The sequence below is a fragment of the Wyeomyia smithii genome, chromosome 3, assembly GCF_029784165.1.
Source record: "Wyeomyia smithii strain HCP4-BCI-WySm-NY-G18 chromosome 3, ASM2978416v1, whole genome shotgun sequence".
Taxonomy (NCBI): Eukaryota; Metazoa; Arthropoda; class Insecta; order Diptera; family Culicidae; genus Wyeomyia; species Wyeomyia smithii.
This window is the reverse complement of record NC_073696.1, coordinates 240,040,758-240,184,936: the sequence shown is the minus strand read 5'-3', so window position 1 is coordinate 240,184,936 and position 144,179 is coordinate 240,040,758. Positions and strand designations below refer to the sequence as shown.

The following is a 144,179-nucleotide window of genomic DNA, read 5'->3' as shown; positions in this document are numbered from 1 at the left end:
GCAAATGAAAGGTCTTGTTGTCCCATAAGACTCTAGCCAATTTTATTTAAGCGGATTTTTAGTTTAGAGGTTATGTATCAAAATGTAAAAATCATGAAACATAATTGTCTCGAAAACTACACTACCGATTTGAACAAAAATTGATTTCAAATGAACGGGCTACCTTAAATACCCTTAACTTTTGAATTTCATAAAGATTGAACTTGTGGTTCAAAAGTTATAACAAGAAACGTGTTTTGAAGACTACTTAATCTTACTCATGTTTCTCAGAGATGGCTGGACCGATATTCATAAAATTAGTGTCAAATGGAAGGTCTAGTTGCCCCATAAGACCCTATTGATTTGTTTTGCAATCGGACTATTACTTTGCCTATTATGTTTAAAAATGTGAAATCCATCTATGAAAAGGAACATATTCCGAAGACTACTTGAACTCACTCACTTTTGTCATAGATGGCTGACCTGATTCCCACAAAACAAGTGTCAATTAATAAGTCTAGCTGCCTCATAACACCCTATTGAATTTTACTGTAATCGGACTGTAACTTCGTCTGTAATGTACCGAAATGTGAAAATCACGAAACTTCATTATCTCAGAAACTACACAACCGATTTGATCAATATTATTATCAGATGAGCGGGCTAGTTAAGGGTTAACTGATGAATTATGATTGAACACGTGGTTTCAAAGTTTGGCTGCCCTATACGTTCCCATTTCATTTGATTATAATTGAACTTAAGCCACCGTTATGTATTAAATTGTTATTAAAACAACGAAAGTCTACTATTTCAAAGATTACATGACTTATTTGAACATAACTAGTGTCATACGAACAAGTCATCGTTAAAACTTACAAATAACAAACTTCATAACAATTTGATATGTGGCTCAAAAGTTATGGGAAGAAAAGAAATTCAAAGACTATTTAAAACTATACCTGCTTTGATTGATATATGTGATCTCAACATAATTTAAATGTGGTTTTGTACTATTTGAACGTTCCAAATTCATTGATTCCTTGCGATGTGTTTAAAGTCTGCAAATGCACGACGAATCGGCCATAGGATATGATCAAAGTCAAAAGACAAATTGTTTGAAATGATAGGTTTTATCGAAATGACAAAATCTTCGACTTTAGGCTTTTGGCGCCCTAATTCTGAATATATTTATATTGGGTGATATTCGGTCATTTTCAGCAAATTTTCTGGTATCAATCCGACACCGGAAATACTCATATTGGGAGTTATTTAGTAATTTTGGTTGTTTTCCAGAAACTAACAGTGGTCGTCTTTAAATTCAAAATGGTGTCAAGGGTCAATGTTTGGTTCCTATGCATCATCTCGATTACGGAAATATCCATGTTGAGTATTATTTGGTCATTTTCGACTGTTTCCTATAAGTTGCCATTTAGCGATTCAAAATGGTGCCTGAGGTCAATTGTTAGCTCATTGCATCATTCTGGTTCCAGAGATTGGATGGTATTTGGTTATTTTCGGCTGTTTTTCACAAACCGGAAGTCGCCATCTTGGATTTCAAAATGGTATTTGAAATAATTTCTGGCCTCTGAGCGTCATTCTGGTTGAAGAAACACCCATATTGGGTGTAATTCAATCATTTTCCGCTGTTTCCCAGGAACCGGAAGTCGCCAACCTAGAATCTAAAATGGGGTCTGTGGTCGATTTTAGCTGCTGTGTATCATTCTAGATCCGGAGATACTCATGTTAGACGGAAATCGGCCATTCCAGAAACCACAAGTTGCTATCCTACAATTCATAATGGTGTCTGAAGTCGATTTGTAGTTCCAGTACATCATTACGATTCCGAAAATACCCATATTGGGTGGTATTTGGTCGTTTACCGCTGTTTTTTCCGAAACCGGAAGTCGCCATCTTAGAATTCGAAATTGTATCTGTGGTCGAATTTAGCTCCTGTGTATCTTTCTTTATCCGGATATTATTATATTGGGTGTAAATAGTCTATTTTTGGCTGTTTTCCAGAAACCGGAAGTTGCCATCTTACAATCCAAAATGTTACCTGAGGTCGATTATGGAACATATTTGTTACCACTAAAAACATTCACCTGCCAAATATGGTTCCATTTAGTTGATTAGTTCGCGAGATGTGCAGAAATTTGTGCAGAAACATGTGCTTCCATAAGAGGGAGGGGCGTCGAACCATTATGGACATATTTATTACCCTTTAAAACATCCACATGCCAAATTCGGTTTTTATGCTTGGTTTGTTCTTGAGTTGTACAGAAATGTATGTTTCATTTGTATTGGACCCCTCCTTTCCAGAAGAGGGAGGGGTCTCAAACTATCATAGGAACCTTCATCGGGACCAAAAACCCCTACATACAAATTTTCACGTCGATCGGTTCGGTAGTTTTCGAGCCTATATGGATCAAACAGACAGACAGACCGGACTACATTTTTATATGTATAGATTACAACATCAATATTTTAGAACCTAAAGAGTGAATATACATTTATTGGATTGAAGCGTTCATGTAAATCTATTTTTACAAATAAAAGTTTGAATAAGAAAGGCTGGGTCTGACCGCTAGGTGGATCAATTTAGGTTTTTTGTTTTGGAATAATGTCAATTTTCTAAAAAATCAGTTGAGAAGAAAATTTAATCTTTTCCGATTTAAAGATTTTTTTAATTTTCTCGACTTAAATACAAAATAACTTGAAAACAGATGTAATAATAAAGGTAATTATTAAAATCTTTTTTAAAAACGATCATTTAAACTGTTTAAAATCATTAGAGCACAAAAGCAGTGGTCTTGAAAAATGGTCGAAATAAAAATTTTTAAATTTTCACCTTCCGTAAAAATTTAGCTTTTATTTCTTCATCCTGGATTTTATATCAAGAGTTACGTTATAACTTTAAGTTTTTTTTTTTGAACCAAATTAAAAACAATCAATTTTGGTAAATGAAAATTTAGTGTTAATATCAATTTTTTCTAACCGAAAAAAATATTGCGGCGTATTTTTTCATAATGCCTAATTCATTTCTTACAACTCATTCTTGGACAGTTTCCTATACAACCACCGGTTTTCTGAGCTAACGTGTGAAGAAAAAAATTCGAACAACTTTTAAATTGGTCTACGATTGCGAAGTGCTGCACAAATCGAAAAATCCTTTTCCACAAAATGAAGATCCACTTCTATATAACTGGTAACACGACTAGTCGATTCTGCCAAGTAACGCTTAGATCGTCGTAAATTGATTCGTAATTTTTGTGAGCGAAATGAAAAAAAGTCTATAAGTGAAGTGTTCCACTATTCTCAAGATCTTGGATATACAAAAAAAAAAACATTTATATACATTATTGACAAACTCTTCGAGAATGGAAATACCTTTAAAAAAACGCCTAGTCGGTGCACGTAATCATATCGTGAGTTGGACAATAAATAATCGATTGATTGAAAAACGATGAACTATTATCTGCATAAAATGGGTTTAAAACTATAAATATAAGTACCATAAAAATGACAAAGTAGTGTTTTGGCCAGTCCTTGCATTGTCAAACTATGCTAATGCAACTTTAGCGGATTTGCGGCAAGGCAATATCGGGTTTATTCCGAATGAAAACAATCCTCAAAATGTGCCACTGCTGCAGTCTATTGAAATTTTCCGAGCAAATTTGAAGCGAATGGTCTACCATTAAGGTTACAGAGCAAAAAACGTCGATTGTTTGAGAAAAAAATCAAGACGGAGTTCAAAACAATTGAAACATCCGGAATTCAGGAAGCTATAAAGCATGTACCTCAAAGTATCAGGAAATCAGCGCGATGTGGAGCTGAGTTTTTCCTATGAGGTTTGTGAATGAGTTACATTACTTGAATAAACAAACAAGTATACAAAAATAAGTTGCGCAAGATTTTAATTTGGAAATGAAAGTTTGTTCGGATTTTTTTCCTCATACGTTATATGCTTTGAATAAAATCTACGCCATTATGCATATGCCTTCATAGAAAACAACTCATGAGTCTAAAAAATTTCTCAATCTGAGCCTGAGCTTGAAAGACCGCACATTTCGTAGTTGCTCCTCCGTAATCGATCTGAGCTAGTGAAGTTGCTCAAGGAACCACGTATATGTTGTACACTGAGCTAGTGAAGTTGCTCAAGGAACCACGTATATGGCTACTTAGGATTAGTTTGACATCTTCAGTGTAGAACAATTCAGTAGCTACCGCTTTGTATGGATCGTTAACGGCGCCGGCCACGTCCTTACGATCGTTAGGGTAACGAAGGATGTTGTAAGGAAGGAGGTGTAAGAGTCGTTGCTGTCGGAGACCGAGTTTACTTCTGCATCTCCACGACCGCGACGGAAAGGAAAGGTTATATCACCGTGGTAAGTGACGGAATCGAACTATGTTGCGCGCCTCATTATGATACGACGAACGACGAGTATCTTTTTGTCAAGCACCGCGAATGCAGGCGAGCGACGCGCGCGAAGACTATTCGCCACCAGAAGCATCTCTACGCAAAAGTTAGAGTGTGCGTAACCAGATCATTTATGAGCTTTTCCAATAACCAGATCCTTCAAAAACAAAATTGAAACAATAATAATAAGAGAAGACATTGGATATGTTAAATTTTGAATTTAACTATGATGTTACTGTTTATTTGTTTATCGACTGTAGCGGTTAATTCTGCAGATTTATGTAATGATACACATTTGGATTTGAATCATGTCTATGTATTCCTTGTGCAGCTGATGTGCTATGCTTTCCACACATTTTTTTGCGTGAATAACGCAGAAAATGTGTGAACTGAGAGGACACAGTGGCTGCGTGAGACTTGAACTTTTGCGTGTAGGTGTTTAAATGTTTGTCTATCACCAATCATTAGATTCCTCGGAAAGCTAACGTATTATACACGATATATATATCGACCGAACCAATCCACTCCAATTTGCGATGCGCTTATATAAAAGCAACGCGTGAGCAATCATCTGCTAAGTCATTAGACTCAACCGAGTTTATCTCTGCATCTCCACGACTGCGGTGGATGGAAGGTTTGTGTTATTTTGTCACTGTGGGAAGTGACGGAATTTACCGATATTGCGCGCGAAGTTCACCCAATACGAAAACGAACGTAATCTTTTTGTCAAACGATGAATCCCAGATACCTTAGAGAGAACCTTAGAGAGAATTGAACCAAATCTACATCGATTTGCGACGAATTTACAAATATTTTGCATTCAAATTAATAATGGTTCATATTCGGCCATAGGTCATTTGGCATGGTTTTGCTCAGATATAAATTAGGTAGTGAATTTTGCGATTTGTTTTAAATTTTATAAACTATAAAATTTATAACTGGTAGCAACACTTCGGCTTCAATTCTGTAAATAATCTGATCTGTTTATAAGTGCCAATTTAAAAATGAAATAAACACAATCCGGGCTTTATAGGTCCATTGTTTTTTACCCTTCGGTTCAAAACAGTAGCTTTGCTTCCCTCGTCAGTGATGCCATGAATTTCAACTTGTGCGTAAAGTAGCTTGTAATTTCCTCTTTGTCTTGATATCACTTCGACTTAGGCTGAAACATCTTCATCTTCACAACATGAATCGTCTTCTTCTTTCCCTTTCTTTCTTCTAAAAATGTGATTCCGTAACGGAGTTGATCTTATTGATATTATTCCCTCCGTTTCTGGTGACTGACAAACCTTTTGTGTGGCCAACAAAATAATGATCAATTATGGTGAAGATCTATAAAATTAAACAAAAACATAAAACTTAACACCTTCACCACCTTTTGTGTTGCACTTTATTATTCCCCAGGACTTCCACCGCTGCCATCAGTTATACGAGTCGAATGAAAAAGTTAATCAACATTGCGTTTTGATAGGAGATCTGGCACATCTGACATGTGAAACCTAGTTACCAAATTGGCGGTTTTTTCCATCGCTTATCTCTCTCACTTTGAGTATCTCTAGTAATCACCTTAATTCCGATTTTAAATAGTTCTCAATCAAAAAATTGAAATAAAATGGTGTGGACTTTGTCATCTCCACTCTACTCGATTCATGGCTGCAGTTTGCCAGCTGGCAGTCTGCGTAAGGTCTGTAGAACGTCCACTTTTTCAGTTTCAGAGGGACTCGAGAGTGCACCCGATACTTGAACCATACACATCACTCAGATCCATCGTCGCTTCGACCGATGGATTAGTCATGACTAATTCATCTATAATTCCAATTAGAAGTGGTGACATTTTTTTTTCAATTACTCAAACTAGATTTTAGGGCATAAAAGATCATTAACTGAAGTAAAACCCACAATGGGTTCAAATTTGGATTAGGAGACGAATTATGAATGAAAAGTCATGATTTTTAACCTTTTAAGTAGTTTTGTGATTTATAATAAAATTTTTAGTATTCAGAGAACCTTAACTTCTCCTCTCACGTGCTCCTGAACATCTACAAATATTTTCGGGTAATAAGATATACACATTATCGCTTTCAATGTAAAGACAATAATTAAAGAGGTTGTTTATAAGACACGACCGCAAGGTTCACGTAGAATTACGACAGCCTGTCCTATGGCAATGTATTTTTTTGCAATCGGGTATACACTCGATTCAGGTTATTCAATTTGATGGTGTGGAGCGGTAAATTTCTTTTTAATTATTGATTGGTACAATGAAAAGAAGCGATGATTGGTAGCCTTGAATAAGAGCGTTTATTATTTTGGATTGCCATTTATCGATGGCACGGAGTGATTCTAGTTCTCTTGTTATTCTCCGCTCCACACACACACACACACACACACACACACACACACACACTGGGAGCAAGCAAACAAGACATAACGATCATACACACGCGCTACCGGCACACTTAGGCCTCTGCCATGGTGAACGCGAACGCGAGCGATGGGACGAGAGGCTTGCCGTAGGTGAATGAACTCTTTACGGCTGTTCATTTACCTACGGCAAGTTTCTCGCCCCATCGCTCGCGTTCGCGTTCATTATGGAAGAGGCCTTACAGCTACTAGTAGTTGCCAAATGGCTGAAATCAAACGCGTCGCGACAGATCCGGACATGTCCAACAGCACTGTGCAGTGCTGTGGTCCGTCTGCTGTGAAACGCTGCAATCGAATGGTTCGCCTCTCAGCCTTACTGCACTTAAACAAAGATGATTAGAACATAATACCTGACTCTTGCAGAATTCATCGGACATGATTGTCGCTGCGCGTGAGCAAAAGTCGAACTAATTTATACACTGTTAATATAATGTATACTTAACATCAAAATCAACTGACGACAAGGCCAAGACATGACAGCTGAAAGGTGAAACAATTTTTTCAGTATCCATGTGGACGACTGTATGGTGCTGCCATTCGAAAAATGATAATAATGTGTACGAATGTTTAGTTCTCAAACATGAAACTTTCCGGAAGAATCAAGAATAATCGGCGCATCATTTAAAATTGAACGTACCATAAAAAATTCCTGATAACTGCTATGAGCCCGCTCTACAGCCAAGTTTTCCACTCTTGCCGAGGTTAATAAAGCAAAATTCGAGTACCCCAGTGAATCTGACCATATGCACAATGGTGCTGAAACCTGGCTTGTGACATATCAAACTTTAAGTTTTGGTAGAATGGGACCTGAAAATAAATATAACCCCTGAATATAAACCCCCACTCTGACAGTAAATTTCACACTTTTCTTTCGTACTTTGAATGTGCAAAAAATATGGCAATAGCATTAAGTGCAAAAAATGACAATATCATTAATCTGCATGTTATCTTAAGCGTCGCGCTGATCAAACTGCTACGCATTTTTCATATACAATCTTGAACAGCTCAACGATCGATGACGAACTATGCACGATAAATCGGTTTTACTCATAGTGACAATTTTATGAGAATTTAAGTCGTCAGATGGCAGCATTAACCGTCGAAAATTGGTCGTTTTCAAAATGTATGAAAAATATGGAAGTTCGGTTATAAGTCAAACCGTTTGTATACTTGAGCATCGGATACGCTGGGGAAGAAAGCCTTGTTTCAAAAAAAAAAAAAAAAATCTCGACGTTTCATGCATTTCTAAGACATACGGCATTGAAAAATTTCGATTTTGAAAATTTCATGTATCACTACCTGTGCTTTTTTTTTCATCGATATTCTTCGTGAAATTTTGACCGCTTTGAGGCACGTGTTCCCGATGTCCGATCGAGCTGCAATTTTGTATGGAATTTTCGTATTGAATAGTTTCATCGTTCAAAATATCAAGTATAATTTGTAAGCTGTAATTCAAGTTTAGATGTCAGGTGATGCCAGATTTTTCTCCGCGGGGATGGGGTTGAAGACCGAAGCATAGATGACAGTTCTAAAAGGTATGCCACTCAAGTCGATGCATCAGTGTTAGTGAGCGTTATGAACATTTTCCAATTTTGTATGGGATTTAAAATGATTTTGGATTTGAAACTCCCATACATAATTCAAATTCTTGAAGACACACTTTTCTGGAAAGTTATAAAAATGATGTTGAAACATGCTAACTATATAACAAACACACAAAAATATTGTGATTGAGGTAAACTATGATGCTTTCAATCATTTTTTCAGTAACCTATTCATCCTATCAGCTATTTTTTGTGCTCTAATAGCACTACTAAATAAAATCATTTTTTTTTTGATGACGTTGACTTCTGTTTTTAAATCCATGATGACGGCTTTTGGTTTCTGGAATTCGGCGAAAATCGAAAGGGATTCAAAACTTGACGCAAAATGTTAGGTAGAAAAGGAGGAAATAGAAAGGGAAGGCATGGAAAATAGGTCAAAATAAATATCTTTCTTGGCATGTCATTTCCGTTTTCGCTGAAACTTTTTACAGTTGTTCTTTTTTGAAAAAAAAAAGGTTATTTTGTAATATAAGTTCTTCATGTAGACTCACAACTGCTGTTCCAAAAGGGTCTAACCGAAGTGATGACTGATAAATAAAAATTCCTATATCAGAAAAACGGCTTGTTTTATTAAAATGGTGTCTTCAGCAAAGTTGTAGGTAACAGAATTGTGGTTCTAGATACAATATATACACTGTATTTTTTTTCTGTGCAAAATTTTCCAAATTGTCACATAATATAAAATATCCCAAAAAGTCTATTACTACACATTACAATGTTAAAAATTTATCACCAAGGAGATGATACCAATCCAACCCGCTGTTTTTGTACCATAATCGATCATTTTTATACTAACAACAACAATATCGCACGCTAGCCTGGAGGGCTAATGGCGTTCTCGATCAACTAGATTAGTTGAGAGAATTCGTTATCGATATTGTTTTTGGCACATTTTGCATGTTGTAGGATAAGTACAACGATACACCGTGCCCCAGTACTGAGTCGAGAAATTCCGGCTTAAAAAGATCCTTGACCTGATCGGGAATCGAACCCGACATCACAATTGTGTGCGGGAGAGCTAGCCGACCGACATCGCTAACCACAGAACCATGGGGACCACCATTTTTTTTAATAGTCCTGTTGAAATTGAATATGCGTAGCTCACTGGCGAAGCCTGTTATCAGAAGGTTGTAAAAATAAGACGAACACACAAGGTAACCAATTTAAACAGTGCGTGTTTATATCAAGTAAATCAAGATTTAGAGAACCGGGAGCTGAGAGATTGAGCAGAGACAGATTTCGCTATTAATCTTGCGCCTTAGGCAGTCCATCCTTTTACGAAAATTAAGGCCAATCGACAGGTCTTTTTTTTTAATTTTTTGAAAAAAAAAATTTTTTTCGAGTTCGTTGTACAATGTATGCTTGTTTTAAGAAGGATAAATTTATTTTCTACAACATTTGCAATGTCACTAGACCGATCAAACAAACCGTTTAGACATTAGAAATTTTTTTTAACCATTTTTAAACGTTCTGCGCAGAAATACATATTTTACTCATCTGTCACAGTTTTGGATAAGCCCTTTTGAAACAACAGTTGTAAGTCTACATGAAGAACTTTTATCATAAAATATCCTTGCCATAAAAAAAACAACTTAAGAACAAAATCATTTCAAATGACCTGGAAATACGCGAAAATTTAATCGACTATTTTTGATTTGAATGAAACTTTGCATTCTAAAAGGGCGTATGCCTTTTGGCATAGGTTTTATTCAAAGCATTGTAACCCAGAAACCGTTGATTGTTTAGAAAAACTGTCTGAGAATGAGTTGTAGGGAATTAAAAATGCATCATAAAAAAGATATACACTGTACAAAATAAATTTTTTTTTTAACCAAACAAAATTAAAAATAAACATTAAATTTCAGTTTAAAAAAAAAAGAGTTGAATTTTTTTTTAATTTTTTTTAAAAGAAACTTGACGTCAATACGCTACTTTTGAAAAAAAGTCCAGGATGGAGAAATGAAACATAAATTTTTTATGGTAGATTAATTGTTTTTATAAAAATTCTAATTCAAACATTTTTCAAAATATTTGTATTCTGATGATTTTGAAAGATGCAGAGAGTCATTTTGAATCAAAAAGCTCTTGGTAGTTAACATTCTAAAGGCATCGATTATCGAGTTATTTCTAATGTAAGCTCGAAAAATTATGACTATTTAGGAAAATACACGTTTTTCTTAATTTGTCCGTGGTTCTCCAGCAAAACCCATACATTCATTGGAAAGTTTGATCAAAAATATACAATTCATTCTTTGACAACAAGACGATTGGGCGAACGGTTCTCAAGAAGAGTTGAAATGATTCAAGTGATATATATATATATATATATATATATATATATATATATATATATATATATATATATATATATATATATATATATTTATATATTTATATATATATATATATATATATATATATATATATATATATATATATATATATATATATATATATATATATATATATATATATATATATATATATATATATATATATATATATATATATATATATATATATATATATATATATATATATATATATATATCACTTGAATCATTTCAACTCTTCTTGAGAACCGTTCGCCCAATCGTCTTGTTGTCAAAGAATGAATTGTATATTTTTGATCAAACTTTCCAATGATTGTATGGGTTTTGCTGGAGAACCACGGACAAATTAAGAAAAACGTGTATTTTCCTAAATAGTCATAATTTTTCGAGCTTACATTAGAAATAACTCGATAATCGATGCCTTTAGAATGTTAACTACCAAGAGCTTTTTGATTCAAAATGACTCTCTGCATCTTTCAAAATCATCAGAATACAAATATTTTGAAAAATGTTTGAATTAGAATTTTTATAAAAACAATTAATCTACCATAAAAAATTTATGTTTCATTTCTCCATCCTGGACTTTTTTTCAAAAGTAGCGTATTGACGTCAAGTTTCTTTTAAAAAAAATTAAAAAAAAATTCAACTCTTTTTTTTTAAACTGAAATTTAATGTTTATTTTTAATTTTGTTTGGTTAAAAAAAAATTTATTTTGTACAGTGTATATCTTTTTTATGATGCATTTTTAATTCCCTACAACTCATTCTCAGACAGTTTTTCTAAACAATCAACGGTTTCTGGGTTACAATGCTTTGAATAAAACCTATGCCAAAAGGCATACGCCCTTTTAGAATGCAAAGTTTCATTCAAATCAAAAATAGTCGATTAAATTTTCGCGTATTTCCAGGTCATTTGAAATGATTTTGTTCTTAAGTTGTTTTTTTTATGGCAAGGATATTTTATGATAAAAGTTCTTCATGTAGACTTACAACTGTTGTTTCAAAAGGGCTTATCCAAAACTGTGACAGATGAGTAAAATATGTATTTCTGCGCAGAACGTTTAAAAATGGTTAAAAAAAATTTCTAATGTCTAAACGGTTTGTTTGATCGGTCTAGTGACATTGCAAATGTTGTAGAAAATAAATTTATCCTTCTTAAAACAAGCATACATTGTACAACGAACTCGAAAAAAATTTTTTTTTTCAAAAAATTAAAAAAAAGACCTGTCGATTGGCCTTAATTTTCGTAAAAGGATGGACTGCCTAAGGCGCAAGATTAATAGCGAAATCTGTCTCTGCTCAATCTCTCAGCTCCCGGTTCTCTAAATCTTGATTTACTTGATATAAACACGCACTGTTTAAATTGGTTACCTTGTGTGTTCGTCTTATTTTTACAACCTTCTGATAACAGGCTTCGCCAGTGAGCTACGCATATTCAATTTCAACAGGACTATTAAAAAAAATGGTGGTCCCCATGGTTCTGTGGTTAGCGATGTCGGTCGGCTAGCTCTCCCGCACACAATTGTGATGTCGGGTTCGATTCCCGATCAGGTCAAGGATCTTTTTAAGCCGGAATTTCTCGACTCAGTACTGGGGCACGGTGTATCGTTGTACTTATCCTACAACATGCAAAATGTGCCAAAAACAATATCGATAACGAATTCTCTCAACTAATCTAGTTGATCGAGAACGCCATTAGCCCTCCAGGCTAGCGTGCGATATTGTTGTTGTTAGTATAAAAATGATCGATTATGGTACAAAAACAGCGGGTTGGATTGGTATCATCTCCTTGGTGATAAATTTTTAACATTGTAATGTGTAGTAATAGACTTTTTGGGATATTTTATATTATGTGACAATTTGGAAAATTTTGCACAGAAAAAAAATACAGTGTATATATTGTATCTAGAACCACAATTCTGTTACCTACAACTTTGCTGAAGACACCATTTTAATAAAACAAGCCGTTTTTCTGATATAGGAATTTTTATTTATCAGTCATCACTTCGGTTAGACCCTTTTGGAACAGCAGTTGTGAGTCTACATGAAGAACTTATATTACAAAATAACCTTTTTTTTTTTCAAAAAAGAACAACTGTAAAAAGTTTCAGCGAAAACGGAAATGACATGCCAAGAAAGATATTTATTTTGACCTATTTTCCATGCCTTCCCTTTCTATTTCCTCCTTTTCTACCTAACATTTTGCGTCAAGTTTTGAATCCCTTTCGATTTTCGCCGAATTCCAGAAACCAAAAGCCGTCATCATGGATTTAAAAACAGAAGTCAACGTCATCAAAAAAAAAAATGATTTTATTTAGTAGTGCTATTAGAGCACAAAAAATAGCTGATAGGATGAATAGGTTACTGAAAAAATGATTGAAAGCATCATAGTTTACCTCAATCACAATATTTTTGTGTGTTTGTTATATAGTTAGCATGTTTCAACATCATTTTTATAACTTTCCAGAAAAGTGTGTCTTCAAGAATTTGAATTATGTATGGGAGTTTCAAATCCAAAATCATTTTAAATCCCATACAAAATTGGAAAATGTTCATAACGCTCACTAACACTGATGCATCGACTTGAGTGGCATACCTTTTAGAACTGTCATCTATGCTTCGGTCTTCAACCCCATCCCCGCGGAGAAAAATCTGGCATCACCTGACATCTAAACTTGAATTACAGCTTACAAATTATACTTGATATTTTGAACGATGAAACTATTCAATACGAAAATTCCATACAAAATTGCAGCTCGATCGGACATCGGGAACACGTGCCTCAAAGCGGTCAAAATTTCACGAAGAATATCGATGAAAAAAAAGCACAGGTAGTGATACATGAAATTTTCAAAATCGAAATTTTTCAATGCCGTATGTCTTAGAAATGCATGAAACGTCGAGATTTTTTTTTTTTTTTTGAAACAAGGCTTTCTTCCCCAGCGTATCCGATGCTCAAGTATACAAACGGTTTGACTTATAACCGAACTTCCATATTTTTCATACATTTTGAAAACGACCAATTTTCGACGGTTAATGCTGCCATCTGACGACTTAAATTCTCATAAAATTGTCACTATGAGTAAAACCGATTTATCGTGCATAGTTCGTCATCGATCGTTGAGCTGTTCAAGATTGTATATGAAAAATGCGTAGCAGTTTGATCAGCGCGACGCTTAAGATAACATGCAGATTAATGATATTGTCATTTTTTGCACTTAATGCTATTGCCATATTTTTTGCACATTCAAAGTACGAAAGAAAAGTGTGAAATTTACTGTCAGAGTGGGGGTTTATATTCAGGGGTTATATTTATTTTCAGGTCCCATTCTACCAAAACTTAAAGTTTGATATGTCACAAGCCAGGTTTCAGCACCATTGTGCATATGGTCAGATTCACCGGGGTACTCGAATTTTGCTTTATTAACCTCGGCAAGAGTGGAAAACTTGGCTGTAGAGCGGGCTCATAGCAGTTATCAGGAATTTTTTATGGTACGTTCAATTTTAAATGATGCGCCGATTATTCTTGATTCTTCCGGAAAGTTTCATGTTTGAGAACTAAACATTCGTACACATTATTATCATTTTTCGAATGGCAGCACCATACAGTCGTCCACATGGATACTGAAAAAATTGTTTCACCTTTCAGCTGTCATGTCTTGGCCTTGTCGTCAGTTGATTTTGATGTTAAGTATACATTATATTAACAGTGTATAAATTAGTTCGACTTTTGCTCACGCGCAGCGACAATCATGTCCGATGAATTCTGCAAGAGTCAGGTATTATGTTCTTATCATCTTTGTTTAAGTGCAGTAAGGCTGAGAGGCGAACCATTCGATTGCAGCGTTTCACAGCAGACGGACCACAGCACTGCACAGTGCTGTTGGACATGTCCGGATCTGTCGCGACGCGTTTGATTTCAGCCATTTGGCAACTACTAGTAGCTGTAAGGCCTCTTCCATAATGAACGCGAACGCGAGCGATGGGGCGAGAAACTTGCCGTAGGTAAATGAACAGCCGTAAAGAGTTCATTCACCTACGGCAAGCCTCTCGTCCCATCGCTCGCGTTTGCGTTCACCATGGCAGAGGCCTAAGTGTGCCGGTAGCGCGTGTGTATGATCGTTATGTCTTGTTTGCTTGCTCCCAGTGTGTGTGTGTGTGTGTGTGTGTGTGTGTGTGTGTGTGTGGAGCGGAGAATAACAAGAGAACTAGAATCACTCCGTGCCATCGATAAATGGCAATCCAAAATAATAAACGCTCTTATTCAAGGCTACCAATCATCGCTTCTTTTCATTGTACCAATCAATAATTAAAAAGAAATTTACCGCTCCACACCATCAAATTGAATAACCTGAATCGAGTGTATACCCGATTGCAAAAAAATACATTGCCATAGGACAGGCTGTCGTAATTCTACGTGAACCTTGCGGTCGTGTCTTATAAACAACCTCTTTAATTATTGTCTTTACATTGAAAGCGATAATGTGTATATCTTATTACCCGAAAATATTTGTAGATGTTCAGGAGCACGTGAGAGGAGAAGTTAAGGTTCTCTGAATACTAAAAATTTTATTATAAATCACAAAACTACTTAAAAGGTTAAAAATCATGACTTTTCATTCATAATTCGTCTCCTAATCCAAATTTGAACCCATTGTGGGTTTTACTTCAGTTAATGATCTTTTATGCCCTAAAATCTAGTTTGAGTAATTGAAAAAAAAATGTCACCACTTCTAATTGGAATTATAGATGAATTAGTCATGACTAATCCATCGGTCGAAGCGACGATGGATCTGAGTGATGTGTATGGTTCAAGTATCGGGTGCACTCTCGAGTCCCTCTGAAACTGAAAAAGTGGACGTTCTACAGACCTTACGCAGACTGCCAGCTGGCAAACTGCAGCCATGAATCGAGTAGAGTGGAGATGACAAAGTCCACACCATTTTATTTCAATTTTTTGATTGAGAACTATTTAAAATCGGAATTAAGGTGATTACTAGAGATACTCAAAGTGAGAGAGATAAGCGATGGAAAAAACCGCCAATTTGGTAACTAGGTTTCACATGTCAGATGTGCCAGATCTCCTATCAAAACGCAATGTTGATTAACTTTTTCATTCGACTCGTATAACTGATGGCAGCGGTGGAAGTCCTGGGGAATATAAAGTGCAACACAAAAGGTGGTGAAGGTGTTAAGTTTTATGTTTTTGTTTAATTTTATAGATCTTCACCATAATTGATCATTATTTTGTTGGCCACACAAAAGGTTTGTCAGTCACCAGAAACGGAGGGAATAATATCAATAAGATCAACTCCGTTACGGAATCACATTTTTAGAAGAAAGAAAGGGAAAGAAGAAGACGATTCATGTTGTGAAGATGAAGATGTTTCAGCCTAAGTCGAAGTGATATCAAGACAAAGAGGAAATTACAAGCTACTTTACGCACAAGTTGAAATTCATGGCATCACTGACGAGGGAAGCAAAGCTACTGTTTTGAACCGAAGGGTAAAAAACAATGGACCTATAAAGCCCGGATTGTGTTTATTTCATTTTTAAATTGGCACTTATAAACAATCAGATTATTTACGAAATTGAAGCCGAAGTGTTGCTACCAGTTATAAATTTTATAGTTTATAAAATTTAAAACAAATCGCAAAATTCACTATCTAATTTATATCTGAGTAAAACCATGCCAAATGACCTATGGCCGAATATGAACCATTATTAATTTGAATGCAAAATATTTGTAAATTCGTCGCAAATCGATGTAAATTTGGTTCAATTGATAAACATTGAGAATAATCGAAAAGAACAACGTCTGCTGGAGGGCGTTTGTTCTCTCTAAGGTATCTGGGATTCATCGTTTGACAAAAAGATACTTACGTTCGTTTTCGTATTGGGTGAACTTCGCGCGCAATATCGGTAAATTCCGTCACTTCCCACAGTGACAAAATAACACAAACCTTCCATCCACCGCAGTCGTGGAGATGCAGAGATAAACTCGGTTGAGTCTAATGACTTAGCAGAAGATTGCTCACGCGTTGCTTTTATATAAGCGCATCGCAAATTGGAGTGGATTGGTTCGGTCGATATATATCGTGTATAATACGTTTGCTTTCCGAGGAATCTAATGATTGGTAATAGACAAACATTTAAACACCTACACGCAAAAGTTCAAGTCTCACGCAGCCACTGTGTCCTCTCAGTTCACACATTTTCTGCGTTATTCACGCACAAAAAATGTGTGGAAAGCATAGCACATCAGCTGCACAAGGAATACATAGACATGATTCAAATCCAAATATATATATATATATATATATATATATATATATATATATATATATATATATATATATATATATATATATATATATATATATATATATATATATATATATATATATATATATATATATATATATATATACCTCCACAGAGCGTGTCTTCAAGCGAGAAGAAGGATTTAACGTGCGCGAACCGACGAAGAAAGGGAAGATCGTCGAGGGGCATTCAGTTCCGCAAGAACGGCGCTTAAGAGAGCAATAAAAGCTAGTAAACGCGCGTGCTTCGAAAGACTGTGCGCTAGTGCCAATACTAACCCGTGGGGTAACGCCTATAGGATGGTGATGGCCAAGACTAAGGAAGCGATGGCGCCCGCAGAAAAATCACCAGCGATGCTTGAGCGGATCATAGAGGGACTCTTTCCACGCCACGAGCCAAATCCTTGGCCTCCGGCTGGCGAGTCACTTCACCGACGTTCCAGTATCTCAAACTCAGACCAGAGGTGGTCGGCCAACCTGCCGAACACCCAATATATGAGTGACGGCGTTAGCCGTGCCGAGGCAGAGGAGGCGGAAACGGTTACGAATGAGGAACTCATCGCGATCGCCAACTCCCTGAAGGTGAGCAAGGCACCGGGATTGGATGGGATTCCGAATCTGGCTGTGAAGAAGGCCATCAAAGAGGCCCTCAGACTATTCCGGGAAGTCATGCAGAAGTGCCTGGATGACTGTACATTCCCAGAGAGATGGAAGCGACAGAAGCTGGTCTTATTGCCGAAGACAGGGAAACCACCTGGTGACCCGTCGGCATACAGACCGATATGTCTGCTCGATACGGCGGGTAAGGTGCTCGAGAAGGTTATTCTCAATAGACTGGTTAAGTACACCGAAAGTGCAAACGGTCTGTCGAGTAACCAGTTCGGCTTCCGAAAAGGCAAGTCTACGGTGGATGCTATTCTGTCCGTCACCAAAACAGCAGAGGTAGCACTCCAGTGTAAAATATGGGGCATTCGCTATTGCGCAATCGTCACGTTGGACGTGAAAAATGCGTTGAATAGTTTTAGCTGGGATTCCATAGCCCACTCGCTTCGGAAACTAGACATTCCGGTGTCTTCGTACAGGATTCTGGAAAATTATTTCCAGAATCGTGTGCTAGTTTAGAGAAACAGACGAGGGTCAAAAATGTGTCCCAATTACTGCAGGGGTTCCACAAGGTTCCATACTGGGCCCGGTACTGTGGAATATCATGTACGATGAAGTGCTGAAACTAAAGCTCCCTCAAGGGGTTGTGATCGTTGGATTTGCGGACGACATCACACTTGAGGTCTACGGCGAGTCGATCGAGGAGGTTGAGTTGACTCTCGCACTCTATAAGCGTCGTCGAGGACTGGATGCGCTCCAGAAAACTGGAGCTGGCGCATCATAAGACGGATATTTCAGTTGTCAATAACCGCAAGTCGAAGCAACAGGCGTTGATCAGTGTCAGGAATTGCACCATCGCCTCTAAGCGCTCCCTGAAGCTGCTGGGGGTGATGATCGATGACAAGCTCGCCTTCGGGAATATGCCTGTAAGAGGGCGTCAATTGCAATTGCAGCATTATCTCGCATGATGTCCAATAGCTCAGCAGTGTACGGCAGCAAGCGGAAACTTCTAGCTAGCGTGACTTCGTCCATACTGAGAAACGGCGGGCCAGTGTGGTCCAAAGCACTAGGTACTAGTAAACATCGGAGTAAGTTGGAAAGTACCTACAGGCTCATGTGCCTGAGGGTTGCGAGCGCGTATCGAACTGTGTCATACGACGCAATCTGCGTCCTGTCCGGCATGATGCCTATCAGCATAGCCATTAAGGAGGACGTAGAATGCTTCGATCAACGTGACACAAGGGGCATACGAGGTACCAGAAGATCATTCTCGATGATCAGATGGCAGCAGGAGTGGTCCAATTCCGCGAAGGGTAGATGGACGCATCGACTTATTCCGGATGTATCCGGATGGGTCGGGAGGCGCCATGGAGAAGTGAACTTCCATCTGGCACAGATTCTGTCAGGCCATGGTTGCTTTAGGCAGTATCCACACAGATCCGGGCATGCGGGGTCCCCCATTTGTCCCGAGTGCGCGGATGCGGAAGAGACTGCTGAGCATGTCTTCTCCGTGTGCCCTCGTTTTGTGCATGCGCGAAGCGACATGATGGTAGTGAGCGGGCCAGACACCACTCCGGACAACCTAGTTCGGAGGATGTGTAAAGACCCAAACATTTGGAGGGCGGTTTGTACAGCCGCCTCTCAAATAATTTAAAATTGCTAACGGCCAGTCTCCAGGTTAGTTAGCTAAGTTAGCCAAAAGACCTAAAGAACCAAGAGGGTGCACAGAGCACAAAAGCCGCTCCCCGAAGCAATACCTAGCGGTGGTCCCGGGGAGTATCATGGGCTGGAGACTGAAGGGGTTTTAGTGGGTCCGGTCACTGATTCAAACCAACCCCACACTCCCTGAGGTTGGTCACCTCAGGGGTTTGGATGCAAATTTCCCTTCACCTGAAAAAAAAAAAAAAAAAAAAAAAAAAAAAATATATATATATATATATATATATATATATATATATATATATATATATATATATATATTTATAAATATATATATATATATATATATATATATATATATATATATATATATATATATATATATATATATATATATATATATATATATATATATATATATATATATATATATATATATATATATATATATAAATAAGAATCAAATATTTATTTACGAGTTTTATTATCTTAGGAACATATTTTTTTATGACATAGATACTTTACAAAACTAGTTTTACCTTATATTTTATATGCATCATAAGTAAATGATTCGTCATCTTTTGAAAACAGCTTCGTTTGTATCTTATTTTCTGAAATCGGAACAAAAGAGTGATACTTTTGTGTGGCAGCTATTATTATAGTTTTTTTGAAAATATTGCTCCATTCTGTTACTCCTTGTTCATATTTTTCATATGATACCCAACTAAATGACATTTTTGATGAATTTCTATTACTTTTCTGATTGGACCAATTATACATTTTTTTTGCGCTTGTAATGGGATGTTCATGTTCTTTAGCTAAACTTGCATTTCCTGCCATTCGTTTTAATGTGCCACCAATTGCATCGCATGGGCCTTTACCATGAGAAGTCTCAAAAAAAATGCCACTCTGCATCGACGTTATATTTTGTTTTGAACTTGAAATGACTTGCAAAGTTTTTTCTATTTTTATATTGTGAGGCAGCTCCATCAGACATAAATTGCGCCTTTTTCAACTGTATTGTTGTTTTCAAAAAACTCATTAATTTGTCAATGAACACCTGAACCGCAACAGTCATCATGAGATGGAGTACTTCCGATATTATGATGAAGCTGATATTCTTAAGTGATCCAGATTCTGTATAGTAAACAACGAAGGGATGAATGGTGGCTTGACTATTATTCCAATAACTACACGAAACACAAATTGATAAAGACGTATTAAAATGACTTGACTGTTCAATATTTTCAATTTTGCAATAACGTTTTCGTTTAATTTGCGTAAGCTTGATGACCACCGATGATCAGGAAAGAGTTTACAGCACTTGGGAATGGTGTATTCCATTTTCACTTCATTCATCTTCACAAAATGTAAACTGTTACTAACACTTCTGAAGAAGTGCAATCGTATTTATATACGAAAACAGATATTGTAGGTATCCCAGTAGTTATTGGTTGCGTACTTTACAAACAGTTATTATTAGTAAACAAGTAGGTAGTGTTGCACGACAAACATATTTTTCATAAATCATTCGGCAAGGGGGAACGTGTAGGTAGACTAAGGTACAGCGCTTGAGTTATTTATCCAACCGTTTTGTTGTCAAAGAATGAATTGTATATTTTTGACCAAGCATTCCAATGAACGTATGGTTTTTGTTGGAGAACCACGGAAAAATTAAGAAAAAACGTGTATTTTCCTAAATATTATAAATTTTCAAGCTTAAATTTAAAATAACTCGAAAACCGATGCCTATAGAATGTTAACTACCAAGAGCTTTTTGATTCAAAATGACTCTCTGCATCTTTTAAAATCATTAGAATATATATAGAATATATATTAGAATAATATTTTGAAAAATGTTTAAATTAGAATTTTTATAAAAAAATAATCTCCCATAAAAAAAATATTTTTCATTTCTCCATCCTGGACTTTTTTTAAAAGTTGCCTATTAACGTCGAGTTTCTTTAAAAAAAGTTAAAAAAAATCAACTCTTTCATTTTAAATTGCAATTTAATGCTTATTATTGATTTTTTTTTGGTCAAAAATACTTTTTTTGTACAGTGTATTTTTTATGATACATTTTTAATTCCCTACAACTCATTCTTAGATAGTTTTTCTAAACAACCAACGGTTTCTGGGCTACAATGCTTCGAATAAAACCTATGCCAAAAGGCATACGCTCTTTTAAAATGTAACTTTTGGGTGTAAAAAATCTCTCCATCTGTGAAAAATGCTCAGTTTGATAAGCATTCATTTAAATCAAAAATGGTCGATATTCGACCGTAGGTCATTTGGCGCGATCTTGCTCTTAACAATGTTCATCGAAATCTGAAATGATCGATTAGCATTAAATTTTGGAAGTAGCGTGGACTATCTCAGGTGCAATTTTAATATCGGAATCTGATTCTGCTCAATCTCTCAGCCTTCGGTTTGCTAAATCTGAATTTACTTGTTATGAACAGGTACTGTTTATTGTGCCGTGTCAAATAAATGTTTTATGAACAAAAAAAGGTACTGTTTAAATTAGTTACCTTGTGTGTTCGTTTTATTTTTACAACCTTCTGATAACAGGGTTCGCTGGTGAGTTGCGCATATTCAATTTCAACAGGGCAAATTCAGAGTGCAAATGTCAAAATACTCAAACGTTCATAACTTTTTTTGTTTTTCATTTTACCATCACCAAATTTTGACAGACAGTAGTACATATTTTCATCTTCAATGTGTAAAAAATAGACTTTTTGAGATATTTATTATTTTGTGACAATTTTAAAAATTTTGCTACAATTCGGTTTAAAACTAGAAATTACAGGTCGGACTCAATTATCCGGAATTTTAGACTCGATTATCCGGAATAATTTTTTTGTTTGTTTTCAAAATTTATTATGAAATATAACCCTTACTATTCTTTTCAGCACATTTGTTACTATTTCTGTCCTTTCTGGCATGTTTGGGACATGTGCGATTTAAGTGAAACCAATCTGTCAAATTATTTTTTTGCTTCTCAAGAATTTACTCCTTTTTTTCCAGAAATGATTTCTGGTTACGCCACTGCAATATTACAGTAACATAAGGAAAGAAAATATGTTTTTACCGTTTGTTAAAGGCAAATTTGTGAAAAAATGGGATTCCATTATCCGGCAAATTCCATTATCCGGAGTGAAAAAAATTCGACACTCCGGATAATCGAGTCCGACCTGTAACATCGAATATCAATTTTCATTTTTCATGCACAACCAATCAGACTTCAGTAACTTCTAAGCCACCATAACAAGAAGAGGTTATTGGATTCCGAGCAAGATCAATTTTTAAACTGAATCTCAAACAAGTGTGTTTCAATTGGAGATTGACTCGCCTTAGAAAATTGAAAATATGTAACACGATGAAAACAAGAAATCCCTTAAAAGATTCCGAACTCCGAAGAAATTATGAGCATTTTTATAATGAGCTTTGTTTACTTACGTGATTTTGAGTAAGGTACACAAAAATGTAGCCTGCCTTCTATGAAGTGCTAGTTATTCTTGGTTTAATGGTCACCCCATATTAAGGTATCTACGGAATAGGGATGATTCTCAGAGATGGTCAAATATCATCAAAATCGTATATTTTTTGTTCCTTAAAAATTTGCCTAAAATGGTATTTGGCTGAAAGTGGAACTCCAGACGAAATTTGAGAATAGAAAGATTCTCAGCTCATTTTTTGGCTAGTTAACAATTGAAAATATATGCCAATTATCATTACAAAAGTTTCGCTGGTCGAGGCGAACTCTGTAACCTTGCGGCTGTGCAGCTCCCTATGTCAAATGTTTGAAGAACTCATCAACTTTCGAGCAAGACATTGCTGTTCGAAATTCGTTTAGTAGCAGTAAGATTATGAGCACTTGAATATCGTATACGATACCTGTTGGGATAAAGAAAGCGAGCTCGTGATTGGTTGAATGCTGCACAACTAAACCAAAATCCGTTTAGTGGTAGTAAGATATTATTTGCATTTGAATAGGTTACCTTTTTGTTACACTTTTCTACTAATATGAGCCATACCCTTGATCAAAATCAAAACAAAAAATCATATTGTTTTCTCACCCACACCGTAACAAAACCTCTCGGTGTGTGCAAAATTTCTACGAGAAGGTAAGTGAATTCATTTCAGCTGGTAAAATTACATCCAAATGCGAAATCAAAATCGCACCTTTGAATATGTTTATATAAGAGCGAGAGGTAGTTTGGCATTTTTCATATTAAGCAAAATGCGAAAGCGATAGTAATTGTTTAACATCAGATACTTTCTGGAAGTATAATCATCATCTCGGTGAACACTTATCACTGTTGCCCGGATGCACTGTACAGCACAATATCTTACACAATTGCATTTTGTTTAACTGTGTGTGCATAATGATGATTGGTAGCTAGTTCGGTCCTCTTCGGTGGTCATTGCTTATTTATTTATTATCCAATTATCGAATCACAACGGACTGCAACCGGCACATATTGCCAGTCGCGAATGCATGCTAAATTTTCCAACATTTTTGGCGCTTGCCATTTATGGATCTACTGACCTCCCGTCGATTATATGCCGCAGCGTGGGTGATTGTTGTTCTTCACAGCACATGTGTGTGCAACATGTGCGATTTACTGCCATCGCACCGCACCGATTGTACGGTTTCGACTTGTTGTTCGAATATAGTTTGCAAGCTTCTTGTTAAGATGATAGGTAGATAGGACTGTGAGTATATCCCTCAAGACGGCTGGTTCCCAAATATTTACGGTACGCTTAGATACACGAAGATGAGATTCGGACAAGCAAAACCGTATATGATCCCCGCCACTGGAATATCGCGTTTGTTTCTGTAAATGCAGTCCAATCTGAAGAACCCTTCAGCAACCACAACGACGATATTGGGCTTCACTGCGATGCAGGTACGTTCACTGTGTATAGTTTGGGAACCCCCCCGAAAGTGCTTCAGCAATCGGCTTTGGAGCTTTGGATGCGAGAGCGAAAGATGCGCGCAAGATAGTACAACCTTGCAATCTGCTGGGTGTACTGGAGGTCGCCGGCAAGACGGAAAGTTTTTTTCCTTCGTATTATGTATGGCGGAGAAAGAAGAAAAACGTAATAGTTGTTCGGGAGAGCAGCTAGTCTCTTAGGTCTAGTAACAGAAGAAAAAAATAACATCATTTCGTGGCCGCTTGGTATAAAACAGCAATTTGGTCGTCGAAAAGCACACTCGGTCACAACACTCGTCTCAGTAAACATCTAAATTATCGTACCCTGTTTTAAGTATAATGAACAACTTTGCCGTGGTAAGTCGCAAGCTAGTGTGCAAATGTGAATATTCCATTTGGAGCAGTTTTGGCTTAAAGAAAGATGTGGTTTTATCATAACAAAAAAAAAAGTGTTGCTAACTAAGATAGCTGAAAAAACTTTACTGAAGTGTTCGGTTCCACTGAAAACGATAAGCCACTTGGCAGTGTGTAAATATTCGCTGAATGCGAAACAGTGAAAGTGATACTCGAGAACAAAACTACTCCAAATGCTTTGTGCCTGAGTGGTTAGTGGAATGCAAACTGTCTGATTGTGTGGTTTTCCTTTTTTCAGTTTTTGGCCTTTGCCTTGGCCACTGTCGCTGTTGCGGAGCCACCATCTGGTTACAACTATAACCGGCCATCTTCCGGAGGCGGTGGCGGTGGATACTCCGGAGGTGGTGGTTATTCCGGAGGTGGTGGCTACTCCGGTGGCGGTGGAGGCGGCTACTCCGGAGGTGGCGGTTACTCTGGTGGCGGCTCTGGAGGTTACTCTAGCGGAGGATCTTCCGGCTACGTGAGCAGCTTCAGCAGTGCCGGAAGCTTCTCCAGCGGTGGTGGCTACAGTGGTGGTGGTGGTGGCAGTCTGCAAAAAGTTTCAATCGGTGGTCAAACATCTGAAGGACTGAATGTTGATCAGCAGCTGTTGAACGAAATTCGGCAGATTTTGCTCCGTGAAGAAAGTCATAGCTCTGGAGGTTCGGGAGGATTTGGAGGAGGTGCTCCAAGCGGATCATACGGCCCACCCAGCGGATCCTACGGACCTCCATCTTCGACTTATTCCCGTGTCGTTGGAATCGATCTCGAGGGAGTGAAACAAGCCATTCAGGTTGCACAGTATCTGCAGACTTCGTCCGCGTCTGGTCCGTCTGGATCCTATGGTGCTCCATCCGCCCCATCCGGGTCGTATGGTGCTCCTTCTCGTCCATCCGGCAGCTATGGGGCTCCATTCTAAACGCAGGAACCAGAACAATAGCGTAGCAATTATCTGACCCTCACGCATGCGGAAATCTAAACCGGGCAAACGAATTACGGAATATGCGATGATATTCAACGAACGTAGCGAAAAAAAAAATTGTCAGAGACAAGACTTAGAACATGCCACCACCATTACAAAGAACAAAAACACGCACATCCAACTATCACTATACTTTCTAACGGGTCGGAGCCCGCCACAATTTCCGGGGGTGTCCTTCTCTTCCCTATAAGCGAGCAGCGTTCATCCAACCTATACGGGTGATGAAGCGAAGGACAGCCTGCGGATTTGTTGCGACGTAACAATCGATGCTGTAGCCTTTGATTTCAATTCCACATACAGTAACGAACCCCAAAATAAGATCTGCATTTACGCCAACAACAACAACAACATCATGAATGCAACACGCATTGGCTACAGCATCGTTTGTTCCAACAGGAGAGACGTCACGAGAACAACTTTTGTTATTTGTTTTTTTTTTTAAATCGTGTACATACTTGAAACGTTTTATCTCTCTTTTATCTAGTTTACTTGTTATAGTTGTTTTTGTACCGAGAAAGTGAAAACGTAACCGAGAAACATAAAAAATCAAAAAAATAAAAAAAATCGAAAAATTTGTCACCGTTAAATTGTTGTAGTTTTATTTTTCTGCTACTAAAAAAACATAAAAAAACCAGCAGGATGACAGGGTTGGACTTGTTCGAAGTTGGATCTGTTGGTTCTCCAATGCTGAAATCTTAAATATCTCAATCCTGTTCAAAGTGATTGATGTTCTTCATAAAAACTACACTATTTTCATTTGTTTGTCCTTCTTTTTGGGGCAAACATAAAATAATATTTCTTAGCTTCATTTTGAAGACCAAATTCATTTCGAAAGCCAAACTTGACTCTACATATGAAAATATTAGGAATTTTTTGTTTTGTATTAGGAATTTTACCCAGACCGGTCATTAGTCTCTATGGTTATAGTAGCTTTGTTTTTAAGTTTTGTTGCACAGATTGGACTTTATGACAAATTTATTCAATTGCTTTTCGTTAGGTAACAGTGAAACAACTTCCTCCAGACCATTAAAGACGTTCAACATGAAAAGCTCTACACTCCAATAATATGTAATTCACGTTGAGGGGAACTCGACAGGTAGTGCAAATTGGTCGATTGGATTTCTCTACTAAATAACTATGCGTAAGGCGGGTGTGTGCAATACAAGTTCAGAATAACATTCGACGAGTTTTCGGATTATTGTTTGCCGGCCAACGGGTTATGGAGTTTCTTTTATTTTTCGGAGATCGCATGTTCTATTACGGAATCACGCTTCTCACATCTTGAAGCATCAGAAGGCGGACTACAATACCATAATATTTGCATTCAAAAGTACACATATTTGATTCTTCGATTTTTTTTTCTTAAAACTAGCATTAAGCAAATAATCGACTGGTTTGAAAGTTAGGAATTTTGGAGAATAGAATACATCGATAAAGTCATTTTTCCAGGCCCTGCTATTTGTGAACTGGTCAACCTAAGTTCACCCAAAGGTGTCACTTTTAGAATACCTAGTACAAGAATCTACAAGAATTTTGATTCTATATTTTTCTTTGTATTAGTTACAATTATATCACTAAAAATGTCTTTCCATGTGTGGACTCAATCAAATAGTTTTTTTCTGAAGAGCAATTTTATGAAAAATGTCCCAATTGTAATATATTTTTTACTTTCATTTTTTATTTGAATGAAACTTTGCATAGATGTTATTATGGGCTAAAGATGTCATTTTATGCTATTGGTATTTTTTTTTTTGAACCACGATTAATTTATGAAAAAGATTTATGAAAAAAGGATATTGATGATTACAAATATTTTAGAGCCAGAAGGGTTGGTTTGACCGGCATGACGTCTTCGGCACAGTTCTAGATAATAATTTTGTCTTTCAAACAAAAGTTTACACCGCACAGTGCTGCCACAGACCGTTATTATAAAAAATGCTCTGAATCTGAGTACACCATTTGATTCGTTATGACGTCCAGAATCCCCGGTCAAAGTTTCAAAATCATCGTGCGGTTTTGACAATCATAGAAAAAGTTATAGACAAAAAACTATTTTTAAGGATGGGTGTTCCCCAAAAAACTCTATTTTGTCGTTTCCAACGTACAGATAGGACATCGCAGTATTCAGCAATTGTTTTTCTTTCAAACTTTTCCACAACTTTGCTGAAGGAAGCAATCTGGTATATTTGAAATTAAAAAAAAATATTTTTTCCATCTAACTGTTAGGTGGATTTATCGAAAAACCCGAAAACGCCAAAAGGCATCGAAAACATAAAATCAATTTTTCACAGTCAAACCTAAGGCGATCATTTTGAATTTAGACCACTGTGCACTGTGGGATTTTCAAATAAATCTTTTCACCAATTGTTAATGTCTTCAAAAATTAAAACTTGGAATGTGTTTGGAAGTTATTTTATAAAATGGTGGTTGAAAAACGTGCTTTACAACATGTATTTCGTCGCTTTTATATCACTTTTCTGTACTTTACGACCTTCAAAAGGGCATTACTCAAAAATGTACAGTACGATGATTTTGAAATTTCGACCAGAGATTCTGGACGTCATGACAAATCGAATGGTGTTCTCAGATTTTTTGGTGCATTTTTTCTATAAAAACGGTCTGTGGGAGCATGTGGGAGCACCGTGCACCTTAAAAAAAATTTATTTTGCAACAACAAAAATTAAATATTTATCTCAAAAAGTTCATTTATTAAAATTTTTATTTATTTTAATAAAAACTACCACAAATTTATCCAGGATTGTCATTCTCCTCAACAGGTGGAAAAAGCAGAGTGAATATTGCCCGCTCACTTCTTGCCCAGCATGAGCGCCGCGTGTAGTAATTTTTTCACCACATTTTATCTGCTTTGTGTTGTGTTTCTGCCGCTCGCATAAAAATTAACACACTTGCTGCTTACACCACAGCTGGGCGAAACAAGAGTGGTGGAACACTCTTGTGATAATACACAAAAGTACACCGCGGTACGCACTTCTGAGCTAAATTCGATAGTATTCGAAGGACAACATGCATTTTTAAGTTTCGAGATGCAAAGCGAACAACGCAATTGAATCGGGGAGCTGGGTAGCTGCAAGGTTACAGAGTCCGCTTTGTCAAGCGGATAGTCAAGCGGATAGAAACAGGCCATTCGACATCAAAAAGGACTTGAGCATGAGTTTATTCTAAGGTTTCCCTCCATTTACCCCTCCTTTACGCTGAAATCTACTATACCTTTGCGTGACTTCCGCTTGACAAAAATGAGTCCCTCTTATCAATAAAACTGAACACACGACGAAACTTCTCCAGGCAATTATAATTGGTGATATTGGGCAGATGGAACGATGCTCGGTAGAGGTAGAACAGTAAGCGTGTGAAAGGAAGGGTAAATTCACATTACACACAAGCACCTGATAAATAATAATATGCTTATCTTTCCTCTTCTCAAAAGCGGCATTGTCAAACATAGAAGTGCGGGTTATAGCAGACACCCGGGCATATCTCACAATAGATCAACGATTCTGGCCGCAGTGAGGAAGTCCATACAGAAAAAAAAACAACGCAATCTAATTTCCCACCTAGATGCTCTCCTTATTTGATGAATGCTTAAGAGAGACACAGTAAAAACCCTGCAGCAAAGATGACTAGAACAAGATACCTGACTCTAGCAGAATGCATCGGACATGAATGTCGTTGCGCGTGAGCAAAAGTCGAACTAATTTATACACTGTTATTATGATGTATACTTAACGTCAAAATCAACTGACAACAAGGCCAAGACATGACAGCTGAAAGGTGGAACAATTTTTAAGTATCCATGAGGACGACTGTACGGTGCTGCCATCCGAAAAATGATAATAATGTGGACAAATGTTTAGTTCTCAAACATGAAACTTTCCGGAAGAATCAAGAATTATCCGCGCATCATTTGAAATTTAGCGTACCATCATAAATTCCTAAAAACCGCTATGAGCACGCTCTACAGCAAAGTTTTCCACTCTTGACGAGGTTAATAAAGCATAAATCGGGTGCCCCGAACCTGACCATATGCACAATGGTTCTAAAACCTGGCTTGCGAAATATCAAGCTTTAAGTTTTGGTAGAATGGGACCTAAAAATAAATATAACCCCTCAATATAAACCCCCACTCAGACAGTCAATTGCACACTTTTCTTTCGTACTTTGAAGTGCAAAAAATATGGCAATAGCATTAAGTGCAAAAAATGACAATATCATTAATCTGCATGTTATCTTAAGCGTCCAGCTGACCAAACTGCTACACCTTATTCATATACAATCTTGAACAGCTCAACGATCGATGTCGGACTATACACGATAAATCGGTTTTGCTCATAGTGACAATTTTATGAGAATTCAAGTCATCAGATGGCAGCACTAACCGTCGGAAATCGGTCGTGTTCAAAATGTATGAAAAATATGGAAGTTAGGTATCTTGTTCTAGTTATCTTTGACTGCAGTGGGCTCTGTTGTGTTAGGATATTACGCACAAATCGTCCCATTAATGCTAGAACTAGATAACTCGAAAATTGACGTTTCGAGAAAAACGAGTTTGAAAATTTGACCTTTTCTGGTGATGACGATTCAAATGCAATTATTAAAGGTTCATTTGGGTGGGAGAGTTCGACTGTAGATGTAATCAAGAATTGGGATTTCGGCTTAGCAGTCATTCATCTCAGAATTTAGAACGAAGTTATTGTCATTCGTCCCAACGTTTCAGCACTTATTGGTGCCTTCATCAGGGGAAACTGTTCAAATGAGTAATTTATTAATAACTTTGCATTTTACAAAACTTTTTCCCTCGACTTACAATGATGATTATCGGACTACGTCAGGTGGTTGCATTTAAAGTTCACTAGTCACTAATTTTAAAAATTTTTTATCATTGGACAATCTAAACAAATTGAAACAACATGAAAAAACTAGCCTAAACATCGAAATACACTTTAATGCTTACGTTTATAAGTTTGGTGGTGGGAGGAATTTATTTTCACTGTCGGAGTAGTGTGGCGGTTTTAACTTGTGTTTCTGTTCAGTTAACTGTTATACCATCTTCATTTAGGCTTTTAAGTTTGTGTAAGATCCCCGCGTATGCTGTGTTGAGGTTGTCCACATCAATACGGCGGTTCACTATGTGTGGTGTACAGTAGATGTGACACATTTCTAAAAATGGCAGTGAAGCTGTGTGTTTCGATCTATCTATTATGCATGTATTCTCTAAGTCGAATCTGTGTTCTGTGTCGATGCAATGCTCAATGAGAGCGGTTTTCTCTCTTAGCTCGGATAACTGGTAGTTTGTCTGTGTGTCCGCATTTAGTATCTGGTTGAGTTTGTTTACGTTCGATGCATGTCCGTAGAGTCTGGTTTTTAATTTGTTTGAAGTCATTCCAATGTAGCTGCTGTTACAGCCGCTGCACGGAATTTTATAAATAATGTTGCTGTTTTCGTTTTTATTTGTAGGATCCTTAACTTGACTGTGGAAGCTGTTCACAGTTTTGTTCAATTTTGTGCCGATGCAGATGTGCGGATAATCCTTTTTGAACAGTTTAATGAGACGATCACTCAGTTTGGGGATGTAAAGGAGAGATCTGTAAGCAATGTTTATGCTGGGTGTTATGCTGGTTGTGCTTGCTAAGGTGACCATATCCTGAAGGTTGTTTGCCGTGGATGGTGCATTGCTGGCTTGATGTGGTTGCTGAGAGGACGGCGGTGGGGCTGTTGGCTGTGGAGCTGTTGTGGGTGGAGGTGCTGGTGGTGGCAGTGTGATAGCTGAAGGATGGACAACTTCTTGTTGCCTAGAATGGTAATAGTAGAATTTTGTATGGAGGCAAGTTATTTTCGATACGTCAACAAATTTTATTACCAGACATACGGAACAGCTATGGGCTCTCCTTTGTCCCCAATATTAGCCGATATAGTACTCGAATCAATCATCCATAATGCATTAAGCCACCTTCCCTTTGAAGTCCCTATTCTACGCAAATATGTAGACGATCTGTTTCTCATCATCCCAAAAGATTCCATCGACACCGTACTAGACACCTTTAACAGCCAGGAGGACCGAATTCAGTTCACCATTGAAATAGAACAAGACCGCAAACTACCATTTCTGGACTTGCTGATAAATCGACAGGAGGATCAATCACTTTTCACCGAATGGTATAGCAAACCTATCTCATCTGGGAGAATGCTAAATTTCCATTCTTACCATCAATACAAACACAAAATTAATGTAGCCAACAATTTTATTCACCGCGTTACCTCTTTAACATCTAACCCAGAGGTGACAAACGTAAACACCATCATTCACAAACACCTACAGGCTAATAGCTACCCACGAACCCTGGGGTCTCGGCTCATCAACCTGTACCATTCTAGGCAACAAGAAGTTGTCCATCCTTCAGCTATCACACTGCCACCACCAGCACCTCCACCCACAACAGCTCCACAGCCAACAGCCCCACCGCCGTCCTCTCAGCAACCACATCAAGCCAGCAATGCACCATCCACGGCAAACAACCTTCAGGATATGGTCACCTTAGCAAGCACAACCAGCATAACACCCAGCATAAACATTGCTTACAGATCTCTCCTTTACATCCCCAAACTGAGTGATCGTCTCATTAAACTGTTCAAAAAGGATTATCCGCACATCTGCATCGCCACAAAATTGAACAAAACTGTGAACAGCTTCCCCAGTCAAGTTAAGGATCCTACAAATAAAAACGAAAACAGCAACATTATTTATAAAATTCCATGCAGCGGCTGTAACAGCAGCTACATTGGAATGACTTCAAACAAATTAAAAACCAGACTCTACGGACATGCATCGAACGTAAACAAACTCAACCAGATACTAAATGCGGACACACAGACAAACTACCAGTTATCCGAGCTTAGAGAGAAAACCGCTCTCATTGAGCATTGCATCGACACAGAACACAGATTCGACTTAGAGAATACATGCATAATAGATAGATCGAAACACACAGCTTCACTACCATTTTTAGAAATGTGTCACATCTACTGTACACCACACATAGTGAACCGCCGTATTGATGTGGACAACCTCAACACAGCATACGCGGGGATCTTACACAAACTTAAAAGCCTAAATGAAGATGGTATAACAGTTAACTGAACAGAAACACAAGTTAAAACCGCCACACTACTCCGACAGTGAAAATAAATTCCTCCCACCACCAAACTTATAAACGTAAGCATTAAAGTGTATTTCGATGTTTAGGCTAGTTTTTTCATGTTGTTTCAATTTGTTTAGATTGTCCAATGATAAAAAATTTTTAAAATTAGTGACTAGTGAACTTTAAATGCAACCACCTGACGTAGTCCGATAATCATCATTGTAAGTCGAGGGAAAAAGTTTTGTAAAATGCAAAGTTATTAATAAATTACTCATTTGAACAGTTTCCCCTGATGAAGGCACCAATAAGTGCTGAAACGTTGGGACGAATGACAATAACTTCGTTCTAAATTCTGAGATGAATGACTGCTAAGCCGAAATCCCAATTATTAAAGGTTCAGATTTTATGAAACGCATCCATATCGTTTCAGGCCCGTTATAGCAACGAAAAAATGAACAAAAAACCGAGTTATTTAGTTTTATTACAAAATACGCTTGTTTTTTGTTGAGATATCTAGTTTTTCAATTGATGAATAACTTTTTTACTTGTAATCGTTTTTCAACGAGTTTTGGATATGTTATAGAGCTCGACGCGATAAATATGATGGCATACTTAACTCAAAATCGACAAATTTCGAGTTATCTAGTTCTAGCATGAAGGGGACGAAATGTCCTTTCGTGTGAGAGAGTTCATTTTTTAGATTTTACCGCGATGTTTTTTTGCAAGCTCCTAAGATACATACGATTTGCTACTCTCTCCAAGCAAGTGCGTCGCTTTTCCCCAGTGTAAGAGCAGCTGTTTTCGCGGTGAAAGATATTTTCTTACACGTTAGTGATTCACTGGGGAGAAACGACAAACATGGTTGAGTCACAGACAAACAGACGTGCCATTTTAACGAAAAATCTAGTTAGAAACTTTTTTTACTCTAAGCAAAGTCATGCTATTCTTGATTTTCGGGTTTAATGAGTAGTAGCGGTGAAGACTGAAATTAAGTTAACTAAAAATGTAATAGTAGACTATTTTCAAGGTACATCGCTTTTCATGTCACATTTTTACCATCAATATTACATGGAATCCTAAATAAAATACATTTATCGGAAAAGTCTATCTGTCAAGTTTACAAAAATAACAATTTATAGCAAATCCAACGTAAATTCATTCAATTATAGCGTTTTTCCTGATCATAGATTTTGTACCATGATCGGACCAGGGTGAACCAAGATCGGACCAAAAAATGTATCATAATCGGACCAATGTGCTGCCGAGACTTCAAGCAATTTTCCGCTTCGCGTGCTGGGCTTTACTTGCATGGTGTTTGGTTTGGGCTTGATAAATTAGATTTTATCAATTTTTTTCGTGATTCCTAAAATATTTTCGAACATTTTTCATATTAGTTCGAAAACGTTATGAATTATATTTGAGTTTCAAATATGGCATGTTGGCCTATTCATTTTCTGGGTGTTTTTTCGGTTGCCGTTTCGTTTTACCGATAGCTTACTCCAGCACTACTATTTTGAGAAACGCTGTATGACAAATTTGTAGTCCCCAAATAGTACTACAAATTTGCCGGATATTGCATTGCTTTAAGTTTTATGCCTGAAGTGTGACAGCTCATATTCAGTGCGATATTCAGCCAATGTTACTTATTGCGGGAATCACTTCTCGGTGAAATATATATTTCACTCCCACGCTCACTTGACTTTTTGAGACCTATTCCCGATTCCATCTAAAGTGAGGTGACAAAAACTAGCTCCGTGATGTGAGATTGACAGTGAAGTGAAAATGAGAATAAGACAAGTGAAATGAGTTTTCCAGCACAAAAATTTCTAAGTCTTAGAAAGTGGAGTTTTTCCCATTTTGTTATTCGAAATAACACCAGATCTCGGCGTTTTATACATTTCTAAGACATTTGGCATACAAAAAATTTCGATATTGAACTTCATCAGTCAAAAAAGTGACACTTTGGCCGCTTTGAGGCACTACTTCCCGAAGTTCGATTGAGCTGAAATTTTGTATGAGGACATTTTTCGAGAAGACGAAGCTTTTAAGCCTTACCGCTAAACTTAATTCAAAGATCAAATTTTTCTCTTACGTTTCATTAGCCGCAAAAATTTGTTAGTCTCAAAGAGAGTTTCGTTACTGAAAAAAAAATTGCTATATATTATCATTAGATCACAAATCAATCGGTTTTTAAACCTTCCCCGAGCAGGACAAAATATCATTATAATATCACAACCAGATATTGGAAATACACCTCATTTTGATCTTAATATGGTTTACATAGTTGGTAAAATAACAAAAAATAATACCAAAATATTGTTCCTCCAAGACTATATGAATAACAAAGCTTGATATTTCAATAACAAACCAAGAATTTGCATTGAAAATCACGAAAATGACCGATTCAGATATTTTCAACTTATTGAACACTGAATGCATAACTGATACATTATAAATAATCAATGTCGAACAATTTTCACTTAAAAACTTACTTTTAATCAGATATTTTAGAATCATCTCAAACATCTCATTGAAGGCATAGCGAGATATGATATCAAAATTTTATGATATTTTCTTATGCACGTTTGAAACGTGAATATCTTTCAAATAACACGATAAGTCCTTATAACTAAATATGTTATTGATGAGTTATGATTTTGTTATCCTCTCCTGCCCGGGTCCTCATCTTCTTGAAATCAATTCATCGTTCAAAATGGTCGTGAAAAAAAAATCAACGCGAAACGTCACTATTCCCATTTTCATTTCAGTGATATGAAACTCATAATAACCCAGATTTCACAGCAGTTGTCACTTTGCGACGTTTTGTTAACCTACGTGAGTCCCGTAATAGGATTGTGTTCACTTCACTCTGATTTCACCGTAAACTCTCCCGTAATAAGCACCAATGATCGCGGTGAATAGCATAATGTATATTATATAGATTTCACTCAACGTTTATTAACATTTTACTAATCCGAGACAAACTTTCTCACTAAATTGTTAGAATAGTGTATGTTGCTGACATGTATGTATTTATTGAAAAATAATTGATGTCCATTCTGTTAAAGCACTCAGAAGCTTCACTTTGTTTCATTTTCCCTCTAATTTTAAACCAACCGTTCTCTTAAAAACGTTATATTTTCTTAACATTTCAAGTGCTTGTTGGCTTGTTGGCTATCTCTTAACGAAAGCACTATCTGTTATTTTTTCAAACTGATTTGTTAGTCGCTATCGTATCTATTTGATAAAATTGTTCGAAAGAATAAAAGCTATTATTCCATACTGCTTAATAGTTCAATCACAGTTTAAGGTTAATTGAAGGAAGTTATCGGTGCTATGTCATGAATCTTTCCGTAGAAACCTTAGTCATATTCGTCATTGTATTTGGTGCCTTTGAGATGCCTCGATGAAAGCTATGACAACCAATCATTCACAAATATAAACTTTCATATATTTTAATATGTATATGAATTTCTCGTAAACTGGTCGAAAATTTGCGGAAAAAAGTGCTTCCTTAATTAGGTTGACACTGAGTTATATTTTCCCTGTTTGAAGTATAATGGGCTGTTTGCAGTGAAGTGTAGTGTAGTGTAGTGTAGTGTAGTCAACTTTACGTCGATTTTGTGAGTTTTCATTCTATAGAAAATAAGCTTCATCATGTACGTTCTGTTCCAATGAATTAAACGTGAAATCCTTCATTGGGTATATCAAGCATAAGCAAAGTGAAACGGTGATGTCTCAGAAGTAGGCTGGTCCGATCATGGTTCAAAGCTGGTCCGATCATGATACAAGACACAATATTTCATATAAAAATTGTTCCTACATTGAATTGAGATGTTGCAGAAACATATTACTGGAAAATATACTGCAATATTTAAATATTTGATTCTTAAATCACTGCTGGAAAACAAGCCTTGAGAACATTTGTAAGGGCAATTTGTGCTCGAAAATAGTTCATTTATTTAATGTTTAAACACATGTTTTTTTTCTTCACAAATATAAAAACATGTTGTTATTTAATGTTTTAAAACATTTGTAATAGTAGTAATACTTTTGCAATCTGGATGAAACCTTCTGAACATCATCAGAAGAAGTTATTTGATGATGCTGCTACATATTTGACACATTTTTTTGTTCGAAAGTTAAGAAATCTCGCAAATAAAAAAATGGGCCGATCATGGTACATTTTCTGACTGGTCCGATCATGAAACAACACCCTACACCAAGGAAAATTCTACAAAATTGTATGAAGCGATATTTTTTCTAAACATCCGCATGATATTATGCTAATGTGGATGATGTCAATTTTCATACGGATCGCATTCACGGATGCTGATGCGAATATCCGTAACATCCTTAGTAGAAACTATGAAAAATAGTTCAGCAGGTGGGACTCGAATCCCCAACTTCTAATCTTCGGTCAGATGCGTTTCAGTTACACCACCACAGAACGTTGAAGACGTAGTTTTTGAATCGAGTTTTGTATCTGTATCTGTACCAGCAGCAACATCGACGTGCGTTTTCTCATTTCTTTATGATCGGATTTAGGTCGTGGATTCAAAAAAAATGAGCATTTTTAGGTAGTCATTTTTTATTTATTGCTTTATTTTTTTTACATTGGATAATCTTTTTTACATTGGATAATCTTGTAAAAATTATAGAATAAATAATGTATTATCCCTTTAGATATACAACAACGGTTCGGGTAAACTCACACTTTCGCGGTTAACCGAACAATACTTTTCAGGACCGGAGACCGCGGACGAAAGATAATTACAGAGGGCTGAAAGTATCTTTAACGAATAGTGCTTATATACTAGTGAACTTTAAATAAAACCACACTGTATGCACAGAAATGTTCCTTTCACTTATTTTTGGTGGTGATTTATTCGTGTCTTTTTTGCCATAACACTTTTGAGCTAGGAAAAATGGAGATTATTTAATAGCTATGCAAATACATAGCTGTCTCTCTGGATCCGGATTTTGTCATTCTATTTCAACGGTTCAAACCACGGGTGCGATGGATCGATTACCTTCCGATCTTAACTGATTTTTCTTTTGGAAATCTGAATTTTTCCTGCTAATTTAATTTGTTTGTTATTGTATCAATACATAATCAGCTCAGTAACATAACGAATGGATTATCCATCAATTCTCTGATTATCGATTTCGCAAAACTCATACCCTCAAGGGGTAATAACGAATGAGCCTGTGCTTACGTAATTCGACATTTGACATGATGGATTTCTCCTCAAGGTCTTCTTTCTCCCGCCTAAGGCAGAGCTGTGATGCCGAAAAAGAACCTAACAACCGTGATCACCGCCGAACCTCTTTACGTCGTTGCACAACTTCATAATAGCGTGGCTGTTCAAGATACCTACTTTCGCTTATTCCGGATCTTGAGGCTGCAAATATCTTGTTTGCCCATCTTTGCTTTTGTGCTTTTGCCTAACCGGCTGAATGCGGTGCGGTTCGGCGCATGCACTTCGACCAAATTACGCGACCTATCGAAAATAAAAGTAGGGGTAAGCGGGGTAAGACCGCCCCCTTAAGCAATTCTGTTTATAGAAAAAAAAAGTTGCGGCTGCAATTTCATTTTTTCTTCGCTAAGAGGTTCTTCTATTCAATACCCGCATTTAAAAAATAAGAACTGAAATATTTTTGTTTATTTTCCAGCTTTTTTTTATATTTGAAAAATTCATTGAAAATGTGCAGATCTTTTTTATGCGGGGTAAGCCCGCCCACCAGCGGGGTAAGATCGCCCACCATTTTTTGAGGATAAACAATATTTTTAGAGCCGAAACGGTTGATTTTATCGGTATAGTGTCTCTGACAAAGTTGTAGATGGTATTTTTTTTTCTATTTAAATAAAATATACACTGTGAAAAATCTGAAAAAAAATTTTTTTTCTAAGTTTTAACTTATTTTGTTTTTTGATTATTCAAGTTCAAATCAATGTTTCGGTAACCTTTTTTGATTTTCAAAATAAATAGATTTTTCAGAATTGGGGGTTTTCAAGTTATTGAATTCTTAATATACCTATCTTTAAGCTAAAAATTAAAACTCATTAAACCTGTCTGTATGATTCTTTTGAAGACTTATTATGTATAGAAAAATACTTATAATTATTATTTCTTTTATTGATATTTTCAATTTTTTTTATGCTCTTTTTTTTGAAGAACAAAATTACCAACGACTCTATACACCAAACAAACCGTCCAAAAAAAATTTCTTCACAAAATTTGAGCTATTAATATTTCTATTACTCCATGATCCAACCACCATAAAATTTACCTTCTGTAGATTTTACAGGCAAAAACATGTTTTTTTTTAAATAAATTTGAAAAAAAAAATATTTTCCATTCTATTTTATATCTTTTCTTTAAATTTTTTTAGAGTGTGTACTTTTTTCGGTAGTAGAAAACTACTATTTTCAATTCTGCCGGAGACGTAATACCAATCAAACAAACCGTCCTGGCTCTGGAAATAATTTTTGTTCATTAACACCATTTTCCTACAGGTTTACTTTTTTCAAAAATAAGTCTAGAAAAGCTTCAACCAATACGAAAATGGTCGATTAACATCGATATTCTTATGTGGCTTGAAGTTGCTTCACTGATTCTGTAAATATTCCCTTTGTAGTGTCGAGGCATTTGGGTCTTAAAGTAAAACAACAAGCAGTTGTATACGTGGCGGTTTTACCCCTTGTATAGTGGGCGACTTTACCCCCAGTGGAACATTTTCATATTTGACCGAAAAAGTAGTCAAAATTACAAGATTACTCACGGTCTTCGATATTTTCGAAAAAAGATAGATTCAGGCAAGCGATTAAACGTATATTCACGAACAAAACAATAGATTTTTAGACTGAAAAACCTTAAGTCCCGTTGCCGCAAAACAATAGCGCATTGACTGGTTGCCAGCTGAAAGGTTGTTTTTGATTATTTCTGCGACCGTTCGCGCACTATCAAAACAGAAAAACGTGCAAAATGTTATGTAATTATACTGTAATAGACACGTTAAAGAAATTTTTCAATTATTTTATAGCTTGGTAGTAAAACTACGGTGGGCGGTCATACCCCGCAGGGCGGTCTTACCCTGTTTACCCCTATGCATTTTTGCCTTTCTCGTTGGGTTGGCACAGCGAGCTTCTCTTACGGCTCGTTGGAAGATTTCGTGGCTCCATGCTGTACGGCGGCACGCTCTACGAAGGCATCACTCTCCTCCTTAGAGATATTCAACTTTTCACTTTTGCTCAAGCTTTCCACCGCCCGCCGCTGGGAGGGTGTATGGTGGGTGGGATCATGAAGCGGTTCTCACGATTGCCGGCTCGCCTGATGAAGGCACGAAGATGGTTAGGCTTCGTTACCTCAAAATTTATCATTTCATTATTTCACATTTTCCGCATAATGCAACTCGTTGCGGTGCAATTTGTCCCCTCGAGATGGTGCTACTGCAGAGGCTCTTCATTCTGCGATGGCCACCGAATGTTGCGAGATATGTGATCGCACGGCAGTTGGCCTGGACCGGGCCGAATTAGCGAAACTTGGCATACGTTGGGGGTGTTCAAAGTTTAGCATTTATTGATAATAGTTTTATTACGTGGTGATCCACGTAAATTTGCTAAACTGTTTTGATTGCGTTTTAATTTTCACTCGGCCTTTGAAAGATGTAAGTCTGTTAATCCAGAAGCATCTCTAGTGGTAAACTGATGATAATTCGCACGACAGTATTCGAAGCCATCGGCACCTACCAGGTGAGGGGACTTTGGGAGGAGGACTTTCTTCTCACGCGATTACTGTTATTAGCGCTTCGTGATGTCTTGAAACCCGTACCGTTGTTGCTGGCCAGCACTTTTGGTCGCGGGATTTTTGTGCTTTATTTAACGGTGTCGCTTTTCTAAGGAAAACACACATACTTTAATAAAATCCCTATAGTAGTGTATTTGACTATATGTAATAGGGAGCTTTGTTCGAGTGTTGAGTGCCGGTAAGAGGCACATCAAGCAGTCGTTTAGCCTCTTCAGCCTCAACTTCACAATTGATGGCGGTGAGATATGGAGTAGGATGGAACGAAACACGCTATAATTGCAGGTGGAGGCACCAGCGATTATGCAACCGTTTCAGCAAGTTAATGTGACATATAAATGGGCAAAATGTGGCGACAGTTGTTGTGCTTATTAGAGTGAGAAAACTGTTGTCATGCGAAAGGGTGATGTCATCTCTGCGTGTTGGCGCCCGAATGTCAGGTCGTAGTTTGTTATTATTGTCTTACTGCTGAATGAATGCATTTTGATTTGATCGCAATTTGTAGCATAAACAAGAGAGGCGTAATTCGATAAACATCAGATATGAGATTTCTTGCTGTGAAATAAATTTCACGCCTTATGGTTCAGAGATTTTTAAATTTCAATAATGAAAACTAACGACGGTTCACCAACAAACTCGAGACATCAAATTAATACACCGAAGGATCGATCTGGTATAGATATTACAATATGAAGAAAGCTGATCTTAAGTTTACTTTGGAAATACCAGCAGCAGAAGTGAGTGAGTACTTAGTTCTTTGACTTATTACACCATAATGGACCTCAATGGTCTGCCTGTTTTCGAGTATTTTGTAGGTGTTCGAGCAATAAACGATTCCATTTGATAAACTGTAAACGAAATCAATCGTGAGCAAAATAAATTAATCGAAAATACCAGTAGTTAGAAAACTAAAATAAATATTGAGGCGATTTGAGCTAACATTACAACAGACGGTAATTATTGAAATTAATCAGAATGTTTAAAATTTCAAGATAAAAATTTAATAAAATTTCCTATATAAAAATTAAAAATTTGGGTTGAAGTCAGATTGAACTATTTTACTGTAGCTAAGATAAATAGACAGTATTTTTATTTACTTTAAATTCTATTTTTATCTAAAACAAATTATACATTATTCAACCTTTTAACCTCATTCGGTCCTCAGAAGTAAGCTGCTTTTTAACTGTACCATTCACTATTTGCACACCTATCTTTTCTTTCACCAACTATCTTAATAATAACTCTGGAACACAATGTGCACATCGGTTCGACGTTTTTCAGCGGAAAATCCGCCTGTTTTTCGGTAAACCGGTGGAACGTTTCATATTATTCGCGTTCGCTTTGACGTTTGTGAATGCGGTCAAATTAATACCCAAGTTATGCTAATCGACATGCAAATGACAGTAATTTTGAAGTGTGGTACTATTTTCTGGGAAGGTGTTTAGTGTGATTTATTTAACGTAATGCTGTAGGCGGACAGTATTGTGGTCTGGATAACTGTTCTCGATATATGTTCCGTAAAAATCAAATGAAATTACATATTTATTTTTATTAATGAAGTTAATAATATTATCCTTTATAGTCCCTTCAACTGAAACAACAGGTAACCAACAACGATTTTAATGAAACTAAGTTTTTAAAAATTCGACATTAAATCGTCATTAACATATTAACTGCTTTTGAATGTTTAACAAATCCTTAAAAAATAAACTGTTTAAATTAAATTTAAATCAAACATTTTTTTTGTTTAGATACGTTTTAGTTCGTGATCTCATCCGTTTTAGTGAGTGTGATCTCATCCGAAACGATACGCCAATGTCATTAACCATTTTTCGGGTTCCTTGATCAACTGCTTAATATGATATTTTTCTAAATCCAGAAGGTACTTTACATCATATATAAGCCTAGCTTGAATGACAATATTCGGTGCTATTGGCACCCACCAGATAATAAATATTCAAACATCCCGTAAAATACCTATTCAAAAATTCATGTACAAATAAAAAATACTTTGCAGAATATGTTTAGCTTTTTGACCCATCATGGGAAGAATTTTCCAGTCGGCAAAATCAATCTCCTTGAAATTCTGACTCAGTCACAAACGGATTGAAGATTCTGCCGCGGCGATTAACTAGTTATCTGCACATTCAAGCCTATATGCATAACACTAAGAGCCCAATGTTCGCTCGTTTCAGTGGTTTGACTACCTTTCTGCGCGCAGCTGGATAACTGGATACAAAGGATGCTCCGAACACACAAGCCGAGTGGCGTCGATCGATGATATAACTTCCCTTTCCCCTGTGTCCCGTCCATCCGCGGCTGGTACGCATAATTTGAAATGTTGCCTTTCTAATAGTCTACTGGTGTTTGTTTAGTTCGAGCAGCAAGAGGTCATACAAGCAGCAGGAAACATCATCACGTATTTTGCGCGGGAGTCGATCATGATATGGGTATAATATACACTGGAGCTCTAGCGAAAACATAGGTCAACAGACAATCGTCATAATTATCGAGGGGCAGCTAGATAGACAAATGTATTCACGTTTTTATTCATTTGTCGAGTCACTGCTATTCTTATACAACTTCAGGATACAGAAAAAAACTACACTATTAAAATAGCTGCTCAATCGGATGCGCGATTGCTTTGTGATTGAGCTCGAATGTTTTGCGTGGTGTTTTTATGCAATAAACGTGAGTTTTGGACACTATGCTAGTACGTAACCATGATTAATTTCAGGTCTGTCAACCAGTACTGTCGTAAATCGAATTTTGCAGCATATCCACATTGTACAGTATCTTGGTTTTCCTCAAACGATCAAAAAACTTGGATTGAAAAAGTCTAATTCTAGCCGAATCTGCAGTTTAAAGGTACTAGTTTAGCTACAAGGATGTTAGATGCAATCACACTCATTCCATACCTTTTCCTATTGCATTAGATTCTAATCTAAGAATTAGATTTCTAATTTTTCGTTAGTATTGATAATAACTTTGAGAGGTAATCCTCTTGCTTCTATCCTTTCTAGCTATTTCCTTACGTTATCCGCTTCACGTAAAAAAAGCATAGTAATATGTGTCATTCGGTACATTATATGTTGTTAGCATTTCTTTTTGGGTGAATTGGACCGTCATCCTCGCCTGCACGGTTGAACATCGTTCTTCTCTCGCTCATTACATTCCCTTCCTCTATTGAGATATGTATTATTATACCTAATAACATCAATTGTCAAACTCGGGATGAAGACATTAAAATATACTAATGAAAATGATTTATCAGAACAAAATTTGTCTAAAATTATTCTGCTCTTCGTTTAAAAGATGAAAAATTAAATTATCGAACGCCGATCTTGGATTACAATTGGTACCATACATAGTTTTGGGAGAACTTCGCATGGAAAGACAGCAAGACATCATCAAGTAGTTGGCTCAATCATTACGTTAACAGGGTAAGGACTCTATTTTGGCCATTCTGTGTATTGAGCCGATAGTTTCAATTTGATTTTGATTTTTTGTGATGAGCGGTATTTCATATATTCGTAAGACAGGTGGTTAATAAGATTTTTTGTTCCTGTCATAAAAATTCAAAAGTCGTAGGCTCGATTTCTTCGACTGATGAAAATCCCAAGCAGCAAAATTTGTTTCGATTATGAACTTTGTGCATCACAGCAACAAATTCTTATGCGAAATTAAGTTGCAGTTACATCTCAGCTTCTTATACAATGACAAAAAAGCGCAGGAGGTGGAGCCAATTGTAACATTTTCGTTGTTTCAACACAAGTTTCAAGAATGAAACAGCAATGTGTATGAACTAATGCATGGAATTTTATAACAACATGTTAAATGCTGCATGGTAAAATTTCATCTACGAAGATGCATCGTAGCAACAACTAGGGCGCAATAGAACCTGCATGGCGTTGTGGTAAGATTGTAAAATGGCAAATGGTCAGAATGGAAAGAGATTGTCTGTATAGCAATTTGTCATTGATTATTTCCAGAAATTTGAGGATTCAACTCCAGTTATCAATTTCTATTCACTTTCCTCGTTTGTACTATTTACGTCATTTGCTGTAGAAACAATTGCAAGTTCATGGCTCAGTTTTAAATATTGCTTCCCTTATCATGCTAATGGTCATTACCAGTTTTTTATTTTGCTTCTTCAATTCATCAGTACCTCAGTGTGATAATGAAACTCAAAGCAATTTATCACATTTCGTTTTAGAGACCCACACTTTTTGGACGACTTCTAGTCCAAGTACCCAAAAGTTACAACGCAGTAAATAACCTCATCTCAAAAACAAATATAAGGTGAACGATCGAGCAAAAGTTGCTGTTACATGGCTTCAGAACATGACAGCAACTTTTAGTAGTATCCTTTTGTATTTGTTTTTTGTATCTCGCAAGCATCACGTTGGCAACCTATATGCTCCACCCACTAGATCTATTCAGTGAAGGTTAGGTTTTCAAATGCCGTTTACACGTTTCAACAACAAATCCAACCTCGCGAATTACGTTGTTGGTGTGAAGATTTTTGAAGTAGCGACTTTAGCTGTTGCTTGTTTCTTTACAATTTTATCGTAGTAACAAAAAATGTTTCTTAAAACCTCGAAATTCCATTAGTGCCCCAAATGATCACAATTTTTTTTTTATTATGTTTCAATTGTTGCTTGGAATGACTTTTGATTAGGCCTTTTCTTACCATATTCTTTATAAACCTTGTGGTTTTGACTGCTTGAAATTTAATAGTAATGCTTGCATTAAAAATGTGGACTTTTCTGACGGTAATAAAAAAAAAACAAGACAGATGATTGAGCTTGATGAATTTCTCCTTGAATTGGCTTCCTTGCAAAAAAAATTTCCGCCCTTGTGTGCGACCTTCCGGCAGTGTTTTTTAGGGAATTAGAATTACGTTGTCCATTAATGTGAACGGCAGTTAACCGGAACATTCGCCATAGCGAACGCGTTTAGGCATGGTTTTGTGTTCTTTTTTCGTTATATTTTTTAATTCCTTCTCAGTTTTCGTGACGAAATTATTGGAATAAATCCTACGCTGCAGATTTGCCAAGAAATTCTCGATGGGACGAAGTTGGGGACGTTGGGCAGGAATGAACCTCACCTCGAAACTCACTTCCTTCGTGGGAGAAGTGAAATACGATGTGCCCTGCCAGTCGTTGTCATTCAGAATGAGAAAGATCTTGTCGTCTATCACCACCGCCACGTCACGATTCGCCAGGAAAACGACTTGACCATCTTATTCAGCTGCTGCCGCTGCGCCGTTGCAAGCAGCTTCTAGATCGTTGGACGGGACTACCGCTTCCTACCAACAAACAAATTGGATTATGGCTTGTTGAGCTATAGTTCAGCCGAAATCCACTGAATAATAGCTTATCAAGCTGTAAACCTACAAAATTGTTTTCTGGGCTGATATGTACGTCTATCTTTGCCAGGTACTTTTTCACAATTTGGCCGGTTGCACCCACCCGCAGCATACTTTGAAACTTCTTGTCGTTTACAGTTGTCGGCCGCCCGGAACCGGGTTTTTTTCGATGCTCTGATTGTTGTCCAATAGTGCCAAGATGTTGTAGATACCGGAACGGCCGTATCCGGCATCCATAAAGTGCCGCACAATGTCCGTTTCCGATGCGGCGGGGTACCGTTCTTTGAACGCGCAAACTTTTGAACGGACTAGCTTCACAATTTTCGTCATCACGATTAGAGTTCGACTGACAGAGCTGTCAAGCTTTTTCTGCTGACTCATGGGTTACTATGATTGATGCTGCATAGTTAGTTTTGTCAGTGTGTGTTAAGGTAAACATATGAAAAATCGGCAATTTCTGTCCATTTTTTATTGCAAACGTTAATAAGACCAAAACGCGAGCCAATCAATTGTTTAGCATTATCAATATCTTTTTTACTCGCTCATGTGTGCAATTCTATCGTCTCGAAATCTAGCTTGTCTCTTTTTCTCAGAAAACCTCTATAGTGCAGGAGAACATCTTGCACTGCGAAAACAACTGCTCTCACACTAAAGAGCTAATCAACGCAGAAGAGAACGACGGACGATTTTTAGCTGGTGAGCTTCGTGAAAGCACCGCGGTGAAATCTGAAATCTCTCTCTTTCGAAACAGTGTACTATGGTGTATTTTCTCACACGCATGGACATCACGCACAATAATTACACAGCAGAGCTATCTGCGGTGCGTTTTACAGTTTGTTTCTTAAGCATGGCAGAAAAGGAAAAGAGATTGGGAAAAAAATAGACTGCGTTGCTCGTGCCGGTCGAGTTTACTCTGGTCGAAATCGTTTTCATGGTTTTGCTACACGAGGACTACACTTTTACCCGGTAGGTTTTTTTTCACGTTCGAAACTACTCGCCAGTGGACACTGAGGTGTACTTCTGCGTTTTCTCTGTGGAGTGATTCACCCCTCTTGTTTCTATCAGATGTGGGGTGAGCTGGAAGTGTGTTTGTCTCTCTGGAAGTTGTTTGAGACACTTTGGAGTTGAGAAAGAAGCAGTGTAGTGGAAGCATTTGCTACACGTAGGCACATACTGAAAGTGAAGTGCGCGGTGTATTTTTTTCCGCTCTTTCCACATACTGAGGAGAATGACAAGCATGTTCGAAATCAGTAAATGTGAGACATTGGAGGAGACATTGATTTGTGCAGGTTTACCAGATGTACAGACGTTATTGTGCATCTAGAATTACGATGTAAACCTTTTGTTGAATTGAATGTTTCGTAATTAGTAGAAAAACGTTTTTAACAACATGTTTTTCGTGAACATCAAAATATGGATGAAAATGAGAAAATATGATCGAGTAGATGAGAGAAAGAAATGAGAATGAGAAATCGTCGTTTTTTCTCGTTAATTTTCGTCCTTTTTTTTTCTTATTTACTCTCATTTTCTCACTTTTATTTTCTCGCTCTCCTCATCTCACTCTCATCCTCCCATTCCCAGTTTCTTCTTTTGTTTATTTGCTCTCTTTTTTCATTCTCGATTTGTCTGGTTCATTATCTCACTCTTATTATCTCAGTCTCACTTTTAACTGTTATTTTCTTATTCTTATTCTCATTCTGTCATTTTCATATTCTAACTGCCATTTTCTCATTCTGCGAGAGTGACAATGATAATGAGAGCGAGACAACGAGAGTGAGACAAATGCCATAAATGAAACATACAAAATGAAGGAGAAAATTGAAAAAATCAAATAAAAAAGAGCGAAAACGGAAGAATGCAAAAATGAAAGAGAGCAAATGAGAGAGAAGAAGAAAGTGAAAGGAAAATATGTAAGAGAGAACATGAAAAAAGCAAATGAAAGCGAGAAAAAGAAAGAGAGAAATTGGAATAGAGAATGAAATAGAAAAAAAGAAAAGGAGAAAATATAAGAGAGAAAATGGAAGAGACAAAATGAGAGATAAAAAAACGAAAGAGGGAGAATCAAAGAGATACAATGGAAGAGAGAAAGTAAAATGGAGGAAATGAAAAAAATTATAAACAAGAGAAAAAATGAATGAAAAAAAAACGATTGAGAGAAATTAAAAGAGATAAAATGAAAGGGAGAAAATGAGAAAGGGCAAATGAAAGAGAGAAAATGAAAAGGAGAAAATGTAAGATAGAAAATGAAAGAAAGAAAATGAAAGAGAGAAAACAAAAAAGAGAAAATAAAAGTGGGGAAATAAAAGAGAAAAAATGAAGTAAAATAAATTAAAGAGAAAAAATGAAGGAGAAGAAATAAAAGAGAGGAAGAGTGAAAGAGAGTAAGGATAAGAGTAATAAGAGAGTAAGGATAAGAGTAATAAGAGAGTAAGGATAAGAGTAATAAGAGAGTAAGGATAACAGTAATAAGAGAGTAAGGATAAGAGTAATAAGAGAGTAAGGATAAGAGTAATAAGAGAGTAAGGATAAGAGTAATAAGAGTAAGAGTAAGAGTAAGAGTGAATAAGCATAAGTGTAAGTTTCATCTATTTTCATGAATAATTTGGTTCAATCATGAATACTTGCAGAAAGAATGTAAAATTATTTATTTTATCACTAGCGCCATTCAACAAATTTAACGCAACCAATGTATGAGGGGACTCCGTAGACCCAAGGGTACAAATTCCACTTTAACAGGCGGATGGTCAGAATTTAATTCTTAATAGAAACCTCTCGATTGGTTGCACATTATTGGACATAATTAAAGGTGCATCAGTTTTCAAGTTTGTTTGTTTTACATTAAGTTTTATGATTTAACTGATTTGTTATACAATAGATAAACGTCTTTTGTTAATCTGTTGAAAAAAATGTAAAACTACTGCCAAAATATCAGGGATTGTGTTGTTTTGCAAGTGGTTTGACAGACCAAATGACATAAATATGTTGTTTGAAGTTTTCCGAAGATGGATTGGTAAAAACAACGGGATGGCACCCCTATCCAAACTCTACACGTATATTTAAAATATAGCCCCGAGGCAGATGCCTAGTAAAAATTATTATACCAATTTAGTTAGAAAGACTCTTCACTGCTTTAAAATAGAAAGGGATAGCATGCTGTCACTCCCTTGGGTAAAAAGAAAGGTTTGTAAAGAAACCCCTAAAATTTCAACTTTGATGTATTCACAAATTTGGTGTATTCAGAATGCCTCAGTTTTCCCTTTTTTTCTATTCGTAGTTAAGTCTGTAGGTGTTTATTCTCCAAAATTAAAAGTAGTATTTATAAACACACATTTTTAATAAAGTGACAAAAATGAAACAGCATAATTCTCCGAAATGCATCATTTGAGAAATAGGCATCTATGAATACATGCCACCTGGGTGTGAGATCGAAAAGTAACCTGAACTTGCAGTAACTTGGATTCTTCGTTCTCAAATCGAAGCTATAAAAGAGTTATTCACGTCACTCTATTGTTTGACCACAAAAAGGTGACACTCTTTGTACTCGAGCGTAATTGGGATTGGTATCGATGTTTTAAGGACTTACATTCGAATGTAAACGAGCTGTCGGAGCGGCTTTATGCTTGAATTATATTTACATGCATACTAAATGTGTAGCAAATGTGGGAAATTTGATATACTTACTGGCTTGACTGTCATTTACTTCATTACTAGAGCTTCGCCGATACCGGCTTGAGCCGGTTGTAGAACAAAACAAACTCACTCAATTTTAGTCAGTTATCACCGAGACGCACCTATAACAGCACTGCCAGTGATTGTTGGTACAATTCAACATATTTTTTTTCCCGGGAGATTAATTGGGTTTCTTATAAAACAAGTGGCGGTTGTAAATGTTGAATACAAGTGCTAGCAATAAAACAAAAAGGAACCTTCAATTAGTACAATTGATAAGCCATTTACCGGGGTTTGCAGTTACTATATAATACGGTTGTCGAATGGTTCTCATTTCGCTCTATTACCATATCAGATTAGAGGCGAAAAAGCTTTTATAAACTTTCGTTTATTTAGAACAGGACTATGCGAATCTGCTCAAAAGGTTCGTCATTCGCGGTTAATCAGTGTAAGCGCACAATCGTGACAGGTCGATTAGGAGCAGAGCGCCGCCGGTGTGTCTAATGTGTTATCAAGGAAAGCAATTTTACTGGAAAGATTTTGTTTGTGCTGAAAGGTGTTAGGAATCGCTACTATTAAAGATTGTTTTATAATCAGAACAATTAAAACAGGGATTCGTTGTGTTATTTACTGTAAATTACAATATTGTGTTCGGGATCAAACTGTTTGTGTTTTTAACGAAAGTGTTCGAACCAAGGCATAAACAATGGTCAAACAGATAACGGAAAATCCGTACGGTCAGTTCTCGACCGAAGATTACACGGTGTTTGCGGTGATGTTAAGTGTATCGGCGGCAATTGGCGTCTACTTTGGTTTCTTCCAGGGGAAGAAACAGCAGACCACCGAGGATTATCTTCTTGGTGGCCGGCAAATGCGAACGTTTCCGATCGCGGTTTCGCTGATTGCCAGGTGGGTATTCATTGACTAGGTAGCACTTGAAGTATAATGCATCGCACCTAATGACGAGCAGGCGTTTTTTTATGTATACATTCCTATGCTTTAAAAGTTCGATTTAGATTACCAGAGTTCAAAACAATTCAGAACAGAAACGGAGAATTAATAATAATACAGAGTTTATTGTTGGACTGATTCGCAAATAAGTAATGCTAACTATGAAAAAAAAAAAAAAAACAGAATAGCGATTGCGCTTTTTTTCGAGTGGGTCATGAACTGTTAGTGTCGCTAATGATTTGGCCTTCTTCAATTCATTCGTTCAATTTTAATGTCACTGTCTCTTGTATGAGTGTAAGTCTCGACTTAGACTTTCATCTAAAGACAATGATTTTAACTATTTAAAATATATGTAAAGACTGAAGATCGATTTGCAGCGCTTTGCTTATTTTTTTTTTGCTGAATTTGACAACGTTGTACTATCTACAAAGTATCGAGTGATGCTGAAATTAAACAAAATTTGAGTCGATTGATTTTTATCAGAAAATCATGCTTTATGTTAGAAACTATGCGAAATAAGCAATTTGTTTACATGAGTCGATTAGAAACAGGCGAAATCTCGTTAAATCTCGTTGTAAACAATAACATTTTTACGGTAAGTGGACCACGCATTAGCAGTCCAGTGGATAGGACCGCTAATGGGTGGTCCACTGAATAAACTATATTGATAAGATTTCACCGCCATTCAACAGCCAGCTGTCAGGTGTCTCCATCATGTCTGTCCCGGCGGAAATGTACTCATACGGCGCCCAGTACTGGATCATCGCACCAACGATGCTCTTTATCGTGTTGATCATCAATTACGTATTTGTGCCTGTTTTCTACAATAATCAAATCGTCAATTGCTACCAGGTAACCGACAGTCAACGGACGTTATTCAATATTTTAATGTATTTGCTCTATTCGCAGTACTTGGAAGACCGTTTCAGCTCTTCGGTGAAAAAGTTTGTCACTGCCACGTACGTTTTGAACATCTACCTGATCCTGCCGATTTTCATCTTCATCCCTTCGTTGGCTTTCGCACAGGTCACGGGTACCAACGTTCATTTAACAAATGGAATCGTTTGCTGTGTGTGCGTTTTCTACACTATGCTCGGAGGCATCAAGGCCGTCGTGTGGACGGATGTAGTGCAAGGGCTTATCATGTTCGCGTCATGCTTCCTAGTGGTGGCGATCGGCGTGTACAAAGTCGGCGGTCTCTCTGAGGTATTCGCGCGAGCTGCCACCGGAAATAGGCTTCAGTTATTCGAGTAAGCATTTCTATTTATGGCAGCTGATCCAGCAATATGATAACCCTTCTTCATGCGCGTTTCGCTAATTGTTACCTTATCAGCATGAATCCTGATTTCACGGCGCGACAGACATTCTGGACTGCCAGCGTAGGGAATATATTTCTGTGGACCGGTTATCTCGGATTGAATCAAAGTTGCGTCCAGAGAATGGTGGCAGTTCCCAGTGTTAAGCATGCACGTTCAGCGTTATGGATTTTTTGTGCAGGATTCATCATTATCACCAGTTTGAACTGCTTCACTGGAGTGGTTATTTTCGCCAAGTACTTCGACTGTGACCCAATTAAAGTGAAGTTGGTGGAGAAAGCTGATAAGCTTTTACCGTTTTTCGTTCAAGATGTGGTGGGCAATCTAAAAGGAATGCCCGGCGTGTTTATTTCGTGTGTGTTCAGCGCTGGATTAAGGTAAATATTATCGGCTGCGGAAATTCCCACTTATTAGTACGAACCGTAAAATTTTCCAGCACGATGTCGGCCAATCTTAACTCGCTTGCCGGTATAATTTACGAGGATTATGTTCGACCGTTCAAACTGTTCAAGCATTCCGATGCTTCCGCGAATTTCACCATGAAGGTATTGATCCTGTTCAGTGGATTGTATTGCATCGTGATGGGTTTGGTGGTCGAACAGTTTGGTCATCTGCTGCAGATGGTCGTAACCATCGCAAGTGTCACGCAGGGGGCCGTGATGGGCATATTTTGTCTGGGCATGCTTTGGCCATGGGCAAACAAACACGGAGCTCTATGGGGGTCGGCGGCTAGTGTGATTGGTGTCTCGTGGATCATCGTTGGAGGAGCTCTCACAAAAGGAGCCCTCACATATCCACCAAAGCTCACAAGTGTGGACGGATGCGCTGACTATGGCTTCAATGTGACGCAAACATCTGCACAGCAGGTGTTTCAGACGACCGATTCTGGGTTTTCTATTTATAAGATCTCATTCGTGTGGTACTCGACGGTCGGCACACTGCTGGTGTTCTTGGTTGGCATTCCCGTTAGTTACCTCACAGGTTCAAAGCATCTGAATCAAATGTGTCCAAAACTGATATCCCCCGTCGCACATTGGATGCTGCCCAACGAGATGACCGATAGAGAACTTACCGCCAGCGAAACCGACGATGAGTAAGCTCAAGTTAGTCGCTATTTAGTGGCGAAAAATTAATTCGTTCTATTTACTTACAGAAAAATCAACGACATTCACGTTAAACGGTGGATTTTACCCGCGTCAGAAAAACACGAACAGAAAAAAAGTGATAGAGTTGACGAACATATTTTATGAAACACCATTATTTCTGGAAGGTATCATTCATTTCTTAATGTACTGTGCAATTGTTATTAATAAGTGTTTCGATACGATTAACGATACAGTAAAGACAAAAACATAGCAATATTATGTTAAAAAAAATCACGGAGTTGAATTGTCCGTGAAAACTGTTCTTCATCTCGATGCAATATCATAATTAAACTCACTATTATTTATATATATTTTATGAGCCATATGTTTTAGTATCGGGTTCAACAGTTAAGCATTCGTAGCTTCTACGTTGAACTATTCTCTTGAGGCTAAAAACGTATAATATGGATTGTCAGAAGATATTACGTTTATAACTTGTACTGTCCTTATTATGTTCGTTTTTGATCGTATAATATTAGAAATATGGCCGGGAGATTGTGTGACAATAACCCAAAAGTACAAATAACGAGAAATGTACACTTGTGTTTTTACAACAAAGAAAACAGTTCTCATCATCGATACAGATCGCTATTCTCACAGTCACTTCATCAAGTTGTGCACTGTATAAAGTAAAGGTGGGATGACTGTGAGAAAAGGCTCAAGATTTCTTCGAAAGAAACTCCTAACGAATAAAAACTATGCACCCGAACATCTCACTAGCCTTCGTGCATTAATCAGGCATTAGGAAACAATAAGTCATACAGCTTCATTAGTTTATCAAGAACACCGCAAGGAAGCCATGCTGAACCATTTCTATTTCTTATTTTCCAACGACGCGTTCTACATTCTCCTCCTAGCTGGTCTATAGATACGATGCTGTGTCAACAAGTCAGACATCGTATATTCGAATTTCGGCTCGAGAGAGACTGTTATTGCCCCGCAAATTTCCTGTAGGTACACTGTACACATCTTATCATTTGGCCGCGAAATCTGTATATAAAAACAGAAGGTTAAGTTCCTTTAGTAATATGTAGCACCAAGGTCTTGCTTGCAGGTTATTGGATCTCTTTTCTTCAATAGCAGAAAACATTCAATCGTTCTTATAGAACGTTTTTTCATAACTTAAAGAGAACAATAACAAGACACAGGTGAGAACATTAGAAGCGTGATCAACAAAAAAGTAATGTTTTGGATACACTTCACAATCTGGTATGAGAGGAAATTTTGGTAAATGGGATGCTTCACTCGTTCACCCAAAAATATCTTATATTTCGTTGGATAATCGAATTTTTGAAGAATAGAACGTATTGTCGCAACTACAACATGAATTCAACTAGATAAAATAATAAAACCATTCAAAATCATACAAATAATTGGGAATTTGTCTTCTCTGCATAAAGAATGGGTTAGCACAAAAAACATAGTTTTTAGTAGAACGGCCAATGTCACTTTGACAGTAAATTGGGTTGTTTTGCTATACCAGTTTTTATGTACCATTTTAAAAAGCTACGTTTTTTCAGCAAAATTTTTAACAAATTTATGTCGCTGTCCTTCAGCTATTAAATCACGTATTAAAACTGCTCGAAATCTATTAAGTGACAGCTCGTCCATGTACCAACTGTCATTCAATAGATTCTGAGCGATTTTTATACTTCATTTTAAACCGACGACGATATAATAAATTTAATTTAAACCGACGACAATATAAATAATCTTAACTGATAAAAAATCGGGAAACCGTATAAAGATATACAATTCAATTGAATGGTTCCTGGTGTCCAGTTGTTACGTGCTGCCCTAGTCACCGACTAGTCCTTGGATCAACGTACATTACCTGCACCCAGATACTTTGAAGCTCTTAGCTTTGTTAGCTTTGAACCAATGACAAAAGTGTCAATTCAGTTATGTTTCAATTATGTAGTAAATAGAATTCACGTGTGTTTGCTCAGAAGTTTTGGCTATAGTTATCATAAATGTTTAACTCAGTTAGATTGTGCAAATTGATGTAGAGAAGCTGAAAGTAATGGATTAACATATTTTGTGATGTTTTATAAGTGAGCTAAAGTAGTTTCGTTTGCGGGACTGATCGTAGAGATCGTTACGGACTCGTGAAAGCAACCTGAAACAAAGAAACGAAAAAAAGATTAGCGTACAGTAATGCATGTAAGTAATGTGAAAAGTTATCAATCGAACAATTTTGACCTTAAATAATTTTGGCGCGCAAAAGTGAAATACGGATAAAATCGATAAAGATCCAAAAAAATGAATAACATACCGATTTGTTCTAGAGTGGATTACGGCATTGTCAGTATTTCTATTTTCGTCACATTCAATTATAATAAGATGTACAACATCTTGAAAATCAGTGAATATTTGGGAATTTGATATTAGAAATTCAACCGACACTTAAAAAACGATTTGAAACAGCCGAATCATACCTTGAAACTATCTTTTTGTAGGATATCTGTGTGAAAAAAAAATCGCGTGAATTTTGAAATAGGCGTAAAAAACGACTGTTAATACAATGAACTTTGTTTCATCGCATTTTGGATCTATAGAAAATAGAAAGCAATCTGTGTCGGAAACAAATACAGTAAAGTATTTTCCTTACACGGGAGATACGTACGTAAAAACATGTAGAAAACCGCATTATTTGAAAAATCGTCGTAAAAACGCGTTGTTTGGAAAATTGTTGGAAAAAAATCACAAGGGTTGTATGCAAAGCCACGACCGTAAGGTTGACGTAGAACTACATAAGGTTGTTTGTTACATTACTTGTATTGAATATGCTTAAAATTTTGTGCAAAAGAGGAGTTTAAGTGTTACCGAATTTCGGTTTTCTCATGCTTCACTGAACAGGGATGGAACAAACACAACGCAAACAAGTTTCAACAGTCGAAGTTCATGCAGATCAAAATAAAAAGTAAATAATACTTGAATAAAAAGTAAGTAAATGCTTTCAATTTTAGCGAAAAACGAGAAAATATTAAATTTTCAATAATTTGTTTGCTGTCTTTATAAGGACAATTGTTTTTCAATTTCATATCGGATATAATGTTGATCGCATCTGTGTGCTACCCGACAGAGGGGATTCAGATATTTTTCTTGTAACACAGTTTAAAGCTGTTTTCAAACAGGAAATTAGATGGTCCATATATTTTAAATGCTAGCATCCCGGAACGTTTTTGTGTTGACAAAATACGGCAACTTTTCATTAGAAGAAGTGCCGGCTAATGTGAATGTACCTACTACTGATGCTGCCCGCTACTGCACAAAGGCAGCTTAGTGATAGAAGAAGTGCTGCTACACCAGCTGGCCCTGCCCTTAACGCAGCTGCTGCTATCTGTTGTCATTGCTATCCGCTGCCACTGCTAAGTAAGGTTTGATGTAGTCGCTGTTTCGAACTAATAGAGTAGAGTTGTTCATTAAGGGATTATATACCTATTAAGTTTTTAAAAATCGAAAAAAATTTATTGTATTGTCTTCAAATACAACATCTTGAGAACATTTTCACAAATTTTCATAAAGATCTGAGCAATAGGAAGAAAGTTAGAGCGATTCGCAGCGCGCCTCGCCACGGCCGCATAAGCTAAACTTAAAACTTTACACGCGATTATCTCGGAATAGTGTTTTCCGAAAAATGACTTTGCCGTGATCCTGATTGCGGGAAAACTACTGAACCGATTTCCTTCATCTTTTTTTTTAAATTTTTGTTATTAAATTCGCCGGTCCTTTAACGATCGCTTTTTGAAACAAACAGTAATTTTTAGCCGCAAAAAATTTTTAATGCAATTTTTAGCGCTCAAAACGTGCATTTTTTGGGAAAAACGTTCCCGTTTGCACTGAAAACAATATACTCATAAAAGCGATCGTTCAAGGACCCGGCACACTTCTAAACTAATGAAATAATATGAGTTTTTTGATTTCGGTTGAACCGCTGAGTCTCTATCAGGATCACCGCAAGCCTCTGCAAAAAATAGCGTTTCGGGGAAACGGCCATTATTCCAGTAATAATTGGTATATCTCAAAATCAAACGTATTTTTTTGTTGTTGATAAACTGTACTTCCAGAAAAACACCCCTTAGATGCAATGAAAATGGTGCTATGCACTTAAAAATAGATTCAAACTTCCCTCATTTTTCTCGACGAAAAAGGTATACAACCCCTTAACCTACGGCAAGAATCTCACCCGATCGGTCGCGTTGGCGGTCAGCATGTTTCATGCCTTAGTATTGAATATTCCGGCGAAGTGTTTGCTATTTCATCTCGTCCGTTAGGACAGAGGGCCGATTGCTGATCGCTTTACGTAAGGTGCATTTTTCAATCAGATTAAACCGACGTTTCGTGAGCCGCGTCTTCTAATCGTCACTGATCCATTGACTAATCACCAGCCAGTTATATAAGCATCCTACCTGAACATTCATGTTATCGCTTATGTAACACCGATTCTTTTACTGAAATTCATCGATTCTGCCATCCCAATGCAACACCAAGGCATCGCATTTGATCGGTTTAATGTGTGGGTTATTGACCCGAGAAGTTCCACACCCAAATTTCTGGAAATTCGCTCTATACATGCTGTCAATAAAAATGGAAATATGGCAACCATATTTCTGTCGAACTGCTTACATTTTCCATCTACCACTTATTGATTCTAGTACCAACAACTCTGGTACCTACTTTTTAGTTGGTTTCCCTAAATCTCTATCTTATCTCTATCTTATTTGCTTTGTTTCATCGCGGGCCCCATTGACAGATGCTATGTTATGCGTATGAAAAGTGGCGGTGATATGCTATCTCGTTTACACACACGCTGAGATGTTAGTTCTGGAAACATGGCGGGATGCCAGCTAACTGGTTTGCTCTAAAATAGCTGAAATAGAGTAAACGTCCTTTAATTGCTATTGACCTATTTTCGAATAAATATATTTATCTATGGAGAAACCAAGCCTTAACGTTTGTTTCCAGTATAATGTGCACTTTCAATGAATATCTAATAATGTGTGTAAGCATTTAAAATTTAATTTTGATGCCATCATGAATTTATGATTGGTAGGCAAAATTTTGACGGCAGCACTCCCCTGATGGCAACCGAGAATACCGGACAGCAATATCGAGTCGCAATATCTAAATATCGATAATATCGAGTGCGCCAATATCGATCAAAAATATTGATATTGTGACGAACAAATATCGATAATATCAAATATCGATAAAATATCAGCAACCCTAGTATAAAGCATGCAACAGCCTACTATTCTGCTATTACTATTTAGTTTGCCTAGATATTTTCAAAGACTACTGCGCTGAATATTTTTAAAACTACATACAACTATAAATCAATCGAAAAGGCTACTTACATACTCTTACATACCAAAGTGTGTACCTTTAATTGAAAGCCTGAAGATAGTTATTTCATCGTATAAAACTGCCACGTGCGTAAAATTGCGTAATATTGAAATGGTTGAGGTGAAAATATCCCCAAAAATATCGAGATATGTCAAATAACTTTTTTATTTTAGGAGATAGAAAATAACAATGTTCAGCATAAACATGCATATTAGGATGACTGATAACTTTGTAGAGGCTTTGGAAATTAGGAAAATTCTGAGAAAAAAGTTTTAACGAAAATTGTGATTTTCAGTACCTCTTCATAGAAAACTTTATGTTGCTCGCAATACATAAGAGATAGAAACATGATGTCTTCGGCAAAGTTTCACAGTTTGAAATTACCTAAAATTTTGCCGAAGACACCATGCGTCTATCTCAAGCTGATGAAAAAGTAAATTTTCTATCTCACTTTTAGGTGGATTGATCACTCATCTTCCTACATATAAAGATGTATTTTTGAATATCTTGAAACTTTTCCGAACATACATTATGGCTATAATCAACATTTCAAACGCTATTTAATTAACCGCACGAGAACGGCAAAATAAAACACTGTGCACTGGTGACATGAGGTCTTTCAAATAGGATGTTTTTGTGTCTAAATGATTGAAAGTAGTAAAAAAATGAGAAAACCACTTTGGTTAGTTCATATTGATGGACCCCTCGGGCACAAATGGGTTAAACGATTTTTAGAAAAATTGATTTTTGAGCAATTCTTGATCTTTTTATCGATTTAATTTTTTTGGAATTATCATTGAACCCCCTGCAATCAGCACATCATTTTAAAGAGGAATGATAGAGCTTTCATTTCAAGTAGAAAAAAATTGGCCGCCATTTTGGATCTCGCCGCCATCTTCGATTTCATCAGAAAAACGTATTTTTGAGCAAGTTCGCAACCACTGATTTCAAATTTGACATCACCATTGGAAAGCTGAGAAAAAATGCTTTAAGACACATTCAAAACATTAGGTAAGCATTGAGTTTACCTTGTCATTCTGGTTACTTCACAAAATCGAGCTTCAAACAGTATAACGCATGACGCGCGATCAATATCAAATCAACGCAATATGCTGAGCCTGTGGTGTGTGTTTGTGTATAGTGTATATTCGGAGCAATCCATATTCCACGTGGACAGATTTTTAAGGATTCTGTTCCCCCCCCTCCTCCCTCACAAATGCTCATATAAATTCTAAAAAATTTGTATGGACATTACACAGACCCCCCTCCCCAAAGTTGTCCACGTGAAATGTGGATGGCCCAATCAGGGATACCAAATGTGCAGATTTGTCTGCAAAACGCAGATTTTTGGAGTCCGTGTACAGATTTTTATTGATTTGCAGATATTTGCAGTTTTCTCGCGGTTTCTGCAGATTTTTGTCAGAGTCTCCTTATATTTGCGCAGTTTTTTTTGAAAATGTGTGCAGATTTTTACAGACTTTTGCCTACGCGAGCGAATTGTTTTCGAAAAACGGATAGATTTTTTGAGATTTCGAGCACATTTTTTCCGGTTTTTCGAGCAGTTGCAGACATTTTTCAAAAACATCTGGCATCTCTGGGCCCAATGCCTGTGTGATTTTGGGTCTGTTCAAAAATCACGTGGAGCAACAAATCGTATCTTTGACCCCTTTTCACTCCATTCACATTGTTTATTTCTTCACTCCCTCGCTCCTCCTTGAGTGTAACGTAATTTTGAGCAAGCTTCTCTACGATTTTTTGCTAGAACAAAGCTTAGATCCCTGTACGGAGGACAGTTTTCGCGTGTTTAGTAATTTAACAAACTAATGTTAGATGTTGTTTTTGCTACTGTTATATAGTGTTGTTTTCATGCATTAAACTACTATCAACAAACTCTACAAAGGTATAGTATGAATCAAGTATATCCCGTGTAATCTGGAAAAGATTTACGTATGCCAGCGTAAATAAAGTAAGAGTAGAATCATCATTTTTTTTGATTTTGATTCGAATTGATTGAAGGCTATTGAAAAATCACGGTGCGTGGGTGCACTTACTATCTGTGAACTAGGAATACTGACTGTCCACATCATACGCATACCACAGGCTCAGCATTAGGGCGCCAATCATCGTATGGAAAAAAGTGACCAGAAAATTAAAAAAAAACCCTATACACAATGTTCACCTGCTCGAAAAAACACCCTGTGCAAAATTTCAGCTCAATCAGACTTAAAATGGGGTGGCGCAAAGCGATTGAAGTTTGGCTTTTTTGAAAACCGAAAAATCACCCAAGGGGGGGGGGGGGGGGTACGTGAATTTTTCTTATGTTAAATGACTCAAAATTGCATGAAACGTGTCATCTGAAAAAATTTTTTTTTTGCAGAAATCTGCTCTCTGGGAATTAATCGTTTTTTCAATTGTGGAAGGCGGAGTTCAAAATTTTAAGATTTTATCTTTTGAAATTGAGCTCTAGTCTCTTGAAAAAGCTTGTGTAATGATATACACTATAACTAGCATCGAATACATTATGTTTCATTAGGGTGGTTCATTTATTCGACATAGGGTGGTTCATAATATTGTGTAAAAATGAGTATAAAATGAAAAAAATCACTTTTCACTGAATACCAATAGAAAAATTCCTGGAAATATAATATTTGTTATATCATTGTCGTTAGGGTGGCAATGTTGAATTGGAAAAATTATATGCAAAATAGCAAGATATTACAAAACAAATTTACAAAATGTATCAATAAAATACTCTGGGCAAAAAAAAATTATCTCAACCAAAATAAGGATTGTGTCTCGCGGAAAATGTTGAATGCTTTCATGTCATTTGCAAAATCACTCATGGGAGGTACATGGAATTCGAGTATTTGAAAAATGTTTTCCATTCCAAGTGTCTTAAAAGTACATGAAACGGTGGAAACTGATGGAATATGTTTTATATTATTTTGTTTGAGAAATCTACTCTCTAAGACACTTGTACTTGTTCTTTCGAATGTTGTACCAGACAATTTATTCGTTTTATTTACCACAATAATGTCCTTTGCCAACACTTGATTGAACACACAGTGCTCTGGCTTATATAAATGGACAAAAGACTGTATCGATGTTATTCAGTGATAATGAGAGTATAGGGATCTTAATCAGATACGCAACACAATTGACTCGTTGTTTCTGGGTTTGCGTCGTTTTGACAGTTCGACCATACATTTTCTGTCAAGTTTACATCATCAGAACGTGAACGTGCCCATTGGCTGAAACTTTGCATAAACGTTTTTATAGGCAAAAGATGCCATGTTGTGCTATTGGTTTAATATTTTGAAACACAACTCATTTTTGAAAAGCTATTGAAAAATGCTATTTCGGATAGGTATTGATGATTACAAATATTTTTACAAATTTACAATTATTATTTATTACTAATTAATTTGCGCGGTGTGATGTATTCGATGAGTTGTAGATAATGGTTTTGTTTTTCAAAAAAAAGTATACACTCTTAAAACAAATTATTAATTTTTTTGAAAAACAAAAAAAAAAGGTTTAAGTTAGTTATCCAAAACAGCCCATTTAAAAAAACTGATTTTTTTATGAAAACTACGAAAGTTTACCTGAACAACGAAACCGGCCATGGAGAAATCAGAAAAAAAGTTATAATTTTTTTTCAATTTAATTTTTTTCATAGGGTACATTTTTTTGGAAGAACAAAGTTATTATTTACAGCTTTGCCACATACACTATGCCAATCAAATAAACCGTTTTGACTGTAGGAATATTCTTAATTCCTCATAGAGTGCTCTATTGGAAATTAAAAACATGTCTACAGTCGAAACGGCATAGTGTCGTCGGCAAAGTTGTAAATAATATGTTGTCCTTCCAAAAAAAAGCCTTTAAAAAAATTGAAAATATATTTTTTTTTCCAAAAATATTTTTTTTTTCAAAAAATATTTTTTTTTTCAAAAAATATTTTGTTTTTCAAAAAATGATAACTTATTTTTCTTGATTTCTAAATGATCGGACTGGTTTCATTGTTTTGGTAATCTTTTGTTTGTGTTTTATTAAAAAAATCAAGTTTTTAAAATGTGAGCCCTTTTGAATAATTAATTTTTAATTTTTCTTAAATTAAATAATCAAATAATTTTTTAAGTGTAACCACCCTATGCCAAATAAATGAACCACCCAAATGAAACATAATGTATTCGATGCTAGTTATAGTGTATATCATTATACAAGCTATTCGAGAGACTAGTTATCAATTTCAAAAGATAAATTCTAATCATTTTGAACTCCGCCTTCCACAATTGAAAAAACGACCAGAGTAGAGTAGAGTCCCAGAGTAGATTTTTGCAAAAAAAAAAATTTCTCAGATGACACCAATTCTCGACGTTTCATGCATTTTTAAGTCATTTAGCATAAAAAAAAACCCGAAAACCGAAATTTCATGTAACCCACCACCCCCCCCCCCTTGGGTGATTTTACGGTTTTCAAAAAAGGTAAACTTCAATCGCTTTGCGCCACGCCATTTTAAGTCCAATTGCGTTGATTTGATATTGGCCGCACGTCATGCGTTCAACTGTTCGAGGCTCGATTTTGAAAAGTGGTCTGAATGGCAACGTAAACTCAATGCTTAGCTAATTTTTCAATGTTTTTTAAAGCATTTTTTCTCAGCTTTCCAATGGAGATGTCAAATTTAGAATCGGTGGTTGCGAACTTACTCGAAAACATGTTTTTCTGATGAAATCCAAGATGGCGGCCATTTTTTTCTATTTCAAATGAAAGCTCTATCATTCCTCTTTAAAACGATGTGTTGGTTGCAGGGGGTTCAATGACAAATTCAAGAAAAATAAATCAATAAAAAGGTCAAGAATTGCTCAAAAACCAATTTTTGTAAAAACCGTTTAACCGATTTGTGCCTGAGGGGTCAATCAATATGAATTAACCAAAGTGGTTTTCTCATTTTTTCACTACTTTCAATCATTTAGACACAGAAATATCATTTTTTAAAGACCTCATGTCACTAGTGAGACGGTTTCAGCGAGAATTGTCCATGCAATAAAAACTATTGTATTTTTACATGAAACCTATGATTATATTCAAACTGAAATATCACAAAAACACAAAAAACACATCTTTCAAAATTTCAGAAAATAAAGATTTTTTGATGGACAATTTTCAGAAAAAATCATGGTTTTCTAATACCCTCTAACCTATTACATATCTTACTCACAAAATTATGTATATTTTCAAATTTTGTGTAATATTTTCACTTAAGTATGTACTTCAAAAACTTCTGTACTTGGAAGAAAACGACTTAATTAATAAATTTCTATCGAGAAAAAAATTGTAAGAAATTAATTCGAGTGAGCTCATAAAATTATCACAATAAAGCGTGAATTTCAGACAAATTTTATAAAAACTCGTAGATCTCTGAAATTTGAAGAGTTAGAAATTTGCTATGTTCAGTGAAGTTTCATAGAATCTAAAGATTTACAACTTTGTCGAAAACCACAAAGCTCTAGCGTGTAAGGGGAAGAAGTTGGCATCGCAACGTCACCTTTGCGGCCAAACTCCGAAATAATTCAAGCATCCAAAATGAAGCCCTAACTATACCAAGAAACTTTGTAGAAGATCAGAAACCGATTGGTCAAACCCTGAGAGCGCTAATAATTTCGTACCGCTAGATTCCATTCCTGACTCAGTGTGCATTGTTTGATAGCTATTTGAATATATAATTAATTAGATATTATTTTAAATTAATTTAGAATTACAATAACAATGACGGTTCATAGTTTTACAATTTTGTTTCAACTGTCTCTTATTGTGTTTTTACCATACTGTTTTCGGTATTCTAATTTTTCTAGCAAAGGACTTTGAGTTCTGTTGAAATTGATTTATCGACAACAATCTTTTCGAATAAACTAATTAAGAGCAAATCTTTTTCGTCAACATTTTTAACAGATGATTAAGCATGTGATCTAAAGAAAATTTCAGTAAACCTTTTTTATAAGTATCCGCAACATAAAATAACTTATTACTAACCAACATATTTCAATACTTCAATGCTTCACTCGATTTCTCGACTCAAACGTTTCGCCTCGATACGTCCCTGAATAGAACGACAGAGCTTTCGGATAGTTTTCTTTCGAAGTGGAAAGCTTTCACTCAGCTCAGTGGATTGTCACTTTTCGACGGGACTACGAACAGAGACAGCTCGAAATTGTTCACACACACTGTCGCACTATCGCACTGGCAGCCGCCGCGAAACATCACGCCGCTGAACTAAATACACACTACCTGAGATAGGCTATGTCAGCTTGAACACGAAAAGGAAACCAATGTTGCTTTCCAAGTGGTACCACATTCTGATTGGTCGAACTGGTTAGCGTACCGTTAATTTTTTTCACTGGTTGCACTTTAGGCACCATTTATCTGTGATGCTAGAAGTGATAGATTGTTTTCGAAATTAAGTGTTACGGAATAAACTATTGACTGAACAGAAAAGTTTTTGCTTGTTTCACAATGTTGTATTCTATGCGCCTTATACAATTTCAGAGTGAATGTTACAAGTGGTTGCAACTGTAGAGGCAACTGTATTAGTTGCGAGGAATCTAACAAAATATATCAGAATTTTTATAATAACCCAAAACTGTTGAATTAGAAAAAGAAATCGTTAAACTTGAAGTTCTCTTGAAAATTAAAAAAGTAATTTTCAACGCTAGTCTTCAAATGCGTTTAACTCGACTCTATGAATTTCGATTTACATTTAAATATTTACATTTTTTTAACCGGCATATTAAATATATAAAAATAAACATAGCCGCACTGCCAGTGTGCCCCGTCGCGGTTTTCGAGAGGGTAACCTCGTTTGAGCTGACATGCCCTATGCTATAGCATATTACTTTTTCTCCGTCCATCGCACCAACGATGGCCCGAAAAAGACTATAGTTCGAAAAAATTCGAGTTTACGATTATTTTGTGTGTTGTGTCCGCAGTGAGAGCTTTGCGAAAAGGAAAACGATTTTTCCTATGGAAATAGTGCATTTTAGCGGGCGAAACCGGTATTAAGTGTTAGCGTAAGTTTCCGGGTTCATTTTTCCGATCGTTGGGTCGGAAAATGCGCTGAGCTGGGCAAGTTTTCTGTCGAAGTAAAAATCCAGTTCCCCGTTCTTTCGCGCGGTGCGTGTGTGTCGTCTCCATCACAGCACCACTTAGACCTTCATGTGTGTATAACACTCGGGAGAGCAGCATAATACCAATACAATATCCGAAAGCACCCCGAGGTTAGCCAAAAAGCAGGGAATAACGAGTTCTTTTCTGTTCCGGATCTGACGATAGAGTTGTGATTACTGCCAGCGGCAGGATTCCGGGAATCGTCCTGAATGGCGACCAAAGGGATTCCGGCTCTGCAGGAAGAGGCTGCCTCAGTGGCGTTGATGTTTTGATCGTTAAATCCCGCTGCCACGACAAACGAGAAGAAGAAATCTTGTTCTACCTGGCGAACAAGCGAGCTTTGGCTCGATCCATTTGAAGTGTTGGTTTCGAAAGCAAGCGTGAAAGGGACAGCAGCAGCAGGCAGCGCTGCGCTAAGGACTCCTCTTGTACAGACAAATCCACACGGACGGTGGAGTGCTTCCGGGATGTAAGGCAATCGGCTGGAATGCGTGTGCCGTTCGTAATGTCCGATTCGAGAATAGTGCATTTGTAAGTAATGAATATTTTTCATGTGAGATGATAATTTTAGTGATTTTTATTGTATCTGGATAGTGCTGTTTGGTGTGATGGTGGAAGTGTATTTAATTTTTCGAACATGGCTGAAATTCTAGGTTAACTCCGAGGATGTGTTGTCAGAAGAATTGAATTTGAATCGCTGTTCCTCTTGACCACTTATTTGATTGCCAAAAATTGTGTAATTAGATATCGTTAGCATAATATTTAAGTTGTATATATATTTTTGTAATATGCAACGTTACTGCACACTCAATTCGTATTCTTTATATTAATGAGAATCAAACAATACTGAACTGTTTTTAATAAACATAATCAATTTTGCCCATTATTCACTCGAACAAACAATGTTTGTTTTGGAACATTTTTGCAGCTTTGATGTCTCGATAGAAAATAGCGTTAGCTTTTAAATCACTGATAAATTGTATTCGCTTCTACTTCTGACGAAAAGTGATGATTTCTGATGATTTACTTTGGTCTGTTTCAGCGTTTTATTATATATTTACTATTTTTATTGGTGTTCTCCTCATTATTTCACAAATGCATTAAAGAACCACAGCGTTCATTATGATGAATAAAATTTGTGTTGGGACCATCAACAACATTATGACGAAATTTGATTTCAGCTTTACAATGGAGTGTCCTTAACAGATATTAGTAACTGCGGCTTGTAGAAACTGATGAAGAGGAATGAATGAAGTATGAGCCATGTTACCTAAAGCAATAGGGCAGCATATTGTAAATCTGAAGATTGTTTCAAGTATTCGACAGTATTTGGCATTTAAATTTGATTGCAGAATTCTTAACCTGAAATCCTGAATTCCAATTTTTAAAATCAAGGTAAAAATACAAATAATTGATATAACTCTGTAGGCTAGTTTTTTTTTGTTCACAATACATTTATATGACACGGCACACTCTGTAGGATAGTTGACTGGTTCGAAAGATTTTCTATCTGCAGGTGTGCTTTGGCTGGAATGAGGTACAACATGTTCACCTCGAATCTTCCCGATCCAAAAAGCCATTGTTCTGTAATAACATGGATACATAAATTAATTTAAGATAAAAACTCATTTGAGAGAAATACATTGAAAGTGTACAACCAAAGTATATCAAATATATGAGATCTATACATCCTCTTAGTTGCAGAAATTCTAAACCTCGTTTATCTAAATAAACTATTCGATTTGCAACCAATTTCATATACCAGCAATACTATAATAGGTCAAGAATTCTCTATCGCATAGAATATTGAGGTTACAAATATTTTAGCTAGGCTGTGAATGACGAAATCGTCAGCAATTTTACGGATTAATCGCACAGGGAACTCAACAGTTAGAGTGAGCACTATGAATAATTCCTCCGAGTCTCAAATATCATTGCCCAAAATAACTAACAGTTTCTGGTACTTAGTATTGATAGTACCAAAAAAGTGAATTGAATAACTGATAATGAAACAGCAATCAAAATGATGCGAAACAATCGAATTTCAAAAATTAATAATAAACTTTGCAGTTGATTCTTATCATTTTACCAAATTAAAATAATTGAGTTCAATTCAGATTTTTTAACTAGATACATAACTGAAATAATAAAATTTGTAAAAATAACTCATTTTTTTGTGTAATTTTTAACTCAAATTTGAATTTGAATTCCCACTTCGAACTTATTTTAGTAGTATTATTATTTTTCATTTTTCGATGCTTTGATCGATGAAAAATTACCATTTAAGCCATAATGTTCATCTTGGAGCGTTATTTGCAGCAATCGTACGTGAAGCGTTTTAAAAATTCATTGATGCATTTCTGTATTATTATCAATTCCAGTGGTATAATTCTGTCTTCAATATTTTAGTAATAACTATTGTACCGATATAAATAATGTAATTATATATATAATGATTATATTTCAACAAATCCACTTTTTTAATAATCATGAAGTCAAGTCAGGTCCTAATAAATTGGCTTGACTGATATTTAGAACTAATTAATACACACATGACGCATGCCGTTCACTAGCAATTTAGCCTGTGATTCATCTATCAGCATATTTCCATGTTGCTAAAATCAGGATGCAGCCATTTAGTCAGAATTGTTTCAACATGTAAGTAATTGATGTTATGATATCAATTGAACTTACGATTTGAGTTCTTCAAGTGGCTTCCAGCCACGCAACTGGCAGCACTGGCATTGACATCTATTCCTTGTACTCGTCTTTCATTCGCACTTTTTTTTCGTCTTCGAATTTTTTTTTGTTATTGGAATCAAAGCTTGCTTCCATTTTTGTTTTCTTCTCCCTCTCCGACCGTGGAAAGTAAAATATTTTTACTCGCACGTTTTCATTGAATTCGTGCAGCAGAGTAGCAGCGGTCTTCGGCAACTGCTGCTACCGCGCGAGGAGAGACCGACTGCGCTGAGGTCAATCATTTATGTGTATCATGATGGTGTGTTTGCGCGGCGAGGTGTACAAATTTATTACTCACTGGTATTTTTTTGTTGCCTGCACATTTTTTTTAATATTCTTGATACAGACTGAGGCAAGAAGCACACACAGTGTAAGAGAGTGCGAAAATGAAAGATTCCCTATCGACCGAAGAGCGATTGGAAGTTGATGCTGTTTTCTGCGTATTGCCGATTCGTATTGTAAAATAATTTGTATGATTATTGTTTTTATAAATTTTGAATGTACACTATCACACTATCATATCATTTATTCATTGACTTAAAAAAGTGTATTAGAATATATTAGAAATGATCATTTAGGCCATGTTTCGACAAAAGTATAACTACTGATTTTATTGCAGTTTTTCGGACAAAAAATCCAAACTTTTTCGTTTTTTCTGGTTCGCTGTCGACATATTTGGAAAGAGTGAGTGAATTCTGAAAATTAGGTTTAAAAATCAGAAATGAATTAGTTTGTTATATCTTTCATTTGATCGACTGATTACAAACGCTACCGAAGTTGTGTCATCTCAGTTCAACCCCAACTTGTGATGTATCATGATTTGTTTATTAGAGTATTACAATTTTTATTAATATTCCAATTGCTGGACGTGGTTGATTTTTTCGCTTGCATCTTTTTGAACTGATTGTAATTTTTTCTCGCCTCTCGTTCGTTTACAGATTCACGGTTCGCAGCCAATATGTCATACGGAAAGGACGAACTAGCACATTCCTCGCGGATAGTGCTCCAGCAGCAGCAGGGCCGATGAAGAAGACAAATCTAAACTACTAAAGTGTTGCTTTTGTTCGAACCCTTAGAAATACTCCTCAAATCAAACCATGCTTAATGCATCGGTGGTGTGCACTACAAAACAAACAAATCGCGAAACAAGTTGTGACAGTAATAAACAGAAGAGCAATACCAGTTTACAAATCAACAACGCACGTAGAACAAAACTTGTAGTACCCAGTGTATAGTGAATGTGTAGTTTCTGTTTTGGAATCTTCAGGAGCAAAGCAATTGAAACGCTCAAAGTGATCCCTTGTGACAATTTCTTGTATAGCACGTTTAATCTTTAGCTGTCTATGGTGTGCGCTTGTACATAGTCAAGTTATGACACACAATTTGGGAATGGCATCGTATCGATTACCAGGCTCCGGACTGGGATGTCCGCCGGATTTCAAGTCACCATCAGAGTCACCCCAGCTGCCCATTTCGGCGCCCAGTCAGCCGAAGAGGCGAAAAAAAAGCTCTAACGCGAACAGTGCGAACTCTGCGGCCTCGCAGCCGACGCCGACGCCCTCACCTCAAGATTTACTGCCACCTCCACCAACGGGCTACGGCGATACAATTGTAGCGTCGAATCCATTCGATGACACGCCCACGCATACACCCTCTCCTCATCTCGGCCATATGCACCACGGAGGGCCAGGGATGATGGGTCATATGGGCGGTGGAGGGATGGGCCATGGAGGTCCAATGGGTATGAACCACATGGGTATGCATCCACATCACATGGGAGGACCGATGGGACATCATGGACCTCCACATGGTCCACCCCATGGTGGTCCTCATGGAGGTCCCATGCACGGAATGCCACCGCATGCAATGGGGCATGGACCTGGTCACGGATCTCCTCACCATGGTATGGGTCCTCACGGTCCAATGGGACCTGGTGGTCCACAAGGTCCTCCAATGCGAGCAATGGGCATGGGTATGGGTAGTCCTATGGGACATCCGATGCATATGAATTCTGGCATGGCACAAATGGGTGGTTTAGGTCCACATGGACCAATACAACGAGGTGGAATGAGCCCTATGGGCACAATGCCTGGAGCACAAATGGGAGGTCTAAGTCCAATGGGTGGCATCAATCAAAATTTGTCCCCAATGGGACCAATGGGTGGAATGTCACCAATGAGTCAACAGCAAATGAACAACAAATCAGTAGGAAGCCCAATGAGTGGTGGAAACATAGGCAGTCCAATGAGCTCCATGCCCGGTATGGGTTCGCCTCATGGTGGTGGACAGGGTCAAATGTTGGGTAGCCCAATGAACACCAGTGGCGGTCATATGAACAATGGTCCGATGGGACCTCCAATGAATAGTCCTCTTGGTAATGGACCTCCAAATCACGTTCCCATGGGTCCGCATTCGGCAGGCCATAGTCAACCAGTGTCATCGGCCGGACAAACTGTCGGAGGACAAACTTCGCCGAATATGGCCGGTGTTAATAGTAATAATAGAATGAACTTACCCAACGGTGCAATGACAAATCAGCAATCAGGGAATCCCAATCAATTACCTCATCAGCTGGGCCATCAACAGCAACCGAATAGTCAGCAAGGGCCAGGCCAATCCCAACAGCAGCAAGCAAATCCTCAACATCAAATGCAAGTGAGTCAGCCTAATCAGTCGCCCTCGATGATAGCTAATCAACAGCAGCCACCTAATCAATCTCCTGCCGCTCAGTCACAGCCTCTGCCACCTCATCCACCACATCCTCAACAGCAGCAACAATCGCACGCGTCACCGTTGCCGCATCAGTCACCTCATGCTCACCATCAGCAAGGCCCTGGTCCAAACAGTGGTTCCGTAGGTAGTGGTCCCGGTTCGGGTGGGCCGGGTCCAGGAGGTCCCATGGGACCGCAACAGCAACAGCAGATGAATCCGGCTGGTGTCGGTCCTGGTAGCAATAGTTTAGGTGGCATGAACCCAGCTGGTATGGGTCCTGGCGGAATGGGTGGAATGTCGTCGAACCCAATGGGTGGAATGAACCATCACCCTTCGCATCATCCCGGCAATCATCTTGGAAACCATCCTGGCAATCATCAACAAAATCCTCACATGCCTCCATCGTTGGGTGGCGGCGGTGGAGGAGGAGGAGGTGGAGGTCCTAACAGTATGCATCATCACATGGGAATGTTACCGCACGGAAATATGCCACCGAGTCACGCCGGACATAGGCCACCGATGGGTCCAGGAGGTCCCATGGGTCCAGGTGGTCCCGGAGGTATGGGAATGGGAGGACCCCCGATGGGTGGCCCCATGGGCCATATGGGTGGCATGGGAGGCGGTATGGGTGGTAGCCCACTGCAATCTCCTCATATGATGGGTGGTCCGGGAGGACCTGGAGGACCGATGGGTGGCCCTGGCGGCCCAATGGGTGGTCTTGGGCCACCGGGAAATGGGCCACCGCCAAACCATCATCATCACATGGGTATGTTTGGCCCGAAACCGATGCCAGTGACGTCGGGGAAACTGTACCCACCAGATCAGTCGAAAGTGTTCAACCCACAGAATCCGAACGCACCTCCCATCTATCCCTGTGGGGGTTGTCACAAGGAGGTGCACGACAACGATCAAGGAATCTTGTGTGAATCCGGGTGCAACTTTTGGTTCCATAGGTGAGTTTTCTTGTCGAATTGTTTTGTTCAATGACCAAATTGTTTTTAAATTGGGATTGTTAGCGTATACGGTAGCCCTTCGACCAGTTGAGTTGTATTGTCATTCTACACCGCAGACCCCAAACGAACGTAAATCTTAGAATGTTTAGATTGTTTTTTCAATGCCCATTGATCATTTGGGTTGTATTGGAGTCCCTCGGGAATATTTGAGAAAGTGCTAGGTACACGTTCCACAAGCACAAAACAAGAATCAAAATTGCATCAAATATAGAGTAATCATTACACTGAAGCTTGTCAATTTTAAAGCAGCCCTCTAGAGGTCGTTTAAAATGTTTTGACTGCTATTTATTTAAAAACTATTATGCTGCTGCTAACAATCGTTCTGATCCGTCTCAAATCACACTGAAATTCGCAAAATAAATAGACCTAAATGGGGTTGACTTAGGCATGTAAAGTAGTTAAAATACGCGCCATCATTTACTGAATACACACCTGAGCAACTAGTTAGTTCTAGTTTTTCTCTGTTCCTGAATCTGAGCAGCATCTCCCATCACCTTTCCAGTCTACTTCATTGTCCCCTGATTATTTCTCAGTACTTTACTTTTCGATTTGGCTGATTTGGGGATAATTGGGTGTATTGATATTCTTTGTGACGAAATCCACCTTGTTGTCATGGTGCCACTGAACTTCCTCCCGACAGAAGTAGTAGCCAAATCTGACCAAAACTTATCAGGACCTCTGTGCCTATTTATAACCGGTAGAACTCGCTTTTTGAGGCACCCTTTATTTTACACCGCTGAGTCCAAGGTCTTTTTAGTGACAAAAACCTTGGTTTCCCGTCCACAGCTGCAAAGTTCTCGCCTGATAATAAGTTTCCTTGCAAATTTTTTAGAGAAACAAACCTCCGGGAAGCTGTATAAAATCCATCTTCACGAATGTTTTTTCGTCCATAAGCAAGCATACTTTGTACTTCGCGTTTTAGCCACTAACATTTGCGTTAGCGTCCTGTTAGATTACTCACAGGCACGGAAATAACGGTAGCCTCCTCATATAATAGTTTCCAAACAAATAGCTGTCAAAATATTTAAAACGACCTCAAGAGGGCTGCTTTACAACTGACAAGCTTTAGTGTCATAATTGCTCTATCTTTGATGCAATTTGATTTTTGTTCTATGCTTGTAGAACGTGGCCGTTATGTGCTCAACGGAGTACCTGGGTACCTTTTTTGAGTTTGATAAGATGAAATTTCATAATTCACCTCAATTAATAGCGATAGAAATTCATGACATCCTCGAACTCGTTGAAAGGCAACTTTCAATAACATTAATTCTAGTGACTTGATGATTTATCTCAAAAACGGCTGTTTCGAGATAGACTTCCCTGGGACTGTAAGCGGTTAAAAGAACAATAAACAAAGCCACACAGTGGGTAGCAAAATTTATGTAACTACACACTCAAAAAATTGCCGAATCTCGGACAGCCAAGTGTTCGGCAACCATCTCGGCTGAACCTGTTTGCCAAGAATCTCGAGAAACCAGTAGTTGACGAATGTCATTTTATGCCGAAAATCTAGGTACATATTTGACTGCACCCTCGGGAAATCTAACCAAGAGACGGCAAAGCAGTCTAAGGACCTTTCGATTCTATAAGCTGAATGTTTCGGCACAGTAAAGAGGCGATTTTTCAGCGGAATCCAACGGCAAATAATAAATTCGCTGAGAATTCAATAGTTTTCTTTCAAAAGATAAATTATATGCTCGATGAGTTTCAGTAAGTAAAAAACAGGAGGGTTGTGTGCAAAGCCACGACCGCAAGGTTGAAGTAGAATACTTTTACAAGAAAGATAACCCGGCTGCTTGCGTGACAGTAATTTTTTATAGTAAATAAACGTTGACTAATCAGATCAATCGAATTTTGCGCTTCAACAAGGATTGACCATTTTCAATAATATAGTAAGTTGCTTGTCATGGTTGGGGCTTGACAATGTTTAAATTTTGAGCTGAAATTTTTCCGGATGTCGTGCTCATGACTGAAGGAAAAGATCATTCAGTACGTTCTGAGACACGGAAAATAAAGTAAAATTTATAACTTTTATAAATTTAAAAATGTAAATTAACTCAAGCGAAAACAATGCTTTAATAATCAGGTTTTCATTCCTTCCTGAAAAGGACAATTTGTTGTTCAATTCAGTATCGGATAAGATGCCGATTACATCTTTGCGTTATCACTGACAGTGCGAACAAAGTATTCGTTGTGATGAAGTAAACAATGAAATGCTGATATAACATTCAAAACTAGACGGCTCGTCAAAATAAGTCAACTTTTCATTGAATGTATTTACTAGTGCCCATTATCGCACAGAGACTGCATTTTGATGCTGAGATCCGCTGCAACTAGTTCGCTATCCATAGCCATGCCACAGTTGTGCCCGCTATACGCTGCCATAAGTATCCACTGGCCTTGCATCAGCTGGCCCTGCTACCATAGTTCCTGGAATCCGCTGCAACAGGTGCGCTATCCATTGCTACGCCACAGTTGTGGCCGCTTTTCGCCATCGCTGGTATCCACTGCACTGCTAGTGCTGCTGCTAAGGGAGGACAACTGCTGTTGTCGCTGTCTAGAACTGAGAGAGTTTAAATTCAAATATTTATTCTTCTTGATTATTGGATGTTTACAGAATATTCAAAAATGTCACGTCCTCTTGCAGTTTTTGTTGAAGCGCTTCCTTTTTACTTTAGGGTACTTCTTTCCGCTTAGTGCTTGTTTGCACGATTTTAAATTATACTTTTTCGGGTTCCTGCCACTTCGCACGAACTAGGTACACTTTTTCGGCTTCCAACTTGTAAACATCTGTAGGTTGCACAAATTTGTACAAAGTAAAATGATGGCTAACTCGTCCATGAGAATGACAGCTGTGTTGCTGAAATTCGACAACGAGCAAAATTCACGCCAGGATATCAGTAATGTTTTTACTGAGCTCGGTATCAATCGTGTTTAACGATAAATTCGGCAAAATATTCTGACGACTTTCGACAACCGGCATCTTTGCTGAAATATTGGTTGTCGGTTGTCGAGTGATCTCGGATTTTTTTTCCATCCGAACTTGAGATCCCACGATGTCATTTTATGTACTGAGATTTTCGGCATAAAATGACATTTGTCACAAACCGGTTTCCTGAGATTCTCGGCAAAAAAGATTCCAAATCTAGGCACAAATTGATTGTATCTCCTGAATCTATGTATCGGTAAGAGACAGAAGCAGCTTTGAACATTGTTTTAATTTAAAACCTCTGAATATTCTGAATATTCAATGATTTAACATAATTGGCGAAAGTCACATTGTTGAATGAATTGACGCCGAGTGAAACGAAACACGTCATCTGGTGTCGAAGGCCTTAAACATAAGTTTCATTCTCAGAATTCCCATTTACCTGCATACTGAACTCTACAATGCTTCGATAGCCTCCGCTTAACAAAATAAGTCACTCTCATAATAAAGGTGGAGAGTGTCCTCGCCAGGGAATTCTAATTGGTGACACTGACAAGAGGAACGTGGCATACGCATTAAAGGAAGGTCAAAAAAGCATAATTAGGTACACTTAAGGGAGGTGTAGGATGGCAATGCGTATTAACTGGCATTCGCCGTTTCAAAGTTTTTCATAACAATGGTCAAAGACAGACCGTGATCCATGTTTCCATCTATTGCATATCCTATAGTAATAGTTTCGTGTGCTCTAACTTTTCAGAACGTGCAGCGGTCTAACGGAAGCGGCCTTTCTCCTGATTCACCACGAGGTATACGCCGAATGGTGCTGCGACAAGTGTCTGTCCTCCAAGAACATACCCCTGGTGAAGTTCAAACCGTAGTCGCTAGCTGTGTAGCAGGCAAAAAAGCAGCATCACATCCACTGGAATGAATGGAAGGAGGAAAATGGATCGAACGACAAAAGCGCAGCTGCCGAATTATTATTGTTTGTGCTTGTTTTTCTCTGCTTATTTTTTTCGTATGCGTTGAATGGAAAATCCTGTGTAAATAGACTGCATGCAAGAGTGTTTTGTATAAATGGAGCAATTGCTTGATTAGTGTGAGCGCTAGGTGATTGGATGTTTACAATTTTGTTTTTTATAAGAATGAAGCCGAATCCATGGAAACAAATAGCTAAATTCTGACTGCTTACCGATAATGCGAGAAACGAAAGGAATACTAAACAGCGACATACTAGTGTTCTATAGAAAGCAACAGATGGGAAAGGAAGCAAATGCAGTAGATAGTTGAATACGAAATTAAAAATGTATGTATAGCAACACATGGAAGCAGAGCGCCATAGTTAAGTTGTTTTTTTTTTTTTTAAATTACTTTCCCAATACAAAGTAAACTACTGTATGAACGTCGCGACCGCGATAGGAGTACTGTGAAAAAATGAGTGACTAAACGCAAAACGCATTTTGCGAGCAATGTTTTCTACGGAAGTAAAAGTTGCTTCAGTGAAAAGGACGATGAAAGATATAATACTTAAGTTTTAGCGCGGTAAGGAAATGGAATCAAAAATGGCCTTCTCAAATATATACATAGAAAGTATGGTTTAATTATTATTAATAAAAAAAGTAAAAGTGCAGAAAAAATAACTGATAAGTAAGTGAAATATTTATATTATTTAAACGCTATCCCTGATGAGCGAAAATGTTAGACAGTAGCGTACTTTGAGTAAATGAGAATGTTCTTAGGTATATGATATGTATTTTTTCCTGAAGAAAATTTATCTTTGAAGAAGAGGGGAACTAAAAATGGTACGGAGTTCCCCAGGGAAGAAGGACGTTGTCTAGTGCTTGATACCATTTAAATTGACGCCTACAAGCATCATAGCTGGTTGATTAATTTATTCGACCCGAAGAGTTTAAACTATCCTTCGATTATAATATTTCGGTACGGTAGAAGCAAAATCACAGATAATTCGTTGCAAGCTCAAGAAACGCCCAAAAAAACGAACGCAATATAGACTGTACTGCTTTGAAAGGATAGACTTTCTTTTTTGTCAAACATGGGGCGAAACAGTTTTTTTCAATGCCATAGTTTTCTCTTGTGTTTGTCGGAAAAAAGGTACCGCAATCAGGACACATTCTTCGACCGTTTGCATGCCTAGCTGCTCGCCTCCGCCACGAGGAACATTGGAATTCTGTCAAAGTTGGTTTTAATGCAGAGCGTAAAATCGGTCGAAGTATTTTATGTTGAATTTCATTTATTTCAACAATTACGTTAGTCTGATTCGATTCAGGAATAAACGAATGTAAGAAAAAAAACATAAACAAGAGAATAAAAGCAACAAAGAAAACAAGAGAGATTATAAACTTAACAGCAACACGCTTATAGCCTTCAGAGTTTTTTTTCTGACATTTACCTTTCATTTAGTTTAATTTTCGTTTATAATTTCTTCACGTAACGCTTGCACAAAGTGCATACCGGAGTGTTTCAAGAATGTTGCTCTTAGAAATGGCTTTAAGTTCAGGTACATCCCAAATTGCGAATAAAGGTTCAACAAGTTCGAACACATCCGAAAACCGGAAAAAGCGAAAGTAAAATAATAAAAATTAATGAGCGCTGCGTTGTAACAGGACATTTTTAGTTAAATCTTTCTATCGTAATGTGTTTAATTCGCCTGTAAATATAGGTCTTTAGTGAACATTATTTGTTATTTTTTACTATAACCAATAAATTTTAATCAATCTACCGAGATGTGTGTTAACATTTAATATAACATTACCGAAAATCTAACCTTTGACACAAGACGACTAGTCTCGTTCCTATATCAGCTGTGGAGCAAAGAAGTGCTACATAAACCATTTGGTAAATTTCTCAGGTGACGCAATTATTGAAAACAATCGAATGGTAAATTATTTTCATTCTATTTTTCCAAAAGAAACTGCACCACACCATTAAAGCACCGTGTTGAAAGAAACATGAAAGTGTAACGAAATTTGGTTAAGAAACTTGTACAAACTTCAGCGGAAAAGATGAAACACTTTTTTTGAATCACTCTTCGATGATTAAGTAGAAGTAATATGGTCTTTTGGCCGAGATATTGTTCGAGGTGGCCACCAAGTAACCAGCCGGATGACTCGCAACTACCGTAGAAGAAATATTTTTTTTTATAAGTGGTCCGGGAGCTTCCGTGTTTTTTTGAACTATTAGTGGATGGTCTACACGCAAAAGTTCAAGCTTTAATCATCCAATGTGTCCTTTCAATTCGCACAGAATTTGCTCGGACTTTGCACAACCAATGCGTGATACGCATAACGCAAAAGTTGTACAAGGAATACATTGACAGAGATCAAAATCAGAATATGTATCATATACACAAAAATCGTAATATCTCGGTAAACTTCGGCTTCGGGCGAACGATCAGTTTCGAGGCGCTCAAAAAACCGTTTTTTACTTTCGCGAGCCCGTGCGTATCAACGCCTCGTGCATCCCTAAAAATCGTCAGCAACCGAAACAGCCAATAGCGAGCCTTGTTGCCGCGGAAGTTATTGATGCTGGTGCCAGTAACGCAGAACCGAATGCATGTGAATGAAACCAGAGTCATAATTAAATGCAAAATGTTTTGGACTAATCTCATGTTTTTGTTTATTGTTAATGATTGAATGATGTTTTCAAATGACCTGATTCATGAAAGTGAATCGATCAATAATTTCGACAATAATTTCTTCAATGGAGTCAGTACCCAACTTATCAGTACTGATTGCTGGTTGCACTGTTTTAACGATGCCAACCTTCTGAACATCGGCTGATGCTTTAAAAGTGTAGTGGTTTGGAGCTGCGCAATACATTCAAAATACGCTAGAGCATCAAATGCGTTATGCCCAACGCACATGCGTTGTACTGGTTCCAATTTTAATCAGTAAATGCGCTAATTTCGCTCATCAATGATCTGGTCACGCACACTCCAACTTTTGCGTGCATTAATGATGTCACGCCAAATTTGAAAAAAATAACTCCCCCTCCCACTTGTAACAAACTGTCACGACTTCCCTGATCCCCTTCCACTTAATTACGTCACGTTTTTATACCCACTCCCCCTTCTTTGGTTATAATTGACTAAAAATTGAGATCTTTGAAAAAAAAATGCATTTTTAAAATTAGAACGATTTTGCTGAAAGAAAAACTGAAACTAAAAGGAAAAGAAGATTATAAAATTACTACACCCAAAATATTTTTCACATTATTGTTACGTGAAATTTTCTGTACTTCTTCATTTTCTGTCATTTTGCATGATTTATGTGACAAACATAACATCTACGTGAAAATCACCGTGCTTATTACGGGAGTCACTTCACGGTGAAATATATTTCACTTTCACGCCCACTTCACTTTTTGAGACCTATTCCCGATTCCACCTCAAGTGAGGTGACAAAAATCTCCTCCGTGAAGTGAGATTGACAGTGAAGTGAAATAGAGAATAGGACAAATGAAATGAGCGAGTTTCCCAGCTCAAAAATTTCAAGTCCCGGAAAGTCGATTGAGCCGAAATTTTGTATGAGGACATTTTTCGACAAGAGGAAACTTTCGAGCTCTACCAATAAACGAAATTCGAAGGTAAATTTTTCCCTTACGTTCGACCGGCCGCAGCTCAAAAATTTGTAAGTCCCAGAAAGTCGATTTTTTTTCAAGAAAAAAAAATTAGCCTTGTTACTGGAAAGTAAATACCATATATATTATCACTAGATAACAAACCAATCGATTGTTAATCTTCCTATCTTCGTGAATTCATTTCACCGTTCAAAATGGTCGTGAAATAATTCCTCGCGAAACGTCGCTTTTTCCGTTTCCACTTCACTCATATGACACTCATAATAACCCAGATTTCACGGCAGATGACAGTGAAAAATATTCACATAACTTTTCCGGTAATTATAACGTGAAAAATATTTTGAGTTTAGAAAAGGTGTTAATCCTTAGTCCAGGGATTCTGTTGATGAAGTCGCATACGACGACATAGAAAGCCGAGTTCTTCTTCTCCAATCAATTCGCAACCCAAATTTTCGCCACATGTTAGTAGGATTAAGAGGGACTAAAAATAAATAAAATTGCGTTATTTATAAACAAACATGCACGGTAAAACAGAACTAACGAACATAATGCTTTTTGAACTAAATAATTTGTCATTTATTTTATCTTAATCTAATCTTAAACAAAAAAGGGACCGTGGAACTATGAATGAATGATGCAAGTATCATAAATAATTCTGAGTTGAACTCTGTAGTATAGTAGAGAAACGTTTCAAAAGGTCTTATCTGCTTTGATCGATTTTTTGATCGACCACTTTCATTCAAGCACCACAACTTATTTAACATCTTTTATGACACGCTATTTGCACAAGTTGATAGCGGAGGGATCGATCTAGCCTGCTGAACGAAAACCACGCTTGGAAGAGTTACTAAAGCTGAACCATTACCAAAATGAAAAGACGTTCCGGAAAAACGATGAAAGCAGATAGGACCTTTTGAAAAGTTCATCTAGTATAGGCATGTGTATTCTTTTTTTTTTCTTGAGTTGAAATGTGATGTCACACTCAAGCTAACCTCCCTCCTTCATATGTCACAAAATGTCACAATAATCGAAACCTCCTCCCCCCCTGAATGCGCGACATCATTATTGGATGGTCTTTTACTGGACGATCAAGCGAAGTTCAATCAAATGAAAAACTTGACATAATAAAATGTGAGTTTTATCCCAATCATGTCTTGATTAGTAAAACTTATCAGAGATTAGTGAAATAGTTTTATCCCCATTAATTCGAGCAATACGAACATGTTATGCTTGGCTGACACAATTTGTTAGGACCTAAAATATTCTGAACATATAAAAAAGCAGTCCTGTCTGTTTGTCTGATCCATACAGGCTCGGAAACTACTGCACGAATCGGTGTAAAATTTCATATATAGGTGCTTTAGGGGCCGGGAAAGGTTACTAAGATATTTCGAGACCCCTCCCTATTCTGGAAGGAAGGGGTCCCATACAAATAAAACACAAATTTCTAGCAGCTCGAGTACCAATCAAGCACATTCAACCAAATTTGGCATGCGAATGTTTTTAGGGGTAACAAATATGTCCAACGTGGTTCGATAACCCTCCATTTTCCGTAAGGGAGGGGTCCCATACAAATGAAACACAAATTTCTTCACATCTCGAGAACTAATCAAGTAAATGGAACCAAATTTGACATGCAAAAGTTTTCAAAGCCGAAAAATATTTCCATGGTGGTTCGACATCCCTTCCTCTTCCGTAAGGGAAGGATTCCATACAAATGAAACACAAAACTCTGCACATATCGAGAACTAATCAAGTAAATGGAACCGAGGTTTGTGGGAGCAAAAAAATTCATAGTGGTTCGACACCCCTCCCTCTTCTTAAAGGATATACAAATAAAACATAAATTTCTTTCACTTCTCCGTACTCTGGAAAAGGGGAGGTCTCTCAGACAATATGAACTGATATTTCAACCAGTTTTTCCGGAATGCACACGCAAACGTTCAAGTCTTGTACAATCAATGTGTCTTCCTGTGTGCTAGCAATCAAGAGATTTGTTTCCTAAGACCGAAAATCACCAGTAAATAATAAAACCATCAAATGTACACAATATATTTTATTACACTTAATTGCAAGCTCTGGCAGAATTTGGTGATTAGTTTACTCTGGAGGGGAAAAGAACCTAGTCGCGCAATCGCAGTAATTGCAGTCCTGTTGCATAGGAACGAGCAGACCAATAGGAGAGCACGATCCGCACAAACTCAATACTAGATAACCTTATCGGAGGCCGAGTATAATTGTCTGGCGTCTATGCTGTGCCGTTTGACGACGTTGGTGACCTGGCGTGCCATGGTGGACTTGGTGCTTCGATAATTGGTTGGCTGGGATGCCAGTAGGTATGGTAACGGCGGTCTGCTGGGTGGTGCTATCTCCGTGCACTGCATCCACGAGGCGGTGTCGTTAATCGTTACCAGACTTTTCAGATGCAGTTTCTGGTTGGAGCTGCTAGTGGTGGCATTGCTGCCGTGATGGTTCGACAGAACCGGAAGACATGTGGTTGTGCCAGATGAATTAGACTGTTCCTGCTGAAGCAGATCGTTAGCTACCAGCTTGGCGAACACCTCTTTGTACTTGCGATGGTCCGATATGGTGAGCAACTTATTTCGGTTGAAGTTCAAATATATCTACAAAACGTCAAAGTTTTAGAAAAACATTTCAAAATTGCATGCCTTTATTAGATACTCACATTCTGTACTAAACCGCAGGTCCTGATGAGAAAATCTCTTTGCGCTAGAAGAGCCATTCGTTCCCGCTCTTCATAGTCAACGATATAATCGGGACTGAATTCGTCCTTTTTCTTGATAGGTTTGGGTTTTCGTTTCTTTGCTTTTTTCTTAATAGCGGACAAAGCTCCATCTTCGCCCGCACAAAGTGACTTCGCACCCAGCTGCCCTCTAGGATTGTTTTTATTCAACATCGCTTGATTGTGTTTGTAGCGCTCCTCCAATTCGATTCGTTGTTGTTTGGCACACTCCTCGCGTTTCTTACTGGCGGCAGTTTCGTTGTACACCGAAGCTTGTGTTTGCGCGAGAAATAGATGCGCATAACGATCTGGATCACCAGGAGCTGGCAGTATCCGTCGGAACCCTCCCAGATGTGTTTCCTCCCAATTGATTTGCTCGCCCCATGGTCCGAAGCGATCCTCCGAGTTCGGATCTTCTTCATCTCCGTTTTTACTATCACTACTACTCTCCTTGCTCGTTTCTTTACATTTCGAATACTCACGCAGTCTTTGCAACAGTCTATTCTGTATACGTCGTTTGTCCTCTTCAAGTACACGCTTCTTCACCTCTCCGTTCAAGTTCAGCATCACAAAGGTGTCGTGTATCAGCGCTTCCTTGATTTCCCGATCGATAGCTTCGTCTGTATGAAACGAGGGTGAATGATTCACCTCCAGGATGGAGGGTTTCAGTTTATGATCAATAAGTATATCGAAACCAAGTATTTCGAAGCACGCTTGAATGATGTCGTGGGTCGGGAAGCTCGCTTGATACGTGTGCCTCAGCACCTGCCACGCACTGAGTATCGTTTTCACAATTACATCGTCAATATTACTCCAAAGCTCCGCAATATCGTATCCCTCCGAGGTGAGGATGCGGTTCAGGGTAGCAAACCTCCGTTTGCTGCCAACCTCATCATCGTTCGAGAAACACCGACTGTACTTGTTGACGGAATAATTGGTCAAGTGCATGAAATTATTCGAGGTGTTGGTAATGCATGGCTCCCGGTACTTGTTCGTAGCGAACCGAGCCAGCCCTTCCTTGTACACGAATATCCGCAGCGGGTCTGTCGAGGTAACCAGTGTGTACACCCGTAGGTCAAACTTGTACCCATCAATCAGCAGAGGCTAGTGAATGTAAAATTAGCTCGTCACATGAAATGATCAAGATTCCCCATTATACTCTTATACTTACCCGGTGAATATACACCTGACAAATCATCCGATCGCGAGGATTGATCTCCTTCAGATTTTTCGTCAGAAATATGCCTCTGCCCTGCGAGCCCTGGTCCGGTTTTAGAATGTACGTTTTACTCCGATGGGTCCTGCTGTAGGCGATTGCTTCACCCAGGCTGAAACGACCGAAAAGAACAGCACTTCAATCACACTTGCTCGGTGGCACAAAGGGATCGTCTTAGCAACAAACTCAGCCGGAAAAACCCAGGTCTTCGGGAAAATCTGGTACTCGGTCGGGAACAACTTTAGCATTCGGTTCAAGTTGCGCGCCAGCAAATCCTTGCGACAGATCTCGAACATTCCTGGGAAGTGATTGATTTTCTGAAACCGGCGCATATCCCGACAGAAGTCCACCCCAACCAGCGAATCCGTCCAGCACACGTTCCAGTGTTCGTTCTCGCTAACAAGTCGGTAGCCAAGCCTTCGGCACATTCGTGGTAAGATATCGTAGCGGCTGTTTAGTATGCAAATACTGATTGGTGGTCTGCAACGAAGAAGTTCACAAGAATAGAAGGACGCTCACAAACGTACGTCATGCATGCATAGCACGTGTCAAAAGCAAAGAGCAACAGTTACCATCGATCAATTGTTGTACAGTTGTTTGGTTGGTAATTGATCGATAATTTTCACTTTTGTAGGTAGAAAACTAGAGGTTTAGCGCTACGTGTGTAGTGAACAAGGGAAAAATCTTACATTCGTTTTGATTTCTTGTTTCTAGGTAAAACTTGCTCGTTTCTGGTGCGAGTTTTTCTAGTGCGACTGCGAAAGAAATATCAACACAATGAAATAGATGTGATACAGTAAGTCCTGGAAAGTAAAGATGAAAAATACTAGCTTTTATTAAGCTAACATAGTTTTGTATCCACTCAAATCTTGTTATTGAGTGATTCCACGTGGTATTACCACAAACACTAACCCTTGCCGATTTCTATAGAAAATTGTATAAAGTTATGAGTAAAACAAACCATTTTATCCTCATTGTGCAGTTTTCAAAAAATAATACGTGTTATTATGCCTAAAGAAACTACATTTGTAAGGGGGTTTTCATTGCAACTTGAGAATTTTATAATATATCATCAGCCAATCATTTTGTGTGGCCAATCACAACCGGTGGATTTCAACACTATCTGAAACTAGAAATGAATATTTTTAAACATCAGTTGAAGGAACCATTTCACTTCACAATTGCTAACTTGCTAATAAGTGGGTGCCAATTACTGATTGCCAAAACGCTAAAGTTGTTGTGGAATGCGATGGGAACATTTTTATAGAACTGGTTTGCACTAATTTGAATATACTTTCTGGCTTTTGGAAAGTTTATGTCGGACACCGTTACATTCTGTTGGTGCTGGCTAGGCATGTCATTTTGTGCTATTAGTAACTTTTTTAAATCACGACTCATTTTTGTAAAAAGCTTGTGCAAAAAACAGAATTAGTCCACCTTGAACATTTTCAATATAATCGAACGTGCTGAAACAAAAATCTACAATTTGTCGAAGACGCCATACCGATCAAAAACCTGCTCTGGCTATGGAAATATTTGTAATCTTCGATACCATTTGTACATAGGCCCCTTTTGAAAATGAGTCGTGATTCAGAAAAAAACCTAAATTAATCCACCTAGCGGTCAGACTCAGCCTTTCTCATTAAAACTTATTATTTGTAAAAATAGATTTACATGAATGCTAAAATTCGATAAAGGTATATTCACTCTTTGGGTTCTACAATATTGCTGTTGTAATTGAAGTGTAAAATATGAAATTTGACGTAATGTTAGTGCTTAAGAAATAGCGAAATAAAAGAAATGACTCTCAATTTCAAACAATTTAATCATGAGCGATACCGGGAACGTTTGAATAGTACGATACCACATTTAAATCATGTTGAGGCCATATCTATCAATCAAAGCAGGTATAGTTTTAAATAGTCTTTAAATTTCTTTTCTTTCCAAAACTTTTGAACCACATATCAAATTGTTATGAAGTTTGTTATTTGTAAGTTTGAGAGATGACTCGTTCGTATGGCACTAGATATGTTCAAATAAGTCGTGTGATCTTTGAGATAATAGACATTCGTTGTTTTTATGATTTAATACATAACGGTTGGAATAAAAATACGATTATAGTCAAATAAAATGGGAACCTATAAGAAAGCCAAACTTTTCATTTGAAAATAAGATTGTTGAATTTAGTCCAGCCATTTTTGAGAAAACACGTGAATTTGAAAAGTCACCGGAACATGTTTCTTTTCACAATTTTTGAACCACGTGTTTAATCACTATTAAATTCATCAATTCATCATAACCTTTAACTAGCCCGTTCATTTGATACCTATTTTGTTCAAATCTGTTGTGTACTTTCTGAGATAATGAAGTTTCGTGATTTTCATATTTTGATACATTACGGACAAAGTAACAGACCGATTAAATTGAAATTCAATAGGGTGTTATGAGGCAGCTAGACCTTTCATTCGACACTTATTTCGTGAAATCGGTTCAGCCATCTCTGAAAAAAGTAAGTGAGTTTGAGTAGTCTTCGGAATATGTTTCTTTTCATAGCTGGATTTCACATTTTTAAACATAACAAGCAAAGTAATAGTCCGATTGCAAAAAAAATCAATAGGGTCTTATGGGGTAATTAGACCTTCCAAATGACACTGATTTTGTGGAAATCGGTCCAGCCATCTCTGAGAAACATGAGTGAGATTAAACACTCTACAGAACACGTTTCTTTGAATACCTTCTGAACCACACGTTAAATCTTCATGAATCTCGAAAGTTAAGAGTTTTTTAAGTAGCTCGTTCATTTGAAATCAATTTTGTTAAAATCGGTTGAGTAGTTTCTGAGATAATGATGTTTCGTGATTTTCACATTTTTAAACATAACCTCTAAACTAAAAATACGATTGCAATGAAATTCAATAGGGTCTTATGGGGTAACTAGACCTCTCATTTGCAATTAATTTCATGAAGATCGGTCCAGCCATCTCTGAGAAAATCGAGTGAGATTGGGAGAGCGTTACACACACACATACACACACACACATACGCACACACACACATACAGAAAATGCTCAGCTCGTCAAACTAAGTCGATAGATATACGAGATTCGACCCTTTGGAGCACTTTTATACCTTTGGTTTTTCCAGTGATTGCTATACCTTTCTAGGAGAAAGGCAAAAACAATAGCAAAAAATTGTATCTCTAGCTCATTAAAACATCTGTGCAATTTTTCAGCCAAATCAAAACTGAAAAAAAAAGAAAATATAATAAAACTGTCCTATGTTGCATGGAATTACTCAGATGTTTTGTTTTACTGATTTCGTGACCTAAATGAATTGCGTCCTCACATTTGATTTTTATGCAAACTTAATTTAAAAACCTAAATTAAACCACCTAGCGGTCAGACCCAGCCTTTCTCATTCAAACTTTTATTTGTAAAAATAGATTTACATGAACGCTTCAATCCAATAAATGTATATTTACTCTTAAAAAATATTGATGTTGCAATCTATACATTTAAAAATGCAATCCGGTCTGTCTGTCTGTCTGATCCATATAGGCTCGAAAATTACCGAACCGATCGGCGTGAAAATTTGTATGTAGGGGTTTTTGGTGCCGATAAAGGTTCCCATGATAGTTTGAGACCCCTCCTTCTTCTGGGAGGGAAACATAAATTTCTGCACAACTCAAAAAAAAACCAAGCAAATGAAACCGAATTTGGCATGTACATGTTTTAAGGGGTAACAAATATGTCCATAATGTTTTGACACCCTTCTTCTTTTGGAAGGGAGGGATGCCATACAAATGAAACACAAATTTCTGCACATCTCGAGAGCTCACCAACTAAATGGAACCAAATTTGGCAGGTGAATGTTTTAGTGGTAAAAAATATGTTCCATAATCGACTTCAGACAACATTTCGGATTGTAAGATAGCAACTTCCGGTTTCTGGAAATCAGCCTAAAATGGACGATTTCCGTTAAATATGAGTATCACTGGAACCAGAGAGATGCACAGATGCTAAAAATTGATCACAGACACAATCTTGAATTTTAAGATGGTGACTTCCGGTGTCTGGCAAACAGCCGGACATGACCAAATACCATTCAATATGATTGTTCTCGGAACCAGAATTACGCCCAGATGACAGAAATTGATTTCACAGGCAATTTTAAAGTTCAAAATGACGACTTTCGGTTTCTGAAAAACAGCCCAGGTGGATTAAAACAGCCAAAAATGGCCGATTTCCGTCTGACATGAGTATCTCCGGATCTAGAATGATACACAGCAGCTGAAATCGACCACACATCCCATTTTGGATTCTAGGTTGGCGACTTCCGGTTTCTGGGAAACAGCCGAAAATGATCGAATAACACCCAATATGGGTATTTCTTCAACCTGAATGACGCTCAGAGGCTAGAAATTATCTCAAATACCATTTTAAAATCCAAGATGGCGACTTCCGGTTTGTTAAAAACAGCCTAAAATAACCAAATACCATCCAATATGAGTATATCTGGAACTAGAATGTTGCAATGAGCTAACAATTGACCACTGGCACCATTTTGAATTGCTAAATGGCAACTTTTAGGAAACAGTCGAAAATGACCGAATAATACTCAAGATAAATATTTCTGTAATCGAGATGATGCATAGAAACCAAACATTGACCCTCGACACCATTTGAATTTAAAGACGACCACTTTTAGTTTCTGGAAAACAACCAAAATAACTAAATATCTCCCAATATGGGTATTTCCGGTGTCAGATGCCAGAAAATCTGCTAAAAATGACCGAATACCACCCAATATGAATATATTCAGACTTAAGGCGATGTACAGAAGCCAAAAGTCGAGGATATTGTCATTTCAATAAACCCAATCATTTCAAACGATTTGTTATTTGACTTTGATCTTATCCTATGGCCGATTCGTCGTGCATTTGCAGACTTTAAACACATCGCAAGGAATCAATTCAATTGGAACGATCAAATAGTACGATACCACATTTAAATTATGTTGAGGCCACATATATCGATCAAAGCAGATATAGTTTTAAATAGTCTTTGAATTTCTTCGCTTTCCATAACTTTTGAGCCACATATCCAATGTTATCCAATTGTTAATTGTAAGTTCGAGAGATGACTCGTTCGTATGATACTAGTTATGTACAAATAAGTCATGTAATCTTTGAGATAATAGATTTCCGTTGTTTTATTAACCATTCAATAGATAACGGTTGCTTAAGTTCGATTATAGTCAAATGAAATGGGAACGTATAGGGCAGCCAAACTTTTAAACCACGTGTTCAATCATAATTCATCAGTTAACCCTTAACAAGCTCGTTCATTTTACATCAATATTGTTCAAATCGGTTGTGTAGTTTCTGAGATAATGGAGTTTCGTGATTTTCACATTTCGATACACTACAGACGAAGTTACAGTCCGCTTACAGTAAAATTCAATAGGGTGTTATGAGGCAGCTATACATTTCATTTGACACTAATTTTGTGGAAATCGGGTCAGCCATCTTTGAGAAAAGTGAGTGAGATTAAACAGTCTTCAGAACACGTTTCTTTTCATAGCTTATTAACCGCAAGTTTTATTTTCATAAAATTCAAAAGTTAAGGATTTTTAAGGTAGCCCGTTCATTTGAAATCAATTTTGTTCAAATTGGTTGTGTAGTTTTCGAGATAATGATGTTTCGTGATTTTCACATTTTGATACATAACCTCTAAACTAAAAATCCGATTACAATAAAATTCAATGGGGTCTTATGGGACAACAAGACCTATCTTTGCAATTAATTTCATGGAAATCGGTCCAGCCATCTCTGAGAAAAGTGAGTGAGAATAAAAATCTGCACATACACACACACACACATACACACACACATACACACACACACATACAGAAAATGCTCAGCTCGTCGAGCTGAGTCGAGTGATATATGCCATTCGGCCCTTTGGAGCACTTTTATATCTTCGGTTTTGCAAGTGATTGCTATACCTTTCTAGGAGAAAGGCAAAAATGACTTGATAAAGTTTGAGCAGATACTTTTGGTAGTAAATTTGTCGAAGATGTCAAACTTTCATCTCTTTACATTAAAAAGATATGAATAGTTTTAGGGGCCATCCACGTACCACGTGGGCAGCTTTATGGGGGGGAGGGGGCTTGTGGTGTAATGTCCACGGTCCTTACAAAAAGAAAGTATTTATATGGGCATTTATCCACGGAGGGGGGTTAAAATCGTCAAAAATCTGTCCACGTGGTATGTGGATGGCCCCTTATAGTAAATCATAATCATAATTTTTAATATAACTCTTTTCCATAATTTTATATGTATAAAACTCTGACCCAAAATTCATATTTGTCGTTATAACTTTTCCTCGTGATTTTTTCATTATTTTATTTTTCTAGAAAGTTATGCGGTATTTAATCCCGCTTTCATGTTTCCGCTGAAGGTTGTTAAACGATATCTTCAGAAATAACAAAGTCATTCAGAAAAGTACGATTTTTTTTACCTTGTGAATATATTTCCGGAGATGTAAATGGTGCTCATATCTTAATTAGATGAATAGATAGATGAATGAATATATAATAAAATAAATGAATAAATTAAAAAAATAAATTAAAAATATGAATGAATTTGGGTCTAGAGCTTTATAGCAATATTTTAGAGAAAAACTTTCTTCTACAAAGTTGTTACATACGAAAAAGCGCTTATTGAAAAATCATCAAAAATTAGGGTGACCAGAATTTTCAATCGGCAAGTATCTAACTTTTTTATCTTTGTAGATAGGAGAAAAACTAGTTCTAATGGAGTTATACATTAATTTCAAATTACTTTGAAAAAAAAGTTTTCTCTATGTTTGAAAACAACCGATTTATATTGAAAAACCTAAATTAATCCACCTAGCGGTCAGACTCAGCCTTTCTCATTCAAACTTTTATTTGTAAAAATAGATTTACATGAACGCTTCAATCCAATAAATGTATATTCACTCTTAAAAAATATTGATGTTGTAATCTATACATATAAAAATGCAATCCGGTCTGTCTGTCTGTCTGATCCATATAGGTTTGAAAATTACCGAACCGATCGGCGTGAAAATTTGTATGTAGGGGTTTTTGGTGCCGATAAAGGTTCTCATGATAGTTTGAGACCCCTCCCTCTTCTGGAAGGGAGGGGTCCCATACAAATGAAACATAAATTTCTGCACAACTCAAGAACAAACCAAGCAAATGAAACCGAATTTGGTATGTAGATGTTTTAAGGGGTAAAAAATATGTTCATAATGTTTTGACACCCCTCCTTCTTTTGGAAGGGAGGGATGCCATACAAATGAAACACAAATTTCTGCACATCTCGAGAGCTAACCAACTATATGGAACCAAATTTGGCAGGTGAATGTTTTAGTGGTAAAAATATGTTCCATAATCGACCTCAGACAACATTTTGGATTGTAAGATAGCAACTTCCGGTTTCTGAAAATCAGCCTAAAATGGACGATTTCCGTTAAATATGAGTATCACTGTAACCAGAAAGATGCACAGATGCTAAAAATTGATCACAGACACAATCTTGAATTTTAAGATGGTGACTTCCGGTGTCTGGCAAACAGCCGGAAATGACCAAATACCATACAATATGATTGTTTTCGGAACCAGAATTACGCCCAGATGACAGAAATTGATTTCACAGGCAATTTTATAGTTCAAAATGACGACTTCCGGTTTCTGAAAAACAGCCCAAAGTGACCAAATATCACCCAATATGAGTATCTCCGGAGTCAGAATGTTGCATAAACACCACTATGAATTGTAGGATGGCAACTTCTGGTTTCTGGAAAACAGCCAGAAATGGCCGATTTCCGTCTGACATGAGTATCTCCGGATCTAGAATGATACACAGCAGCTGAAATCGACCACACATCCCATTTTGGATTCTAGGTTGGCGACTTCCGGTTTCTGGGAAACAGCCGAAAATGATCGAATAACACCCAATATGGGTGTTTCTTCAACCTGAATGACGCTCAGAGGCTAGAAATTATCTCAAATACCATTTTGAAATCCAAGATGGCGACTTCCGGTTTGTGAAAAACAGCCAAAAATAACCAAATACCATCCAATATGAGTATATCTGGAACTAGAATGATGCAATGAGCTAACAATTGACCACTGGCACCATTTTGAATTGCTAAATGGCAACTTTTAGGAAACAGTCGAAAATGACCGAATAATACTCAAGATGAATATTTCTGTAATCGAGATGATGCATAGAAACCAAACACCATTTTGAATTTGGAGACGACCACTTTTAGTTTCTGGAAAACAACCAGAATAACTAAATACCTCCCAATATGGGTATTTCCGGTGTCAGATTGATGCCAGAAAATCTGCTAAAAATGACCGAATACCACCCAATATATTCAGACTCAAGGCGATGTACAGAAGCCAAAAGTCGAGGATATTGTCATTTCGATAAACCCAATCATTTCAAACGATTTGTTATTTGACTTTGATCTTATCCTATGGCCGATTCGTCGTGCATTTGCAGACTTTTAACACATCGCAAGGAATCAATTCAATTGGAACGTTCAAATAGTACGATACCACATTTAAATTATGTTGAGGCCACATATATCGATCAAAGCAGGTATAGTTTTAAATAGTCTTTGAATTTCTTCGCTTTCCATAACTTTTGAGCCACATATCAAATTGTTATGAAGTTTATTATTTGTAAGTTCGAGAGATGACTCATTCGTATGACACTAGTTATGTTCAAATAAGCCATGTAATCTTTGAGATAATAGACTTCCGTTGTTTTATTAACAATTTAATACATAACGGTTGCTTAAGTTCGATTATAATTAAATGAAATGGGAACGTATAGGGCAGCCAAACTTTTAAACCACGTGTTTAATCATAATTCATCAGTTACCCCTTAACTAGCTCGTTCATTTTACATCAATATTGTTCAAATCGGTTGCGTAGTTTCTGAGATAATGAAGTTTCATGATTTTCACATTTCGATACATTACAGACGAAGTTACAGTCCGCTTACAGTAAAATTCAATAGGGTGTTATGAGGCAGCTATACATTTCATTTGACACTAATTTTGTGGAAATCGGGTCAGCCATCTTTGAGAAAAGTGAGTGAGTCCAAGTAGTCTTCGGAATATGTTCCTTTTCATAGCCTGATTTCACATTTCATTTGAAACCAATTTTGTTCAAATCGGTTGTGTAGTTTTCGAGATAATGATGTTTCGTGATTTTCACATTTTGAAACATAACCTCTAAACTAAAAATCCGATTACAATAAAATTCAATGGGGTCTTATGAGACAACAAGACCTATCATTTGCAATTAATTTCATGAAAATCGGTCCAGCCATCTCTGAGAAAAGTGAGTGAGAATAAAAATCTGCACATACACACACACACATACACACACATACACACACATACAGAAAATGCTCAGCTGGTCGAGCTGAGTCGAGTGATATATGCCATTCGGCCCTTTGGAGCACTTTTATACTTTCGGTTTTGCAAGTGATTGCTATACCTTTCTAGGAGAAAGGCAAAAAAAAACACATTTTTATTTCACTTTCAACCTTAAAACTGTCTTTGAACGACTTTTAGAGCTTTTCAAGAGAAACAATTTGCAATGCTGATATCGTGAATATCTTAATTATACACAAAGTTACTGATGTTTTTCATGAAAAAATATGCGTTTTTCATTTGTTTGTCATGTCAAAGATTTATACTGATCTTACTGAAGCCCGTATAAAGGCGGGTTTGTGCACTTGAGGGTAATGTTATTCAGCCTGTGTTTATCTCTAGCGCATTGATGATTTCTATTGTCCTGTTATCCCGATTTTAATTTTTTCTTTTCTGGCTTCCTGGATTTCTTATTGTCAGTGCCAGTCTCATAGGCGCGGCCAAGGGGAATCATATGGGGGCGGTGGCCCCTCTGGCTCTTGACCATTAGTGCAGAATGTTAGTGATTTGATTCAATAACCTATCGTTTTTCCTTACATTTTTGAAAAATTATTCTAGTTCAAGTCATTCGTTGCAATGAAAAGTAAATATTTTCATTTCTCGTTTATTTTGATACTAATTTAAATTTAATTTCAAATTTGTTTAATTTGTTTGTTGTTGACTCTCACCCCAAGTCAAAACCTTATTAGTCTTGGCTACGCGTATGGCCTGACTTGTTTTTCTACTCAATAGATGTTTGCACCACACTTCTTTCTTCTTCTCTATGTTGTGTTGCTGCCGCTCTCAGAAAATTAACACACTTGCTGCTTACAACACAGCTGATTGAAACAAGAGTGGTGAAGAGAATACACAGAAGCACACCGCGGTGAGCACGCCTTAGATATATTCGACTCGAAGAGAAAACAATCATGACGGCATAGACCAGACATGCAACTTCGAACAAAACGCTTCAGCAGATCGGCGCTCACGCATTCGCATTCATTTTTTCTGTTCTGTCATACATTGATTTTACAGTGCATCGTTCGAACAGTTTTCTAATCTATTTTTCATGCTTCTATGATCAGACAAAAATGCAAATAAATCAAAATCCAGTCCGGAGAGAACAAAGCATTTTCTCGATTAAAAAGCGACGAGGAGCTTGCACAATCTTTTTGTTTTTTGGTTTTAAATGAGGACTAGAGAGACCGGAATAATTCATCATCACGATTAGGTATGGATGGTATAAGTGTAATTAAATTTTAAGTGTAAAATGCGTTCCTTTTACCGCTAGGTGCCACTACCTGAAATATTTTTTTTTTAATTCTATTTCCATGAGATTTTAACCGTAGTGGTCATTCGTCTCTAACTTAAGGGGTTATATACCTTTTTAGTTTTCAAAAAATCGAATTTTTTTTATCACATTATCTTGAACTACAATATCTTAAGAACATTTTTGCAAATTTTCATAAAGATCTGAGCAATAGGGAGAAAGTTAGAGCGATTTGCAACACGCCTAGCTACGGCCGCATAAGCTAAACTTGAAACTTTAAACGCGATTATCTCGGAAGTGTTTTTCGAAAAATGACTGCCGTGATTCTGATTGCGGTAACACTACTGAACCGATTTCCTTCTTTTTTTTTAAAATTTTCGTTATAAAATTCGTCGGTCCTTGAACGATCGCTTTTTGATACATACAGTTTTATTTCGCCGCAGAAAAATGTTTAATGCAATTTTTAGCGCTCAAAACGTGCATTTTTTTGGGAAAAACGTTCCCGTTTGCACAGAAAACACGACACACTTTAAAACTAATGAAATAATATGAGTTTTTGAATTTAGTTGACCCACTGAGTCTCTATCAGGATCACCGCAAGCCTCTGCGAAAAAAAGCGCGTTTCGGGGAAACGGCCATTACTTCAGTAATAATTGGTATATCTCAAAATCAACCTTTTTTGTTGTTGATAAACTGTACTTTTAGAAAAACGTCACTTTGATGCAATAAAAATGGTGCTATGCACTTCAAAATAAATTCAAACTTCCCTCATTCTTATCGACCAAAAAGGTATATAACCTCTTAAAATAAAAAGAAACAGTTTCGTTCTTGATTCCTTAGTTGCATATATGCATATATGCATATCTGTAATGACGGCGGCTGGATTTTTTTCAGTTTCGAGATGCCAAGCATACAATGCCATCTACTTTCCTACCTATTTTCAATATCCCATATTTTTTATAAATTGCTAGCTGTCCCTACAAACTTCGTTTCGCCAATTTTTTTTTATTAAGTGATTTCAAACACTCTAAATTGATTTCACCCACATCCAAAGATTTGACTTCCGATTTGTTTATAGTCTGCAAATGCATAACGAACTGTTTTCCAGAAACCGGAAGTCGCCATCTACGAATTCAAAATAGTGTCTGAGGTTGAATTTAGACTTTTGTGCATCATCACGATTACGGAAATACCATATCTGGTAGTATTTAATCACTTTCGGCTGTTTTCCATCCCTGCTCCCTTCAAATTACGGAGGGGTGTCAAACCACCATAGAAATATTTTTCTCCCCCAAAACCCTCCACATGCTTTATTTGGTTCCATTTCCTCGATTATTACTCTCGTTGTGCAGAAATTTGTGTTTAATATGTATGGCACCCCTCTCTTTATGAAGAGGGAGGGGTGTCAAACAGGGTTTATATTTGTTGACACTCTTGAGTGAAAGTGAAAATAAGCATCCATAATCTTTATTTTTTTTACAATCCTTTCAGAGTTCTCCTTTCCTGCTTTTTGCATGGAAGTGAACTGTCAAAACACCTCATTATATTTCATGCGATGGAAGCAAGACAGCAAAATCAGTTTATCAGTTAACGAAGATTGTCAAGGCATCGGTCACAGGGTTGATATTTGTTGACACTCTTGAGTGAAAGTGAAAAAAAGCATCCATAAACGTTATTTTTTTTTACAATCCTTTCAGAGTTCTCCCTTCCCGCTTTTTGCATGAAAGTGAACTGTCAAAACACCTCATTATATTTCATGCGATGAAAGCAAGACAACAAAATCAGTTTATCAGTTGACGAAGATTGTCAAGTGTATCGGTGAGGTTTATTTTGGTTGAGTGGACTGTTTGTGTTTCTTTTTCGCTTTGAAGTGAAGATCATTTGGATGGATTTGTCGTCAAATCTTATCTTATTTTTATATTATTTTTTTTTATTCTATACGCGATCTATTTCATCTGAGTATAACAGCACGTTACTAGGACGAAAATCTAGTGTATCTGAAAGAGTGCTGCGATCATTGGAAGTGAAAATTTAAAATGATTGACTGTAATTTTCAAAGAATTTTGCTGGGGAAAATGACTTTTATCAGCACTGGTGTCAAACCATCATGAAAGTATTTTTTGCCCTCAAAAATCTTCTCATTTGTTTTGGTTCAATTTTCTTGATTAGTTCTTGAGTTGTGCAGAAATTTGTGTTTTATTTGTATGGGACCCCTCTCCTCCAGAAGATGGAGATTTTTTGCCCCCAAAAATTTTCACATGCCAAATCTAATTCCATGTGCTTGATTAATTCTGGAATCATGCAAAAATTTGTGTTTCATTTGTATGTGAGCTCCCCTTTCAAGAGAAGGGAGGAGTGTCAAACCATCATAGATACATTTTTTACCCCCAAAAACCTCCACTTGCCAAATTTGGTTTCATTTACTTGATCATTTTATGAATTATGCAGAAATTTGTGTTTCATTTGTATGGGAGTCCTGGGAGCTGGGGGAGGTGTGTCGAACTGCCACAGATATATTTCTTGCTCTTGTGAACCACCACACGCCAAATTTGGTTCTATTTGATTGAATGAATCTCGAGTTATACAGATATTTGTGCTTTGACTGTATGCACATAGGGGGAACTGGATGAAAAAAATTGGGTCCAGCTGAATTTTTCTCTGTGGTATAGTGGGGCATCGAAATGTCAAATTTTTTATACCAGCATTAATATTACCGAGGGGCTATACAACGATGCAATAGCACTTTCACTTTTCTAAGTTTTTACAACATTTAGTGAAAATTTTAGGAAGAACCCAAAGTCGAGCAATTGATGATAAGGCTAGTAGACACTTGTTCATATTGTTCTACTGTTCATACAGAACAGTCACCATACCTGACTGCTTCTGTTGAATAAAAGCCAAAATCTTTTAGTTTTAATACGAGTGCGGTATAGTATGTACTTATATACGGAATGATAGTATGTAGATACTTATAGCAACTTGAAGTTGCATTTTCGGGATAACCATGATTAATTGGAAGGAACATTTGCATTTTATTGAAAAATGAAACAAAAACCAGTCGAAACACTAACTTTTGGGTTAGCATGTGGTAGAAAACAGTAAATCAAACTTAATAAAGTAAAGAATACTTTGAGCCCAGTATGTTTTAAAGGTTTTGAATGATACAGCGATGTTCACACATAACACGGTAGTAGACCTTTTCGAACTTAGTGAATTTTACGCGTCAGCCGCAGAAACAACACCAAAAGCGTGAACATACTCATGCATTAAATACATCTGAGATTTCAATCTCCTAACAATATTTGTGCTCACTAAATTTACTTATCAAAATTAATTTATTAGAGAATTAGAATTTTGATTTTCAAATAAAATCTCAATTTACAAACATATATAGTTTTCGATGATACTAGAGTTTCCAAAAACATAACCCTTTATTTTATTTCAACATCATACCACAGGCGGTACAAAAATTTAAAATCAGTAGGGTAGAGCGGGGCTAGTTGGTCATTTTTGGTCAAAATGTTCTCTAACTTTTTGTAGGGAATATTATGGTAAAAACTCATTACATGAAAATGTTGCGTAAAGTCTGTAGCTTCTAGAAAAAATATGACCGACTCAAAATAGTTCAAGATTTTGCGGATATTTTATGTTTGTTTAGTTGATTTGTCCAACTAGCCCCTCAGGTGGGGTCAATTGGTCAGGGTGTGGGGTAAATTGACCATTTTTATTTCGGAAGGACAATTAAGTTATCCTTCCTCACTGCATTTGCGGCAGCCTGTAGCGTCTCAGTGGAAGTCAAACCTCTTCCGATTTTTTTGTTAATACGTTCGCTTCCCGAAATCCCAAACTCTGAGAAATGTAACTCTCAATTGCATGTAAAAAACCGTATTATTCTTTCATACCCGACGAAAGGTATATGATGAAATCTCTCTAATGGCTTGGTTGGACACTAAATCAAAAACAACACGGATTAAATTGAGAACCGGAGCCGAATTCTAGATTCGCATCTGCAATCACAAGCACACTAACAAAGCCTCATTAGTTTTGTTGTTGTTGAAAACTTGCATTTGATGAAATTTTCGTCGGGTAGGAGGCATTTGTCGATGCATTAGTGTACGTTATAATTATTTCAGATCAATGACTCGGCATTTATAATGTCCATTGAAACATTCATAAAAATGACGACGAAATGAAGATAACTTTTACCAAATTGTTTATCATTTCAAATAAACGGTTTTGCTAAGCAGAGCACATGTTGTTTTCGTTTGGTTTTAATATGCATCACGAAATGCGCCGTTCCTGGAATTGCATATACTTGATTACTTGAATTCATTGATGATGTGCATAGGACCAACCAGTTCCGCTAGTATGTGACCAACTAGCCCCTCATGTATTAAATATGAAAATTAACTAAAATACATGAAAATAAAATTTTGGCGAAAATTTGTTTTACACAACTTACAACTTACAAAAAGTACTTTCATTACGCATTGAACTAGGTTTATTTCAATTTGGCTAGCTTTGTTTAGACAAAAAGTTTCAACTTGAAAACCGAGTAGAATTGATGGTCAATTTGGCACCAACCTGTATTTGTTATACGTCCTAATTGAAACTGTTCTTTATTTTGTCATTCAGTTTCTCTGGTTATCTGCTACAAATCACCCCTATTACACGATTTTTTTTATACGTAGATTCGAAGATATTCTCATTGACCAACTTACCCCGTAACCAACTAGCCCCGCTCTACCCTATTCTATTTTCAGCAGTATTTTGTTGTTTAATCAATCAATTTATGGAAATATTTTTTAGCAAAATTATTTTATTTAAAAGCTGAAAAAAAATCAATTTTTGCACCCCTCAGATGATTGGTGCCTTTAGGCACTACTGAAATATTATTCAACTTGCTAGCAGTGCCGCCAGATTCGCCGAATAACTCATACTTAACTGATAGTTCAAAACCAATAATGATGACTGTCTTTTGTAGCAGATGGACTTTTCTATATACGGATTATAAACTACTTGTAAACTACTTGGAATTAATGTATCCTAATTGGGTGCTTCATAGCTTATAGAACTACTGTATAAATGTCCAAAAATATGGAGTTGGGAGATAACTTACTAACGTCTAAGTCGGAACAAATCTTGCGAAATCAGAGATTATCCCGCCTGATCACCAGACATATATAATGCACCTCAGTATCTGTTACATATGCCTAATGATAATGATTACTTGAGTTGAGGCAAAAACAGTACATCACTGTGGACTTACTGTAAAATTAGCTTAGGAACTCTAGAAGATTTTGCACCAGGTGAACCGGTTTATTGGGTTATATTGATGAATTCCACAAAATGCTAAGTACTTAAGTATATTGTTTTATTTTTTTGCGTGTAACGCACACTATTGCACGTTTTGTACAAGAACCGGTTTTGTACAAGAACCGGTTTTTTTTTTAAATTTTAGTATAGCTCATTTTGTTCACTTTCCCAATACTGCCAGTCAAATATTGTCAACAATGGTTTGTTTTGATTTTCGTTCGGCTGATTCATCGCTTTTAAAAGGTGATTATTCATCTTCTACTGTTAGAAACAACCACCGCCGTTCACTGTCACGTAAAAAACTCATTTTTCTTTAAAAACTGAGCATATGATAAATTTGACAGCAGCATTACTAGAGTGGTTCACGAACACTGCACGACAGAACAGTTGTACCCACAAAATCGAGAACGACATTAGTGATGTACTTATGTTTGGAAACATTTCTTTTTGTTGAAATTAAAACTGTTAAACCCAAACATTATTCTTCCAGTTTTCCAGAAAATATTGTGAGCAACACTGCTCTTGAACGATCAACGCCAAAAGACATGCATAAGGGCATCTTCAGCGGTGGTGCAAATCGACCCTTTGCACGCTACCACCAATTGCGGGTTGGTAAAATGTCATATTTTAATTGAATATTACATTTTTAGCTATTTCCATATAAGCGTTTTGCGAGTGATGTGGGATAAACAAAACAAAGATTTTTCACATCAATTCACAACTCATTTTTGTGGTTTTTCCTATGAAGACGATGAACAGCTCACGTCTTGGTTCAACTATTCAACTATCAGCCACTAGGTAGCCAAATACGTTGGCTATCTAGCCTTCGTTAACCGCCTTAATTGTAGTGGGACTACCAAGAACGATCAGTCTCAAGAGGCCAAAAAAGTGTTCCCCGAAGACACTGAACTGAAAACGTTAAAATGCAGGCTTGTTACAATATTCTCAAAAACGAACCCACGTTTAATGAACTGCAATATTCGACGAGATTCATGAAACGAAAACGGAAGACGATTATCTACGCGATCAAATATTTTTCGCTTACCTTCGAAGCCCTACTTGCAGCAGAAATTTTTCGATAATACTAATCCATCCTGAAAAATGTCACTGACGTTTGGCTTAAACCACCAAATCCATTAAGTCTTGTGGATACAAAGTGGCTTGCCAAAGTAATCGCTTAATGTACGTAAAAATTATCGAATTTCCGTTTGCTGAATATTGAGTGCTTTTTATAACAAGTCTCATGGGAAACTAATAGCATGGAGTATTGAATCATTCACTTGGTGTCTGCGGTTTAAAACAACAAAATATACAACAACAGTGCGGAAAACGCAAAGTTGGTCTATATTAGTTGGTTCTTTTCAGGTTTCGCTGGTTAAATCTAGTATAAAGTTGTTACAAAAATGGACAGATGAAGATGCTCTAACAGGAACAAGTGCTGCGTGTGAGTGTTTTTTGTCACAATTCAAATTGACAGATCGATGCCCCGTTATACAAGTTATACCACTTTCATAGGTTGTAAAAGGGGCCAGTTTTTGAATCAATTTTTGTTAGCAGTTCCCCTTATGTGCTGTATGGGAGCCCTCCCTTTCTGAGTAGGGAGGGTCGTCAAACTACCTCAGAAATATTTCTTGTTTCTTAATACATTAACGTGCCAAGTTTGGCTTCATTTGCTCGATTAGTTCTCGAGTTATGCAAAAATTTGTGATTTATTTGTTTGGGGCCCCCTTCCTTCCAGAGAAGGAAGGGGTTTCAAACTATCATAAGAACTTTCTCCGGCCCCAAAAACCTCTACATACAAATTTTCATGACGATCGGTTCAGTAGTTTCCAAGTCTATAAGGATCAGACAGCCAGACAGACAGCCAGACAGACAGCCAGGCAGAAAGACAGACAGAACTCCATTTTTATATGTATATGTCAAAAGTTGGAACTTCGATCAATTCTGTTTTTGCCTTTCTCCTAGAAAGGTATAGCAATCACTTGCAAAACCGAAAGTATAAAAGTGCTCCAAAGGGCCGAATGGCATATATCACTCGACTCAGTTCGACGAGCTGAGCATTTTCTGTATGTGTGTGTGTGTGTGTGTATGTGTGTGTGTGTGTGTGTATGTGCAGATTATTATTCTCACTCACTTTTCTCAGAGATGGCTGGACCGATTTTTATGAAATTAATCGCAAATGAAAGGTCTCGTTGTCCCATAACACCCTATTAAATTTCATTGTAATCGGATTTTTAGTTTAGAGGTTATGTATCAAAATGTAAAAATCATGTTACATCATTATCTCGAAAACTACATAACCGATTTGAACAAAATTAGATTCAAATGAACGGGTTACCTGAAATACCCTTAACTTTTGAATTTCATAAAGATTGAACTTGTTGTTCAAAAGTTATGACAAGAAACGTGTTTTGAAGACTACTTAATCTCACTCATGTTTCTCAGAGATGGCTGAACCGATTTTAATAAAATCAGTGTCAAATGGAAGGTCTAGTTACCCCATAAGACCCTATTGATTTGTTTTACGATCAGACTATTACTTTTCCTGTTATGTTTAAAAATGTGAAATCCAGCTTTGAAAAGGAACATATTCCGAAGACTACTTGAACTCACTCACATTTCTCAGTCAGTCAGTCAGACTGACCCGATTTCTACAAAATTAGTGTCAACTAATAAATCTAGCTGCCTCGTAACACCCTATTGAATTTTACTGTATTCGGACTGTAACTTCGTCTGTAAAGTACCGAAATGTGAAAATCACGAAACTTCATTATCTCAGAAACTACACAACCGATTTGATCAATATTAATATCAGATGAGCGGACTAGTTAAGGGTTAACTGATGAATTATGATTGAACACGTGGTTTCAAAGTTTGGCTGCCCTATACGTTCCCATTTCATTTGATTATAATTGAACTTAAGCCATTGTTATGTATAAAATTGTTAATAAAACAACGAAAGTCTATCATTTCAAAGATTACATGACTAATTTTAACATAACTAGTGTCATACGAACGAGTCATCTCTCAAACTTACAAATAACATAACAATTTGATATGTGGCTCAAAAGTTATGGAAAGAAAAGAAATTCAAAGGCTATTTAAAACTATACCTGCTTTGATCGATATATGTGGTCTCAACATAATTTAAATGTGGTTTTATACTATTTGAACGTTCCAAATTCATTGATTCCTTGCGATGTGTTTAAAGTCTGCAAATGCACGACGAATCGGCCATAGGATATGATCAAAGTCAAAAGACAAATCGTTTGAAATGAATGGTTTTATCGAAATGACAAAATCTTCGACTTTTGGCTTTTGGCGCCCTAATTCTGAATATATTCATATTGGGTGGTATTCGGTCATTTTAAGCAGATTTTCTGGCATCAATCTGACACCGGAAATACCCATATTGGGAGGTATTTAGTTATTTTGGTTGTTTTCCAGAACCTAACAGTGGTCGTCTTTAAATTCAAAATGGTGTCAAGAGTCAATGTTTGGTTTCTATGCATCATCTCGATTACGGAAATATCCATGTTGAGTATTATTTGGTCATTTTCGACTGTTTCCTATAAGTTGCCATTTAGCGATTCAAAATGGTGCCTGAGGTCAATTGTTAGCTCATTGCATCATTCTGGTTCCAGAGATACTCATATTGGATGGTATTTGGTTATTTTAGGCTGTTTTTCACAAACCAGAAGTCGCCATCTTGGATTTCAAAATGGTTTTTAAAATAATTTCTGGCCTCTGAGCGTCATTCTGGTTAAAGAAACACCCATATTGGGTGTAATTCGATCATTTTCCGCTGTTTCCCAGGAACCGGAAGTCGCCAACCTAGAATCCAAAATGGGGTCTGTGGTCGATTTCAGCAGCTGTGTATCATTTGTTACCACTAAAAACATTCACCTGCCAAATATGGTTCCATTCAGTTGATTAGTTCGCGAGATGTGCAGAAATTTGTGTAGAAACATATGCTCCATAAGAGGAAGGGGCGTCTAACCATTATGGACATATTTTTTACCCTTTAAAACATCCACATGCCAGATTCGGTTTCATTTGCTTGGTTTGTTCTTGAGTTGTGCAGAAATGTATGTTTCATTTGTATTGGACCCCTCCTTTCCAGAAGAGGGAGGGGACTCAAACTATCATAGGAACTTTTATCGGGACCAAAAACCCCTACATACAAATTTTCACGTCGATCGGTTCGGTAGTTTTCGAGCCTATATGGATTAACAGACTGACAGACCGGACTACATTTTTATATGTATAGATTACAACATCAATATTTTAGAACCTAAAGAGTGAATATACATTTATTGGGTTGAAGCGTTCATGTAAATCTATTTTTACAAATAAAAGTTTGAATGAGAAAGGCTGGGTCTGACCGCTAGGTGGATTAATTTAGGTTTTTATTTTTCCTGTAAAATATGCTCGAGTAATAACCAAAACTTTGATTGCTTGATGCGAAGATCTTTACATTTGATAACAAAAAAGACTAAAAAAGTACTTTTCGATTCAAAAATGGAGGCAGAGTTATGCCTTATGTTGATGACGAACATATTATTTGCTGCATAAATTATAATTTAAAAATTGTTCAAGGCCCGGAAATCCACGCTAGACTCCATAATGGCGACTTCCATCATTATTCAATATGGCTATTTCCGGCATCAAAATGATGCTCCAAACCGGAAATCACCTCCATTTTTTGAATTCAAGACGGTGACTTCCGATCATATAAAACAGCCTAAACTGGTCAAAGTTTGATAATCTTGGTTGCATTTGGAAGGTATTTTTGGTACTTTTCGAATTGGGTTGTTTAACTATTCACGGATTTCCGATTTTTATATATCATCTGAAATAGTGTAATTTTCTGAGCAAAACGTGATTTTTTAAAACTTTATATCATTATCCTTCGATTTTTAAATGAAGAGTTAAAATTCGCTCCAAATCGCTACAATGACAGTTGGTATATGGAGGAACTGTCATTGTAACGATTTCGAGCAGATTTCGAGCAGTTTTAAATCTTGATTTAAAAACGAAGGACAACGATAGAAATTTTTTTTAAATCACGTTTTACTCAGAAAATGCAGACCTTTCAGATGATGTAAAAACTAATATAGCTAAACAACCCAATTGTAGAAAAAAGTATACCGTCACTTTTGAAATAATTAAAATATCTTGAAAATAATTACTTTAACTGGGTTTAAACGTGTTTTTCTCTATCATTCTCAAGCCATGAGTTTTTTTTCTATAAATTTGACCAGGTCACAGTTTGAAAAGCAGCCTGTTCCTTCGACACTAATTTTGTTGGTATCGGTTACGTAATCTGCAATACAGAGAGCCAAACTAGCAGTCCGATTATAATAAAAATTTATTTGGAATCTATAGGGTAACTAAACCTTTCACGTGAAACTAATTTCGTAAAAATCGGTTGAGATCTCTGAGAAAAGTGTGCAATAAAGAAGTGGTATATTTTTTCCTGTGTGGGCTCATTACTGCGACCAGAGAATTGTGATATTGTCCAGGTGTTTTCTTTAACTTCTGTTTTTTTTTTATTTTTATATTATAGTATAAATATTAAAGTAAGTGATACGTTTATAATTTATATCCGTGCTTGTGTGTAAGTTTTACCCTTCTGTTTCATGCTTACTGTTCTACTATACCGAGCCTCTTTCCGTCCTACCAATATCGCCTACTTCCAATTCCCTGTTAAAGTCCTTTGGCAACCAAATGACCAAGTTCTATTAAGATTCGAACGCACGACCACCCGCTTGTCAGAGCGAACTCTGTAACTTTGCGGATACCAAGCTCCTCTATAGTGGTACATACACACTTATGCACACATACAGAAAATGCTAAGTTCTCGTGAATCTCGATTTGTTTTATTTTACTACATAACGGATGAAGTAAAAATCAAATTACAATACAACTTGATATGGTCTAATGCGGCAACTAGATTTTTCATCGTTTATGTGATAGTTGGAAAACCTTTCGATACATCGGCAAATCAATTGTCTAATCAGCGTTTATAGTTCGGACCTCGAGGATTTTTAATATTTGCCATTTTCCGAGCTGGGGAAGTCTCCCAGTCCCAAGTCTCTAGTATTTTTTTAAAGTTTTTTTTTAGATCACACCATATCACTGCGGTTTATGCATATTTAAGACATTTGGCATAAAAAATCGAAAAATTAAAACTTATGTTCCTGAATGACTTTGCTTCCAATTTTTAACATTAAAAATACTTATTAGTTTGCTTTCGAAAATTGTTGAATCTTCTTTATTGTTTTTATGCTCTTTTATGAATCCGAATCATTGTATCAGACTCTTCTCCTATACGACAAGAATCAAATCAAAATAAATTATTTAGGCTAACCAGACGTAGCGTTTTGAACGGGGCAGTACCGTTTTTTCGACTGTTTTTAACCGTCCCGTGTTTTTGCCATTTTGTACCGTTTTCGGATACTCCTTGAAAAAATCTCACATAGAGCTTTGCATTGAAACTCTTCCTAAATGGAAAATAAGTTTCCAAGCAGCCGGCATTTTTTTAATATTACTGAATACGTTTTGTGCCTTCCTGACAGTACCGCACCACTGGAAGGACGTCCCCTCTCGTGAACTGACGAAAAAGTCGCGATTGAAAGTTGAGCCCATGATAATTGTTAGTCAAAATCTAGATCATCATGTGACAAATTTCAGGAACTCATTGTAAAAAATCACACAAATTCAGGAAAAATTCAGGATCGGGTAAGTACATCAAAGCAAAGTTTAATTGTTTGCTTGCTTTGGTTGGTAAGAATTTTCAAAAATCAATTTTATCATGTGTCCCGTTTTTTGAACCCATTTGTCCCGTTTTTATCCCGAGGAAATCTGGTCAGCCTAAAATTAATCGCCCAAGACACAGGTTTTTTTATACTCTCCTAATTATCGGATACAAGCATATCGATATCAACACTGTCTTTTAAATATCAGAGGTATATATGTACACGTTTATATCAGAGCACCGACACGACATTCGACGAATTGTTCAACCCTTCAAATGTGTTTTTGCAATATTTGTTCATTTTTTTCTATACGATCTGAACTAGACAGGAATTTAGGATATGGAGAGTTATGCAGTATTCGATCGGATTTTGCGACTACAAATGATAAATGAACACTTTTTCAATAAATAATCGGCATAAATATTCGATCAATAGTTCCTTGTACCAAAAAAATTAGCAGATATTTCGATTACACAATTTTTGAAATTATTACTGGACAGTGTACAAAGACCAAATTGAAATTATTTTACGAAAATTTCACAATCAACCAGAAAAATCAGTTTTATAACATTTTAAAACATTAATCCACACTCAAATAAAAAATAATATTTCGATTACACAATTTTTGAAATTATCACTGGACACTGTACAAAGACCAAATTGAAATTATTTTACGAAAATTTCACAATCAACCAGAAAAATCAGTGTTATAACATTTTAAAACATTAATCCACACACAAATAACTAGTTATACACAAAAAAACTTACGGGAACGGTGAAAAAAAAAAAAACACGAATATGTTGGGCAAAATAGTTTCCAATAAAAAAAACACTCGAAAGTTATACTATTCACACGCTCAAACGTAGACATTTTCAAAGCCGAACCCACGTCTACTCACTTAGGATCTTTCCTAGCTTCGTCAAGTGGTTCGACCGGAACGTTACTATGGCAAAAGCTTTTGGAATTTCTGCTAGAATCGCAAAACACCGTATAGGACCTGTGGTTAACTTTCAGCAAACCCTGCTGTTTGCTGCTGCCGACGCACTCCACTGCACTTTTCGATGAAAAGGAAGTTTCCGTGGTGTCCATTTCGGAGTCCGAACCGGAGCTGGAACCGGATCCATCCGTCGAGCCGGAACTGGTAGAACCTTCCTCACTGCTATCATCTTCGCTGGACGACTTTCGTTTTGGCAGTTTGGACGATTTTGTTACGTTATCTTTTCGAGGTAGCATTATTTCACGGCAATTTTCCCAAGCACTGCACTAAAAATGGCTATCCAAAAGAACGGAAATCCTTAGTAAAGCGACACAACTGGTTATCGTTCTGGCCTATATATTTTCACTGAAATGTTGTTCGTTCGAATCCATCGTTATGTTTGACATTGACATTTTTTTCCACAAACTTAATGATTGATTTCTCGGGCAGACCTCGTAGATACTAGAAGTAGGCTATGAACACACTTTGTACTGAACACACTTTAATAGGAAAATCCAACTAACCGGGGAAGGTATCCTTAGCTGAGGAACGTAATTAGTTTTGAACCGAACCGAGCCTCCGCACGAAAGTGACTGAACTTCGCCGTTCCAGCGGAATAGCTAAATGCCGTCGATTGAGTTGGTCCTTATGGATACGGTTATTTATTTACAATTAAACTGCCACGGACACAAAAGGATACGCGGAACGAAAAATTGTTTCAGAGCCTCGCATTAAAAACCCTAGACCCGACGCTATGTTATGCTATGCTACAACTAGGACTGGAGGTTAGTGAAGAGCAATGGGAGGTAGTGGTGCGATTTTCTGCTTCATTCAACTGAATTTTCCCCGGTTCCTACACATGTATAGAGGAAATTGCGAGTTCAACACTCATGGACTCGAAACAAATTTATGTACCCAGTTTGGTTGCCCTGGCACGGTCATATTTCGTAATTCGTTTATGTCATAGACGGGAAACCTCCGCAATCAAAGGGTGGCGACGTGCATGCCTTTGCCGATATACCGGCGAATCAATCGTCTAATCAGTGTTTATAGTTGTTCTACTGTTGACGGCTAGGTATGCATCTTTATTGAAAAAAATCTTCGGGTTCGATGTGAAAAAAGTTTTCCACTTGAACTAGTTTTATTGAGACAACTTCGAAGTTAGCCTATCTGCATCGATTCTATCTAAGACTATACTAAAGTTATGCTATTATTAAAACTTTCAAGCTTTTGTTCGTCCGAGCGGTTTCTTGAACTAGTTGCTTCCTGTTCCTCCTGCGTTATAGTTAACTAAGCGAACCCCGTTGCACAGTGAACCACAAGAAAGAATTAATTTGTTTTAGCAACCGGTTCAGCGATAGAAATTTTTAAAACAAGGTATATAAACGTGTTCTACAGCGATGGGTTCAGTAGCCGCGTACGCTCACGTGTATATAAGTCATTCCAGTTTATTAGTGCAGGCAGGTAGTAGTCACAAATAACCAAAGCCATGCTAATAATAGGATCCTCCCTGAAAGCTTGCGTGGTATCGGCGGAAGTCGCATAAGGAACAGTTTTGCAAACACGAACAAGGTACTTGATTGTGCGGAAAATAGAAATTAATGTATGTACATGTATTTGCAATGGAGTGCGAATATTGGACGCAATTTGGGTAGAATTAGAAAGGTATTTATTTTCACTGGAACGATAGTGTCGATTTGGTCCGTTTTGGTTGATTTTCGAAACTATCTCTTAATCTAATCGTGGCAACACTTAACTTAGTATGGAAAATATAGCATATTTCAATGATTATGAACGCTTTAAAGCATAGATAGACATTTTGCGTTGAGTTGCTTGTGATTATCGAGAACTGGGAGCCATAACTCCATTTTCACCGTGTTGCCAAAACAGCAGAAAGGCTGTAAATTTATGTTTTGCGAAATATGTCCAGTAGGTGTCGCACAATTTTCGTAGAACTTTGTACGGAGTGGTACGTCTGTTTATCTGTGATGATACTGCTTTGGAGTTTACCAACAACATTTTTGAGTAATGCTAACCGGCTTAAAGCCGTCATCACCATCCATAATATTGAAATAAAAAAAAAAGTTTATCTACAGATGATTTGATTTGTTCAATTAAGTTGTATGATTATTCTTCGTTAGAGTTTAATATTTTCAGCAGAAAACATTCAATCACGATCGAACTTGTATTTGAGGTTCGTATATCATAATTTCGTGACTGCCAATGTGGTGAAATCCTATCTATCGGTTACTAATTATTGATGCTATTTTATTCTTATAGATTGATCACTTTCATACTGAATTTTCGAGGTTTGTGACTGTGAGCACTCTGTCAATCTTTACAACTAATCATGACTTCTTATAGACAATGCCTAAAAGATTTTTTCCTGAAACGATTAACATCCACGCTGCTCGGTAGTTTTGCAATTTTCTCAAAATATATTGAATAGGGTTTTAAGGTCTACAAAACCCTTAAAAAGTAATTATTTAAGAAAAAAACCTAAATTAATCCACCTAGCGGTCAGACCCAGCCTTTCTCATACAAACTTATTATTTGTAAAAATAGATTTACATGAAAACTTCATTCCAATAAATGTATATTCACTCTTTAGGTTCTAAAATATTGATGTTGTAATCCATACATATAAAAATGCAGTCCGGTCTGTCTGTCTGATCCATATAGGCTCGAAAACTACCGACCCGATCGACGTGAAAATTTGTATGTAGGGGTTTTTGGTGCCGATAAAGGTTCCTAGGATGGTTTGAGACCCCTCTCTCTTCTGGAAGGGAGGGGTCTCATACAAATGAAACATAAATTTCTGCACAACTCAAGAACAAACCAAGCAAGTCAAGCCGAATTTGGTATGTGGATGTTTTGAGGGGTGAAAAATATGTCCATAATAGTTGGACGCCCCTCCCTTTTCTGAAAGGGAGGGGTTTCATACAAATGAAACACAAATTTCGCACAGCTCAAGAACCAATCAAGAAAATACAACCAAATTTGGTATGTGAATGTTTTTAGAGGTAACAAATATGTTAACAAATATGGTTCGACGCCCCTCCCTTTTCTGGAAGCACATGTTTCTGCACAAATTTCTGCACATCTCGCGAACTAATCAACTAAATGGAACCATATTTGGTAGGTGAATGTTTTTAGTGGTAACAAATATGTTCCATAATCGACCTCAGGCAACATTTTCATCCGGTACATCCGGTTTCTGGAAAACAGCCAAAAATGGCCGATTTCCACCCAATATAATAATATCCGGATCTAGAATGATACACAGGAGCTCAAATGGACCACAGATACCATTTTGAATTCTAAGATGGCGACTTTCGGTTTCTAAAAAACAGCAGAAAATGACCAAATTCCACCCAATATGAGTATCTCCAGAGCCAGAAGGTTGCCAGAAGGTAAAAATTTATCTCAGACACCATTATGAATTGTAGGATGGCAACTTCTGGTTTCTGGAAAACAGACAAAAATGGCCGATTTCCGTCCAACATGAGTATCTCCAGATCTATAATGATACACAGCAGCTGAAATCGACCACAGAGCCCATTTTGGATTCTAGGTTGGCGATTTTCGGTTCCTGGGAAACAGTCGAAAATGATCGAATAACACCTAATATGGGTGTTTCTTCAATCAGAATGACGCTCAGAGGCCAGAAATTATCTTAAATACCATTTTAAAATCCAAGATGGCGACTTCCGGTTTGTAAAAAACAACCTAAAATAACCAAATACCATCCAATATGAGTATCTCTGGAACCAGAATGATGCAGTGAGCTAACAATTGACTTCAGGCACCATTTTCAATTGCTCAATGGCAACTTCTAGGAAACAGTCGAAAATGAACGAATAATACTCAATATGGGTATTTCCGTAATCAAGATGATGCATAGAAACCAAACTTTGACTCTGGACACCATTTTGAATTTAGAGACGACCATTTTTAGTTTTATGGAAAACAACCAAAATAACTAAATACCTCCCAATATGGGTATTTCTGGTGTCTGATTGATGCCAGAAAATCTGCTGAAAATTATCAAGTACCACCAATCATTTCAAACAATTTGTTATTTGACTTTGATCATATCCTATGGCCGATTCGTCGTGCGTTTGTAGATTTTAAACACATCGCAAGGAATCAATGTATTTGGAACGTTCAAATAGTACGACACCAAATTTTAATGATGTTTAGGCCACATATCGATCGAGGCAGGTATAGTTTCAAATAGTCTTTGAATTTCTTTCCTTTCTGTAACATTTGAGCCACATATCAAATTGTTATGAAGTTTGTTATTTGTAAGTTTGAGAGATGATTCGTTCGTATGACACTAGTTATGTTCAAATAAGTCATGTAATCTTTGAGATAATAGATTTTCGTTGTTTTATTAACAATGTAATACATAACGGTTGCTTAGGTTCGATTATAATCAAACGAAATGAGAACGTATAGGGCAGTCAAACTTTGAAACCACGTGTTCAATCATAATTCATCAGTTAACCCTTGACTAGCCCGCTCATCTGATAATAATATTGATCTATTCGGTTGTGTAGTTTCTGAGATTATGATGTTTCGTGATTTTCACATTTCGGTACATTACAGACGAAGTTCCTGTTCGATTACAGTAAAATTCAATAGGGTGTTATAAGGCAGCTAGACTTTTCATTTGACACTGATTTTGTGGAAATCGGGTCAGCCATCTCTGAGAAAAGTGAGGGAGTTCAAGTAGTTTTCGGAATATGTTCCTTTTCATAGCTGGATTTCACATTTTTAAACATAACAGGCAAGGTAATTGTCCGATTGCAAAACAAATCAATAGGGTCTCATGGGGCAATTAGACCATCCATTTGACACTGATTTTATGAAAATCGGTCCAGCCATCTCTGAGAAACATGAGTGAGATTAAACACTCTTCATGCACGTTTCTTTTCATAACTTTTGAACCACATGTTCAATCTTCATAAAATCCAAAAGTTAAGGGTTTTCGAGGTAGCCCATTCATTTAAATCCAATTTTGTTCAAATCAGTTGTGTGGTTTTAGAGATAATGATGTTTCATGATATTTACATTTTGATACAAAACCTCTAAACTAAAAATCCGATTACAATAAAATTTAATAGGGTCTTATGGGACAACAAGACCTTTCATTTGCAATCAATTTCATTGAAATCGGTCCAGCCATCTCTGAGAAAAGTGAGTGAGAATAAAAATCTGCACATACACACACACACACATACAGAAAATGCTCAGCTCGTCGAGCTGAGTCGAGTGATATATGCCATTCGGCCCTTTGGAGCACTTTTATATCTTCGGTTTTGCAAGTGATTGCTATACCTTTCTAGGACAAAGGCAAAAATGTGAACTCATTCTAGATCAGCTATTTATTTCCAGAAAACTCTTAAAATTTAATAATGCAAAACCAGTAAATTGATAGATCATCAAGACTTCAAGAATTCATTAGGACAGAATCAAAATAAAAAATAACTAATCGAATGCATTACTAGCACTTTTATACAAAAAATTGCGAGCTAAGATCAGTTTGCCGGATGTAAATGTTTGTATAGAACAATATATCTCATTCTTATCATCTGTTAGAAAAACTATTCTTCCAAATTCCACCGTAAAAATTTTGAGACTATGTCATAGCCGATTTGGTAATTTATCTTTAGTTCTACGATGTATGGTTTTTGAGTTATTAATTTTTTAAGCAGGCAAATCAGGAAAAAATTCAAAAATTTTCATCATAAAAATGATTTTCCTTGGGCTTCTTAGTTACTCTTTAGCTGACGAGATAGTTTAAAAACCTTAACTGTTAAGAATATCGTTTTATTACAATACAGACCCATATTACAGAGGTTCAAACCGTGGGATAACGTAATTCTATTCCCCTTGGATTTTAGCACGGTTCGATTTGGTGTTTCGTCTTCCTTCAATTGACATAAGCCAAACAACCGCGCGAAAAAGGTGTTATGGTTCTTTATGTTGCCGAAAATAAACCAGAAGCTTGGAACCGTACCATGCCTCTAATTTCTCGGGTGGTCATATATAGTGTCGAGGTCGGCATAGACCACATACGGACCTGTCACGGTTGTGTTCCAAACACTCCCGGATTATTGAGCTAAAACCCATCCAACGACTTTAAATTTAGAAACTAGTCCATTGGTGGCCATATCTCGTGTTAAGGTTGTCATTGACCAATTAAAAAGTAAAAAACACGAGACAAATCGTTCGTTTTTAACAGAGTCCGATTTTGGCTTAAAAAATTTGGGCGTGTGGCCTAAATAGAACGGAGTCTGTTTTATATTGTTTAGCATATATCAGCTGAATGTTGTAAATCACACAGCGCCCTCTTTTGGATCAAGATAGACGGCTGATAATTCTGTACGAGTTTGAAGTCTGTGTGTTTATAATCAAATACATTTTGCTGATAAAGTCTTTACCTAGCATTTGATTACTCTACGAACTGCGCGGATTATTTTTTTACGATAAATCACTGATTTGGGGACAATTACCTATTACGTCAGAATAACTGCGGATTCTACAAAATTGATGTTCATTACTGTACTGGTGAGATGATAACTGTCTAAAGATTGAAAAACGATGCTTTTTTCCGAACTATTTGGTTCTATTGTTCGCAGTATGACAAACTAGTTGAAAGTACCCAACGTTGTTCGGATTTCAAAATTTGAAATTAAAACAGCGATTGGAGTCGAATTCTGGCCTCTGGGAATCATTCTGGTTCTGGAAATATCTCTATTAGGCTTTATGTAGCCTTTTTAGATAGTTTATTATCTTGGAATTTAAGATAATATCGAAGGTAATTTTAGGGGTCCGGGTGTCTTTCTGATTCAGAAAATACCCATATTGGATGAGGATTAGCCATTTTAGGCTGTATTCTAGAACTGGATTCAAGGTGAAACATCGTCGAACCACCACTTCGAATTTTTAGAAGCGATAATACGACTCCTGTTAAAACGCTATTTTATGTTTGTTTCACCGCAGCAAACATAAAATAGCGTTTTCACAAGTGACGCATTAGGTATTACCGAGTCTTGTGCCTTTAAAAATGCGGTGTGGTGGCTCGAAGTCGGTAATTCGTGGCTTCAACACCGTTTCGCCTTAAAAATGTCATCTAGAGTCGTAGTTTGGCTTCCAAACACCATCTCGTTTCAGGAAACACCCATATTAGGAGTATTTGGCCATTATACAGTCGAGTACATCTCAGAAACGTAAGAAACATTATCGATAAGATGAACTGTATTTTAGGGATCGTCCACATTCCACGTGAACAACTTAGATGTGGTAGGGGAAATGCGAATTTTTACACTTGTCCACGAGAGGGAGGAATGAGGTAATGGTAATGGCCACGTGGACACGGCATTTTTCCAAAATAAATGCAAATCGGCCAAGAAAATATATTGGCCCTTTATAAAAAAATCTACAGATAGTTTGATTTTAGAGTCGTTTGTCAGCTATATTTATATATAACTATGAAGCTCTGTAACACCAATTGGTCTTATTGATATTGTTTTCTTATTTTTTGAGGTGGATTCGATTGGTCAAATATCATACAATACAGATGTTTTCAAAACCGTAATGATGCCCAACTCCGACCCCAGGCGTCATTTTGAAATTCAAAATGGCACTTTCGGGTTACCCGATCGCAGCTTAAAATGGTTAAATAGTGCCTAGGGTGGGTATTTTTGGATCGAAATAAAGGCCGAAAATTAACTTCATTCAAATTCTTAAATATATAAAATTTCTAGAAATGTCACTCGCCTTCCATTTGTAAATTATATGTAAATTTTATTGCTTTGTTACTGTTTTCGTTCATTTTTGGTCTCTTGAAAGCAAATTTTATCTTCCTTATTTTTATCCTCGGTTGTTTTTAACTTCATACGCGTTATTAGATTTTTTGTTTTTGCCTTTCTCCTAGAAAGGTATAGCAATCACTTGCAAAACCGAAGATATAAAAGTGCTCCAAAGGTCCGAATGGCATATATCACTCGACTCAGCTCGACGAGCTGAGCATTTTCTGTATGTATATGTGTGTGTATGTGTGTGTATGTGCAGATTTTTATTCTCACTCATTTTTCTCAGAGATGGCTAGACCGATTTTCATGAAATTAATTGCAAATGAAGGGTCTTGGTGCACCCTTAAGATCCTATTAAATTTCATTGTGATCGGATTTTTAGTTTAGAGGTTTTGTATCAAAATGTAAAAATCATGAAACATCATTATCTCAAAAACTACACTACCGATTTGAACAAAATTAGTTTCAAAGGAACGGGCAACCTGAAATACCATTAAATTTTAAATATTATGAAGATTGAACTTGTGGTTCAAAAGTTATGAAAAGAAACGTGTTTTGAAGACTGTTCAAACTCACTCATGTTTCTCAGAGATGGCTGGACCGATTCTCATAAAATCAGTGTCAAATGGAAGGTCTAGTTGCCCCATAAAACCCTATTGATTTGTTTTGCAATCGGACTATTACTTTGCCTGTTATGTTTAAAAAAGTGTAATCCAGCTATGAAAAGGAACATATTCCGAAGACTACTTGGACTCACTCACTTTTCTCAGAGATAGCTGACCCGATTTCCTCAAAATTAGTGTAAAATTAAAAGTCTAGCTGCCTCATAACACCCTATTAAATTTTACTGTAATCGGACTGTAACCTCGTTTGTAATGTACCGAAATGTGAAAATCACCAAACTTCATTATCTCAGAAACTACACAACCGATTTGATCAATATTATTATAAGATGAGCGGGCTAGCTGAGGGTTAACTGATGAACAACACAGGTTAACAGAATCTAAAAGTGGTGTCTTTAAATTCAAAAGGGTCAATGTTTGGTTTCTATGCATCATCTCGATTACTGAAATATCCATATTGAGTATTATTCGGTCATTTTCGACTGTTTCCTGGAAGTTGATATTTAGTAATTTTAAATGGTGCCTGACGTCAATTGTTAGCTCCTTGCATCATTCTGGTTCCAGAGATACTCATATTGGATAGCATTTGTTTATTTTAGGCTGTTTTTCACAAACCGGTAGTCGCCATTTTGGATTTTAAAATGGTATTTAAGATAATTTCTGGCCTCTATGCGTCATTCTGGTTGGGTGGGATACTGGGTGTTATTCGATCATTTTCGGTTGTTTCCCAGGAACCGGAAGTCGCCAACCTAGAATCCAAAATGGGGTCTGTGGTCGATTTCAGCTGCTGTGTATCATTCTAGATCCGGAGATACTCATGTTAGACGGGTATCGGCCATTTTTGGCTGTTTTCCAGAAACCAGAAGTTGCCATCCTACAATTCAAATTAGTGTCTGAGGTCAATTTTTAGCTTTTTGCAACATTCTGGCTCCAGAGATACTCATATTGGGTGGTATTTGGTCACTTTGGGCTGTTTTTCAGAAACCGAAAATCGTCATCTTGGACTTTTAAATTGCCTGTGAAATCATTTTCTGTCATCTGAGCGTAACCCTGGTTCCGAAAACAATCATATTGAATGGTATTTGGTCATTTCAGGCTGTTTGCCAGACACCGGAAGTAACCACCTTAAAATTCAAGATTGTGTCTGTGATCAATTTTTAGCTTCTGTCCATCTTTCTGGTTCCGGAGATACTCATATTTAATGGGAATCGACCATTTCAGGCTGTTTCCCAGAAACCAGAAGTTGCCATCTTACAATTCAAAATGCTGTCTGAGGTCGATTATGGATCAAATTTGTTACCACTAAAAACATTTACCTGCCAAATATGGTTCCATTTAGTTGGTTAGTTCTCGAGATGTGCAGAAATTTGTGTATCATTTGTTTTGAACCCCTCCTTTCTAGAAGAGGGAGGGGTGTCGAACCATTATGGACATATTTGTTACCCCTAAAAACATTCACATGCTAAATTTGGTTCCATTTACTCGGTTAGTTCTAGAGATGTGCAGAAATTTGTGTTTCATTTGTATGGCACCCCTCCCTTTCAGAAGAAGGAGGGGTGTAAAAATATTATGGACATATTTTTTACCACTAAAAATATTTACCTGTCAAATTTGGTTTTATTCAGTTGATTAGTTCTCGAGATGTGCAGAAATTTGTGTTTCATTTGTATGGAACCCCTCTCTTATAGAAGAGTGAGGGGTGTAAAACCATTATGCACATTTTTGTTTCCTCTAAAAACATTCACATGCTAAATTTTGTTCCATTTACTCGGTTAGTTCTTAAGTTGTGCAGAAATTTATGTTGGAACCTTTATCGGCACCAAAAATCCCTACATACAAATTTTCACGTCGATCAGTTCGGCAGTTTTCGAACCTATATGGATCAGACAGACAGACCGGCTTGCATTTTTATATGTATAGATTTCAACATCAATATTTTAGAACCTAAAGAGTTAATCTGCCCATAATTCAGAAATTGGCTAATATGCCATAGGCATCAAATCGAGAAAAACGCATTTGAAAGTTTTTCGTCGGTACAACATATTTTGACTGTTCATGACAACTTTTTTATTGAGTATATCACCCTTCATATATGCTGGAACCTTGCCGTTGAGTTGAAACAGAGAAATCTGCAGAAAAATTCCATCCGCCACGTATTTTTAACACAGTAGCCGTTTTTTCAATTATAAACGAAAGGTCACTTGACAAAACGGTGTGCAATTTGGCTAATGTCCATACGATGTGAATTATATCGTACTCGTTGGTGATGAGAATGGTTTTAAATTTAATAAAACAACACGGAAGCACAAGTGAGGATGAAAAGGACGACGAGACAATTGTTACGTGCAGCAATTTAATAATATAACGAAAATATTATTATTCATGGTTATCTCACAATCCACTGTCCTCTTTTTTCTCATCAAATCCAAAATGAAATCTGAATCTCTCTTTATTAATATTACTCCTAATCAAAGAGCTAAATATCATTTTTTTAAATGAAAAGATTTATGACAGAAGGAAACAGTCACACGTTTTGATCATTGGGTTTCGCAGTACAACAAATAAATGTTTGTAGCTTAAAATATTCTTCGTGGAAAGTCAAATTTGATGCAAGGGCCTTACGATCGCTCACCTGTCGCCAGTAACCACTAAGCTATAACACACTTTCGTAAGTTAGAAGAAACACAGTTCAGTAATAATACCGTGGTTCGTGAACATGCCACAGGTTCATATTGGATATTGGATATTAGCCAAATTCTCAATTATTTTGGATATTAGCCAAAATTGTTTCACAATTTTGACAATCGGCTTCCGTAGGGACCTGGGTCTGACCGCTAGGTGGATTAATTTAGGTTTTTTTTCGTAAATGTTATAGTTAAGTTATAATCAGGATGGTTTTCTCTTTGATTACTTCTGGGTTTTTGGAATGTTTTTCACCACAAATTTTTGTATGCATTCTTCAGAGACGTTTTGAAGGTTTTTGAAGTTAATTTGGGATACGTTTTTGATTGTGGCTTTCGACCTAGAATGATGACTTTTTTGTCCACGCGGAATGTTGGCGACCGACCAGATCTTCTTTCTCAACTGCTCGAATAATACGTAATTTTTGCTCCAAAGTCAATGGAATACATGTTTCACGGTTCATTTTTCTCAGAATTATGACACAAATTATTTGAAACAGGTATAACACTTGGTTGCCACAGAAAATTGATCAAATAAATAGAATTCATAAAACTATACACATGCAAGGACACAAAGTACAACTGAAAATGATGTTTCGAGTAAATTTTCTGCAACTGGAAGTACTCTATTCTTGATTCAAAGATTTTTTTTTAAAGCGTGATAAAAACGAAAAATAACCGTGAGAAAACCGAGCGTGAAATTGGCGAGTAGTGATAAACACGACTGTTGATAAAAGCGAAAAAGCACTGTAGTTTATTTAAATGCAATTCTTTCAAAACGTTAATCATAATATAATTCATAACGATTGCATTATTTAGCTCACATCCCATTGGATCTTTTTCCTGCTATATATTATACAATACTTTCTTCTTGAGATATACAATTTTAGAAACTTTCTAGGACATTACATGCAAGCTACGCGTCGCTGTTTTATCAATTAATCGGATAAAAATAGATACCGCAATATGCAAAGTTTGTTATTTATAAAAAAATAACAAAACCACCGCTGCAAAACCCAGTTACAATAATAACAGCGTGTCGTGACTTGATACCGTTAAGTCCAATTACTGACTGACATAAATCATACTTGTAAAACGTGCTCCTGTTCATGGGTTGCCTCCTATTTTTAGCATCCTGCTCTGCTCCGCTTAATAAAACTTTGTCCAATGTATGCCAAACTTGCAGAGCGCGATGCGCCTACGAATCTGGATCAAAATTTTGTCCGCATGCAAACAGGATGCTATCAAAACAAAGGTCGAATTATCGTGTCATGTGTGTCAAAGGTCATGCAAGACAAGTACCGGCTGATAGGTAATCGCAATTCGAGTAAAACAACCTCACGTGTCGTTATACCTATGAACGGAGCCGCAGCGCTAACCACGTGGGGTAAACTCTATTTGCAGGAAAATGCACGCAACCTTAACGGCGTGCATTGGATAGGGAATGACCTTTAGCAGCTAGGTTTTGACACTAGTGAACTCTATAGTTCACAGCTTCTATTCAAGTGAACACTTGTTATTTGAAATGAGGCATTTGAAATGCAGTCAAGATATTGGCTATCGACTCTTTCTTGTTGAAGTTTTGAAGTAGAATACTTCTCTCAGGAAGTTCGGCTACATAGGGATGCGAAATGAAAATCTAAAACCGAAAAAAGTGAAAAATATGTCCAATTTCAAATGCTAATAAATCGGTTGGTATTCGATGGATTTCCTTCCTTCTTGCAGCAATAGATTGGAAAATCTTCTAAGATTCTTCCCAAAATAAGATAATTGTAATTTTATTATTCACACTATTGTACTATTGAAAATAGTCAAGGCTTGTCAAAACGAAAAATTCGACCTCTGATTGGTCGTTATATGCTTGCTTCCCAAGCACGGTCGACAGGATTATATACCTTGCAATTGAAAACATGCTATTTGGCCTATATAAGAGCCTGTTTCAGCCGGAGCCGCTCATAGTAGTTCTAGACAGCGACAACAGCAGTCGTCCTTCCTTAGCAGCAGCACTAGCCCTGTGGTTGGTCACCACGTCTCAGGAGCAGCGCGGTTTTTCTCAGCGTGTGTCGCCAGACAGCCATTATTCCCCCCGTGTTGGGGCAGCATGAAGATTGCCATCTGGAAATCCAATTTCGGAAATCAAAATGCCTTTTTCAAGGCAAATAAACAAGTCATTGAAAGTTAATAATTTTTGTCAACGCAAGCAAGCATTCTGTGTTGCATCCTAGCAATTCAAATTTGTCGCACCCGTCCAATTTACTGAATGTGAAATAGCTTCCACAGTGCATGTTGTCCGTGTATCTTAATTCCACCAATGTTAGGGCAGCTCAAAGGTTGTAATTAGCAACCGATTTTGAACAGCAAAATGCTTTTTTCAAGGCAAATAAAAAAATAAGTGGAGGTTAATAATTTCCTGGCATCAACACACGCAGACATTCTGTGCGGGATGCAATCAAATTCTTTTGTAGTTGTCTAATTTTCACTTTATTTAGTAAACCCCCCACTGTAGGGGTAGCGCAAAGGCTGCGATCAGCATGACCAACTTTGAATAACAAACGGTTAACGTTTATTAACTAAAAATTCATCCAATTCAAAACAGGTTTTTGTCTGAGTACAATAATTTCCACAAAAAGACATTAAAAATTTTACCGCATTATTAGACGCGTTTCTCCAGTCATGCCTCGTGAACGTGAAGGTTCCCTATCACAGACATAGATTTCGTGCTCCAGCACGTTACAACACGTGGAAATTGTCTTTTTACTAGTCCTGCCCATAATTCAAAAATTGGCTAATATGCCATTTTTACCAAAATCGAGAAAACAGTTTCTCGTGATGGTACACACCCTAAACAAGGTCCCTACGGGAGCCGATTGTCAAAAAATGCATTTGGGAAGGCAGCAAACGTGAAACAATTTTGGCTAATATCCAGAATAATTGAGAATTTGGCTCCAATATCCAATTTGAACCTGTGGCATGTTCACGAACCAGTGTATTATTACTGAACTGTGTTTCTTCTAACTTTCGAAAGTGTGTTGTAGCTTGGTGGTTACTGGCGACTGGTGAGCGATCGTAAGGCCATTGCATCAAATTTCACTTTTTCACGAAGAATATTTGATGCTACAAGAATTTATTTGTTGTACTGCGAAACCCAATGATCAAAACGTGTGACTGTTTCCTTCTGTCATAAACCTTTACATTCAAAAAAATGATATTTAGCTCTTTGATTAGGAGTATTATTAATAAAGATAAGATTCAGATTTTATTTTGGATTTGATGAGGAAAAATAGGAAAGTGGATTGTGAGATTACCATGAATAATAATAATAATACCATGAATAATAATATTTTCGTTATATTATTATATTGCCGCACGTAACAATTGTCTCGTCGTCCTTTTCATCCACACTTGTGCTTCCGTGTTGTTTTATTGAATTTAAAACCATTTGCATCACCAACGAGTACGATATAATTCACATCGTATGGATATTAGCCGAATTGCACACCGTTTTGTCAACTGACCTTTCGTTTATAATTGAAAAAAAAAAAAACGGCTACTGTGTTAAAAATACGTGGCGGATGGAATTTTTCTACAGATTTCTCTGTTTCAACTCAACGGCAAGGGTCCAGCATATATGAAGGGTGACATACTCAATAAAAAAGTTGTCATGAGCAGTCTAAATATGTTGTACCGATAAAAAACTTTCAAAGGCGTTTTTCTCGATTTGATGCCTACGGCATATTAGCCAATTTTTGAATTATGGGCAGTAGTGCAATGCAACATTTCTTTGAAGTGTTTTATTATTCTCGGGTAAGAGACTACGAGTGCATTTATTGCATTTATTGAGAAATCCATCGGAAGTGTATTCAATGCTATGTCTGAATATATATGAACGCCAAATACAAGCGTGATGCTCGGAAACGCGCGAAGGACCAGCATGGGGGAAGTGCATCGAAGAAAACAAGTACCAGTACGGAGGTCAATTTAAAAGCAGCCAGAGGTAACACGTGTCCAACCTCTGGTTGGGACGCTGGAGAAGGGCCTTCTACTAGAGGTAGGAGAAATCGAACCATTTTTAGGACAACCAAACAAATGAATTGAAGTTTTAATATTTTCTTGTTCTGAGCTTTAACCAAAAGTAAATTAACTTAATTTGAATTCACATGTACATATACTCTGACTGTTGAAACTTGTTTGCGCCGCAAAGAGTTTGTACTTTTCCTGTTCAGTGAGGTCGTATTTATATGTGCAAACTGAAATTGAGTAGTACTTCAACTTCGTTTGCACAGAATTTTCAATACTGCCAATGAGCGGTCAACATGTATTTACTAGGAAAAATGACTGACACGCAAGCAGCCAATGAGCGGTCAACATGTATTTACTAGGAAAAATGACTGACACGCAAGCAGCCGGGTTATCTTACTTGTAAAAGTATTCTACTTCAACCTTGCGGTCGTGGCTTTGCACACAACCTTCCTGTGATTTTTATATTCTCCATAAGCTTCTTTAAGACGGCAAGGGCCAAAATTAAAATCTCACAGTTGCAATGGAATCTGATATCTCGTTTACTAAATCAGCATGTTATAGAAAAAGAAAATGAAAATAATGAGACATAACTTTGTTAAAAAAAAAATTTTCCTGCTTCTTTAATAGTACACTTTTTGATGAATTTTCTAAGCCAGTGGGTCGTTTGTTGTTAGTTTGTTCAGTGTGTTCGAAGTGTCTGATAATGCGCATTGTTTTATGAAACAATTTCAATCGTCTTCGCAATACTGATTTTTCCATAGCTTTTTAATCATTGATCTGTGTTAGACCATTTAGACTAAACAATAACAGTTTCGAAAAAAAAAAACTCAATTTTATACTTCGCAATGACTCAACAATGACACTATGCTAGTCATGTTTGTGCATTTGCCATAATTGTATGCACATGCTTGACTTGGATGCTGACCGGTTCGTTCGATAAGGAAATTTTGCTCACAAACACATTGCCTGTGCTTGCCGGCATGTTCCGAGGCGCGTGTTCGAAGAGTAATGCGGGGCAAAAGTTCGCATCTAACTGAGAAACAATCGAGCTTCTTAGGGGCCATCCACATACCACGTGGAAGGGGGGGGGGCATGTGTAATGTCCACGGTCCATACAAAATTTTTCAGAATTTATATGAGCAGTTGTCCACGGGGAGGGGGGGAGGGGTTTGAAAATCGTTTAAAATCTGTCCACGTGATATGTGGATGGCCCCTTACAAGTACGATGAGTGGAACACAATGGTTGTCAACTGGTTCGATTCGGGGGAAAAATATGCGTAGCTGGTGCATTATATAAACGACCAATGCGAACTTTTGCCCCACATTACTCTACGCGTTTTAGCCTGTTCAGTATACTCACGCACTGGATTTCGGCTAAACTTTGGCTACCCGCAAAAAATCCAGGTAAACTTTTGTGACAATATTTATTACCTGGATGACTTCTAGACAAAACGCATGAGAGATGATCTTTTTTACCCCTTGCTTTGTGAATGTATTGAAACGATAACGTGCTTCACAATTTTAATTCTTTTTTTGTGGCCAACATATCGAGTAAATGTATTCAAAACTTGCATAGAAACAGAAAACACACTTTTCGTAATAAGATTGTGAATCATTCTAGAGCAGATAAGTGGTGGTAACGACTCGTTTAACGGCTCTGTAATCGTTTATGCGGGGTGAGTCAGAATGTATGCGTTCTGCCCTACCCGTAGATTTCTTGTTCATCTTTTCCTTGTTCGCTGTGTGCGCTGTAGACGGGGTACCCCCGTTGGCAGCTAGCACCAGCCAGTTGCTCGTTAGTTACTATCAACAGCTGAGGCTGAAGGTTTCGTCGGTGTGCTTTCCTGAGGAAAGGTCAGATCTTTCATTGAACGCAGAGAGAAATCAGATTTGTTATTCCGTTCAGCATTGTAGCCATAGGTGAGTATTGTTTCTTAGATATGGTGTTATCAGTTTGATTCGGAAAATTCCGTTCGGCGTTTATATCAGCGTGTTTTGCGCAGTATTTTTTCATATCGTCACAAAAAAGTAGAGCAGACACTTGACTATCGCCTAACAGAATGGTGTAGCGGGAAATCTCGGATTTTTGAAAACAGTGTTAAATAATCACATTAAATGATTCTGTTGAGAAACACAGCATGTATCAGATTACTTACCGGTCGAAACTGAAACAAATGTTATCTGCCAAAGCCGCATGTCTTTAAGAACAACACACTGCATAGCAAGGGTTTCCCTATAAGGGCATCAAAGGCCGCGTTGATTATCTACTAATACTGCTACATGAGCTGCATAAAACAGAGCAAGCTATCCATTTTCAAAACACCTGCTTAGCAACTCTGCGTTGGGGATTTTTTTTGCTGATAGGTACGTCATTTTCGTTAATGTTTATTTTGTCTACAACTCAGTCATGAACAGTAGATAAGGTGCCGGAGAAAATCCCAACACTTAGATCAACAAAAAAATTTTTTTTGTTGTAATTAGCTTGTAAAATTATCCATAACGCACACCGCTACGCACCAGTATAACTTTAGATTAGCTGGGGTGCCGATAATACATAACTAATTGAAAATAAGAGATTGCGATTAAAAATATTGCAATATCCTGTACAAATGTTTTGAGCGCATAGTTGAAAACTCAACATAGAACCAGATAATACTAACCGATCGGTTTGCTTGTTGTTGATATGCCTCACTCAGGGAGAGCTTCACTGCCTCACGTTCAGTTCATTTCGAACCTTTGTCAGTCGAACAGAATAACAAACACAGGATTACATGGTAAGTTTTACTCAGTCTAGCTACAGTTAGAACCGAAAGCAATTTACCGTGAAAAAAATATTGTTCGGTATGGTCAGGTACAATTCGTGACATGCACAGGAGAAGTGCAGATTGCCAAACAGTCAGTCAGTCATTGGCCTAGATTTTCTTTTGATGCACCTCTTAGGGGGTGTTGAGTAATCGTTGTCCACTTTGCACTGTGGAAGATGACTAACTGATGTACCTAGTTTTTGGTTCGTGCACCTTTTACAAATAAAGGGATTTATTTGCTCTCAATTTTTTTTAGATAGATTTCTTATAAACAATGAGTGATAAGTTACAAAAGAAAAAAAAAAGTTTTTTGTGTTAGTGGATAGCAAAATATATCAACAGGTGAATTCATAAACGTCAAAGTGTTTTTTTTGTGATATCATTACTGATTGTAGAAGTGATTTTATTAAACTTGACTAACCAAAGATTTTACGACAAATGTGACCATGAAAAACAAGGCAGATGATAGGTATAGCAGCGTTACAGTTTCTACCATCGTGAGGCATTCTTTCTCTACACTGCCTCATCCATTCCGCGGTGTTAATTTGATGTGTATATAGTAGCTGCTATTGTGAATTCATCCGCCGCAAGTCTGGGTGTTCACCGGCGAATCGCGAATATGCGATGCGCGTAAACACACATTGCGGAGAGGCGTCATTTAAAAATGACGAAACAAAAATTTGAGGCTTTTGAGGTGAAATCGTCGAAATGAGAATTGGGCTGTCCAGAGCGTCGAGAGTAGTTGCTATCTTATCACAAATATGAGTTCATAGACAAAATTGAGCCTATCTATACAAAGCAGTTTAAGTTTCATGTCACTATCGTTGGAATGCCCAATATATAAGCTTGCTTGCAATAATTTTAACAACCTTCATCTATCCACAGGTATGTTGATTGATTGCTATATAGTATTTTACCGACAAAAAGCAAAATTGTCTTAGATTGGAATAAAACTTGGCATGTGAAAGTACACTTTTTGTTCGTAGACCTCAGTATATCTTTAAAAGTGTAATTGTTAAATTTTTTTTCGTATCTGAAGAAACGTTTATATCAAGATTTGGACTTCGATAACCGTTCAAAATTAGGTAGACTTTCATATTTCCAGGCATCAATCGAATCGTCAGTTTAATAAGTATTGTATATTATTTGCTATGATAAGTATCAGAAATCCACGCCAAGATTCAAGACGTCAAGGGTAGACACCGCCCGCCTACAAAAAAAAAATATTCTCTTCCCAACATTGGAATGGAGTAAAATTGATTACTTTTTACTAAAGTGACCAGACGTTCCGCATTGCGCGGGACAGTCCGGCGTTTCAACGAAATGTCCCGCGTGGGAAAACGTCTCACGAAATGTCCCGCGTTTATCTGACTCGGCCCGCGCGCCTTTGCAATGTCCTGCGATTTCAATAAAATTGAACCACCAGATGTCACTTATTTTCACTGGGACGGTCGTCGGTGTCGAGTTTCTTTAAGCCAAATATCTTAGAAATGCATGGAACGTCATGATCTGGTATTAACATAAAAAAATGACTTTCTTGGACTTAAACTGGGGCCAATGAAGAGTTTTCCAGTTCGAAAATTTCTAAGTCTCAGAGAGCCCGTTTTTGTCGAAATTTGTTTTCTAATAACACTAGACTTCGACGTTTTATGCATTTCCAAAGCATTTGCATACAAAAGAAGTACCGTAAACTGGGGTGACATTGATCACTTTTTTGAATATATATCTTAAATAGTTTAAAAATATACTGAATGCAAAATTATTTGATATTTTTAAAATGAGTACTGGCATGCATTGAGCAAGATCCAATCACCACTTCAAAAGTTTAGCAATGCTCTAAATTTTTTTCATCAATCATCATTCCGGGGTGACTTTTATCACTATTGTTTTGATGAATTTGAAGTTAAACTTTGCTACCTCAACAAATTTGAACAATCTAAAATGACCTGAATGAGTTTATAAATATGAGAAGCAATCTGGGGGCTATTCACATTCCACGTCAACAGTTTCTGTTGACGAATTCCCAGGATCCATACCAATTTTTTAGAATATGTATCACCGATTGTCCATGGAGAGAGAAAGGGGTCTAAAATCACCAAAAACTAATCCACGTGGAATATGGTCGCTCAAAATCCCTTTTTTTTTCAATTCATATTTTAGCATGGGAAACACTCTTCGAAAAAGAGGTAGAGTTATCAAAGTGACCTCGCTGATGAAAGTCACCCCAGTTTACGGTACCAAACATTTCATGAACTTCATCAGTCAAAAAAGTGAAACTTTGACCGATTTGAGGCAATACTTCTCGAAGTCCGATTGAGCTGAACTTTTGTTTTGTTTAAGAATACGTAACTTTTGAACCTTATTGCTAAACGAACTTCAAAGGTCAATTTTCATTCAAACAAGTCATTGCCATCCTACCAAGCACGTGTGATTGTTGACCATCAATGACTTAAATTGATGTCCCGCGTTTGAGCTCTAATTATCTGGTCGCTTTGCTTTTTTTTTTTTTTCTTCACATAACATTTATTTGACACGGCACAAATACAATTTAATGTTTAACGGCGCCAATTATATCTGATGACTTAAAAACTAAAGCAAATTTTTTATCCTCGCTGCCGACTACGAGCTGAAATTAAGTCTAACTTAAAACTAGCATGGGATTTCCAATCAGTGTTTTGTTGTTCAATGGTCGTCTGATAATCGTCGAATGGCATGTATGGATTCGTTCTGCTGAGCCACGATGTCGTGAGTTGGGACAGAGGCTCGTAGTCCTTGGGTCCTGGTTCTGTTGTGCGGGGTCTGGTTGCTGGTTTTGTGCTTAAGGTTCAAACGTGTTCTTGTCGTTTTGTTGGGTGTAGACGGAGGGGAACGGGACTAGACTGGGGCGTGGATGGATTTCAGGAAAACGTATATAAGGGACATGTAGGATAGGTCACGGCTCGCCAAGACATCACGAACAGGAACAGCCGGCTGTCTACCCTCGGCCTGCAGGGAAGCTATTAATTTAGACCTGGCGTCACGGTGTACAGGGCATGACCAAACCACATGCTCTATGTCGTGATAACCTTCACCACAGGCACAGATACCACTTTCCCCGAGCCCAACACGACGGAGGAGCGCGTCAAATCTATAGTGATTGGACATAAGCCGGGACATCACGCAAATGAAATCCCGACCTACATCCAACCCCTTGAACCACGGGTTCGTCGATACTTTGGGGATTATGGAATGTAACCACCTTCCCAATTCCCCTCTGGTCCAAGCATTTTGTCAGCTGATGATCGTATTCTGACGTACAAGTGCGAAAAATTCATTAAAGGCAATTGGTCTTTCATAAATATCACCGTTTGTTGCGCCCACCTTAGCCAAAGAGTCCGCTTTCTCATTACCCGGTATCGAGCAGTGAGAAGGGACCCACGCTAAGGTAATCTGAGTAGATTTTTCGGATAAAGCACTCAGATGTTCCCGTATTTTCCCCAGGAAATACGGAGAGTGCTTAACATCTTTCATCGATCGGAGAGCCTCAATGGAACTGAGACTGTCCGTAAAGATGAAATAATGGTCCGTGGGCATTTTTTCGATAATCCCTAGGGTGTACTGAATTGCAGCTAATTCTGCGACGTAAACAGAAGCAGGATTATCGAGCTTATGGGAGACGGTTAAATTGTTATTGAAGATACCGAAGCCAGTGGACCCATCAAGAAGTGATCCGTCAGTGTAGTACATATTGTCGCAGTTGATGTTTCGATATTTATTGGAAAAAATTTTAGGGATCTGCTGCACGCGTAAATGATCCGGGATTCCACGAGTTTCTTCTATCATGGATGTATCGAAAAACACAGTAGAATCAGAAGTATTTGATAAGTCGACACGATTTGGAATATTCGAAGAAGGGTTAATATTTTGGGACATGTGATTGAAATACAATGTCATAAAACGGGTTTGAGAATTAAGTTCGATTAACCTTTCAAAATTTTCAATCACGGGACGGTTCAAGACCTCACATTTGATTAGAATACGAGAAGACAGGCTCCAGAAGCGGTTTTTCAATGGTAGTACTCCAGCTAAAACCTCCAAACTCATCGTATGGGTCGACTGCATGCAACCTAAGGCGATACGCAAACAACGATATTGTATTCGCTCCAGTTTGATCAAATGTGTGTTTGCTGCGGAGCGGAAGCAGAAACACCCGTATTCAATAACAGACAATATCGTTGTTTGGTAAAGCCTTATAAGGTCTCCTGGATGGGCTCCCCACCATTGTCCGGTTATTGTACGAAGAAAATTCACTCTTTGTTGACATTTTTTCATCAGATACCTCACGTGACAACCCCAGGTGCCTTTAGAGTCGAACCAGACACCAAGATATTTGTGTACCAAAACCTGAGAAATCGTTTTACCCATTAATTGTGTTTGAAGCTGAGCAGGTTCATGCTTCCTAGAAAAAACTACTATCTCAGTCTTCTCCGGAGAGAATTCGATACCTAGCTGTAAAGCCCAAGCAGACAAATTGTCCAAGGTATCTTGCAATGGTCCTTGCAAATCGGCAGCTTTGGCTCCTGTAACAGAGATTACACTGTCGTCTGCAAGTTGTCTTATCGTGCATGAATTTGCCAGACATTCGTCGATGTCATTTACATAAAAGTTGTAAAGAAGGGGGCTTAAACATGAGCCCTGGGGAAGACCCATGTAGCTAATGCGAAAAGTTGCCAAATCGCCATGCGTAAAATGCATGTGCTTTTCGGACAACAAGTTGTGCAAAAAATTGTTCAAAATTGGAGAAAATCCTTGTCGGTGAAGTTTACCCGAAAGAATGTCAATAGAAACGGAATCAAAAGCCCCCTTAATGTCCAAGAACGCAGACGCCATTTGTTCTTTACGAGCATACGCCAGCTGAATATCTGTTGAAAGCAACGCAAGACAATCATTCGTCCCTTTGGCACGGCGGAAGCCAAATTGAGTTTCTGATAGTAGACCATTTGATTCGACCCAGTGGTCTAAACGACGGAGTATCATTTTTTCCATCAATTTCCGGATACAGGATAGCATTGCAATCGGCCTATAAGAGTTGTGATTAGAAGCTGGTTTCCCTGGTTTTTGGATGGCGATCACCTTCACTTGCCTCCAATCCTGCGGTACAATGTTTTGCTCCAGGAACTTATTGAACAAGTTCAACAAGCGCCTCTTGGCATTGCCGGGTAGATTCTTCAACAAGTTGAATTTGATTCTATCTAATCCAGGCGCGTTATTGTTACAGGACAGGAGGGCAACTGAAAGTTCTGCCATCGTAAAAGGTGATTCTATCGCGTCGTGGCCCGGAGACGCATCGCGAACAATATTTTGCTCAGGAACAGAGTCCGGACATACTTTCCTGGCAAAATCAAATATCCACCTACTTGAAGACTCCTCGCTTTCGTTGACCGTTACGCGATTCCGCATTCTTCGGGCTGTGTTCCAAAGAGTGCTCATCGATGTCTCCCTCGACGTCTCGTTCACGAACCGACGCCAATATCCACGTTTCTTTGCTTTAGCCAAGCTTTTAAGCTTGGTATCAAGCTCCGAATACCGTAAATAGTCGCCAGGTATACCTCCCGTCTGGTAGGCCTTAAACGCGTCGGATCTTTGCGTGTAGACATCGGAGCACTCTTGGTCCCACCACGAAGTGGGAGGCCGTTCTTTGATCGTTACGCCGGGATATTTCTTCGTTTGGGCTTGCAACGCGGCGTCGAGAATCAAGCCCGCGAGGAGGTTGTATTCTTCAAGTGGTGAATGATGTTGAATCGACTCGACCGCTTTTGAAATCATTTCCTCGTATAACTTCCAATCGACATTTCGTGTGAGGTCATACGGAATGTCAATTGGTCGCATGCGAGTTGACCCGTTAGTAATTGAAATAAGAATAGGCAGATGGTCGCTACCGTGAGGATCGAGGATTACCTTCCATGTGCAATCCAACCGTAGCGACGTCGAACATAAGGATAGATCCAAAGCGCTTGGGCGCGCTGGAGGTTTCGGGATACGTGTCATTTCACCGTTGTTTAAAATAGTCATGTCGAAGTCATCGCAAAGGTTATAGATTAAAGAGGAGCGGTTATCATTGTATGGGGAACCCCAAGCCACGCCATGAGAGTTGAAGTCTCCCAAAATCAAACGTGGCGAGGGAAGAAGTTCTATTAAATCAAAGAGCAGCCGTTGCCCAACCTGTGCTCTGGGGGGAATATATATTGAGGCAATACAAAGCTCTTTACCTTGTATTGTCATTTGACATGCGACAACTTCGATGCCTGGAATCGAGGGGAGGTTAATACGATAGAAACAATAGCACTTTTTAATCCCTAAAAGTACTCCTCCATATGGGGTGTCTCGATCAAGGCGAATAATATTAAAATCATGGAAGTTGAGATCAATATTTGAAGTAAGCCAAGTTTCACAAAGGGAAAATGCATCGCATTTGTTTTTATTTATCAAAACTTTAAACGAATCAATTTTTGGTAAAATACTTCTACAATTCCACTGTAAGACAGAGATAGAATCCTTCATATACGCAGTTGAATTAGGCATCGAAGGATACAATCGCTGCAAGGAGAGGCCATTGGGCAGTCAACTGCTTCAAAAATGATCTAACTGTTGGGAGGAATGCTGTAAGAAAAATTTTAATTGGATCGGGTACATTGAAAGTTTCAAAAATCCAGTCCACAATGTCAGAAAATTTCACTAATCCAGAGTTTGTTTCATCAACTGGGAGTGTAAAAGGAGCAACTGGGGTTTTAGATGTTCCTGGCAGTGCTGGGAACTCCTTCTGGGACTTTAAATTTGCCAGCCCAGGAGGAGTTTGCTTCGGTTTTTCCGCAGCACTGTTTGGTTTGTTTGTAACCTTCATTTCACTTTGAGAAATCTTAGGACCTTTTCTGGGAAGTTTAGGAGAGGAAACACTTTTCCTCTTTCTAGACTCCCCAGGATTGGCGTAAGATGCTCCCGCTGGTGAATCGTCAGAATCGGTTTCCTCAGAGGGCAACAGATCGAAGGGGTTCGAAGTAACGGGAGAAGTGGTAACGGTCTTCTTCAGCATGTCAGCGTAGGAACGCTTTGAACGCTCTTTGAGAGACCGTTTTATTTTATCCCTGCGCTGCATGTACACCGCACATGTCGAGAGCTCATGCAGATTTTCTCCGCAGTGAATACACTTTTCAGCGTTAACACTGCAAGAATCTTCCGCATGAGACTCCCCACACTTGCCACAACGTGCCTTATTGCAGCAGTAGGCGGCTGTATGGCCTAACTGCTTGCAATTCAGGCAGTTCATGACGCGGGGCACGTAGAGCCTCACAGGGAGACGAACCCGGTGGATCGAGACGTGGCTTGGTAGTGCAGACCCGGCGAACGTAACTCGAAACGAGTCTGACGGAGTGTATACTGTTTTGCCACCGATGATCGATGCTGACCGCAATTGCTTGCAGTCGAGCACCTTTACTTCGGGACACGTTTTGTTCTTAAAGCACCCTTTGGCACTTTGCAGTATACACTCGACGGACAGACTCGAATCGGTTATGACACCGTCGATCTCCACGTCTCGTGCGGGTATGTAAACGCGATACTCGCGTGTGAAGAGCTCAGAGCAAGCTATATCGTTGGCCTCTTTCAGGTTACCGACCACGACACGGAGCTTGTTAGGCCGGACCTTGGAAATTTCGGTCACGCCCTTGTACTCCTTCGTCAGGTCTTTAGAAATCTGCAAGAGGTTCAACTTTTTCGATTTCGGTCCTGCCTTTGGCCGAAAATAAACAGTATAGCTGCCCTGGGCTCCGTCTGGGTAAAGCCTGGGGCGAGGGGGGACTGAAGAATGAACAGGGGAGAGGGGAAACAGAAGGGTCAGGGTCAGAGGGGTTCGGGGATGGTGGCGCGGGAGGCGAGGGATCTACATCCATCGCGCTATGTTTAGCGCACTAGCGCTGACAAGAACACGTACCTTTTTATTTCTCCCTTCCAGTAGTTGGTTGTCCGATCGTTCGAAGTAGCAGCCGTTACAGCCAGCAGCACCAATACAGCAGCACCAAACAGCCACCAGCAGCGAGCCAGGTGTGAGATCACTCCACACAGCGATACGACTCGCTGACACTGATGGCTTCTTCTTTTTCCTCGTTTGTGTCTCGTCCACTGCTGTAGCACAATCCAGCCAGCAGCCAAATCGGCTTACGCACCAGCTGGCAGTCACGATGCGAAACAGTTGCACAAAGGAACGACCTTGAACCCGGATTTATTTCACTCGACCAGGCAAACAATGCCAACACTTGTTCACACGTCTTTTGTTTTATACTCTATCGGACCGATCACCAAACACGTCCAGTACTGATGCGTGTTCGGCACAGAATGGTCGCTTTGCTTTTTACAATATTTTCAAATAATTCGGGTTATGTCGATGTTTCCCCAAACAATATTTATTTAAAATGAATATTGGTATGTACCCAAGAAACCTCAATGATTATGGGTTAAGTTTCTATCGTTTACTTTATGAAACAGATCCGAGGATTCTCAAAGGTCCCATGAGATAAATCGGGGTGAAAAGGAAAAAGATGGTTTTTTTTACTGAAAATCATAGACCTTTGGAACTTACTTTACTTACTTATGTACTTTCTGGCGAAACATCCCTCAGAATTTCTCTTGCGTCACAATTTTACACTAAGGCACTCGGTCCATGGCAGCTTGTCCACTTGGTCCAACCACCTAACTCGCTGCGCGTCTTTACGTCTAGTACCGGCCGAATTCGAGACGAACACCATTTTTTTGCGGGGTTGTTGTCCGACATTTTTACAACATGTCCTGCAGGTCCTCCTCGAGCATTGTCCATGCCTCGTGCTCGTAGAGGACTACTGGTCTCATGGGCGTCTTCTACTTCGTACGGGGGCGAAGTTTACCAGATCTCAAAGTTTTGTGGAGTGTGTAGTAGGCACGACTTCCAACTACAATACGTTTGCGGATTTTAGCCACTTCGAACTAGACTCCGTCGATCACTACGCTGCTGCCTATGCGAGCCTTATCAAGGACGGTTCTCCATGGTAGCATATAATTGGTCTTCGATGTATTCACCTTCAATCTAACCTTTTCTGCTACATGTATGAAACTTTTCATATCTCTACAGGTTGATAGTGTCTTAAACGCCCTTAAAATCGAAGTGGTGCGTGGGGACTTGGCATTTCGAGGATCCGCCGCAGCGTAAAGGTTTTGTTCATTGTCGATTGCCCATCCACAAAATCAGCTTGAAAACTTCCCACAAACTTTCGTGCTAGCGGCGGGAGACAACGAAAAATGATCTGGGAGAGCACTTTGTGGGCTGAGTTGAGATTCGTGATCGCATGGTTGTTCTCACATTCCAACGTGGCGTCCTTGTATATTGGGCATATTACTCCCGCCTTCCACTCCTCTGGTAGCTGTTTCGTATCCCAGATCCAGACAACCTACCCGGGTCCAGCTCGATGAGCTCCGCTGCGATGCCATCCTTACCAGCTGATTTGTTGTTCTTGAACTGCTTGATAGTATCCTTAACTTAGGTATCGTGGGGGCGGTATGTCTCCCTCATTCGCTATGCTGACGAAGTCGTTCCTCCTACCATCCTGGTTCTCTGCCTTTGCACCATTCAGGTGTTCATTATGGTGCTGCTTCCACCTGTCGATCATCTCACGTTCATCCGTCACGATTCCTCTATTTTTATCCTGAAAAGTTTAGCTCGCGACACAAAGCCTGCGCGGGATGCGTTTAGTTTTTTGTAGAATCTACGTGTTTCTTGAGAACGATCCTACTGCTCCATTCCCTCACACTCGAAAAAGATGGGTCTGTTGTCTTCGTTTCTTCTAGAATCGTCTCGTCTAGAATCGTTTGACATTCCTCGTCGAACCAACCGCACCATCCGCTGCGTTGTTAATGGCTGCTTTCACAGTACTTTAGTAATCCTCCAGAGGGGTTTTGGTAAGCTCTCCCTTATCCGGCAACGCTGCCTCAAAGCTTTGCGGGCAGTTAAAGTCGCTCTAGATCATACCATGACGGGCGACGGCAGCGAACGTTGTTGTCAGCCGAAAGTCTTTGTCGCATTTTAACCATAGATAGTGGTCCGAATCGACGTTTGCGCCACGATAGGTTCGGACGTCGATAATATCCGAGAAGTGCTTTCCGTCAATCAAAACGTGATCGATTTGTTTTCAGTCTGTTGTGGTGATCTTCAGGTGTACCGATAAGGGAGGCTTTAGGTAGGTACCACGTATAGCCTTTTTTTTGAAGGTGGCGAACTTTCCAATAATCGTTCTGAATTCCTCCTCTTAGCTAACTTTTTGACGTTCATGATTTTGACGTCATGCCCTTATCGTCATCGTTACTTCCTAGGTGAGGGTTGTGCACGTTAATGATGCTAACGTTGAAGAAACGGCCACTGATAGCCAACTTGCACATTCTTTTGTCGATTGGCCACCACCCAGTCACGTGCTTCCGCATTTTTCCCATCACAATAAAAACTGCCCAGCTCGTGTGTGTTGCCGCAGCTCCGGTAGATGGTGTAACCATCTCTGTACGTATGTACCGATATTCCCTAACAGCATACCTGCAGATCGTACGACTCGTGGAGGTGCGAGATAGGAATTTTTGAGGACCGGAGCTAAGATTGACGCTCCTTCCAGGTTGTCAACTCACCATTTGAATCTTCCATTCAAACTTTACTTTGAAAAAATTCAATATTTTTTTTGGCATTTTGAAACTTGTTCTATCAAGTCGATAGTGCTGTAAAACCAGTAAATATTTATCAACACTTCTAATTCCGAATTTTTAAATAATCGACTGCCTAATTTCACCCTATTCCCCGGTGCTATTATTGAAGCTAATATTTACTATGAAATTTTCTTTGGTTACCATGACGCGTCGCACATGTAATGCTGATCTCTTTTGTAGTTTTGTGGTACAATTCCGTAAAATTTAATTTGAAGTGAAAAAACAGTGGTTTTCATTCAAATTGAATTCCTATTAACTAGACTACAAAAGTTAGTTATACCAAAAGTTCAATTGGACTGTGGACAGTATCGAATCGGGAGGTGTGATGTGAGAAGGCGGGCTACCGTATTTGTACTCTGGACCGTGCGTCCTTAAGCATGGGTTGAAGTGTCAAATCATTAGGTTTGACTCTTTCAAATAAAAATATTGGGAAAGTAAACACTTTGTTTTGTCCACTTACTTTATGTTATTTCTACAACCGTGCCAACATGTGCTCGTGTCTTGAATACTATCTCATAATTTATTTCTTCAAGAGAAACTTTTCAAAGGGACGTATAGAAAAAACTGTTGTTCATTACTTGTCATTTTTGATTTGACTGAAATTTAGTACAAACGTCCCTATAGGCTGAAGATGTCATTTTGTGCAATTAGAATTTTTTTAAAGACTAAATTTTGGAAAAGGATTACGGTGATAATAGTATTGATGATAACAAATATTTGTAGAGCTAGAACGGCTGGTCTGATCGAAGTGATGTCTTCGATAAAGTTTTGGATAATAATTGCGACTTTTCGATCAAACACACATCGCGAAAAACAGTGTTTTTTTTTAAAAAAGAATCAAAAAAGAAATTCAAAGTGATATATTTTAAGAAGCTTATTTTTAAAAAATCTTGGTTTTCATGGCTACTCAAAGGTTAGCTTAACATTTTTGGTTGTCTGATCATAAAGAAATGAGAAAAAAAATCTCTATAAAAAGAAAAACATAAAACCAGAAAGGTTTATTTGATTAGTGTGATATCTTTAGCAAAGTTGTAGACAGTAATTATCCTTCCAGAAAAAAATAAACATTGTAAGATAGAAAAAAAAATCAAAAATATTTCAAATTAAACTTCTCAAACCCACTTTCCAAAAATCTAAGTTTTCTCTACGAAAACTGCTTTCAATGTTCCTAAAGTGAGATACCATTAACACAGAGAACTTTGGGCTGGCATAAAAATTAAATTTACTGAGCTGAGCACATGTTAATGATAAACATATTTTTAGAGCCAAATCGCTTTGCTTGATCGGTATAGTGTTTTCGGCAACGTTGTGAAAATAATTTGGTCCTTCGAAAAACAATATATAAAAGTGGTTTTTAGAAACTTAATTTATAATAATATATTTTTACAATAATTTTTTTTACATAGAATTACGTCTTACGGCAACATAGGGGTGCAAATTGAAAAACCGAAAGCATAGAAAGCATCACGAAGTTGTCCACTTTCAGATACATAAAACTCAGTCAGTTTTCAATGGATCTCATTCATTTGTATAGTATTCGATTGGAAAATTAGCTATGCGTTCACCAAAATGTCATAGAAGGGCCCATGATTGCTTCGTAGTCACTTTACAAAATAATCAACGAACAAACTGTCACAAAATTGGTAGGATTGGTTTCCATTCAAAACTTGGACTATCTAGAAAAACGAGTTTGAAAATTTAAAACTTCCCATTCTTATTAAACCTATCTGGGTCTGTTATGTACTAACACTTTTGAAAACACGTAAAAGCTAGACCATGAATCATGCAATAAATAGATTAGAATCAAATTTCAATACATGGGAACAAATTATATCCTTCTGTAGTACTGTGGATTATACTAAGTTTTACCTCTATTTGCAATATATCGTTCTGTTGTTATTTCGGCAGCTTTTCTTATCATTTTCACAACTTTAACAACTATCATATTGTCCATAACAGCTAGCAGATAGACAACGGAATATAAGAATACGTGCGAAAGAAATCAGATTGCTTGAGAACATTTAGATACAAAGAAAAAGAAAATGAAGACTTTTTGGAACAGTCAAAAAGCAGCGGTTTTAGATTGCGTCTTTGTGGTACATCATGAAAATGAGTTTTTTTTTTTGAATATAAATTTGATTAGTAATTTTTGTAACTATTCAACGAAAACTTTGGTGAATACAAATGTTCCTAGTTCGGCAAAACAAGCTTACTTTACAAGGTACAAACATCATACAGTTATCTGAGTGGTGGAGTGACATTTGCAACAATTGATGAAATCTTTGATTAATCAGAATTCCTGCAATGAAAGGCGTCAGTTAATAGGATACCTATTTAAGTTCACTCTGTGTAATAATACGCACAAAAACTTATGGCAAAAAAGCCTATTCTAATTGTTAAGACTACCGCGAACGTATCAAACTTGCAACGTGATTATTGCTCGCGTTATCTTTCTAATTTATCTCTTTCGTTTGCAGGTTTACTCGCAGCGTTGTATGCGTACCTGCAGCTCATCGCCGGAAAACGACTGATGAAAACCAAAGTGTGCCTTCAATGAAGATCTGCTAAAGCGGACACCGACAACCGGAGCAGTCTCGAACTTGAAAACGGATCTCGAATCAACACCAGCAAATCATGGATATTCTCGGCAGCACAACCGCCGAAGCCCTTCACGCACATTCACTGGAGGTAAACGTTACACGTTTAGTCGCCGATAGTGAATACAGTATGAGCAAAAATGAAGCTAAACTGCTGGCGATATTGGCCCTGGGTGTGGGGAGCTTTTTGTCCGGAATTCTGCCACTTTTCTGCTCACAGCGCAACAGGGATCGCTTTCCGGTGCTGATCTCCTTCCTACTTTGCTTCGGTGCAGGAGTTTTGTTGGCTACCGCGTTGGTGCACATGTTACCAGAGGTTCGAGTTCCGCTTCAGCAGTATGCTGAAATAATTTTTTGTGTAGGATTTTTCTTAATTTATACTGTGGATGAAATAAGTCATCTGTGTGGCGTCTCTGGCGGACACGGACATAGTCATGGAGACCAAGGCGAACAACTGACCGTTGCTGGGAGGCGACTAAGTCGTGATTCGCTGAGCGGTGACCAAGATCGCTGTTATGGTACCAGCGAAGAAACCAAGTTACTAAATAAAGGGTGAGTTGTTACCAATATAAGCAGAATCTATATTAAATTTATTTTATATAATTCTATAGAGAAAGCAGCAACCTTATTCAGCAGCGACCGTCCGATAGAGACGTGCCCGAAATCAGACCAGTGCGCTCTAACGATAGCATTCCGAGGGTGATGGTGGCCGCATCCGGTGATGCCTCGGAGCAAGTAACTGGTGTTTTCAGTCTCCTGCTGGCTCTGGTGGTGCATTCACTCCTCGAAGGTCTGGCTATCGGAGTACAGGACACGGCTCCCAAGGTAATGCTGCTGCTGGGAGCAGTGAGTGCCCACAAGTACGTGGTAGGTTTCTGTCTTGGAGTAGAGATTTGCTCCCACGGAAACCGCAAACGTTTGTCGCACATCCTGCAGATTTTAACGTTTTCCATCGGATCGGTTGCCGGCATCGGAGTGGGCATGGTGCTGGACGATATAGGGCAAACTTTCAACATGCTTGTTATACCGGTTCTTCAGGGGGTCGCTGGTGGTACGCTTCTGTACGTGACCGTCAGCGAAGTGCTTCCGCGGGAGCGTGGGAAACGCAGCATTATGCGCTCGCGTCAGGTTGGCCTTCTGCAGCTTTTTGCAGTGATATTAGGTTTTACGGTGATGTCATTTTTAAGTCTTTTGATAAGTGAACATTAGTTTGAGTTTAATGTAGGATTTTTATTGCAATTAACGAGTTAAAATTGTATAGTAGGTTATAGCTAATGTGGGAAGACCAAATAAAAGCATACGCAAAATGTGCCAGTCCGTTCGAAAGGTAGCATGTAGAACAGCGTGAAATTTGGAAAGTAACCGAGCGATCAATTAACTTTCTCCTTGCCGAAAATAACTCCCTCGTGACCTTGACCTAAACTGGTTCGCTTGGTAAGAAGAGCTGCGGGAGCAAAATGATCGAACATAAAATCAGATGATTGATTTATCTTTGCTTTCCCTTCGTGCTTGCTGGAATATTAAATGATCATGTGGTATCACTGACTGTGAATGTGATTATCATAACTTAAATGGACGTCGAGCGGGTCTATATTTAAATGTAATCGATGCTGTTAGCCACTAGTGGAGGAGAATAAATCGTCTATTTTTGCATCTTTGAACAGGAAAAATTATCAGTAACTTAGCGATAAATCACTGTTAAATTTTTTTTCTGAATGTCGCAGATTTTTCAATCGATAATGTTGTTTAAAATAACTCACAATTAACCCTCGAAAGATAATAATATTTTAATGTGCGTAAAAAGATAATCAAGCATCAAATTGGCGCTTGACTTTTAAGTAATCAAAATAGAAGTTTTTATTTAAAGATTATTGAAGAATGATCATTATGTTGTTAACACATCGATAAATAACAGATACTAAAATTTAAATTCCAATAATTCTTCATTGATTCAGAAAAAAAAACAAGAAAAAACGACGCACTGTCAGTAAAAGTGGGCCATATTGCTGTTGCGAGGAGTCAAATAAACGTAGGCTGTCTTTCCAGGGTTAAGAAATGAAATTGAATTGACATCATGACAATTTTTAAAAAGATACAATAAAAAGAAAAGAAAAAGAGACAAAATTAGGATGTAGAAAGAATATTAGGGAAAAACTTGAAAACTAATTGATTTGTTATTGAGATGCATTTAAACAGGATTGAAGACTCTCCCAGCTGGTCTCGAGGTACGATGCTGTCCTAACAAGCCAGTCATCTCAGGTTCGAGTCTCGGCTCGGGAGAGACTGTTAGTGTCAGTAGGATCGTAGCGCTAGCTCCGCAATTGTCCTGTACACTTAAAAGTTGGCTGCGAAGTCTGTGTATAATAAACAGAAGGTCGAGTTCCGATACGGAATGTAGCACCAGGGTTGCTTTTTTAAACAGGATTGAACTAAATTCTCATTTAGGCAACATTTCAGACTATTAACTATCAGTTTAAGAGAAATGAGTTACAGCTAATTATGCTCTATAATGGTTTCCTAACAAAACTGATTAGACTGATACGTGTCACGCTTGACGGTTTCACTTCAAGCGACAGAGTAGCCGGTGAAATATCGGACGCTTTATTACCGTGCTGGATCGAAATCCGTACACCTAAGCACATGATAATGTTCGACGGTCAATATAAAATCAAGAAATCACATATTGCTTTAAACTGACATGTTTAGTTATAGGTCTACATATATTTTATTGCTATTTTCCAGTAAAATGATTAAAATCACTCCGAAACTCGAAAAAATCATGTTTAAATAGAACATGTTTTGAATCGAAATCCGTACACAGTTTTTGTCTGAATCAAAACCCGTACACTTTTGAATCGAAATCCGCACACACGCGATATAGACTGAATCAAAGTCCATACAACAATAAATCAAACTCCGTATAGATGAAGAAGTACAAAAATGAACATCTTTTATTTATAATTTATCTTTAAATTACCGAATAAGTATAGGAGGTATGAGGATCAACTGGCTCCTAAAGTTTCACACGGTTTTCTAATTTTTGATATCAGCTGAAATAGTGCAATTTTCGTAGCGTTTCGTAGTAACCGGAACGCCGGAACCTCTCGAAGCTTCCCGGTACGACTCTCCCTTGCGCACCTCAGTCACAGATCGTTTAAAATTGTTTGCGTATATTTATACTTGTTTTCTTCCATTATATGCTGAAAACAAGAAGAAAGTTCAACAATATAAGCATGATACACACGCTGTACGGATTTCGATTCAAGCAAATAACAAGAATCAAAATCCGTACGGCACAGTTTTTGTTGAATAAATACAACTTACACTATTTATTAGACAATATACAGCTCGAAAATGACAAAGACTTACCTTTTCCATCAATTTTAAAAAGATTCACAGTGTAAAACACTTATATCCCACTTGAAAATCGTTTTTATCTGAAGAACGTTTCCTTAGTAAATTCTCTAACGATACAACGAAATGACAACTGAAACCGATACACGATTGATTTTTCATTTTTAATATTTTTATTTCATGGCCTACTGGCGCGTAGTTACCCGTATAGCGGTGGAAGAGGGCTTTGGGCCTATCAAAAGGAAAGCTGCGAGAATAGGGCTCATCATGAATTCTGCCAAAGCGAAGAAGATTCACCTTCGTGTTCTATAACGGCCCGTAGACGCTTTTCGACGTTTTTGCGTAGCATTGCAGGAATTTTGTTGGACTTTCTACTAGAGTTGTGACACCACCCGCGAGCTGAGAACCGGCTTCATAGTATTGGGAAAGATGCATCAACGCATGATGGGGTGGCAGCCGATCAACGCAAGGATTCGCAAGTTTAGGATAAAGGGCCGGTTTTTCAGCTACAGCATTATCAACGTGTGCTGCCCACATGAGGGGAGACTCGACGACGAGAAGAAAGCGTTTTTCGCGCAGCTGCAGCGGGTCTACGGTAGCACGCCGTGTCGAATGATAACGGCCATCGGTGCGTGAACTTTGCAGCTTACCGTGCTATGGTAGTCCGAAGTATTTTCTCCCCCGCAAAGATATCCACATCATCCTGACCAACAGACAGAAAATCAAATCGACCACGGTCTAATCGACGGAAGGTTCTTCTCCGACATCATCAACATTCGCCCCTATCGCAGTGCTAATATAGATTCGGACCACTACCTGATCGCATGCGCAGCTCAAAACTCTCGACGATGTATATTATGCATCAAGTTGAAAATTGGAGTTGTCGACTAGCGACATTCGATTTTACTCTTTTACCGTACATTATACGTAACGTCGGAAGTAGTGCGCTGTATAGCGCATCTGATTTGCTATACAGCGCATTACTTCCGACGTTAGTTATAAAGAACGGTATGAGAGAAAAATCGAATGTCGCTAGTCGACAACTCCAATTTTCAACTTAATGAATAATAACACCTGCCGAAGTCGAACGCCGCGACAAAATATCGAGCGTAACACCGGGAATTCGTGCAGCAGCTGGAGGCAGTATTACACACGGAAGAGTAGCTTGGTGAAGGTACCCTTGAAGATTGCTGGAGGAGCATCCGAATCGCCATAGGTACCACTAATGTAGCGCTACTAGATACAAGGACTCCGAATCATAGAAATGACTGGTTTGACGGTGAATGCCAACAGTTGGTCGAGGAGAAGAATGCTGCAACACCGTACGAGAGCGAACGAGGAACGATACCCATGGGCATGGAACGGTCAAAGCTCAGTCCTCCAAAGAAAGAAGCGCCAACATCAAGATCGACGGGCTGTAACAAGCTAACGAAACTCGAAAGTTCTACAAGAAGCTGAACAGCTCCCGCAAAGGTTACGTGCCGCAAGCCAATATGTGCAGAAGCCTGGACGGCAACCTCCTTACGGACGAGTGCGAGGTGATCGAAAGATGGAAGCAGCACTTTGATGAGCATCTGAACGGCAATGCAGTAGAATACGAGGACAGTGTCGCAATTGGTCTTGACAAACGAGCAGAAAACAACGAAAATCCAGCCCCCGATCTTTTGGAGGTAGAGGAGGAGAGTGGCCGGCTGAAAACAATAAAGTTGCTGGATTGGACAAACTTCCCAGCGAGCTGTTGAAATACGGTGGAGGAACACTTGCTAGACCCATGCACTGGGTCCTTTTCAAGATTTGGGAGGAGCAACGACTCCCGTAGGAGGAGTGGCTGAAAGGTATCGTGTGTCCCATGTACAAAAGGGCGACAAGCTGGAGTGCTGCAATTTCCGGGCATTCACTCTGCTGAACGCTTCCTACGAGACTACGGATTTCCGGACAAACTAACGCGATTGGTCAAAGTGATAATAGATCGAGATAGATAGATGTGATGAAATTGAGGTGGTCGACAAGTTCGTGTATCTGGGCTCACTGGTAACTGCTGACAACGATACCAGCAGAGATATTCATTGGCGCATCATAACAGGAAATCGTGCATACTTTGGTCTCCGGAAGACGCTCCAATTGAGTAGAATTGAGCGGGAGCCTAGTGTGGTTGGTAACGTCTCCGCTAACCACGCTCGACGCCTGGGTTCGA

At 37.7% G+C, this 144,179-nt stretch overlaps 6 protein-coding genes across 12 annotated transcripts; 4 read left to right on the top strand and 2 right to left on the bottom strand.

Moving 5' to 3' along the window:
* The first annotated feature begins 24,481 nt into the window (after positions 1-24,481).
* LOC129729454 (uncharacterized) lies at positions 24,482-26,243 on the top strand. The gene is made up of 2 exons (XM_055688030.1): positions 24,482-24,638; positions 24,934-26,243. The coding sequence occupies exons 1-2, from the start codon at positions 24,621-24,623 to the stop codon at positions 25,591-25,593; spliced, it is 678 nt and encodes a 225-aa protein (XP_055544005.1). The 5' UTR covers positions 24,482-24,620; the 3' UTR covers positions 25,594-26,243.
* A 4,210-nt stretch (positions 26,244-30,453) lies between these two features.
* LOC129730768 (uncharacterized) lies at positions 30,454-32,356 on the bottom strand. 2 transcript variants are annotated; one of them, XR_008728922.1, is made up of 3 exons: positions 31,532-32,356; positions 30,626-31,463; positions 30,458-30,562 (listed from the first exon to the last, which is right to left on the bottom strand). XR_008728922.1 is itself a non-coding variant. In XM_055690328.1 (2 exons), the coding sequence occupies exons 1-2, from the start codon at positions 31,690-31,692 to the stop codon at positions 30,701-30,703; spliced, it is 924 nt and encodes a 307-aa protein (XP_055546303.1). In that variant the 5' UTR covers positions 31,693-32,356; the 3' UTR covers positions 30,454-30,700. The 2 variants fall into 2 exon arrangements, 1 of the variants encoding a protein (XP_055546303.1); XM_055690328.1 differs by having other exon boundaries at positions 30,454-31,463.
* A 17,396-nt stretch (positions 32,357-49,752) lies between these two features.
* On the top strand, positions 49,753-53,604 carry LOC129727797 (sodium-coupled monocarboxylate transporter 2-like). Its single transcript, XM_055685980.1, has 6 exons — positions 49,753-50,567; positions 51,302-51,461; positions 51,519-51,859; positions 51,943-52,302; positions 52,362-53,018; positions 53,079-53,604. The coding sequence occupies exons 1-6, from the start codon at positions 50,365-50,367 to the stop codon at positions 53,173-53,175; spliced, it is 1,818 nt and encodes a 605-aa protein (XP_055541955.1). The 5' UTR covers positions 49,753-50,364; the 3' UTR covers positions 53,176-53,604.
* Positions 53,605-54,990: 1,386 nt separating this feature from the next.
* Positions 54,991-77,716, top strand: LOC129730258 (protein pygopus-like). Of its 3 annotated transcripts, XM_055689436.1 has the most exons (4): positions 65,386-66,114; positions 69,261-70,977; positions 71,053-71,987; positions 75,734-77,716. In XM_055689436.1, the coding sequence occupies exons 2-4, from the start codon at positions 69,694-69,696 to the stop codon at positions 75,852-75,854; spliced, it is 2,340 nt and encodes a 779-aa protein (XP_055545411.1). In that variant the 5' UTR covers positions 65,386-66,114; positions 69,261-69,693; the 3' UTR covers positions 75,855-77,716. The 3 variants fall into 3 exon arrangements, with proteins under 3 accessions (XP_055545410.1, XP_055545411.1, XP_055545409.1); XM_055689435.1 differs by lacking the exon at positions 65,386-66,114 and adding an exon at positions 54,991-55,233 and having other exon boundaries at positions 69,261-71,987; XM_055689434.1 differs by having other exon boundaries at positions 69,261-71,987.
* Positions 77,717-81,641: 3,925 nt separating this feature from the next.
* LOC129730722 (tubulin polyglutamylase TTLL13-like) lies at positions 81,642-107,909 on the bottom strand. 2 transcript variants are annotated; one of them, XM_055690270.1, is made up of 6 exons: positions 107,257-107,909; positions 84,221-84,286; positions 83,718-84,011; positions 83,487-83,643; positions 82,259-83,419; positions 81,642-82,196 (listed from the first exon to the last, which is right to left on the bottom strand). In XM_055690270.1, the coding sequence occupies exons 1-6, from the start codon at positions 107,589-107,591 to the stop codon at positions 81,780-81,782; spliced, it is 2,430 nt and encodes an 809-aa protein (XP_055546245.1). In that variant the 5' UTR covers positions 107,592-107,909; the 3' UTR covers positions 81,642-81,779. The 2 variants fall into 2 exon arrangements, with proteins under 2 accessions (XP_055546245.1, XP_055546246.1); XM_055690271.1 differs by lacking the exon at positions 84,221-84,286.
* On the top strand, positions 82,016-139,993 carry LOC129730723 (zinc transporter ZIP1). Of its 3 annotated transcripts, none has more exons than XM_055690275.1 (3): positions 82,016-82,161; positions 138,512-139,183; positions 139,243-139,993. In XM_055690275.1, the coding sequence occupies exons 2-3, from the start codon at positions 138,669-138,671 to the stop codon at positions 139,838-139,840; spliced, it is 1,113 nt and encodes a 370-aa protein (XP_055546250.1). In that variant the 5' UTR covers positions 82,016-82,161; positions 138,512-138,668; the 3' UTR covers positions 139,841-139,993. The 3 variants fall into 3 exon arrangements, with proteins under 3 accessions (XP_055546250.1, XP_055546248.1, XP_055546249.1); XM_055690273.1 differs by lacking the exon at positions 82,016-82,161 and adding an exon at positions 124,257-124,401; XM_055690274.1 differs by lacking the exon at positions 82,016-82,161 and adding an exon at positions 125,128-125,255.
* The last annotated feature ends 4,186 nt before the right edge of the window (positions 139,994-144,179 follow it).

Excerpts from the sequence above, each read along its gene's own strand:
- LOC129730768 (XM_055690328.1), bottom strand. The coding sequence starts at position 31,692 with ATGGAATCTTTTGGGATGATGAGAAACAGATCGTCTACATATTTGCGT. Across the intron at positions 31,464-31,531 it reads ATAGCTGTTCCGTATGTCTG|GCAACAAGAAGTTGTCCATC; the intron begins GTAATAAAATTT and ends TTACCATTCTAG.
- LOC129727797 (XM_055685980.1), top strand. The coding sequence starts at position 50,365 with ATGGTCAAACAGATAACGGAAAATCCGTACGGTCAGTTCTCGACCGAA. Across the intron at positions 51,860-51,942 it reads AATAGGCTTCAGTTATTCGA|CATGAATCCTGATTTCACGG; the intron begins GTAAGCATTTCT and ends TTACCTTATCAG. Across the intron at positions 53,019-53,078 it reads GCCAGCGAAACCGACGATGA|AAAAATCAACGACATTCACG; the intron begins GTAAGCTCAAGT and ends ATTTACTTACAG.
- LOC129730258 (XM_055689435.1), top strand. The coding sequence starts at position 69,694 with ATGACACACAATTTGGGAATGGCATCGTATCGATTACCAGGCTCCGGA. Across the intron at positions 71,988-75,733 it reads TGCAACTTTTGGTTCCATAG|AACGTGCAGCGGTCTAACGG; the intron begins GTGAGTTTTCTT and ends CTAACTTTTCAG.
- LOC129730722 (XM_055690270.1), bottom strand. The coding sequence starts at position 107,591 with ATGCTACCTCGAAAAGATAACGTAACAAAATCGTCCAAACTGCCAAAA. Across the intron at positions 84,287-107,256 it reads GAAGCTAGGAAAGATCCTAA|TCGCACTAGAAAAACTCGCA; the intron begins GTGAGTAGACGT and ends TTTCTTTCGCAG. Across the intron at positions 82,197-82,258 it reads CCTGCGGTTTAGTACAGAAT|ATATATTTGAACTTCAACCG; the intron begins GTGAGTATCTAA and ends GACGTTTTGTAG.
- LOC129730723 (XM_055690275.1), top strand. The coding sequence starts at position 138,669 with ATGGATATTCTCGGCAGCACAACCGCCGAAGCCCTTCACGCACATTCA. Across the intron at positions 139,184-139,242 it reads ACCAAGTTACTAAATAAAGG|AGAAAGCAGCAACCTTATTC; the intron begins GTGAGTTGTTAC and ends ATAATTCTATAG.